The sequence below is a fragment of the Podarcis cretensis genome (genome assembly GCF_951804945.1).
Source record: "Podarcis cretensis genome assembly, chromosome: 11".
In the NCBI taxonomy this organism is placed as follows: Eukaryota; Metazoa; Chordata; class Lepidosauria; order Squamata; family Lacertidae; genus Podarcis; species Podarcis cretensis.
The window spans coordinates 46,499,172-46,643,350 of NC_137180.1; the positions used below are offsets into that span (position 1 = coordinate 46,499,172).

Below are 144,179 nucleotides of genomic sequence, written 5' to 3' on the forward strand. Positions count from 1 at the left end.
AATTGAACAAATTGCAGGGAACCAGCTTAATTGTTGCTAGCCAGAGATTCTAGGGACAAAAAAGCAAAAGAAAAAAGCAAACACATTTGTTATTCTGCTTGTGTTGTGGACATAACTTTATTTTGGCCTTTGTTGTCAGAAACTGTTAGCCAATGACCCTGTAAAATGGCAGGCCAAGTAATTGGGAGTTAAGTCCAGCAGTGGGAAGGCTTCCAGGATGCTGTTTAGAGCACACCATCAAACTGTTGGGATACTGCCAGGGAGATAAAGCCCATCATGGCCCCCACGTCGCCACCGGACGATCCATTGATCTCCCGTAGATACAGTATCAGCAATTAGTGACACGAGCTCCAGAAAATAGCTTGCCACATTCCAGAGCTGATGCACGCTCTATCAGCATAATTCGTACAGAGAAAGATGCACGCAGGAGAACATTATTTAGAAGTTTATTCCGCGTTGGTCAGAACAAAGAAAAAACATGACTGCCTGCTTGCGTGTTCAGGCACAGAGAGAAAACGAAAGCATAGACACAACAGAAACATCCTGTGAACAGGAAATACACAGGCTGTGACACAAACATCCTGTTCCCTTTTAAGGTGCAACGGAAATATCCTAACACAAACTAGTATATCACATATAAAATTAAAGGAACGTTTAACCACCCTCTTCTCGTACAAAAGATCACTGACCATAGGGAGGCTCAGATGACCCTCATAGATGGGGAAGCCTGTGTGATAAGTCTTCTAGATTTAGGGTGGCCAGTTAGACATTGTCCCCAAAGAAACTTTGCATCTCCCCCCGAAATGCGATCCAATTTGTATATGGTGATTTACATGCAGACACAAATCTGTAAATACAGTGGTACCTCGGGTTAAGTACTTAATTCGTTCCGGAGGTCCATTCTTAGCCTGAAACTGTTCTTAACCTGAAGCACCACTTTAGCTAGTGGGGTCTCCTGCTGCTGCCGCGCTGCCGGAGCACAATTTCTGTTCTCATCTGAAGCAAAGTTCTTAACCTGAAGCACTATTTCTGGGTTAGCGGAGTCTGTAACCTGAAGTGTATGTAACCTGAAGCGTATGTAACTTGAGGTACCACTGTAATTTATTTAAATAGAAATTCAACACTTGTGTCTTAGCTCAGTCTGCTAGCCAGGTGCCACTCAGTGCTGATGAGCACCTTAAAGACCCCTCCTGTTCGTTCCTTTTACGGTTCCTTATCTTTAAACCAAGGACCCCTTCACTGACAGCCCTTCAGTATGGAATACTGCTCTCTGTAAAGCAAGGCTGTGTAATACACATTTTTTTCTAGAATCAATGTAGCCTGATTGTCCCCCTGCCCTGTACAGTCCATACACAGTCTAATTCTATTGCATATTTTTGGCTCCTTCTGGAGAAACTGGTTTCATTCCGAAAAACAACAGTTCGTTGCAGATTGATTCTGCATTATGTGCAATGTGTCCATCTGAATACAGATGCAGGCCTGTCCAATGATGTTGTGAGTGGGCATATACTTCCTTCTTCACTCAGCTGGGGCACGCGCAGGAACAGACGTGGTTGATAATCAAGCCAGGGAGTTTCAAATGGTATCAAGTAACCACATCCACTCTTGTGGACGGCAGGATCTAGAACAAATCTAGATCAAAAGCAGTGTGTTGAGGACGAATTATCATGGATTGAGAAAAACTACAGTTGTGTACTACATTAGTCTGAACACAGTCTGAGACCCATGACCACCCTATTCAGATGACAGAAAGCACCCATATGCTTCGGGCAGGCTTCCCTGTTTGCAAACATCACTCCAGCATGTGGGCAGCTGAGGGGCAGAGACACTGCAGATGTGACACGACCCTGCTATATGTCCCCGTCCCCCCTCAATGATTGTTTATCTCCATACGATCATTTATCAGGATGCTTGAAGGAGGGTTCTCTTGACTTTTAGAACAGTAAGAGTCAATGAATACCATGTACAGCAGAAAGGATAGAGCCTACAGCAATGTGTTACCCAGAGGTACCTGAGGGGGGTGGGTTTCAGGCGATCCCTCCCCAGGGGTTGAAATAATACACCAGGAGGGTTGTGAGCCCTGTGCACTGCAGTGGCCGGTCTATGAAGGTTTAAATATATGCCTGTTCCATGCAAGAGGGGGAACTGATTGTGGCAGGATTCCCCCCTCCCCCTTGCATGTAGTAGCTCTATACCCTTATATCAACACCTCTGTCTTCACACACAATGGCCAAATGTATGGATTATGATGGTGGTGGCGCATGGCTGTTGTGCATGTTGGCAGGAGAGGCAGGAAGAGTCTGCAGAGTCCCGTGAACCCCTCATGTGTTTGCTCATTGTGCGCGCTAGCGTGTGTGCTTCACCACTGTGACTCACACATGGACACAAGGGAGATGATGTGCTCCTCAGAGGGTGGCCAGTATAGTACACTGTTGCAGTAAAAATGAAGCTTTGAGAAATGCAAGAACAAAGTGTGCTTTCAGTGTCAACCCTCGTCCTTCTGTGCAACATTAGGAAATGTTGGCATTGCGTAGGCTGTGTCCTCCTGAACTCTACTTTGTTTTTTAAGCAAAATCCTTGTTACTTGTAGACTGTAGGCAAAGGAGCACCCAACACAGTAACAGTGTATTGAAAGCTTCAGCTGCCTTGGGATCGCAGTGGTAAAAGGAAGCTTAACTCTTTCTCTCCCTGCCAGAGTCCCAACGAAAACAAAAATCCTCCCCAAAGCTGCTATTTGCATTTCAAGGGCAGCTGTCATAGGCACCAGTGGAGGCTTCTCATTAAATACAAGTAGCAGTTTAGAAGGGGCAATTTTTCTTGAGATGGTGGCAGAGTAAAATCATTGCTTAGGTTTCCCCAAGACTATTTAAATAAGTTTTAAAAGTGCATACTCATTGTATCAACACAATTGGCTTGCAACTAGTTTGGCCCTGAAATGTCTCCAATGAAGTTTTACTGGCTGAGGCTGCAGTTTAATAATAATAATAATAATTTATTATTTGTACCCCGCCCATCCGGCTGGGTTTCCCCAGCCACTCTGGGCGGCTTCCAACAAAGATGAAAAGTACACTAAAATGTACACTAAAAGTTTCCCCAGGGATGAGAGTGGAGGGCTGGAGTGGGACAGGGTGCATCTCTTCTCCACAACTTTTCAAAGTAGGCGGAAGAGCTTGTGCCGCTTGAATTTTCTCAGATCGTGGCTGTCAGTCATGCCCTCCCTAAGCCCCACTTACATACTTGAGGATTACAGGACAGGAATGACACCTGTGGCATTGTGATGGTCAAAGAATAAAATATTAAATGTGTTTTCACCCTCTGTAAAGTTTGTGCAATAAAATATGCAATGATGTCATAATGGATTGAAGAAAATAAATTTATTGAAATAAGGAACACTGACAGAAGGCAAGTTAAATATAAACAGAAGGACACAAATCTTTATACTGGGGTATAATGGCTTGTGTAACCAGCAGAGTACCAAAATGACATTCTGAGATTGATTGAGGTATTTAACTAGTTTTTGGTGATAGAAACACTCTTGTCAATAAGACTTGCTTGCCCCCAAGAGAGACTCACATAGCTTCAATGGCATTAGGGCCTAGAACTAAAGAAGGCAGCTGTTAGAAAAATTTAACAGCAAATTAGCAGAGTATCTAATAAACATCAGCTTAAAAGTATGAGCCAAATGCAGAATTTCCCAGTTTCAAACATTTGGAAGGCAACACACCCTTGCTCTTATTTGTGGCTTAAAATATTTATATTTGTTAAAATAGCAAGTACATAAAAAACGTTGACTTCTGAAGCAAATTATGATTTGTTTCTGCAGAGCCTCCCCCTCGAATTTGTTTTGCTTCTCAAAGCTTGCTTACATGATCCAAGATGCTTGGATTTTAAAATTCACAACTGTGGTCTATAATAAAACTCAGTTTTTTGTTTTCATTTACACGTGGTTTCAGGCCACGTACTGCAGCTTGCTGTGATCTGCTTTCACAGAGCTCTACTCACGTGAGACAAAGGCTGTTACTGTTGACACGGTCCTTTGGATAATATAATGTATAATCACAGCCTGGAAGGCAACCAGATGATATGAGAAAGGGATACTTCTGGTTTACCCCATCTTCTACCTCCAGCTAATCTCCCCTCCTCTTCCCCATCTCAACTGCTAAAGGAGACTAGTAAGAAAGCTACCAGGGACGTGGGTGGCACTGTGGGTTAAACCACAGAGTCTAGGGCTTGCTGATCAGAAGGTTGGCGGTTCAAATCCACGCGACAGGGTGAGCTCCTGTTGCTCGGTCCCTGCTCCTGCCAACCTAGCAGCTTGAAAGCATGTGAAAGTGCAAGTAGATAAATGGCTACCACTCCGGCGGGAAGGTAAATGGTGTTTTTGTGCGCTGCTCTGGATTGCCAGAAGCAGCTTAGTCATGCTGGCCACATGATCCAGAAGCTGTCTGTGGACAAACGCCAGCTCCCTCGGCCAATAAAGCGAGATGAGCGCCGCAACCCCAGAGTCATCTGCGACTGGACCTAATGGTCAGGGGTCCCTTTACCTTTACCTTTAAGAAAGCTACCAATAACATAAGGTCCAGCAGCATCTCCTCTTTCCTGCTCAGGATGACTTCATGGCTTTCCTTGACAACTTGGGACAGAGCTTTTGATACCCTAAATCATCAATGAGCCACAAGTAACCATGCTGCTGCTGCTTCAGTGTGATCCTAAGCAAGTTTATTCAGAAGCAAGTCCCACAGAGTTCTGTGGGGCCAGTGCTGCAATCTTGAAATACATTTTAACACATCAAACATAATGGGACATGATTCACCAATGAGAGTCCTGCTTATTTCCTCCACTCGGCTGCGCATTAGTGTGGAGATGGCAATGCAACAGCCAGCAACCGTTTTATTGGTTGAATGTGCGACCTGTGATCAAGGAAGAGCAGTAGCAGGCTCTTGAGTTCTGCCTAGTTCACAGCAATGTTTCGGTATGGTACGGATTTGTACCCACAGCTCAGTGGCAGAAGGCTCCAGGTTTGATCTCTCTTATCTCCACTTTTTAAAAGAAACAATTAGGTAGTAGGTTATGCTAAAGTTCTTTGCCTAAACTCCCGGAGAGCTGCTGCTACTCAAGAGTAGGCAATATTGAACTAGATGCATCCAGGATGTGGGCTCAGTTAAGGCAGATGTGTATGATTCCCCTGGCTTGAAGTGGGCCCTGTGTCCTGCGCCCCACAGCTCAGAACACTGGACTCCAGAAATTCTGAGTTGGAGACGCTTTGGGTCCAAAAACAGCTGCGTATAGGGGCAGCATGGAGAAAGTAAGCAGGGGGTGGGGGGCGTGTTTGCAGGGTCTTTGAATTTAGCCCCTGATTATGTAAACAAAATTTGAGATTGAAGTATGTTGAGGCGTACCTTGAGAGAGAAACACAGGTAAATTGTAAATGAGGCGTAAGTGACTTCTTTAAAGCCTCTGAACAACTGACGTGCAGAATATGCCAAACACAAACACACAAACAAACTACACTGTTAACAATACTGTACTGAGTTCTGTAGCTTCATTTGATTTGGAGTCTGAGCTTTACAAACAGCCTGGAGCCCCCTGCTCAGCTTCCACTGAGAATATTAGCGCTGAGAGGTCCTCAACAGTTTTCTGAGGAAAGGACTTCAGGATATATTGTGAAGCATAGTGTTGTCAAGTCACTGGCGCTTATTCGCCAGTGTGTATTTCTAAACGTCCCATAAAAGTGGATAGTGTTCTTGAAAGGCCCTGAAAAATCCAAACCCATTGTAGTTTTTACTGCTATACAAACTGTGTTATGTCTTGTTACAACAACAGACTCTTGTGACAGATCTTTTATGGTTTGTACATGTTCTGATTTGCTACATGTAAAATACAGAAGCATGAATAGCACTTTTAAGAAACGAATAGGCCTCAACAAACTAGTGTAGCAACTAGTTCTCTATAGCTTTTGTGGAGGTATAAAAATTTTCTGTAAAAAATAATATTCTCCTTATATTCTTTTCTTCTTTTAAAGTTGCTACAATGATTGCAGCAGATACATTCCATAGACAGATAATTATAATTAAACTACAGTGTGCAGTGTAAATATAAAATATCCATGTCTGCTTGTCTAAAGTATTAAAATATGTATATTTATATAAATCAAAATAAATGTATTATTTAGCCCAACAATTCCCCCCCTGTCCTTCCCAGTATTTCATTCTTCAATTCCCAGTATCAACATCTCTGCATATGGTAGAATTTTAACATAAACTTGCTCAAACTGCAGAAAACATCTGACATTAGCTTTTCGAATAAAGATGATTTACGTAACATTACACTGCCGTCCAATGCATTAAGAATGACCCCAAATCAACACCTACAAATAACAAAAGACACTCACTGCTACTGAACCAACCCCACCGACGTTTCATAAGACAATATTTACAAGACACGACAGCAATACTGTGATTGATTCAACATCTCAGGTAAACGGAGAAGGGACTGCACTAGCCAACACCCCTCTGAAAATACTGAATGCGTTTGTTTTGGTTGAAGCATACACACTCCCCAAGCCAACTCCCTCCCATTGAAATATATACACTCCCCAATTCAAAGGCTCTAGGTGAGCATGGACGGCCTCCAATGTGAACACGGAGCTCCACACCAAAGTGAGCATTGAAACCTCTGCTCACAGGGAGCTCTGCATGTGTTTCAGAGCCTCACAGAGGCATGGACTGAGGAGTGGGGAAGGGGGGGGATGGTGCCACTTCCTACTCAGTCCAAGGAAAACTAGGGCAGCATTTTGTTTAGTTGGTCTGTGCTCACGTAACCACAGGATGCGATGAATTCCTTGTCTGGCACTGGGAGAGCGGTGGCGTTGAGCACAAGGCCTTGCGGAGATTGCACTACATGGATGGAGGTATAGTCTGCCACGAGCACCTCGGCACTTCCTGGCTCTTCCTGAACTGCTGCCCTCGCAGGATTCACAGCTGTAGGGGTAAGGCTCTCGGCGGTGAAGTAAGCGTTTTCAGGAAAGCTCTGGTCTTGAACTTCTGGCTCGGCCTCTTTGTGAAGCGTGGCGGGGACACATTTTTTCACATCCAGCTCACAGAAATAGGCACTGTCCATGTCGAAGCTGGGTTGGCACTGGGCAACTGGTTCTTTCGGAGTCTCGCTCGGATCTCTCCCCATCTTAACCTTTTGCCCTGGGGAAAGCACAACCCTCCCTCCCGGAGTAATGTCGCTGACCAGCGTGTAAAAGTCAATGTTGGCCATTGAATTCTGGTTGCTCAGCTGGGTCTTGACAGGCGGGCTGGTCGTCTCGATAGTGTCAGCGACAGAGACATGGGCTTTGGGCTGCTCGTCTTCTCCTGGGCGATCAGGCACCCCCTCAAGACCTGACGCTGGCTTCTCGTTGTCTTTCTGGTCAAGGCCCAAGAGATCCTCCTCTTTGTGGTTTGCCTTCTTGGAGTGGTCGATGTCTGAGGTTCCGTCGCAGGTGTCGCTAGCGCTGAAGTCGGTCTCTGGGATATCCGGCTCACAGCAGCTGGCTCTCCCAGAATCGTCATCCCTTACGCCAAGGCAGCCTTGAGACTTCAAGCTGTCATCGCTGAGGAGCCTGTCAGTATCCAATCCTTCGTTCCTCTCTTCTGCCTCGTCTATATCCAGCTCAATGAATTCCACCCAAGAGTCGTCTCCGTACAGTGGTGGCATGCAGCTCCCATGACTGGCTAAGATGGAGTTGACTTCGTCAAGTTTTCCTTTCTATAGTGCCAATTAAAAAAAATAAAAAATGACAAATTGCAAGAGAGGAGCAACAGTTATCTGAATGATTAAATATGCCAGTATTATATGTGTTCAATAGAAAGGCCAGCTGAAGTCCCAAACTCATAGCTGTCAACTTTTCCCTTTTCTTGCGAGGAATCGTATTCGGAATAAGGGAATTTCTCTTTAAAAAAGGGAAACATTGACAGCTATGTCCGAACTGTGTGTTAGAGCACACTAGATGGCTGGGAGAGAACTGCTAGTGTGCTGTGAAAAAGAGATCAGGTTCATAATTGAAGGCTCCTGAGTGCCATTGCCCTAGACAAGGGATAGCCAAACTTGGCCATCCAGCTGCTTTGGGACTACAACTCCCATCATCCCTAGCTAACAGGACCAGTGGTCAGGGATGATGGGAATTGTAGTCTCAAAACAGCTGGAGGGCCAAGTTTGGCCATCACTGCCCTAGACAACTGATTCCCAAACTCTTCCTCACATCAAATTGCTTAGGGTCTTGGTGGACCATTGTTCTGCCTGTTGTAGCAATTGTAATGTGCTGTGCCATATGCTGTATGATTTGTAATTGTGACTTCATTGCTTCTTTTATTTCATATATGCTAAATTTTATTGTATTGCTATTTGATTTCCATAGTATTTATAGTATTCTCCCCACAGCACTGGTGCTTGTGCCAAGAGTGGAAGACATGATCTCACAATCCTCAAGAAAGCCGTCACACAGCCAAATTTCTTAGGTAGTACACCATTTTAGACTGTTTAGTGTCACTACAGTCAGTTACTCTGATCATTCTGAACACTCTTCCATAGCTTCCCCACAACAAATTACCTTAAAGAGGTCTGGATCGATTCCTTTAATTTTGGGAACTGGAACAGGAGGAAGAATCAGTATCTTTAACCTTGAAAAGAAATAGCAACTTTTAACAGAAAGAAACCTTTTGTGGCTACAGAAGAAACACAGAAACGTATATCATGAATAATAAAAACAAAAATGTGTGTTTTGGTAACATGTTGTTGAATACTTGGGTAGCATTTGCACAAACCAGACAATATTCCAAACTGGGGTTTGAAGGACATTTTTACTTCTTTTGTAGGAGCTTTTCTGCAAGTTATATAGAATTCTGAAGTTGCAGAATTCTGGACTGCGCCACTTCGGTCTGTCGATAGGGGGCTATATTTTTGGCCTTTCCCTTGGGTAAAAAGATCCCTGCATTTGGTGGGAGTGTCTAATAGGGAAGAATTTTGGAATATGGTTGCTGATTACTGCCAGGAATTTTTCCACATTAGACCAGAATTAAGTCTCCAGAACCATGCTTCTTTATTTTATTTCTTACATTTATATTCCACTTTTCCTCTGCCTTGAGAAAAAACAAAACCAACAACCAAGGAGTGTATACATTTTACTAAATAAGCAAGCAAACAAAATGGTACTATGGTTTCCTGTGTGGAAGCCCCTTAAATTTCTGATCAAATTCCAATCAAGTACAGATGTGTGCGCACATCTGTCTGTGTATCTAGTGAGCAAGTTGTCCCATAAGCATGGTATGCTAAGAATTGTAATCAATTCATTTATTTATTCCTTTAGTGATCTTGTTGCATTTTTGTATGTGTGTGCATGCACATGTTTTGTGGTTTGCATTCTAAACTGTATTTCAAAATAAAGCACCCTTCATGTGTAAAACTAAAATAGCAAAGAGAAAGGCTCAGTGTAGTCCTCTCAGTGATATACTGTTTACTAAAGGCAAGGAGCCTTAAGTGGGAAAGCATTCACAATTATTATGGAACCCCCACACTCCCAGTTTGAAATGATACAGCCCTTTCATTTTGCATAACTTGAGAATGAATGGCTGCAAGATTCTTATCTTGAAACTGGGAGACTGAAATAATAAATGTCATAACTAGCAACGTTTTAGGAAAACAATGTGCATTTGGGTATGTGGCCAGGATGGGATTACTCAATATTGTGCAGAGTGCCTTTCTTACAAAAGTCGAAAGACATGTTGGAGAGAAATGGAAGGGAGGTCATCCAGTTCTATAAATAAAGGGTTGGTTGCTGTTGAGGATATAATTCTTCTCACTAGTGACATTGGCCTTCAGTGAAAGCCAGCAAAAAAATGGCATGCACAAATCATTGGGAATTAAGTCAGCATGAATTCTGGTCTTTAGCAAAGGGTGATTTGCAGCATATGAGAATTTCAAAAGCCATCTTTAGTACTTTCTGAATCAAGTAACTGATGTCAAAGGATAGGTAAATTTCCTTCTCTTGTTTTTGTTCTGTTTTGAACACCTGTCTACTATATATAACCAATGGGGATAAAATCCTCACTGGGAGGTTAAATATGGAGGCCCTTGGAAGTTCCTGTTATTTCTATGATTCATCCATTCAATCACCTGGCAACATGTATGGGTAACACAGCTATCACAGATGTAACACCACAGACAGATTTATTGCCCGATAACCCTCAGATATAAATACTCTGTCATCAAGTAACAGTTCCTTTGTACAGATGAGAAACTGAGGATGAGTTGCCAGGGTGACACACTAAGTTCATGGCTAAGCAGGGATTTAAAGTCTGGTCAATGTCGTCCCTTCCAGATGTTGTTGGATCCCAATTCCCATAGATCCTAGCTGGCATGGCCAATGATCAGGGATTATGGGAGTTGTAGTTCAGCAAGATCTGGAGGGCGCCATGTTGGTTGCCTCTGCTCTAGGGCAAGAACCATGCCAACCCTGCAATAAACTTGACTAAAGACCAATTCACACCATCAACTACGCACAGTTAAGTAAGCAGGTTGGATGGAGAATGTGGGTTGCATTAAGCATAGGCAGAAACTACAAGGCAATTGCCTCTACACACTACTAGCCCTGAGTGCAATCCACCTTACAAATACTTCTGGTCCTTCTGCTTTTGGCAGCTTTCCAGTAGCATGGGCAATGTGTGTTGAGTTACAAACTGTAGGGTGAAGTAATTGCACGTCATCTTTGCCACTCAACCCATGAGCTGTTCAATTTCCTCCCCCAGAATTAGCTCTGTGTGCTAGCAGATCCTGCAAACAGCTTCATATCCTGCTGTTTAGGAAGGCTGTATTAACAGTGCAGACAGAACACTGCAAGCATTGATCAATTAGATGAGTGGACCAAAGCTTTAACTGATAATTCTTTCCCAACACTTTTAAGGGATGGGATCAAATCTAAATTTGGACAGCTCATGGGCTGAGTGGTGAAGGTGATCAGTGAGGTGGTAGGATTGTCAAAGGCTCACATTTATAATTTAAGGCTGTTTTGGTACTGGTGTGTTATTGTAATAAGGAATAAGAAAGAAAGAAATCATCAGAGGGATGGCCTTCTTTCTGACACCTCAGTGGTATCTTTTGATCATGGACAAGTGTGAAAGAGGTTATCTTCCTTCAGTATTTCACAGAGGTACTGATATTTAGATATGGATGCATGCAAATGGATATGAATGCAAAGCAATAAAATAATTGGAGGAAAGACATTTAATTATTAAATTACAATTCCAAAATCAGTTGATTGGCCTTGTAAAAAAAGGAGACCTGTGCAATGGGCATATTCACTTCTTCATATAATGCCTGTGCAGTGAAAACCCAAAGCACATGTCAATGTTAAATGCATTTAGCATGCAGTTTTTAGAAATTGCAAATACCATCTAGAGTGTTTGTGTGTGTGTGTGTGTGTGTGTGTATGATAATCATGCAGATCAGAGCTTAATGTACCATGCTGTGTCTTATGATTTTGGTTTTCCCCACTCAATCTCAACTGGTTATTAACTGAAATAAATAAATGGGGGAGGAGGAAGGAAGAAGGAGGAATTTAACTCTTTCTCCCCTGCAGTGATCCTGGGGAAAATCCCTCCATGGAAGTTAATATCTGCATTGGAAGGGTATCTCCTCATAGTGCCATACCACGCTTCCATGCCTGCTGCAATCCGAATAACTATCAGCCTCCCAGCTGATGATATATGCAGTTTAAAAGCCCCACCCCCTACATATGAAATTCAAAGATGCCTTTAACATCATGTGTAGTTTGGGCTATGCTCTGTACTGGGATCGCTGCATCCAGAGAATTAGACTGCAAGCCTTTTTATCCCCACTAATGCTGATTTCATTGCTGAGGTCGCTTTGGAGTAAAGCCAAATCTGGAAGCAACTGCTCCCTTTTTTTAAAAAAAACCATACTAACATGAAAAGGTTCTCTCCTTCAGTATGGCTTGAGCCATGCTTCCTCTTGCTTTTTCTGGAACCACTGCTTTTTAAACTGTTGCCTTGAGGAGTTTTGTGTACCCGTGTCACGGAACGTTATAGAAACTGGGAATGGATTTTCTCACTGGTCTGTCTGTATTAACAGTTTAATACAACAGTGAGCCATTGGCCAAAGCTGATGTGAGCAGGCAGTTTGCGTGACATCAGTCATGAATTCACATGAGATGCACGAGCTATGACTGACATGAGGTTGTGGCTCCAACGTTATAGGATGTAACATGAACAGAATGTTCACATGAGCTTTCTGTCAGTGCAAAACAGACAACTAGCAGTCGAATCCAGCGGCAGGGATCCTTAGCCCTGAGGGGCTGAATGTGGTCCAGAGTAGGCTCACTGGAATGAATGGACCTATGTTACTCATGTCCATTCATTTTAGTGGGTCTACTACGTTGAAGAGGACCAACATTGGATCCATTTTTACTGAAGTATGGGAGAAGGTTTAGGACAACTGGTTGTTCAAAGCGTGACACATTGTCACGTGCAATCTAGCAAATAACTTACTTCTTCTGCTTAGAAAAGACCACCATAGTTAACATCACCATTACGCCAAGCGTACCAAAGGCAAACACCATAGGCCAAGGAAATGAGAATTCTGAAACAAGAAAGAAGCAAGAACTGTGAGTTGTTTCAGTTATTTGGGTACTCTTTAGTATTCTTTGATGATCTCATGCTGATACACACACACACACACACACACACACAGAGAGAGAGAGAGAGAGAGAGAGAGAAAGAGAAAGAGAAAGAGAAGGAGAGCGAGAAACCCACATATACTGTATTTTCCATGTATAAGACGCCCCCTATTTTTGGGGACTCAAATTTAAGAAAATGGGGGGGGGGCGGCGGCACAGAGTTGTTGAGCTTTTTTCCCTAAAGAGGGATTGCCAAAAATCAGTCACCCGCATGCGTCACTAAATGTGCCTCTGTTCTCTCTCCGGCAGAAGCTGCCAATCGCCCACCCAATTGCCGCAGTGTCAGCCAATCAACACCAGCCACTGACGCAGCAACCAATAACACGCCCAATAGCTGCTGACAGCAGTGGCAGCAACCAATCATATGTCCACCCTATGCACTATCCATGTATAACACGACCCCCACTTTTTTTAAAGAATAATTTTTATTAACCGACCAATCACATCAAATCAAACCAAATTACATAAATTCCAAATTACACAGCCGAATTTTAAATTTTTGTTGGGGGTGCCCATATTTCAAGTTCCGAAGGGATCCAATCAACTTCTTACTTCTTACTGCTGTTTTAATGTCCACAAATCTAACCTTATGATGTTCACAGTACTATCCAGTCCTTTCTTATTATTTTTCCACATCTCTTGTTGTTATTTTTATCCAGTAACCATATCCAGACGTTTTCCATATAACATCACTTCCATACATCAAAACAGTCTTAGCGTCATTAATCTTCACCAATCTGCCTCCTTTCTCAAAACCTCTGAGGAGATTCACTAGGAATGCAGTCTGAAAACAAATCCTTTCTTCTTCCCGGCTATAAATCCTTTGGCAAGATGGCGACTCTGAATTAATTCCCAAAAGCTCTTATTGCTTCTCGGTCTCTATAAAGCATACTTTTGGTTAAAGTTTATCTCCACACAGACCTTAATCATCCTGCTTGGGTCAGTTCAACCGATGGTTCTAATGAGGAGGGGTTCTTGTAAATCACATAGAAGGAAAGTAAAAAAGGTCCCGTCCCCCCATTCAGCCCCGTTGTCAACATACCCCGCCTTTGGTGTATCTTCATCGTAAAATATTCCTGTTTCTCCAGCCCGTCGTCTTCTTTCACAGAGGTCACTTAAATTAGCAGACTTCACTCCCCTTCTTCACTTGAAATATGTGCATTTGCTTCTTTTGTAATTAATTATTCCAAATTGCTGCAACTAGTGCACGATCAGAGACAGCGTCCAGGAGAGCCGATGTCCACATGGGGGCATTCTGCCTAGGGCCCTCACCCCCTTCTTTTGAATTAGGGGGTGATTTATGGGCACAGCAGGCAAGGGCAGTGTTCCCCATTTCCTTGGGGCAACAAGGGAGGCTGCCTACTCCCATAACAGCCTCTTAATTACCCCGTGTGGGTCGGAGAGATGGTATTGTCGGCCATCTTCCAATGTGCCCCCTAGTGGCCCCCCACGACCCCCACATTTTAGCGTAATTTTTAAAGAAAAAACCCCAGTCTTATACACAGAAAAGTACGGTATTTGTTCTGGGGTGTGTGGCAGACTTTGGAGCCTGAGGGGTGCTGCAGAAGCCCACCCTGGCGCGCATATCATGTCTGCAGTGAGGCCAGGAGATAGAAGTCGGGCATGAAGTGGAGATATTCCAAATAAGATCTCTTTTCCACCCCACTTACCTTCGTCATCGCATAGCACCTGGCCTGCGGAGTCAAAAGATATGTAGAGGGTGTCACTGAAGTCCCCATACAATTCAGAAACCCCTTGTGCCCGGACTCGTATCTCGTAATCGCGGCACGTTTTCAAAGAATATACAGGAAACATCGTGGCGGCCTTTGGCTCCAGCTGGAAAAATAAACGGAGTGGTTTTCTGAGCAGTCTTACGAGAAAGGCTGCTCTTTGCTCATAAGCAAAACACTTATGGGGGGAGGGGGGTCTTAGAATTACAGATTCACAGAACTGTAGAGGTGGAAGGGACCCCTAGGGTCATCTAGTTCAACCCCCTGCAATGCAGGAATCTCAGGTAAAGCATCCATGAAAAGATGGCCATCCAACCTCTGCTTGAAGCAGAGTCCACAACCTCCTGAGGGAGTTTGGCAGTCAGGTGTAAGCAGCCCTAAACTGAGGGGAGCTCATTCCAGTAATGGCTATTATTATTATTATTATTATTATTATTATTATTATTATTATGGACTGGGTTTGAAAAGGCATTGAATGGTACACAACTTGAATCTGATTTAAAGAATTAATAAGGGCCATAATATTCAGTTAATATGCTGCAATTAAAAAAGGAGACAATGGACTGAAATAAATTTACATCTCAAAACAAATCGTTAATAATTTTAAAGTCAAATGTTTTCTTGAATAATGCATTAGAAACGCATTAAAGCCCAACTGAGATTGAAGCGGCTGCAATTAAAACCACCCACGACGGTTTAAAATAAGAGGCAACGCAGGGAGTAGATGAGCAATTATTGCAACACAAAGGAGAAAATATTAACAACAACACGGAGAATCAATAATATAGGAAAGCTGTTGGGACAAAACAATTAAGGGAAACTTACCTATTTCACTGAAAGTTCAATGTAGATAAGACGTGCCAACATTTGCAGCGCAATCTTAATCACATCTACTCAGAAGTAAGCCCTACTGAACTCAACGAGGCTTATTCCAAGGTGTGTTAGGCCTGGATTGCAGCCTTAGGGTTTAAATGAGCTTTCCTTAACAAGTGTTGGGTTTATTTATTCTTTATGTGTGTGCCTTTCATTCTGCTCTGACAGGCAGCACCATTGTCTGCGTCCTTTGCCATAACCAAGTAAATGAACGACGTCAAATCTGCAGAAACTAGACGCTGTTGAAAACTCCAGTTAGTGCTGTGCTGTCCTTGGATCAAGGGGTGACACTGATCCACAGCTGGCTACGGTGGTTAACCTTTTTCGGTCCAGGGGCCACACTGCAATCCAAGGGCCGGCGTTTGTCCGCAGACAGCTTCTGGGTCATGTGGCCAGCACAACTAAGCTGCTTCTGGTAAACCAGAGCAGCGCACAGAAATGCTGTTTACCTTCCTGCCAGAGTGGTACCTATTTATCTACTTGCACTTTGACGTGCTTTCAAACTGCTAGGTTGGCAGGAGCTGGGACCGAGAAACGGGAGCTCACCCCGTCGCGGGCATTCGAACCACCGACCTTCTGATTGGCAAGTCCTAGGCTCTGTGGTTTAACCCACAGCGCCACCCGCGTCCCTTGGATCAGGGGTTAGCCAACCCCAAAACTTGACATTCTCTGGGGCTTGCTCCTAGTACACATACCTTCTTCCACTCTGTCTCATTGACTTCTTTGTACTGCAGCTGGTAGTGGAGGGTGATCCATCCATTCTGAACGTCTGCGGAAGGTGGAGGCTTCCAGGTGACCTGGATATCGGTATAGATGCCTATTGGGCTGGTGTTCAGAACAGTCCAGTTGAGTTCGATGGGAGGGTCTGGTATGACTGTGAATTAAAACACATTTTTACCCCAATGAGCAAATATCACTTTTTGAAATTTCCCAATATCCAATGACAGAAAGGAGTGCTTTTTTAAAAAAACAACAACAAAGCATTCCCAGTAGGTCCACAGAATGCATGTATTAGTGAGTAGGACCATTCCTGTGACTGCTAGCCCAATGCTGATGTGGCTGCTGGCCCTTTCCCCCCAATGGACACTTGTTCAGTGTTAGAAACTTAAGATATTTAAACTAGGAACCAAATGGCTCCTTAAACCAATGTTGCAGTCGCCAAAACAGGATGTCTAGTTGCCATTTGGGGGAAAGATGGTGCTGAAGTTTTATTTTTCAGATGATGGACTGACAGCGATTGATTCTCATGTTAAAAATCTGGCTAGTTCAGATGACAACCTAAGTTAAGAAATTTGAGAACCTAAAGAAGAAAAGCCACTTTATACAGGGACAGTCCACATATATATTGGCCTATTCCTACCTCTGTTTCTTAATGGTGACACGGACCATTCAATAATGTAGGAATATTTTTCACAACTGCGAGAGGGGCAGTGGGGTGGGGCAAGTGAAGCCAAGCTATAACAATTAACTATAACGTCGTTCACTGCTTCTGCACAAAAGAAGCACTTTCTTTCCAGTTGTGCAGATAACTGATAGAATTCTACAGGAAGTGGTACCAGGGTGTGAAAACAGTCAAGATCCAATGATCCCCAGGCATGCACCTCCTGGTACCCAGGCATCTTCACTTGGTCACAAGTGGTCAATATCCAGGTGCGTAATGCACCTGGGATCTGGCTAATTTCAAACACTGGACCCTATGTAAGTACAGATGCCTGTACACAGGATCTCCTTCTTGCAAGTGGGATCTTAAAAAGAGACTGCCTACGCAGGTACATATTTATGGATGTGGCCAATGGACTAAACCATGGGTAGGCAAACTAAGGCCCGGGGGCCGGATGCGAGCTAATCGATTTCTAAATCAGGCCAATGGACAGTCCAGGAATCAGCATGTTTTTACATGAATAGAATGTGCCCTTTTGATTAAAATGCATCTCTGGGTTATTTGTGGGGCCTGCCTGGTGTTTTTACATGAGTAGGATGTGTGCTTTTATATAAAATGCATCTCTGGGTTATTTGTGGGGCATAGGAATTCGTTCATTCCCCCCCAATATAATCCGCCTCCCACAAGGTCTGAGGGACAGTGGACCGGTCCCCTGCTGAAAAAGTTTGCTGACCCCTGGACTAAACCCTAACCCCTGTTTCCAGGTGTTCAATGAATGTGCAAAGGGATCATTTGAACTTCCTGGACAAGCCCAAGGAGCTCCTGGTCAGTAGAAAGACGTATCTGGGAACAAGAGTACAACTAGTCTTGAACCGGACTGTACAACCCCGAAAGACTCAGGTTTAGGGTTTGAGAGAAGGCCTGGATCTGGATTCCCAGGTGTACTTTTGCTTAACTAAGGCCACCGTAGCAAACCGTGCTGGATCTGGCCATGGTGACGTATGCTGCAATTGTATCTCATCTGGAGTACTGTGACAAACTGGTGCCCTCTAGATGTTTTGGAGTATGACTCCCATCCCCAGATCCCAGAGTTCCAATAAATAAAATAACAAGAAATTCAATAAAACAGCTCCCCTTATGCGATGCTCAAAATCAGCTTCCTGAGGCAACATGCCTACTTCTGCCTAATTGTAGGGCCAGGAGCTGCTTCAAACTAATATGCAAATTAACCTTTGGTTACAAGGCTGCAATGTAAGCACGTAGCGGAAACATACCTAGGTCCTCCACACGGAAACATAATTCGTCATACATCTTGCTTCCATTAACCAGCCTGACACAATAAGGAACCCAAATGGAGGTGTAGGTTTTGTTGAAATAACAGCTGTTTTCACCGGCGGTTACATAATCGGGACATTCTTTCCATTCGCCCAGCCTAGAAGGATAGGAAGAAAGAACTGTGAAAAAATAAGGATATTATGAGCATCCTCTCCTCCCACCCCTTTTAGGGAAAAGAGTGGCTACGTAGGGTTTGGAGCAGAATGATTGATTGATAAAAGGTTATAAAGCAGAAGACCACCTGTATGTGACTTTGCAAAAATAGCAACCACAAAAAACCAGCAACAACACCAAGCCCTTGAAACCTTATTAACACATGTAGTGGATGTATTGATAATTCCGTGTTTTCACATTACAGCTATAGGTATTAATTTGCTTACTGATGACAGGGTCCCTGTTATCAATGTGCCTGTTTTTTGTGAATGGTCATTGTTAATACTGTAATTATTGTCGTCTGTACTTTTCAATACTGACCTCATGAGATTCAGGGTCTTGGAGATCTATGAATGGCATAGGTTATGGTGTGAGGAACTCTCCCGCCCCCACCCAACAGTTTCATAACCTTCATCCAGATACTCATTTCTGGTGCTATAACACAGAACACACATTTTAGACAGCAATTCCTCCGTACTTTTCTAGGTTCCTTTTTGCATACACCAATTTCACGGCTCCAGCAGCTGTTAAATGGGAAAAGTTGCCATTCTTCCAGTAACATGAAAAGGTTTCCAGTTCAGGTGACCGGCACTTAATGAAGTGTGGTTTTCCTGACGAAGCTGTATGTAAAAAGTGGAGAGGGAGAAAGAAAAGGAAAGAGTGAGCATGTTTTCAAAGAGATCAAATACAGCAATTGAGGGATTAAAATAGCAACGCAAACTAAAATTTATGTCCCAGTGCCATGTCATTCCCCTCACATATTGGCACCACAAACAGGCATAGCCACAAATATACCTGCTTTGCAGCATATTGACTGTGACATTTGCAGATGCTCAAAACCAGAGTTTGGCAACCTAAGGCCCATGAGCTGGTTCCGGCCCATGAGCTTCTTGGAACCAGCCCATGGCCTTTCCGTGGATCAGTGTGGGGGTTCTGTGCTTTTTTTTCACGGCGTCACGGTCTTATTCAACATCTTTATCAACGACTGGATGATGGACTCAAGGGCATCCTGATCAAATTTGCAGATGACACCAAACTGGGAGGGGTGGCTAACACCCCAGAGGACAGGATCACACTTCAAAACGACCTTGACAGATTAGAGAACTGGGCCAAAACAAACAAGATGAATTTTAACAGGGAGAAATGTAAAGTATTGCACTTGGGCAAAAAAAATGAGAGGCACAAATACAAGATGGGTAACACCTGGCTTGAGAGTAGTACATGTGAAAAGGATCTAGGAGTCTTGGTTGACCACAAACTTGACATGAGCCAACAGTGTGACGCGGCAGCTAAAAAAGCCAATGCAATTCTGGGCTGCATCAATAGGAGTATTGCATCTAGATCAAGGGAAGTAATAGTGCCACTGTATTCTGCTCTGGTCAGACCTCACCTGGAGTACTGTGTCCAGTTCTGGGCACCACAGTTCAAGAAGGACACTGACAAACTGGAACGTGTCCAGAGGAGGGCAACCAAAATGGTCAAAAGCCTGGAAACGATGCCTTATGAAGAACGGCTAAGGGAGCTGGGCATGTTTAGCCTGGAGAAGAGGAGGTTAAGGGGTGATATGATAGCCATGTTCAAATATATAAAAGGATGTCACATAGAGGAGGGAGAAAGGTTGTTTTCTGCTGCTCCAGAGAAGCGGACACGGAGCAATGGTTCCAAACTACAAGAAAAAAGATTCCACCTAAACATTAGGAAGAACTTCCTGACAGTAAGAGCTGTTCGACAGTGGAATTTGCTGCCAAGGAGTGTGGTGGAGTCTCCTTCTTTGGAGGTCTTTAAGCAGAGGTTTGACAACCATATGTCAGGAGTACTCTGATGGTGTTTCCTGCTTGGCAGGGGGTTGGACTCGATGGCCCTTGTGGTCTCTTCCAACTCTATGATTCTATGATTCTATGATTCATTTTTATTCTTGCTGCGGGGACTGACTTCCAGGTCAGAAGAGCGCTGGAAATAGCATGTGCGCATGCACACGGGCGCTCCTCACCCTATTTCCGGCACACTTCCGGGATGGAGGAGCGCCTGTGCGCATACGCTATTTCCGGTGCTCTTCCAACCCAGAAGAGTGCTAGAAATAGCTTGAGTGCACACACGGGTGCGCATGCTCCGGCCCACCAAGAGGTCTGCCGGGTAGTGGACCGGCTGGGCCTCAAAAAACGTTGCCCACCCTTGCTCAAAACATTCCACCTCTCATACCAGCTGCCCCCACGAGGTTTCCTCCATATGCTTTGACTCTAGTTCTCATCATGCCTGACCGTTAGCCATATTGGCTGAGGCTGTCGAGAGATGCAGTCCAACAATATCTGGAGGCAACCAGGTTGTGGGATGATGTTCTATACAATGCCACCCCTGAGTTTAAATATTTCTAGGCTGGCTTTCAGGACAAAGCCCTCACCAGACAGCTCACATGGGAAGAACTATAACATACAATGCTATATTTAAATAAACCAGCACCCTAAAAAAATTCACAGCCTAGTATTTGCAGTGAAGAGTTTCTCAACCTTTTATTGCCTTTCCCCATTCAGGGCTTTCTTGTCAGACCCACCCTCCAGACTTATTTTTTATTTTAGGTTTATTGTGTACTTAACACAACAATAGTACATTAGTGGTAGATTTATTCTGCGAAGCTTTTACAAATGCCACCACCTTATTACTGTCTGAAGGGGCTACAGCGCAACAAAAGTGGGGCAACCTCCCACCCCCAAACATTTGTGGCATGAAAAGTTACAGGATATCAGCAGAAAGTTACAGGACATGCAACAACACGTCCCCCTGGAAGCTTTTGCAGGCACAAAACGGTATTGAAAGTGGGATCATGTATGCCTACTCCAGAAGCAGCATGAGCACAAATCATCACAAATGGCCAAGGAAAGGACATCTGGGGGGGTCCTGGGTGGTGACATGAGACAGGGCATTCTCACTGGTGTCACCTCAGCTATGAAGCTCCCTCTCAAGTAATATTCAATCAGCCTCTACTGTAGAGGAAGTTTAGGACTCCTGCTGTCAACTTCTGTACTGTAGAGTTGCGTTTGGCTTCCCAAGTTTCATGCTGTGCTGGCCTGGTTTCACAGAGCTGCAGTGTCACGGTTTTATAGTGTTATATTAGGGTTGGCTGTGCCATAATTGCCAAGGAGTGGAAAAGAACACAGCGATGATCCCAAGATAACCTTCAGAGAGAAGGTGACACACTTGCTTTCTGAATTATGTTGGCTAAATGCACAATTATTCGGTGCTACTGAACTGGCACCAGCTGCTTTGCAGCTTGTCCAGAGTGCAGGCCGCAGCTAAAACCCATGGCCATAATAAAACAAGAACAACAACAAAGAAACAGGCTCTGATGGTTTTTGCCGGGATTCTGTCCTTGGGATCACAATGGCTACATAAGCCGCTAATCCCCCGGGGACATTCTAAGCAGCCTTAATTTGCAAGTGGCAGCACACCAGAGAGGTCCTGGAAAAAGCTGTCCTTTTGCTTTGCTTTTCCCAGACTATTTTTATTTATTCATTAACATCTTTTTAACCCTTCCCAACTGGAATGCTGTTGCATTCTGTATTTCCTATGAAATGGTGGTGCCATTAGATGGCACTTGGTAAATACAGTGGTACCCCTGGATATGAACACTTCTTTCTGGTTACGCACGCTTCGGGTTACGAGCTCCACTAACCCGGAAGTAGCTGCTTCTGGTTGTGAACTTTGCCCCGGGATGCGAGCGGAAATCGTGTGCCGGAGGCGCACGCACAGCAGGAAGCCCCATTAGCGAAAGCACGCTTCAGGCTAAGAACAGTTTCAGTTTAAGAATGGACCTCCGGAACAAATTAAGTTCGTAACCAGAGGTACCACTGTAAAGCCTTATTTCACTTTTGATTCCCACACCCCAATGCAGGTTGCCTCTTAAGTCTTCACATAGTGCAGTCGACCAATTAACCCTCCTGTTACCTCTAGAGCAGGTATCGTCAACCTTCTCAGACCCAAACATGCATTTGGTGACGTATTTCTTAACTCTTTACTGTACATTTGCCTCATGGAAGTGCTCCTGTTGCAACCTTCCTTGGTTCAGGGGGATCCACCAGTTGAAGACCAGTAGTCCAGGCCATTGGCAGTTAATCTGCAGACGGCCAGAATATTTGCTGGAACACAACTTCTGCCATCCCTGACCATTGCTCTTGTTGGTTGCAGGGAGCTGTAAACCAATCACATCTGGAGGGCCTATGGTCCTCCACCATTTTGTGATACAAACAAGAGAAATGGCAAGAAAATGGTAAAAAGAAAAGAATATGGATAGAAAAACACAGCTGTTTCCTGTAGCCCTGTTTTCCAAAGCCTTTCTTTCTGCATCAGTTATTCAACTGCGAATCATGGACCTCAGTTTTAAAAAAACAGATGTAGTTGCTAATTATGTATTAATAGTATTGTGAATAGTATTAATAGTGTAGTTTGACCCAAAGAGGGGTAGAGAATTGGTCTGCATACTACCCTGGTCAACTCTTAATACAAGCGTTCAGCCTCCTGCTCACGAGGAGACCCTCTGGAGCCAAAAGAGGATGTCCTCTTTGGGCTCTGGGGAAGGCCCCACAAGCTGGAGGTGCAGAGGGACTCTCCCCATTTAAGCACATTTCACTTGTGTACGCAGGGCTCCACACAACCCCTGCGTAAATGAGGAGTCTCCTTTTTGATATCCTATTGTTATTCTGCTGGAGTTTAGCATGCACTTAAGTGCACGTGTGTGAATTTATCAAGGAAATTTTAATTCACCGAGGGTAGTAAAAACACCAACCAAACAACCAACCTTGGAGTGGCAGCAGGCAGGTTTGAAACTAAGAGGCCACTGCTCAGTTGTAGAGTATTTGCAATGCGTGCCAAAAGTCCCAGGTTTAGTCCGTATAGTTAAAGCTATGGTTTTCCCAGTAGTGATGTATGGAAGTGAGAGCTGGACCATAAAGAAGGCTGATCACCGAAGAATTGATGCTTTTGAATTATGGTGCTGGAGGAGACTCTTGAGAGTCCCATGGACTGCAAGAAGATCAAACCTATCCATTCTTAAGGAAATCAGCCCTGAGTGCTCACTGGAAGGACAGATCGTGAAGCTGAGGCTCCAATACTTTGGCCACCTCATGAGAAGAGAAGACTCCCTGGAAAAGACCCTGATGTTGGGAAAGATGGAGGGCACAAGGAGAAGGGGGCGACAGAGGATGAGATGGTTGGATAGTGTTTTTGAAGCTACCAGCATGCGTTTGACCAAACTGCGGGGGGGCAGTGGAAGACAGGAGTGCCTGGTGTGCTCTGGTCCATGGGGTCACGAAGAGTCGGACACAACTAAACGACTAAACAACAACCTGCAGGTAAGGCTGGGAGAGAATTCTGCCTGAAGGAGAGCCACTGCTCTCACAGAGCCACTGTGAACTAGATGGAGAAATGCCCTGATTTTTTGGTATCAGGCAGCTTCTTATGTCCCTATGCATGTTAATCGATGCTACAGTATTATACCCAGCTACACTAGGTGGCAGTAAATATTTGCAGTGGTTGCCATAAAATGGGGCAGGGGACACATATATGCCTTGTGGAGAGGGAGATGACAAGCAGCAGCAGAGGCATGCATCGGGGATTAATAATTGTTTAGCACAGGTATGGTACGTTCACCAAACCAAGTGGCTCTTTCATGATGCAACTGGTTTTCATCACAGTCTTTCTTAACTTCAAACCAGACAACTGAACATTCTAGGCCAGCCAGCCAATCGGTGTCAGTGGCCTTCCTGCCACAAGGGCAGCCTTGTATAGATTAAATCACTTGCTGTGGTATGTTAGCTGGGCCATTCGCCCAAGGGCAGCTAAAATATAATATAATATAATATAATATAATATAATATAATATAATATAATATAATATAATAATAATATATTTTGTCCTCATTTTGTCAAGGTGGATCAGGAAGTCATGGGCCAAACCCCATGGTTTTGAGCTTTGGCAAACATCTGGAATTTTTAACACGAACACCCACACCCACACCCATACCCACTTAGAGACTTGGAAAATGCTTCAATGGTAATATGATGATACCAAATCTGCTTAGAGTTCCTCTCCAGATCTTGGATTGATTGCACAACTTTTTTCAACAAAGCAGTTCCGATTTATTCTGTTTTCTCCAAGCTAAATATTTAGGCTCACTAATTTCCAAGGACATCATCAAAGCAATTTCTGTGCCAAAACTGGGCCTGAACCCCAACTGAAATGGATCTAGAAAATAAGTTTCCTCCCAGAGTGCCTAGATCTGGTTCGTGACTACCCATTCAAGAACCTTGCCCAAGAAGGAGAGATTGGCAACTGGCCGGTAGTTACTTACAGTGGTACCTCAGGTTACATATGCTTCAGGTTACAGACTCTGCTAACCCAGAAATAGTACCTCGGGTTAAGAACTTTGCTTCAGGATGAGAACAGAAATCGTGCAGCAGGAGGCCCCGTTAGCTAAAGTGGTGCTTCAGGTTAAGAACAGTTTCAGGTTAAGAACAGACCTCCGGAACGAATTAAGTACGTAACCAGAGGTACCACTGTAGTTCCAATTTGTTCTATTTTGCCTTGGAAGATTTGAGCGTATCAACAAAACTAGTGCAGCAACCAGCAACAAATCTCCTGCCTCATATTTTGGGGACCCAGATGACAACAAATCTCACAAGTGCACACACGAAAGAGAAACTTTAAGTCACCCTCCCAGCCCCAAAAAGATTTAATCTAAGGTAAATATTTGTTCGCCTGCCAACCTAGCAGTTCGAAAGCACCTCCGGGTGCAAGTAGATAAATAGGAACCGCTTACCAGCGGGAAGGTAAACGGCGTTTCCGTGTGCGGCTCTGGCTCGCCAGAGCAGCGATGTCACGCTGGCCACGTGACCCGGAAGTGTCTCCGGACAGCGCTGGCCCCCGGCCTCTTGAGTGAGATGGGCGCACAACCCCAGAGTCTGTCAAGACTGGCCCGTACGGGCAGGGGTACCTTTACCTTTACCTTTTAAATATTTGTTAATGCAAATGGCTTTCTTACTGTGATTATATAGACGTATCAAATGAAAGCCAAGCAAACAGTTCAAAGTGACATTGTGAATTGGTTTATTTGGTTGTAATAAAATCTCAAAGCGATTTGCAAAAAGATAAAACTTTAAAAGCGCTTTACAAAGAGAAGGGAACCCTGAATTGCAAGCAATCCAAAACAGTGAGCAAAATGAACGTTCAAACTGGTGAGCAAAAAGGCACAAGAAACCCGGCCGTTAAAAATACAAGCAGCTATGGAGGCTACAGAAAACCCTCTGCCTTATTCCCAGTGATGGGTGTGGTTACGGTAAACCAGATCTGATGTAAGTTCAAGAATTCTTGAGCCAGAACCTAGGCAGGATTAAGCTGATAAGCCAGATAAGCAGGTACCACATGATACCAGAGTTGCTGTTGTCAGGATTTCTTAAAAGATATTGACCCTAGACAAGAGACTGAGGCTGTGGATCATTTGTTGAGGTCTGCCAGGGTTTAAATAGCACAAGGCTCAAAGGGTTTGGAAACCCCAACTTTTACATCATGGGGAGATGAAACCTCGGTGCAGAAGACAGCTTGAATCTCCAATTTAAAAAATTGTAGGTAGCTGGATTGGGAAGGACCTTGGAAAGTTGTCAGCAGTCTGAGAAGTTGGTATAGGGATGGATAAATCGATGACCTGACTTCAAATAAGGCAGCTTCCTCTGTTCCGTGCTGTATATGGTGTAACCAGGGTAAGGGGGAAACTGCGGACACAAACCACTTAACTTCAAGATTTCTCTGAACCAAGCCTACTCATGATATTTCCAGTTATTATGAGCACATAGATATATTATTTCTTTGGCATGGATCCCCTTGTTTCTTTGTCCCTGGCACGAACTAGTTATGTGAAAGGGAAGACTGAAAACCGAAGATAAGTTTTATACACAGGAAAAGGCTGGGATTGGAATCTGTTATCACAGTCATTTAAGGGGGGGAAATCCATATACGTAATTAACTGGGTCATGCTGACCTCTTCTAGCATGATTTTGTTTAGAACAATCAGAAGGATGATCAACGTTCTCAGATAATGGGAGCTTTGGACAACAATGTCAGAGGCAAGAGTGGAAGCCAACAGCCAAAGAACAGGCTGCCTAATTCAAACGAGTATACAAAATTCAGGCCAGCCTCACTTCCAGCTGTTTTTCTTGAGCTTTGTTGCTCCCCTTGAGGGTCACAGTATTACAATGACTGCTGAAGCCACACAGCTGGCAGAATTTCCTTGTTTGGTTTCAGACTCAGGGGTTAGCAACCTTTTTGGAGCAGCAAGCACATTTTGAATGGTAAGGAAGTGCTGCAGGCACCAGTCACAAAATGGCTGCCATGGCGGTGTGGCATCATATGACATAACTGCTGGGGGGGGCATGCCATAACCCAGAATTAGAGAGAAAGAGAGAGAGTCATTGCTGCTCTCCCCACCTCTCAACAGACAACCTGATGCTTACAGTGATTATTCAGGACCATGCTGGTCCTGATTATGAAGATCACCCAATATTGATTCCTCTCTGTCTCTGTTTCTCTCTCTCACACACAACAATGCAGTTACTGTCTAGTAGTGACAGGGAGCATTCCCCCACTGGAAAAAAAGGCACAAGGTGGCCACATCATACTTACTGTCCCTTGCACACACAGCACGCTCATGTATGCCCTGCGCATATACGAGACATGCATCTCTCTCTCATACATGCTCATACACTGCACTTACACACAGCCACACATCTGTCCCCTCTCTCTCTGAACATGTGCATTGCTCCCTCTTTCTCACCGTCTACTCGCAGAGACCACCCACCCACAAATATATTTCCTTCTCCTTTATCTTCCTCACATGTATCACTGTCCTTTGCCCAAACGCATCTCCCCCTCTCTCACACAGACCACACATACATCTCTCCCCTTCTTTCTGTCCAAGTGCATCTCTCTCCACCACACACACAGAGCGTACTTGAGCACCCCTCACAACCCCACACCAGGAGCGTATTGACCAAACCAGGAGCTGCTTATGATCCTTTCTTGTCAGTATCAACGCTCTGTTAACTGGTGTACGGTGAAGGCAGATATGCACGATTTGTGACTCCCCAAGCTGAATGCCGTCCACCAGCCATGCATTGTGGCTCACCAAATGATTGCCTCATACAGGGAATAAAATTAGGAAGCTTATTTGTGGCTCAAAATGTCACCTTGCACAGCTGATGGGCTTTGTTTGTCTGGATGTCTCACACAACCTGTGCAGGCCTAGGGCTGCAATTTGAAAAGGTCTGATCTCATTCAACAAATCTCTCCCCACAGCCACCTCCGATTATTTGCACAGCTATCAATCTACCATTGCTAGATGAGATTTTAGTGGCATGGATGGAGCTTCAAAGGGGGAAATTGCTTCTAATTCAATCAGCTTCAATCAATCAATCTCCTTTATTGGCACAGAAAAAGTGCATCATATACATGGGTCAGAACACGACACGGTTAACGAAACATAGTAGGAGATACTTTAGGATAAAACTGTCCAGAAATCGTGAGGTATGAAAATGGCTCTTAGGATCTATGGGGATGTAATTTCATAGCATCGCTCAAAAATCTTGCCACATTTTCCACAATGTCGTTACTACAATTGTTCAGCAGATAAGACACCCTGGAATAGTCAGTGCAATAAATCCCCTCCTTCATTTACATAAAATGGGCAATAAATTAAAATGTGTGTGATGGATTTGACCTGTTTTGTGCCACAAGGGCAGTATCTTTCAGAGTATGGGATTTCCAAGAATCAAAAACTCTTGCAAAACTGCAGACGGTAAGATGTTAAATCTTGCGAGGGAAAGAGCTCTGCGTAGGTGGCGATCATAAAGCTGGTGTAAATATGGAGTGTCCTGGCCAAACAAGGGTGGAATTCCCAATTCCAATGGGGAACAGGTTTTATTGGCTGCACTGCAAAGGGCTTGGAATTCAGTCTCAAGGATTCTGCACTTGATTGTCGGGAATGCTTCCAATTCTGGGAGCATAAGCAGCGACTCGAGTGATAGGCCACAGGTTCTGATTTTGCTCTCAATGCAAGCTAGCCATTTGGAGTGGTGCGATTCTGCCAGCACGTGGAAAGTTAAAGAAGACCTATCGGACATTAAATGTAGGTGGAACCAGAATTTTACAGTGGTGAGCCACGCTTTGGTTTCCAGCAGCCCTTGACCAGTTTCCAGACACATGGCTGCATATGGCACACAATCTGGCAGCCTCAGGATTTTGCACAGAAATTTGGATTGGATGCGTTCTGACGATAGGTGAACTGCACCAATCCATAATGGGGTGTGATACAGGAGTTTTGGGGTTACTTTGGCATTAAAGACCGTTAGCGCAGCTGGGACAAACGGCTTCCCTCTGTTAAAGAAGAAATGGTTGATAGCCAGAGCTAGAGCATCTGCTCCGTTAAATGCGAGCTTACAATGGTATTTTCAAGAAGCGTTATATTGGAAATGGATGCCTAGGTATTTGAAGTTTTTAACCTGTTCCAACGGGTTTCCACTGATCTCCCACCTATGAGGATTCCAAGATCTTGAGAAACTTTAGAGTTTGCGAAGTTCAGTTCCAGTCTGTTGGCTTCCAGTTCTTTATGGATGGCTGTCTGTACCAGGCCTTTGTAGGGATGTGTGTGTGTGCTGTTAGAACGTACTGTCAAAAGGGCAACTTCATGCCCAACAATTCCCAGGAAACAAAAAATGTCCATGGCATAATGAGCTGCATTCACTTTGTTAACCTTCCTTTGGTAAGCACCTTCAAGAGGGTATTTTGTGCTAAGGTTTGGGCTTTTTCAAACAAGGTGCCAGATGCAATCCACTTTGCACCGTTTTGCAGCCAGAAGCAATTTGTGGGAGCAGAAATGAGCTGCAATTGTAGCCTATCCTGTATTGATCTTTCTAACTGCGTTGTTCTCTCCCCTGACACACACTTCCTTGCTTTCTCTTTGCATTTTAGTTTTAAGGACCTTTTCTTGCTGCTTCTCTTGTTGGCTTGGATTCATTCTATCACTTTTTGGCCTTGGAAGACAGCCTTGAGAAGAAAACATATGATAGAGCAGCAAACCTGTTGCTCTGGAGCACAACTCGCTTCAGCCCAAGCTGTAGTCCAAAACACCCAGAGAATGCAAGGCTGGCCAAGGCTGCCCTCCTGTATGGCATCCGCCCGATGTTGCAGGCAGCATCAACAGAGAAGCGATGGTCTTATTAGCACAAAAGACTGCAAAGTTTTCAGATTAAACAGAGCATCACATTAGCCAGTAATTTAATTAACCGGAAGGAACAGCACGTACAATGTGGGATAATGAATGCTGTGAGCTTAAGCCTTCATCCTGGTTTGTAAACCAAGGAGTAAACAAGTGATTTATTGGTGGGAAAGGTCCATATGCAGTTCAGCGGTAGAGATATGGCTTTGCATGTCCCAGGTTAAACCCATGGCACCTCCAGCTAAAGTTGCTAGAGTCCCCTTTTCTGAAACCCTGGAGAACCTCTGCCAGTCAATGTAGACCATACTGAGATAGCTACTGTAGGCCAATGGTCTGAGTCAGGATAAGGCAGCTTCCTATGTTTTTACTGCTGGTTTTGCCTGTCTCCTACGATCTACTCTCAAACTTGAGTCGCCGGCTTTTTTTGGACTACAGTTCCCATCATCCCCAACCACTGGTCCTGCTAGCTAGGGGTGATGGGAGTTGTAGTCCAACAATAGCTGGAGACCCTAGTTTGGGAAACCCTGATCTATACAGTGCTAGGGAAACCCTGGTTTAAGAAATACCAGCCCATCAGTAATACGGGATGGTCTTGTCATATACGACCACCACCAATACTCATTTGCACTTCCACTTACTGCTCCTCTTCAATTAAGAAAGGAAAAGGCACTTGTGGATGTGAGATGCACACATTTCTTCAACATCTGAAGCTCTCACAGGCTTTTTTTATGTTGCAGTGCAGAGTTCACATGTGCAACCTCTGCCCTGCTTTGTCGCAAATCCTGCTGCTGCGCCGCTGCTGCACGATTTCTGTTCTCATCCTGAAGCAAAGTTCTTAACCTGAGGTACTATTTCTGGGCTAGTGGAGTCTGTAACCTGAAGCGTATGTAACCTGAAGCATATGTAACCCGAGGTACCACTGTAATACCATTCAAATGGTAAACAGTTCAAAACTGTTTACTGCCACACATATGATGCTCACCTCAAATACAAGGCGGCACATGTATTCTTCTGCGGCTTGGATTTTAGGAACCTGGGAAGCTGTCATACTGATTCAGACCATTGGGTCCATCTGTCTCAGTATTGTCTACTCTGACAGGAAGCCGCTCTGCAAGATTCCAAGTTTTACCGAGAGATGCCTAGGGTTGAACCTGGAACCTCCAGCATTCAAAGCAGATGTTCTACCACTGAGCTATGGGCCTTCTTCTAATCTCAGCTGGCACACAATTCTGCACTAAACCCCTTCCCTCCTACCCATGAGCCTTCAATCTCCTCCCCTGTCGCTGACAGCGGAAGCCAGATGCTTCTCTTTCGCTTTCCTCAGGGCCTGGCACCTGGCACTTGGCACTTCTATGGCAGTAAGCCAGATGCCAGCATGAGACAGTATCTAAACCCAACTTGAAATTACCACATCTCGCATAGCTCTGAATCAGCTCAGGAACATTAGGCCACAATTCTAAGCAATCTGTCAAAGGAATGAACATTATCAGTGCTTAACAGGGAACAATGGCACTACAAAAATGGCTGAAAATGGTTTAGAAATCATCTAAACAATTTTGCAGCACTTACTGCAATTATGTTTTTTCTGTGAAACTTTACTTCCAGATATTACAAATTGCTTTTGAGTTATTTTAGATTGCAAAGATGTTCAGCATTTATTTTGCTCTGGCATTTATTTCCACACGTTCTGGGATAAAGAAGCCTCCTCCAACTCTATGATTCTATGAATTCTATGAATGTGTGAAGGCTGGCAGGCATGAGTGGAACACACAGGGACAAAGACATAGTGGGCAGAGAGATACGAATCATATAGTATTTTGCAGGAACCGAATTGCAGCGGAAGAGAAACGGCGCTGATTGCGTCAAACACAGGTCGGAATCAAAATTGCTGCTTTCTTACATTCCCTATGTATGGTTCAACATCTTTCTACCTTTATGGTGTAATTGTCACATGTGCTGCAGTCTGCATCTTTCTTTCTCAGAGTTTGAACTATTAAGGCTAGAAAGAGATTTTCCCCAGATGCAAAAAAATAAAATAAAAAAATCACTTCCAAAATTTTTGTCACCATACAGTTTTTATTCCTAGTGTTTATACACAGAGGGGCCGGGGTGTGGAATCACCCTTGTGACATTATTTCTATTATTAAAGGTAAAGGTAAAGGTAAAGGTACCCCTGCCCGTACGGGCCAGTCTTGACAGACTCTGGGGTTGTGCGCCCATCTCACTTAAGAGGCCAGGGGCCAGCGCTGTCCGGAGACACTTCCGGGTCATGTGGCCAGCGTGACATCGCTGCTCTGGCCAGAGCCAGAGCCAGAGCCGCACACGGAAACGCCGTTTACCTTCCCGCTGGTAAGCGGTCCCTATTTATCTACTTGCACCCGGAGGTGCTTTCGAACTGCTAGGTTGGCAGGCGCTGGGACCGAGCAGCGGGAGCGCACCCCGCCGCAGGGATTCGAACCGCCGACCTTTCGATCGGCAAGCCCTAGGCGCTGAGGCTTTAACCCACAGCGCCACCTGCGTCTAATAATTTCTATTATTACAACAGCTTATATAATGATGCTCTAGGTTACTGTAGGTCCTAGGATATTGGCAAGGCCCACACTTTGTTATATGAGCTAGGAAACTGAATCGGGGAGTAAACCTGGATGAAGTCCCAGCAGCACAGGCCGAAGGGCACACGATGTAACATTCTTAGAACAGCAGGGAAATGCTGACAGATTGATCTTCACCTGGCTGCAGAAAGCAGCCACAAGGTGTGCGCCTGCTCCCAGTGCCCCGTCTTCTTTTAGATATTGCTGAGCAAGCAATTTCCAAGCACTGTCCGTCTGCAAAGCATCTCCCTCCCTCCCCGACAAAGCTCAGCAAAACTCTCTAGCACTATGACTGGAATAGAAGAGATGTCAGATGTATCTTCCATGCTGAGGCTGCAGCAAGATGCAAATGGCGCCAGTTCCACCATGTTTAAACACGGAGCTGCCCAAATCATGGACAGCGGGAGAGGAGAATGTCTGCCAACCTAAGGGCCGCATTTCTTTGTGGGGCATTTTCTGGGGGCCACATGCCAATGGCAGGTGTGGCAAGAGGTGAAAAGCAGGTGGAGCAACAGATTTGATCTCCCCAACTTAAATCAGCGATTGGCTTGGGACATATGTCATGGTTTCCCTCAAATAATTTATGGAATTGTGATTTGGTGATGGTGTTGGGAATTCTCTGCCAGAGATACACACACACACACACACACACACACACACAAAGAATGAGAGACAGACAGACAGAGAGAGAGAGAGAGAGAGAGAGAGAGAGAGAGAGAGAGAGATATCAGTGAACTATAGTTCCCAGGGGTTCCTGGTGAGAGCAAATAAAATCTGGAGAGTAAATATGCTCTTAGCCACCATCTGGATACCTATACTTATAGTCCAGGTATGGCAAACAACTCCCATCAGTCCCAGACATTGGGATCAATAATCGGGGGTGATGGGAGCCGTGGTTCAACAACATCTGGAGGGTCACAGGTTGTCCAACCGTGGTCTAGTCACTCGTCCTGTAAACTACCTCCAAAGCACTTGACACTCTCCTTACAATGTGCAAAGGGAACTAGTATAAAAACAAAACAGGGATGATCTTAATGTCAGGAATCTCAGTTATACCATTTTGAAATTTTTTTACAACCACCTCCTTTTGGCCTGTAGCTTGTGGGGATTTTATTATATATACAATTTAAAAAACAAAACAGAATCATAGAATTGTAGTGTTGGAAGGGACCCTGAGGATAAGTTAGTTCAACCCCCTGCAATGCAGGAATCTCAACTAAAACATCCATGGCAGATGGCCATCCAGCTTCTACCTTAAAAACCACCAAGGAAAGAGGAGTTTGTTCACTGTCAAACAGCTCTTACTGTCAGTAAGTTCTTCCTGATGTTTAGTCAGAATCTCCTTTCTTGGGTTGCTTCAGGTCCTGCCCTCCAGAGCAGGGGAGGAAAAAAAGCTTGCTGCATCTTCCATGTGACAGCCCTATAGATATTTGACAGCCCTATAGATATTTGAAGATGGATATGCTGAACTGGACGTTCTATTTTTAGTTCTAATTCTAATTCTTTCTTTTTTTAAAATGAGTTTATAGAAAACACCAGTTACCATGCAAAGGATTTTAAGCTGATTCTCAGGCTGTTTTCACAAGACTGCCTCCAAACAGTACTGCTTAGTCACACAACGTAAAGGCACCAGAATCCTGTGTTATGCTTATACTTCATAAATAACGAGATATGCATGTTGGAAGCGAAACTGTGAGGATTTATGAAAGAAATTCTCTCCAGCTGGCCTGTTTCCTCTTCTTTTCCCTTGCCAGTTTCCAAGCATCTAGCTTTCAGCTCATAAAACCGTAATTGGCAAAACCCCACTTGAGGGAAGGAAGGGAACAAACAGCGCCTCACATTCGCTTTCTGCGAGGTCCGTCTCTGAGTGAGGTTGTTAGGATGCCGCAGAAGTTGATTCCCCAAACCTGGTAAATGCGTTTACTTATTAACATTTCCCTGCACCTTATAAATTAAGCTCAGAGAGGCCAGAAGTAGTTAACAGCCCCTTCATAACACAGCGCCCCTGTAAAATGGAAACACGGCCAAAGTATTACCAGTCTGTTTCCTCAGTCATAGGAACACAGGAAGTTGCCGTCTAGCAAGTCAGCTCAGTGCTGTCTACACGGACTGGCAGCAGCTCTCCAGGGTTTCAGACTATGCACATGGCTAGCCCTTAGGATGGAGATGACAAGGCTTGAACCCGGAACCTTCTGCATACAAAGCAGATGCTCTGTTGCTCAGTTTTTCTCACTGAAAGCTCGCTTAAAGGAAAAGAAGTCTTACGTGACTTCTGGAAAAAGCCATCCTAAACATGAGGAAGGCTTTCTGCCAAGTCTACGTGAATGCAGTCCAAGGGAATACAGCCAGAAAGTATTTTGAACAGCCTTCACAACACACTGAAGCTTATACTTTTGCCTCATTGAAAAAGAAGTCAGAAAAAGAAGTGAAGTTGTCAGGGTTATTTGTCTACCCCCCCTTTTTTTGCATATACCACACTCAAAGTGATTTGCAGCCGGTGGCAAATATGGTAGTGACGACATCACTACTATCAACATTCAATCAAGTCAATTGCAACATACTAATAACTCAGGCTGGGCGATATATCAATATACATTGGTACCTCGGATTACATACGCTTCAGGTTACATACGCTTCAGGTAACAGACTCCGCTAACCCAGAAATAGTACCTCAGGTTAAGAACTTTGCTTCAGGATGAGAACAGAAATTGCGCTCCGGCGGTGCGGCAGCAGCAGGAGGCCCCATTAGCTAAAGTGGTGCTTCATGTTAAGAACAGTTTCAGGTTAAGAACGGACTTCCGGAACGAATTAAGTACTTAACCCGAGGTACCACTGTATTGTCCAAAACTGGGTTGAAGTCCATCTCGTGATATTGGTTTCATAATTTTTGACCTGGAAATATATTGTGAATCATGATGTGTGTGTGTGTGTGTGCGCGCGCTAAGCAAGAATAACCATGTGGGGAAAACCGTGAAACCAGCCAATGCTTCTCTTGGTTCCTGCAGCCCCTGTTAACTCTGCCTGCACAGCTTTCTCACAGGGGGGCAGTGAATCACAAGAGCAGAGACCGGCAGAAATCACGATGCAGGGAAAATTATGAAGCCAATGTGTCAACATAGCTCCATCCTTATTTCAGACACTGTGATATATCAATTTATTGTGATATTTAGCTGGTGATATATTGCGATGTTGAAAACCAGACACTGGCCAGCCCTACTAATAACTAATCAAAGGTAGCAAAAAACCACAAACTAGCCAATTTCAGTAATAATAATAAAAAAGGTAATAGCCAGTTTCTACCTATGCACTTTACTGGAACAGGCAACAATATTGATAACAATATCATTAAATGACAAATCAACAGTCATTTATCCAAGCTATCAAAAAGAAGATGATGCAGTGACAGAAAACATCCCTAGAGATCCATTTTAAGAATTATATTTTGCAAGCTGTTCATGATAACAGCGGCTAAATGCATTGTCTGTTTTTTTAAGGTACAGTGGTACCTCAGGTTAAGTACTTAATTTGTTCTGGAGGTCCGTTCTTAACCTGAAACTGTTCTTAACCTGAAGCACCACTTTAGCTAATGGGGCCTCCCGCTGCTGCTGCATGATTTCTGTTCTCATCCTGAAGCAAAGTTCTTAACCTGAGGTACTATTTCTGGGTTAGCGGAGTCTGTAACCTGAAGCATATGTAACCTGAAGAGTCTGTAACCCGAGGTACCACTGTGTTACTGATGCTTCAGTGGCCAACTTTCAGGTACATTCCTCAGAGTTATCCATGGCATGTTGACTGTTGCAAAAGGGTTCATCAAATTGTGTTTTAGTCTGGAAAACAGCCAGCAAAGTCCCTGGATCCATACTTGGAGGAATAGAATCAACTTTTTGTAGTTTAAACAGCTGGGTGGTCTCAAAACCTTGCAATATAACCTGTGTAAAAAAACATCAGAACAGAAGATGGTTTGGACTGTGAAATGCTATTCTTGAATAGTATGCATTTAAAAAAATAAAAATATTTAACTCTGCCCTTCCACCAATTATTATTCAGGGTAGATTACAAGACTCATAAAAACAGAGTGATAAAACCAACAGCAGAAACTCTGCCAGAAACTTAATCAGGAGATAAAAGCCATTGGAACCACCAATTTTAATTATACAGAGCAGTCAGATAAGAAAAATTATGGCCCAGGTGTACAATAGTCAACCAACAAAACACAACAAGAAGTGAGCATCACTGCTGCTGACCCTTCAAAGCCTGTGAGAAAAACGCAAAAAGAGATGGTGCCTGATGAGCAGACATTCTTAGGGGGAGAGATCCATAATCAGGCCACAACCACAGGAAATTCATAAAGCCCTAAACAACTTGAGCCCTTAAGGATTGCCTGGTTTCTTATGCTCCACCTCAGTCACTGGGATCTTCTGATGGGGCATTTGTGGTGGTTCCTCCTCACGCTCCTGAGGATCGATCAGCCTTTGCTTGGCTCGTACGCTAAGTGTGTTTGAAGCGATGGGGAAGTGGGCAACACCAAATACAAAAGAGCAAAAGAAGTGGCAAACAGTGCTGAAAAATACTGAAGAGCTTTAATGAACTAGTAAATTGCTCAGTGTGTTTTAGTAAAGACCTTTCCTGGGGCACATAGAAACCAAATCGCTGTGCCCCTAAACGAGGTTCCCACCAAAATGGGTTGGGTAATTTACTGTTTCATTAATGATTGCTATTTTCCTCGCCAAGTTGTCTCTTTTGCTCCAGTGTAGAAGTGAAATAGTGGCTGCAGCCAGTTTTGCTGGACTTTCTGTCCTTGCTCAATGCAACATATGGTCCCAGTTCAAAACTCTTTGGAAAGCCAGGCAAGTCTTACATTATGGTTATTGGAAGTATGAGCCCAACAGCACCTTTTTAGACCAGCTCTTTCCTGTTCCCAATACAGTGGTATCTTGGTACTTAATCCATTCCAGGAGTCTGTTTGACTCCCAGAACCATTTGAAAACCAAGGGTGCAGCATCCAGTCGACTGTAGGAGCTTCCTGCACTCAATTGGAAGCCGTGGAAGCCCCTGTTGGACATTTGGCTTCCGAAAAACATTCGCAAACCGGAACGCTTGCTTCCGGATTTGCGGCGTTCGGGAGCTGATTTGTTTGGGAGCCAAGCCATTCAAAAACCAAGGTATCACTGTACTGTATAAGCTTTCATAGATCACAACAGAACCTGTTTCTTCAGCAGAAGAACAGCCAGGCAGGTGCTACAGTGGTAAAAGGTAAAGGTAAAGGTACCCCTGCCCATACGGGCCAGTCTTGACAGACTCTGGGGTTGTGCGCCCATCTCACTTAAGAGGCCAGGGGCCAGCGCTGTCCGGGTCATGTGGCCAGCGTGACATCGCTGCTCTGGCGAGCCAGAGCCGCACACGGAAACGCCGTTTACCTTCCCGCTGGTAAGCGGTCCCTATTTATCTACTTGCACCCGGAGGTGCTTTCGAACTGCTAGGTTGGCAGGCGCTGGGACCGAGCAGCGGGAGCGCACCCCGCCGCAGGGATTCGAACCGCCGACCTTTCGATCGGCAAGTCCTAGGCGCTGAGGCTTTAACCCACAGCGCCACCTGCGTCCCATGCTACAGTGGTACCTCGGGTTAAGTACTTAATTCGTTCTGGAGGTCTGTTCTTAACCTGAAGCACCACTTTAGCTAATGGGGCCTCCTGCTGCTGCTGCGCAGCCAGAGCATGATTTCTGTTCTCATCCTGAAGCAAAGTTCTTAACCTGAGGTACTATTTCTGGTTTAGCGGAGTCTGTAACCTGAAGCGTATGTAACCTGAGGTTCCACTGTACTTGAGGCATGCTTTAAGAAAGTGTTCAAAATTAGAGCCTGATTGCTTCACAGCAAGCTTTAAGTTGTCCCGGGGAAGCAAAGCCTTTAAAAGAAACGTGGCTGCTTTTGAACATTTCCATTTCATAATTTCTCCAGGGAGCTCAGGACAGCTAACAAGGTTCATCCTTCCTCTTATTCTCACAACAACCCTGTGAGGTGAGCTAGGCTGAGTCGTGATGACTGTTCCAAAGTGACAAGTGTGAGTAGGGAGTTGGGTTCAGGTCTCCCCAGTCCTGCTCCAACACCCTAATCAAGATACTGTCCTGCAGAAACTACTGGACTACAACTCCCATCAGCTATAACCCTGCACAGCTAATGGTCAGAGCTTTTGGGAGTTTGATGGAACAGAATTTTTCAAACAATCTTCAAAGGAAGTCCCATGTAGAATATGCTGCAGTAGTCCCGACTGGAAGTTGCTAAGATATGTATAATGATAGTTGTGATACATAGCTCACTAAGTGATAGCTAGGTTGGGCCCAAAATAAAGTCATCATACAGGGGTCAATTAGCACAGGGGGTGTTTTTTTTTTGGGTTGAACAGCAGTTTATAGAGGACAAAACATTGGCTACTCCAGTCCTAACATAACATGGCATTGTGTTTGTATAAAATTATGCTGAATGAGAAAATGTGAATAGCCCAGATGCACAGGAGTGATGAAGAACAAAGTTGTATCTCCCTGGAAAACAGCCCTCTTGCAACAGCCCTAAATGACACCTTAAGGACCACTGATATGTGTGTGTTAGCATCCAACTGATACACAGGGATACATGCTAGTTTTTAATGCTGCAACAACAATACTGCTTATATACTGCTGCTTAAATATCACCGAATAAATGTACCACACTGCTCCAAGGCTACAGAATCCTCAGAAGCAAGGATTTCATCTTTGCTTTAAACAACTTGTAGAATGCAGCCTTTGCAAGGCAAAAAAGTTCTTTAAGGCCATTTGTTATGTAGATCACACACATTCGGTGCTACTAGAAGACTTTTCCTTTGATGAGGCAGCTGGCGAAACATACTGCACAGTCCAATTCAGTTGCTCAACACAAAGCCTTTCATACAAACACTGGAGAATATAGTCAGAATCTGATTTCCTTTCCATCCTGTAGAGACAATTTAAATGGTTAACTTAAGCTCCCAAGCGATTTTATCCCTAGCAAAATGCAAGATTTTCATCAGGCAGAAAAGAAGAATGGATCTGTGCTCAAACCAGTATTCACTAAAGTTGATTGCAAAAGGAAGTGGATAACTTTAGTGGTTAACTGCATGTGAGGGTTCAAGATGGAAATTATGCAGTACAAAAACCAAGCACACAGAAAAAACCCATCACGTCAAGGAGAAACAGAGTTCTGACATCTAGTTTCCTATAAACAGGCTATGTTTTTTTCACGGAGGAACTTTCAGTTCTGCAAGTTTCTACCTGCAATCTAATATAGTACAGCCTAGAAAGAGGCTTATCACCTCCTCTAATTACAATGGTACCTTGGATCCCAAAGACCTTGCGAGTTGAACGTTTTGGCTTCCGAACGCCACAAACCTGAAAGTGATTCCGGTCTGTGATCTTTCTTTGGAACCCGAACATCCGATGTGGCTTCCGCGACTTCCGAACATTTTGGAAGTCAAACGAACCTCTGGAACGGATTCTGTTCAACTTCCGAGGTACGACTGTACTGTGTGTCTTGTTGTGATTATTCTAACAGCCAATCAAGATGGGATTTAAAACAAGGACTCTTCAGATGACCTGACAATACAGGAGGATGGGAACTCATGATAAAATGGGCTGCTTCAAAGTTTAAAGGTTGAACCCAAACAACAATTTTAATCGTGTCTTAAGTAACTGGGAACATAAGAGCAGATCTGCTGGATCAGGCGAAAACATATCGCCCAACCATCCCATTTTGACCAGAACATCCCAGAATTACAGAAGCTATCCTGGCTTCTGATTGTATTCTGGAATGTCCCATTTTTTTGGTCCTGTGCTCTTGCGAGAGTCAGCCGACTCCCACAAGAGGGTGGGACCAAAAGACACACCTCCGTATTTTCAAATTGGAGAGGTGGCATAGCTGTCAACTTACAGATTTGAAAATAAGGGACCAGCAGCCTCAAAAATAAGGGATCAGCAGCCAAAATAAGGGATTTTCCGAAGACAGGTATGTTCAACTTCTGAGCCCCTCCGAGCCAAAGGCAGAAGACCCAGCCAGCAGCCAAACGAAGCCTCAAGCGGTGGTTCCCACAGCGCAGCAACCCGGCAAAGGGGATGCAGCAAGGAAAACCACATCACCTCTCCGCTGGGAAGCGCTGAGCAAAGGCGAGTCCCCAGGCAACGTGACTGATTTGATCGACGCAAGGCATGCAAGCTCCACTCCCCCAGTCGTTCTTAGACTCCTTATTGGGTGAACAATGCAGCCAAGCAACACAGTTGGAGCCTCCCTCCTCCTTGGCCGGCAGGGAGGGAGGGAGAGGAGCTGCTTCCTTTGAAACCTGGGAAATTTAAGGGACATCATCAATAAGGTACAGCAGCGGGACACGGCGCTGGGATAAGGGACTTTCCCACCAAATAAGGGACAATTGATAGCTATGAGAGGCGGATGCAGAGCAAAGCGGTGGGAAAGTGCCTCCTTCACTCTTGCTGGCACCACCACCATGCTTCTTCCTGTTTGCAGGAGGGGCCGCATCAGGTCTGATGCAGGGAATGTTTTTTGTTTCAGTTCAACCATTTGTTTACACTGGTCAGCGCATGGTTATGTAGTTTAATATGCTATTGATATCCAGTGACTGAAATCGGTTCAGATAAGAGTTACATGCCACCTGGGGCCATTTTGCAAAGAAGCAATTTGTCATCAGGAGAGAAATTCCTCAACGCTAGCATTATTTCATTCCACTTTTTAAATGAACATCTTCCTTAAGACTGGGGCAGCGGGAACACTCTATCAATATACAAAATTGATTATTTTTCAGGCTCGGAAAATCTTTGTCATTTATCCCCTTTATAAACATCTCTGTAACAGCACCTGAATAACTGACCACATGTTCCACTCTTCAGGATCTATACAAAACAGGCAACTGAACAGCTTGTAATTAAACTAAACATAAATGAAGCAGGTGGGCAAGGTCCATGAAAAACCATGGATTATTATGTGGTTTCCAGAGCAACGAGTTTCTTTCCCGCTCAAGAGTACGCTATTTATGAATGAACTTGAAATCCTGGCTGTGAAGACACTATGAGGACGCTACCTGAATATAACTATGAAGCGCTGAGGAATAGCATTTTGAAGGAGAGATAACTGGATATTCTGACAGGGGCTGATGGGACTTGTAGTCCAAAACATCTGGAGAGCACCAGGTTGGGGAAGGCTATTTTAGGGCATTGCTCTTCAGCTGGTGGCTTGACATTTGATTAGAGAAGGGCTGTAGCTCAGAGGCAGAGAACATGCTTTGGATGCAAAAGGTAACATGTCTGCCTCAGGTTTAGGCTGTTTGCTATGCACATCTCAGTTAAAGGACTGTGGTATCACCACTTCTTCCTTTTGTTATTTAGGGCTGTTTCTAATAAAGGAAAAAGAAGAAGAGGGAGAAAGATACCTGCAACCCCCTGTGGCGATCACACAGGGTCCCTGGATGCTTGACGGTCTATTGATCCCTGTGCCACCACTGTGATCGCTTCCCTGCTGCCACCGACCCGTTTCTCTCGGGTACACACAGAGTCCAGACAGTTGTTAAAATTAAATCAAATAAACAAGTTTATTTTATAAGCATTAACAAGTTGATGGTTTCAGATAATTTTTCTTGTCAGTTTCTTATCCTTAGTTTCTTTACCGGCCTATACCTTCTAACTGATTATCCCAACTGTTTAACTGACTCCTCTTAACAGATTCTCTCACTCTCTCACATCAAACTAGCCCAACCCACAGACTTATCCTCCCTCTCCCTTCTCTAACTCCAGACTGACTTTTTAACCACTCTAACTCTAGCTCCTCCCCTTGGGTTCCTATTGGTTAATCATTTTACACTTAGTTAACCCTTTCCTTATGACCCAATATGATGTCACACACCTAGGGGGCAAACGCCACACACCCGTTTTAGGGGCAACCAATATGTGCGCAATTGCACACCTGCGCATAACGCTGGACCCAGAAGTGATCTGGAAGCGTCATAAAAGACGTCACTCAAACAGTGGAACAGGGGTGGGCAGGGCAGGGAGGTTTCGATTCCATGCAATTTCGCGCAAGAGCTCAACCCCAGTGCAAATAAGGGGTTGTCTGTATGCAGAGATGGAAAAGAAAAAAAAGAGAAGTTGTTTAAAAAGAAACAAACAAACAAAAAAGTTGCAGGTTGTGCCTAGATTCTGAATTCTGGGTCTAAAAAAACAAAAGTATTGAAGATCTCTCTAGTACAGTTGATACTAATTCCCCACTTGCAAATAACGTATGCTGAATGTTCAGATGTTTTGGACTACAATTCCCATCAGCCCCAGCTTGGAACAGCTGTGCTGGCTGAGGCTGCTGGGAACTGCAGTCCAAAAAATATAGAGCGGCTCATATTGGGGAATATTGAATGGTCCCTCGCCTCTGTGGAGGCGGTGGAGAAGAAGTAAAAACCAGTTTGGAGAGCCCCATGGTTTAAAAGCAAACACCGTGAAGCGAAAACCAGCAGAGTCATTCCTTCACATGGAAAAGTCTGGTCTGTAGGGCTACTTAACCACTCCTCTTTAAAATGTCTCCTCTTCGCTCTCTCCCCCCTGCCTGCCTGGCATCATGTGCTCCCCCTCCAGTCTGGCACGGATCTTTCTGGTATGTTCTCTTAAATGCTTTGACACATCCTGCGGCATGTAGAGGGCATCATGTTACCAATTAATGGGAGCTACTGTCTCTTGCTTTTTCCAAATTCTGGGCTTCAGCTAATAAAACTGAAGGGGCATTTGAAGTCCTTCCTTCCTTTCTTTTATGTGTTCATGAACAAGAGGCAAGCAGATGGGAAGCATGTAATTTCTGGCCAGGAAACCAGCACACATCTGTGCAACTCGTCCATTTCTCTTGCCAGAGGAAGAAAGGCACATTCAGTCAGTGTTCTTGGAGCTGAGGCTTAGCCAAGAAAAGGCCCTTTTGTTTATTTTGGTTTGATTTGTGCACCTGTCCAGCTTTTAATTATTATTATTATTAATAATAATAATTATTATTTATACCCCACCCATCTGGCTGGGTTTCCCCAGCCACTCTGGGCGGCTTCCAACAAAGTATTAAAATACAGTGGTCTGTTAAACATTAAAAGCTTCCCTAAACAGGGCTGCCTTCAGATGTCTTCTAAAAGTCTGGTAGTTGTTCTTCTCTTTGACATCTGGTGGGAGGGCGTTCCACAGGGCGGGTGCCACTACCGAGAAGGCCCTCTGCCTGGTTCCCTGTAACTGGGCTTCTCGCAGTGAGAGAACCGCCAGAAGGCCCTCAGCGCTGGACCTCAATGTCCAGACAGAACGATGGGGGTGAAGATGCTCCTTTAGGTATACTGGACCAAGGCAGGTCTTTTTTTCTATCTGCAGCATTTATTGATCTGTCAAATCTTTTTTATCTGCTGCTGCACCACCAAAAGATGAAGCATAGGAGTGTGCACACCACTTAGTTTATGACGCTACGATTTATGCTCAAGGTCTCTTGGTGAAACTGACCTTTGTGCTTAGACAAATAAATTGAACTAAATTAAAACGCATAAATAAAAAAATCGCTCTCAAGTAAAGAGTAGGTGTTATCCTGAAAAGAAACACCAGCAAAAGAAAACAGAGAAGCAAACAAAAGACCACATGACATCGAGCTTAAAAGAAAAGAGTAGCCACACATTTCAAAATATTTGTTCAGCCATCAGAAATATTTATGGGGGGAGGGGAGGGAGGGAAATGAATGTTCATAAGGAGTAGGGCTTGGTTAAGTGCCAGAAAATAAACATCCTTCATTTAGGATAGTGCTCAGTTGAATTCCCCCCCCAGCCCACCCACAATTTTGTCACCATGTTTGCAAGTGGTAAAGTTGGTAGGCCTTTTGAGAATGGAGAATGAATGGAGAATGAACAGGGCTGAAGTGTGGTCTAAACTTCCTGGCAATGGACACCCACACTCCTAGGGACCCTTGCTTCTTCATGATGGCACCATGCGATGACATGGTGTCATCGTAAAGCCAAGCAAGACTGAATGCTGGGTTCTAGTCCAATGACTGATCCAATCAAGAAAGTGCCAAGGCCACTGGACCACAGCCAATTCTGAATGAGCACCTTGCTCCAACAAAGGTTGGGGACAGATTGAAGCCTCCATCTTAAGAACTACCGGTACATACCTCCTCCAGACTCCACCTCTCTGTAGAGAACTGCAGAGCCTTCAAGGACCAACCCTCTGAGCACTCCTCCTGCATCTCATAGCTTCCATTCTGGTGTGCTCCCTGTGCCACCAGACTGGTGCTGTGTGGTGGGAGACATCTGGTTCTTCAGAGCCAGGGCAAATGGAAGGTCCAGACCCTGGTGGTCTGGGAGTTTCCTTTGGGAGCTCCTGTCCAACAGCCTCAGGCACAATGGTCTCTCTATGTCCAGCAGTCAGCTCTGACCACTGAACCAGACTTGGCTCCCCACTGGGTGCCTCTGCAGCCTCCAGCTCCATGTCCAGATCGATGCAAGAGATGGGAGTCATGACATGGAGGACAAAATGGTACTCATAGCAGTCCCAGGAGTGCAATTATTTATACTGCTGCCACAATAATAAAAGAGGTAGTAATGGCGATGAAATACCAATGAAAGAACAATGGCAAGGGAAACCTATGGAATGTGCAGAACTGACAAAACTAACAGAAAAGGACGACAAAGGCTTTAAAAGAGAATGGGAACCATTTACAACATATATGAAGAGGCAACATAAAGAAATGGACTCACTGGCAGGGTTTGAGTAAACAATCACAACTGTATACAACAAAAAAATAAGACTATATGTATTGAGGAAATTTTGGGGAAACGATACGCCGAGTGAACAATATGGAAATAAAACAAAACGGGAGTATGGGGGAAATCCAGGGGAGGAGGGTCGAAATATGAAAAATTGTTAAAGATATATTGTTATAAGAAGTATACATGGAAAAAATCAATAAAAAGTAATTTGTTTTAAAAAAGAGGTAGTAATGGTGGCAAGCAAAAATAAAACGCCGAAAGTCTTTGTGAAATTTCCCAAGTCCTCTTCTATCCTGATAAAGTTGGACACAGTGAGGCAAAGCAACAAGGCTCTGGGAGGGTTTGTGAAATTATCATCCTGTATCCCACCCTTTGCTTATGCAACACTGCATACAACTAACTCAAATTCTTCTTCTTCTTCTTCATCGTCATCATCGAGGAAAACAAGCACTTTGAAAGGAGGACTGTAACAACCACTTCAAATCATTCAAGTGGAATGAACGTGGCTTCAGAGCGAGGGCAGAACTTAATATTTTTGCAGCCACTGCATAAGGCACAGCATAATATCCTTTAACTACTATGGAACTGGTCCTGAACAGTTTCCTCAGCCTGTCATCCTAATGTGTTGACATGATTGCAGAGCCTTTTAAAATTAATCTCTTTCTTTTCTGAAGCGGCTGCCACACATCTTCTGCACATGTTTGTTGACAATTTGATAAGTGCTTTTTTTTTTTTTTTTTTGTATGGGGGCAAGTTATAATCTTTGTCTATGTTGGGCATCAAGAGACCATTTCTTCAGTTAGGCCCCTGGCTTTGCTTTCTCTGGCAAAAGGCAGATTTTTGAAAGAACATAGGTGTCAGAGCTGCCCCTAGGTCCCAGCTCACAGAGGACCAACGCGAGTCTGTCGTTATGTACAAAAGTCTTTATTGAGGTCCAGTTTCCATTTCCAAGCCGCAGCGCGCAGCTCTACGTCTTAAACCCTAGACCGGCGAAGTCCCGTCTGAATCTCCTCCCCTCTGACACCAGTTTAAGATCCTAGCCCTGCTCCACCTTTTCCGCTGCTTTCTCCTCCTCTGGGTCCTCCTGCCCGCTGGGGCATCCCCCTTTCTGGACTCTTCTGACGCTGAGTCGCTTAACTCCTCCCCCTGCCTCCGGCGGGCTTTAGGACCCGGTTCCCAATCCTCATTCTCTGCTGTCCCGCGCTCCTGTACATTTGAACTTGCCTCTCGCGCCAACCCAGTGACCTTCCTCCTGACCGTTACACTACTTCTGTCACTGCTTCCCTCTTCCGGGATACTGGCCGGATCTGACCTCCCCTCCGTTGTCTGACTCTCCGATGGAGGTGTGGTCAGCCCTGCCTTATCTTCTCTCCCTGGTGGGGAATGCACTGGCCCCGATCCTTGGGACTCTTCCCCCCCACTCTGCTCTGGTGGGGAAGCTGGTCCTGATTTCCAACTACTGCTCTGGGAGTCCCTGCTGCCCCCTTGCTCCTGGGGCGTTCCCCTTGGGAACCCCCTACCCCTGGCCACTGGCGCCCCCTTCTGTGAATCTTCCGATTCGCTGGAGAGGCTCATGGAATCCCTCGGTCCACTGTCCTCTTCTCCTACGCTCCCCTCGGATTCTTCCCCTTCGCTCTCCATCTCCTCTCTTCCCTGTGCCTCTGCTCCTGAACCCCTGACAATAGGTGTACAACTTTTTCTGCCAGGAATATGTTTGGGCAGCTTAGTAAAGGGGCCAATGTTTCCCTCCTTTGGTTAAAGGATCTCTGTAATGGCCAGGTGACTGCCAATCCCCTTACTTCCACACTTTATCCAAAATGCCAACCAGCTAACCTCTCTTTCCCAAATAATCTAACCATTAAAACTGCAGCATTAATCCCAAAGCAGCTTCAGGACTGATGAATGATGAATTGATGAGCTCTGTTTGCTTCAGCAGGATTTATGAGTCTTCAAGGAGGATCGCTGCCCACAGAGCATTATTGTGTGGGCAACTGTCTGATGGCCACGTTCTAGGGGCAGGTGGTGCCAGAGGCCCCTAACAGATACAAATAGATTCAAATTACAGATAACTGAGCATTCAATTTTGGGTGCTGCAAGGTTATGGTAAAAGAGCAAAATATAGCCGTACCTTGGATCTCAAACACCTTAGCCCCCGAACAAATTGGCTCCCGAACAATCGAAACCCAGAAGTGAGAGTTCCAGTTTCCAAATGAATTTCAAAAGCCAAATGTCCGGCGCAACTTTTGATTGGCTGCAGGAGCTTCCTGCAGCCAATCAGAAGCCACGCTTTGTTTTCTGAACGTTTTGGAAGTCTAATGGACTTCCAGAATGGATTCCATTCAAGTTCCAAAGTACAACTGTGTGTCATTCTTAGCTTTGGTATGGAAAAAGTAAAGGTAAAGGGACCCCTGACCATTAAGTCCAGTCGTGGCCAACTCTGGGATTGCGGTGCTCATCTCGCTTTATTGGCAGAGGGAGCCGGTGTACAGCTTCCGGGTCATGCGGCCAGCATGTCTAAGCCACTTCTGGCGAACCAGAGCAGCGCATGGAAACGCCGTTTACCTTCCCGCTGGAGCGGTACCTATTTATCTACTTGCACTTTGACGTGCTTTCGAACTGCTGGGTTGGCAGGAGCAGGGACTGAGCAACAGGAGCTCACCCCGTCGCGGGGATTCGAACCGCCGACCTTCTGACCATCAAGTCCTAGGCTCTGTGGTTTAACCCACAGCGCCACCTGCGTCCCTTTTGGTATGGTAGGCTATGCAAAAGTCAAACAGTGGATTATCAAAGTTCAAGAAAACATTCTAGCCTAGCAAAAGCTTGCAAGGAAGGCATGGCGCAAGGCCAGTGAAGGTTCTGGCTCGGAGAGGAGATGTAGCCATTGAGAAACTGCAGTCATTTCAACCTATGCCAGTCTGACTGCTGGGTGGCCACTCACACATAAGTGATTCCCCCCGCAAAAAAGAAGAAGAAATAGATGATCAAAAAAGGGGGACAAGAGAGGACACCAATTTTCATACTATGTGCACACAGTAATTTGTATAGATGCAATTTTAGAAATACAGTAATCATCTGGCCATTGAAAGTTAGCACTGTTGCCAGGTGAATTTCAGAGAGCAGGGATTTATACAGCTTGGGGGCAGGGGCACAGAACAGGGCTGACTCCGTGTCCCCACCGAACAAGATTGTCCCCACTGAAAGAACATTCAAGAGAGCCTCCCCGGACAATCTCAAGCACACATAGCCTCATTTGCAAATGTTTTAATTCATATTCATACAGCAACAGCAGTTGCAAATGTCTCCTCCAACCAGACATCTTAAATAAAGGTTTGAGACTAAGCTAAAAAGTCTCATGGAGAGATTGGAGGAGTGCATTCCAATCCGTCGACCCACCTGAGAAGTCTAATGCCCCCCCCCCAAGAGAGCTCTGTCATTATGATTTTCAAAGGCATCTATTTATCTGGTCTAAGATGAGCACTCTGACCAGACACTGCTTGTGGCACTCTTGAGATCTGGGGTGATACTATTCTGACTTCAAGATAAATGTCACGATGTTCTCCATAGCCATAGCAACGTCACATTGCCTGATGTCTTGTATCAAATTAAAGAGGTTTTCTTGAAGCTTCCAAGCATCAAACAGAGCTAAGATTGTCCACTGTTTTTACAGGCATCCCTTCTAGAACTTTCTTCCCTTACACAGCCTCATACCGCCCCCCTAAACTTAGTGTGTGTGTGTGCGCGTGCGTTTTGTTCAACTCAAACACAAGTTAATAATGAAACATTCATACACAGGAAAGGGCAAATAGTGGTCAAATTTGTACGAAGAGACAAATCTGTCTGGAGGTATGCACCATGCAAGAAATAATGCGGAAACATAGGGTGGACACAAGCACAGTTGTTCCATCTTCAGGATGGAGGCGTGAGGGCTCTGACAGGGTCCTAGAGTCCTCCTTCCGCCTCCCCAAAGCCAGCCAAGTGCTTACCAGGGCTTTGGGAAGGAGGCGTCAAATTTTGGCTTCACACAAGTTGCCACACCACCAAGGTCTGCCCCTGCTTGGGCTGAAAGGTACTGCCAAACTCTAGGCTACTGAATGCTATTCCAGTCCTTCCAGTTAACTGTACAAAAACCTAACTGCATAGGATTTTTCAGTGGATTTGCAGCCCAGGGATTTGCAGAGTTTCTTCACTCCTCAAGCTCCACCACGTTAGCTGTTCTTATGCCCGGGAGTACCTTTAACATCTATAGTATGCCTCCCTCTTGCTCTCTTCCTTTGAAACCATTCTCATAACCCTCCTTTTCCCTGTGAATCTCTTACTATCCACAGCCCATTGTCTACAAGTATCTGAAACAAATACATATACTTTCCTGTCTCCCTTCTCCTTCCTCTGTTGCCCCCCCCCCCCCAGTAGCACACAGTAAGCTCATTGAGGCAGGGAATCAGTCCTCTTTAAGGATGGAAAAATATGTCAACTTCAGTTTCTCATTTTTCCTAAACATTAAGTTTAGTTCTCTCCATTGGTTTGTGATTTATTCAGGAAGTTCTCATGAAAATTCATAAGCATATCTGCGCAAATTTCTCCCACGATACACATCTCTGCAAGGCAATTTCCCCAGTTTAATGCATTTTTACTATTAATTTACATGCACATTACCAATCTATCTATCTAAACACACACACACACATTACATGGCTAGACAACTGCATTGAAAAATTCACCGGAGTGAGAATTTGCAAAGATAGCCGTGTTTCGGTTTGCATATTGTTTGGGAAACTGCAAATTATGTAAGCTCACCTTTGAATGTGAGCCAAATCAAATATCTCCTGGAGCCACCCCATGTCCTCTTGTAAAACACAAAACACCACGTACAAAGAGCTTCCTATGTAAATACTTCATTTTGTATCCAGATCCCAAATTACCACTGATGCAAAGTGATATTGGTAAAATCCCCACCAGTAGCCTCAGCTGCCACTGCCAACAAATCTGGTAGCATTGGGCTTCACCAGCTCCTGGTAGCAGAAAGGCTTCACATTTTCTCTCTCCATCCCTAACAACTAATTGGGAAGCTTTTTCCTTGAAACAACAAACCTCTTCCTAATGACTAAGTGCTACGCATCTCTCTAGCAAGTTGTTTCATTCTGCATTCTGACCATATATTCTATGTGCTCAAACACTGCCATTATTTGCGCACTAGCTACAAAGGAATAATACTAACATGCATACTGACTGGACCAATTTGAAACCACCCATTATATTTCAAAAACAAATTAGAATGTCTAGACATGTTTCTTTTTGCCTGGCAGTTTTATTTTTCTGCATTAGACAAAAATAGTAATATTAAGGATGTACATGTACAGCAGGGGAGGTGAATCAAAAGCCCTTGCCTCATGTTTAATTATGGATGCAAGGCATCTGAGCCAGTGAATGAATTAATACAGGCAGCATGTTGAGGAACAAATTAGCCTCCTTATATTCAGTGTAAGTGAAAATTCAGCAAGGGGGATTGCTGTCTTAGCTTGTCTTTGGTAAATAAAGTAAATGAACTTTAGAGCCACCAACATGTGTTTCTTAAAAATGTATGCGTAAAACACCTTCTATGCACAACATAAAAAGATTGGTTCAAAATATTCAACTGTCTACCCCTGTAAGCCACTAAGCGGAAAATCCAGGAGGTCATCATAGCAGCCTTTTGCCAAGTGATTTTGCACGCTCAAAGTTAGATGATGGAAGAGGTAGGATTCAAGGGGATTTCCTGATTCATTGCTCAGCCTCTTTCTATCATGGGATTTTGAAACAATGTCAAAAACACAAGCAACAAAATAAAGAAGAGCAAAAGACTTTTTAATTTAAGCGAGTGAGAGGTAACAGAATTTTATAAAATCATTTATGGCATGGAAAAAGTGGACATAGTACTAGAATTTGTGGACCTTCGTTGAAACTGAATGTTGGAGGATACTCCCATACATTCTTATATAAACCTATATAGTGTTACTATCCTAATAATCCTAATGTCAATTGCCTACTACATTCTGTATAAACTCACTCCAAATGCTATCGCATTTATTCAGACAAAGTCTGTGCATAAGCAGTCCATTCATAAGTTGCAAGTGATGTCATATTGTCAATCCGCTGATTATAGGGTATCATATCTCTGTTCTTCCAGTTCATCAATATCAATCTCTTGGCCACCATTAGGGCGCATAGAAAAAACTGTAGCTAGCCTTAATTATGTTTCAGGTAGACAAGCCAACTTCAAACTTTGATGATGACTCTGCCTTGTTTGTCTATTGACATAGGTAAGACTAGCCACAGTTTGGTATTTGAAAGTAACAATAAACCATGGTTAACACTGACTGGAAATTGACAGGCAAGACCTCCATGAATTTGTCTCAATACCTTTTAAAGCAGGCATAGGCAAACTTGGCCCTCCAGATGTTTTGGAGCTACAACTCCCATCATCCCTGACCACTGGTCCTGTTAGCTAGGAATGATGGGAGTTGTAGTCACAAAACATCTGGAGGGCTGAGTTTGCCTATGCCTGTTCTAAAGCCATCTTAACCAGTGGTCATGCCATGGTAGCAAAATTCCAAACAATATTTTCTCCAACTATTATTGTTTTCTTTAAGAATGAAAATGAACAACAAATAAAGGCTTTTTAAAAAGATTTCATGTTACTTTAAATCGTGATAGCTAACTTGACCTTTAAAAACACACACAAGAAACCCCCACTATAAAATATTATAGAAATCACTGTTGCAATGTTTGTTCCAGCATTTTGTTTGTGAAGCTCAATAAATAATACCCAGCTTCTGCCACAGAGTTTCACAATGTGCTGCATGGCTTTCACTGTGTTGCACAAGTCCTACCTACTCCCACTAAAAGCGGAGCACCACCAGGAGGCAACGTGAATAAAACAAAGGCCTGGTTAAACATAAAAGCCATGGCCTGGCAATTAAAAACTAAAAGGTTATGCCACGCACATCTCTCTGGGAAAAGCATCGTATACTCAACATGTAACTGTTGGGAGGCGGCCAGAGTGGCTGGAGAAACCCAGCAGATGGGCGGGGTATAAATACATTACTACTACTACTACTACTACTACTACTATTACTGTTTACCTTAGCTTGTGACACCTGTATACACACACAGACACACATATAGGACCCACCCTACTATTCTGATTGCAAATTGTTTTAACAGATTTTAATGTTGCATTTTTAAAATATTGTTGTAACTTGCCCTGGACTCTATGGTGATTAATGGGTAAGTAATCTAATACATCATGATGATGATCATTATCAAACATTCATCCATTCATTCATCCCCCACTTTTACCCTAATGGAACTCAAGGCAGTTTACAGTTAAAAATGAGTGCCGCAAAAAAAGAACAGAAAAAACCCCAATAATTAAAAACAATTAAAGATTGCTTGAAGTAAAACCATACACCTATATAAATCTATTAAAACAATATGGTTAGAGCATGGTCTGATAATGCCAAGGTTGCAGATTCAATCTCCATATGGGGAAGCTGCATATTTGTGCATTGCTGGGGATTGGACTTAGACCATCCTCAGGGTCCCTTACAACTCTACAATTCTATGAATTACAATAAAAACGGCACAGCACCAGCCCTCTCATTAAAAGCAGTTGGTTCCTAAAAAGCCTGTTGCAACAAAAAAGTCTTCACCTGCCAGTGGAAGGACAGCAAGGAGGGAGCCAGTCTAAATTCTCTATGGAGGGAGTTTCAAAGTCTGGGAGAAGCCACCGAGAGGCCTTCTCCTGTATCCCCGCCAAGAGTTCCTTTGAGGGCTGTGGGACTGAGAGAAGGGCGTCCCCAAAGATATCAAAACCCAGGCAGGATTGTATGAGGAAATACGGCCTTTCAGATAGCTTGGACGTAAGCCGTTATGTCTACATAAGGTCAAGCCGCAGGCTCAGTCAGCTCACAAGCATTTCAAAACACAGCTATTGCAAAGTCTGCTAGGACTGAGACCTAGGAACGAGCCCTGGCAACAGCCCATCTCCCTATCAGAGAGTTGTATAATAATTTATGTGCCACAAAATATTCTGCATGGGGAGTAAAGTCAAACGTCATTGGTTGCCATGGGTGGTACAGCAGTTGGCTCCGAGCAAGCATAACCTTGTAAATAGCAGGAGTGCTGGCCGCAGTGGGAGCACATTTACAGGGTATATTTGCATATAATGGATCCATCTCTGCAGAAGAGATTAGATGCTTTCAAAAATGCTCTTCAGCTGCCTTTTTTACTTCATCACCACAGCCATATGTATTAAATGCCTGGCAATTGCTAGTGAATTTTGCTAAAAAAAAGAAGAGAGAAACATAAAAATCTGATTGCTATTTAAAATATGACTTTGGGGGAAATGGCCATGGCGTAGTTAGTTGGAAAGCTGACCTCTATGAAGACTTGTCACACCACAAGAGCCCAAGGCTAACCTGAGTGGAGGAAGTTTGTTGGTCAAGTCTGACAGACTTCAGGTCTTGAGTAATATTCTGTGGAGCGGTTGGCAGCGTCAGTGACAATTACCGTATTTTTTGCTCCATAACACTCACTTTTTTCCTCCTAGAAAGTAAGGGGAAATGTCTGTGTGTGTTATGGAGCGAATGCCTACAGATGGTGGGGGGATCTGCTGCAGTCGTGAGCAGAGGATCCATGGTTCCCCTTCCTTCCCTCCTCGGTGGCTTGCTTTGAAACAGCAAAGTGGGAGAAGAGCCACTGAGTGGGGAGGAGAGAGGGACAGAGAGCCGGCTTGCTTTAAAGGAGCAAGGCAGGAGAGGAGAGGAGCCGCTTACACTAATGTAAGCGGCTCCTGTCTGGTTGGCTCCTTTAAAGCAACAGTGCTCTCTGTCCCTCTCTCCTCCCCACTCAGCTCGCTAAATAGCAGCAAAGTTTTTCAGCTCGCTAAGCCGGGGAGGTGGGAGAGAAGGAGCAAAGCGGGAGAGGAGAGGAGCCTTCTCCCCTTATACCACTCTTCTGCATTATTAGCAGCAACCTTCTCCACACTCCCCATGTGTGCTCCTTGTCCCTTCAGTGTTTTTCCTTCCCTCCCCACTTAAAATCTGGTTAGAAAGCACGGATCCACATGGATCCTCAGGATTTTTGCACTGGGTCATCCCAAATTCACCGTCAGATCACATGTCTGTGGCCACAGCATGAACCACAAAAATCATACATTCACTGTTTCGTTTAGAATTTTTCTTCTTTTCCTCCTCTAAAAACTATGTGCGTGTTATGGTCGGGTGCGTGTTATAGAGCGAAAAATACGGTAACAGTTTAGGGTGCTGACCACAGCAGAAGCAATCGGAAGGTTGCCATAACAGTGGCATCTTTTCCAATGAGTGCATGGTCAGTTCTTTTCTCCAGCTATTGTCTGCGATCAACAAAATCTTGCAGGATTATTATTTTTTAAATACTGGAGGAAAAAACCTGGACAACAAGACTGCTTATCTAATAATTATCCACCTAATAAGTATATACGCCACACTTCAAACGTAAGACTCCAAGGGCACTATGTAATAAACAGTGTATGCACATCACACACAAGAATTTCTTATTGTCTTCAGCCATCTCATCGGGGACTGTGATTTCTCTACCCAGTCTACTGAGGTACTGGGGGTGAGCATTGACTTGGAACCCTTTTCACAAGCTCCCGTTCCTTCCCAGCAGCTCATCCAAGTGTGAACCTTCTCAACTGACCAAGATTTCTACCCTTACTTGTCGAAAGAGCAGTAAGTGGTCGGAAGTGATCAACAAAAGAGGTTTAAAGACTGTCTCAAGGCAAATCTTAAAAATTGTAGTATAAATGCCAACAATTGGGAAACACTCGCCTGTGAGTGCTCCAATTGGAGAACAGCCTTTACCAAAGGTGTCATGGGCTTTGAAGACACTCAAACTCAGGACACAAGGGAGAAATGTGCTAAGAGGAAGGCACGCTTGGCAAATCCACACCGTGATTAACTCCCGCCCAGAAACCAATGTCCCCACTGTGGAAGGATGTGTGGATCCAGAACTGGCCTCCACAGTCACTTATGGGCTCACTGTTGAAACCATGTTTATGGAAGACAATCTTACTTGGCTATGGGTGATCACCAAAGAAGAAGAAGAAGACCTTCTTACCACTGCAGTCCAGACCCCTGCAGCTGAGATCAGGGAACACGCAACAGGTGTGCACTTAGGCGTGGATCAATGGCCCTAGATCGACTCCAATAAGTCTAACTAACGCCTCACTTCCAAGCCCTAGCAGCCCACTACTGTATGTTAGCAATCTTAGTTTCCCAACTGCAGAATAGGAGTCACAGATCGAAAGCTATTCCATGCTTATTGAAAAGACACCTGCAGTAAGAATCTGAAAGGCCTTAACTTTGCTAAAGTCTGCTAAAATGAATCAGCAATAGGGGTTTAATAATGTTAACCTGCCTTCTGATCTAAGAGGTGCAACAAAATTGACCAAGGTGCAATTAAATCCTTTCTACCTTCATAATGAATGGGGGGCGGGTTATAATGGCTTACAGGAGAACCTCTGAAAATCAAGCACAATCAAATATGAACAGAAAACAAACGCAGAAGAAGCAATGTATCATTGCCATCTAGTTAAAGAGAGAGAGGGAGTTATTCTGTCAACAATAGTGTCAGAAATGGATGGGAAAGTTTGCAGTCTAAAGGATTGTTGTTTTGCAGGGCAACTTTATTTTTACCTTACTCTGAAGAAGTGTTAAAGAGAACATCGTAATATTGTATGAAAGAGACAAACTGCCTCAGTGAGGAGCCCATGTGGAAACCAGTACTCTTCCAACAAACAAGCCAGTGGTTGTTTGCCAAAAGAGCCACTGGGACATTCCCTCAGAGAACTCACAAGAAGTGGTTGCTGATGAGTGTGGGCTATAAGCAGTGGTCTGAGCTGAGCTGGGAATCAGTATGCATTGGATGAATTCAGTAGCCAGGACTGGAAAGCAACCAGGACATAGGACAGAGGAGAAAGCCAGAACTCGGAACAAAAGGGTAAGTTAGGATTGAAGAGCTAACCAGCATGACAAATCAAGGAATAAGTCAAGAACCAGGATCAGAACTGTTACATTTTATTTTCTTATTTCTCTAAATATTTTTTAATCCTAATACATGGTCCAAAACTCCTCCTAGAGAAGCTTATGGATAATTTAAAAGGCTTAAAAAGAAAGAAAGACATGATACGAAAGAAAAATAGATTGGGAGGGAAGAGGAGAAGAAGTCTAAGGGACAAGTTTTTGTTAACAAGCTCTGATGAGAAATTTGGAGTGACCCTCAGAATATCTTCCATCTTGCAGGGGAAGGAACGGCAGCAACCAATTTAGTGGAGGAAAATTATTTCTCTTGCCTTTTTCTTCAGCTGACACCAGTAACGTCTACCCAACATAAATTACAAGAATCCTATCCACCTTCCAATAAGTTCCACATAAAACTTAGAAGATGTCAGCCAATAAGGCTAACAAAACTAAACGGAACAGAAAACAGAAGAGATGCTATCGAATGCCGAACATTCCACTGGCTTCTCTCCCGAAGGAACAAGATAAGATAGATGCTGGTGGATAAGCAATTCTAGGGGATTTGAGCTACAGCAAGGAAGGTCCTAATGTGAGCCCTCAGCAGCCCAGCCTCATGGGTGGAATTCTAAGCAAGTAATCTTGATTAGACCTTGAAGAAACAGTCATAGAGGAGCACTAGGAGGAGAAGAAGCCACTAGAACCTAAGAGCCTGATGGATCAAGACAGTGGCCCCTCTAGGCCAGCATTCTGTGCTCACTGTGCCCAACTAGAAACCTGTGGGAAGTCTGCAAGCAGGACTCGGTCAGAAGAACACTTATCCCCTCCTGTGGTTTCTAACAACTGGTGTTCAGAAACATTACTGCCTCCAATTGTGGAGGCACAGCATGGCTAGTTGTCAAGTCCTGACTTGTCTTCGAACAGCTAGCGCTGAGAAACACAAAAGCAAAGAGAAGCTGTCTTGCACCAAGTCAGAACACTGGCCTACCAAGCTCAGTATTGTTTCCACTGACTAGACAGCAGCTCTCCAGACTTTCAGACAAGGCCTTTTGCCCAGTGCTACCTGGAGACGCCAATGACTGAACTTGGGGAGTCTAGAGCCTGCAAATCACGTGCTCTACCACTGAGCCTTTAAGGCAGCTGCATCATTTCATCACAAATCTAAGAGATAGATTGTTATGGCAGCAAAGGCAGGTATGCAGTAGGAGGGGAGGAAACCTACAGCAGATAATGATTTGTGGAGATGTAGCACACCAAAAGCTTTTTTTTTTTTTTGCAAGGATCATCTTGTCCAAATGCTGCTTTGTTTTCCTTTATCATGTGCTCTTCCCTTTATCATGAGCTCTTGCAAAACATTTCTCCTCCAGAGTGATGAATTATTACTCTCCTAAGGGCAGCACAACAGAGGTTTTAAATGGACCAAAGTTTATTACAGAAGCAAAACAAAAGAGGATGTGTCCAGCTTCTTCCACTGGCAAGAGATCATGTTTCAAAAGGGCCTATCCTTGCTTGCATATAGTTCCATGAGCTGGGACTCATTCCCAAGCTCTTATTTCCCCTGCCTTAAATGCAGGAACGGAAAACCTTATTTTGTCGAGAGCAGGGTTACCGCCTCTCATTTTTCTCTCCATTTTGTCACCCCTTTTTCTTTCAAGCTATCTCTCCGCCTCTGCCCAACTGGTCACCTTGACAGTTCACTCTTGATAGATGTTTGACCTGCTCCCTTATGGAAGCCTACCTCTGACTCTTTCAATTTTGGTCCTCTCCCCCCCTTTCCCTCTGGGATTCCCCCTCTGAAACCTACACGAAATCACTCTGTAGGCTTCTAACCCTCAGCTGATACCATACTGGTTTCTTATACAAACCAGATAAGCTGATTAAGTTCAGGCAAAATCCCTTTTCAGATGTTCCGAGTCTTATCATCATGTGAAGGAAGAAATCAGGGCTCATGAGATTTCAGCAAGATCTTGCCAGAAGTCGCCACCACACAATGTAGGTACATGATGCTTTAGCAGGGAGAGGGGTGAGGTGGTGGCATGCTGGCACATCCCATTTCACCTCAAGCAACAAAATGGGAAGATGCTGGGGAATGAACTTGAGACCTCCGGCATGCAAAGTGGCCCCTCTACCTCTGTACTATGGGCTTTCCCATAGACCTTGAGGGTCATCTGATCCAACTGTCCTGTAATGCAGGAATCTCAGCTAAAGCACCCATGACAGATGGCCATCCAATTTCTGCTTAAAAACCGCCCATGAAGGAGAGCACAACCTCCCAAGGGAGTCTGTTCCACTGTCGATCAGCTCTTATTGTCAGAAAGTTCCTCCTGATCTTTAGTCGGAATCTCCTTTCTTGTAACTTGAAGCCATTGGTTCAAGACCTACCCTCCAAAGCAGAAGAAAACAACCTTATTCCGTCCTCCATGTGACAGCCCTTAAGTTTTGAAGATGGCTATCATATATCTTCTCAAGTCTCCTCTTTTCCAGGCTAAACATAACCCAGCTCCTTCAATTGTTCCTCGTAGGGCTTAGTTTCCAGACCCTTGATCATCTTGGTTGCCGTCCTTTGCCCTCAAGCTTGTCAATATCCTTTTTAAATTGTGGCACCCAGAACTGGACACAGTATTCCAGGTTTTGCTTTTGTCTTGGCCACCCATTGCCTGTGCTTCTTGTAGCACTTTGGCTTCAGGCTGGCCTCTTATCTATTGCATAAATGTGACACAGAGTTGAGAATGGTTCAGATAAATATCTTAGTAGAGTTCAGGTTTGTTCCCCACCCCCAACACCCCAAGGTCACAGAATATGGCTCTGAATCTGGAGCAAATGTGTGGCACATTCCAGCACTTTCTTTCCTTGTGAACAACTCGAATTTTACTATTTGTAACAGAAGGAGGGAAACGAAAAGGTGCAATGCCTATTTCTTTTTAGTGCCCATTAAAAACCGCAGCTATGCTAACAACAGTAGTAAAAGATTCCCTACAGCTCCTTGGCTTGGGCAAATTCCTGTGAAGGTTGATAAAAGGGGTCGTTCCCCCCCCCCAGCCTTTTTAGCCCCCAAGGAACATTAAGCGATCTGAAGAGTACTGTTCATCCATTCTTAAAACACATGTGAACACTGTTAAGAATAGCTTTAAAAATGTCCCATGTAAGACAGGCCAGAAAATATCTTCCTTTCAGTGCAGCATACTGGAACAAATAGACTGCGCTCCTTTGCTTGGTTCCACATCTAAGAGGCCTCTCCACAGTTTTGGCAGTCGAGAGGCATTCCAGCTGCCTGGCAAACACAGCCCCCACGTTAAAAAACAAAAATTAGCATGCAGCTTTATAAATCAGACAAGACACAAGTACTCTTTCGGGCAACTCGATATGCGGAAACCCATTATAGTTAAAGGTAAAGGTACCCCTGCCCGTACGGGCCAGTCTTGACAGACTCTGGGGTTGTGCGCCCATCTCACTTAAGAGGCCAGGGGCCAGCGCTGTCCGGAGACACTTCCGGGTCACGTGGCCAGCGTGACATCGCTGCTCTGGCGAGCCAGAGCCGCACACGGAAACGCCGTTTACCTTCCCGCTGGTAAGCGGTCCCTATTTATCTACTTGCACCCGGAGGTGCTTTCGAACTGCTAGGTTGGCAGGCGCTGGGACCGAGCAGCGGGAGCGCACCCCGCCGCAGGGATTCGAACCGCCGACCTTTCGATCGGCAAGTCCTAGGCGCTGAGGCTTTAGCCCACAGCGCCACCTGCGTCCCCATTATAGTTAGTTGTACACAAATAACTCCACCTAATACTCCCCTCTCCAGACCTCTCAGCATCGAGTGCTTTCAGGATTGTACCTCCCTTGGAGAAAAATTATTTATCTGTTTTTCCTAATCCCCCAAACCTCTTAGGCTCTCGAGGATCTTGAATGGACTGCGCGTGCCCTCGGCCTCTCCACAGCTGGGGAGGGGCAGGGCCCATCTTGTCACACACACCACCACCCCAGAGTGGCACCCAGGGAGAGCCACCCCCTCTGCCCCCCACTTTGTTCGCCCCTACCACTCCCAATGAATTTCTGGGCGCTACAGTTTGTTAAGGGTGCTGGGAATTGTAGCTCTAGAACGGGTAAAATACGTTTCCCAGGATTATTTGGGAGGGGCAACGTGCTTTACGAAAGAAGCACTAAGAGTAGAAGTCTTGATCAAAAGTATGTCCCACTCACTCTCAGGTAATCCTCAACATGTTTACTCAAAAGTAAGTTCCGCTCGAAACAGTGGAACTTACTTATGATAGCACTACAATATGGCTACCCCTCTGGAAATAGTCCCCATGAGATCATTGCCCCAATTTTGCCCCAAAACCCTGAATCTAGGAACTGTAAGGAAGAAAGTTACCTATTCCACAAATATATTCCATGTTAGTCAACCAAAGTCCCAACTAAATGTCACACACAGATACATGTATTTAACGCATCTCCACAGCTACTGTTTGTAAAACGTATACTCAAATTGTACCACTCTGTGGAGGGTAGCAATGGAGTCTGCAGGGAAGCACTTTTCACAATGTTATCACTTATTACATCGCCATGACTTGAATTTTTGAACTGCCCATTTCCCTCCTATAACTCCCCCTTTTGCAGTCTGGCTACCCATTAAAAGAAGAAAGAATTCCTGTGCTGAAAAGAAGCTTTTGGTTAGGGAAACGTCTGAGAGGATTAGAGGATAAGGCAGGCTCCTCACAATATATCAGAACTTAATACAGTATATACAGGCAACAATGCTATCATTACCAGAAACATCACCTTAGCTCTCAAAATGAAAAGCACAAAAATGAAAACAAAACAACTAGTAGGTCTTAATACCACCAGGCTTTACCGATAAGTGAGCTTTACAATATCACTTAAAAGACGGGCAGGGAAGTACACAATCTTTAAGGTCAGTCCGTAACCCTGGAGTCACAACTGAAAAGGCCTAATCCTCAGTTCAGATGGTTTCCAATTCCTGTCCTCTAGGACACTGGCCGTGTCCCTTGATGATGACCTCAACCAATAAGTTCAGGTTCATATGAGGAGAAGTGCTCTCTGAAGTACGGTTCAGTGTTAAATCATTGAACCAACCAAGGTAAAAACAGTAGCCCTAGCATGAAAACTATGGTGAGCAAGTATCTAGTGTCAAGTACATCACACAGAGCTCAGCAACAGTGCATCAAAAGCTTTTCTTCACCAACACTCACCCTTGTCCGTGGAGGAGGAATCGCTCGCAGACACCAGTGCCAGAATAAAAAGCAAGAGACGAAGATCCATGCCTCTGGATTCTACAACTGTGAAAAGAGACAATAATGTCAAGCTCATTACATTAACCACTTGTAAGATGTAAAATTCTGTTTCACCCGTCTCCTAGTTTATTGGGTGGCTGGATGGAGTTGAGGAGGAGATTATAATAAACGTTATTGCCTTGTAAAATATTACTGCCTATTATACACTGTACAAGACCGTAAATCCCACTCTTGGAGGGAGGCTACTGGGCCAGGAATTACTGCAGGCAATGAACAATTTCCATGAGCTATATCGGTTTAATAATGGTATAACCATCAACAAAGAAGTCCAGGGATTGTAGCTGGGTGAAGATGGACCCAATTCCATTAGTGATCCATCTGACCTACCCATATAACTATTGTTTCCTGGCAAGGGGTGGGAGGGGAGTATTAAACCAGTACAGATATGTGGCGTCAGTCTAGACAATTTCAGAGAATAAGAATAGAGTGGACATGATCCAGCAAAAATTAAACACTTTTATGTCCTGCTGGTTTCAGAGAGAACACCCAGCATTTCCTGGTGAAATCAATGGACTTTAGCAATGTTTTAATTCATCTTACAATTTATTTATGTATAAGCATTTATATACCACGTAATACTTTATTTTTAAAAAATCACTTAGTGTACAACATAGTAATAATAAACAACAACATTAAAACGGAATATAATGCCCGTGAAAAAAGGTCAGCAAAGAACCATATAAAAACAAGGTGAATGCAACCGTTACAGTCCCTTTGCAGAGCTTTCCACAGATGGGGTGACACTGCAGAGAAGGCTCTGTCCCTCCTTGCCATTTAAGAAACTCCTCATGGCAATGAGACTTGGAGGAAAAACCTTCCCTGAAGCTCTTAAGACACAGGCAGATTAGGATAGGGAGAGGCAGTCCTTCAGGTATTTTGGTCCCAACCCATTTAAGTTCCACCACCTTGAATTGGGCTTGGGAGCTGAACGGGCAGTCAAGCTAGATCTTTCAGAATCAGTATTATGTGATCCTATCTGGCTTTACTGTTTTGGCAGCTATGGTCTGCATTAGCTGAAGCTTCCAAATTGCCTTCAAGGGCAGTCACACGGAGAATGCACGGCAACCGTCGATCCAGAAAGTTTCCAGAGTGTACAGTGAAACTGACGAATGAGCATAAAGTCATAAGCTATTCCAAATAAAGTCATGAATAATGTTTGTGGGTATCCATTATTATATAGTGTAAAAGAAGAGCTAAGAACTTATATCATTTTGCACTTTTTTCCCTAGAGAAAAGACGTTTGTGCTGTCCTTTGCAAATATATTTATGCATTCTCCCCAAACAACTCATGGCAAGACTTGCAACAGCAAAAAAGAAAATAGAAGAAAGCGCGTCTCAGTTCTTGCCCTTGAAAAATGAAATGCACACAGATTTCCACATAATGGGACCGATTTTGAAGGCTTTCCCTTGCCCAATGGAAACGAGACAGAACTCTTTGCCAGCTGGAAGGAATTAAATCCCTCCACAAACTTCCACAGTTGCAAAAGCCCTCAGGCCTCACAGCTATTCCTCTCCCACAGCTGACAGCAGAGGCCAATGGTAAGTGGCTAAATGCCAGCAATGTCAGAATTCTCCTCATTAGATCAAGCTCCGCTATGCTTAAAACAGATGGACAAAACTTTTTTCCTGTTCTTTTTTTGCATTCAAAATCAAATTGCTCTGGACCTCGCTGCATATACTGAATTCCTGGCTAGCTTTTAGACAGCGATTATGGTCACATAATGGATAACTTCTAAAACGAGGAGTACATACTGACCCAATTTAGCCTTCCCTACCCTGGTGGCTTCCAGATGTGGCTGAACTACAAGTCCCATCATCCCTTGAGCGCTGACTATGCTGGCTGCAGCTGATGGGAAGTTGTAGTCCATAATATCTGGAGGGCACCAGGTTAGGAAAAGCTGGTCCATTTCAACAGCATAGCCAAAGCATGGCTTGGCCATTAGGAATGTGCTGCAAGTCATCTCCCTTTCCTCCTCAAACATACAAAGATTCCTTTTTTAAAAGCAAATGCAGTTTGTCAAGAATCTCATCATAGGGACACATTTCTGCATAGCCTTTATACATGCATATGTTTTGAGAGCAAAGCAAGGATGAGACAAAGGAACATGAAGGGAGGTTTATAGTTACCGATGGACTAAGGAACCTGCTTCATGGTGCATTAAAACAGAGCAAATGGATGATAAATGGACCCCTCCAAACAGTGGCAGTGGGGGTTTGTGGTATGTTCTGCAAGATGTCTTTAACACAGTAATAGTGGATTGATACCAGACCATCCATACATCATCCGCACATCTATGAGTTGTTCTGCAATGCTTTCCCCAACTTTAAGCATAATAGCCATCTGAAGCGGTGTTCTTGCTTTATAGTGCAACTAACACAGGACCAAAAACCCACACCCTCAAATATTTGTGATATGCAAAATTCCAGGATTAGCAACAAAGCAACATGCCTGCCCCCAAACTTTTGCAGGCACAAGCAGTATTGAAAGTGGGCACAATATAAACGGTGCCCTGAGGAGCCTCAGTGCTGAGCTGGAGTCTCATGTGCACATTTAGAGACACACAAGTCTTCAATAAGAAAGGGTGTTGGCAGTAGAAAACAGAGCAATGCAAGTAAGAAGGGGCAGGATGAATGCAGATGGCGATCGGATCGGGCCCGTTGTAGCTACACAGTGCTGTGGAAATGCTACTTACTCATCAGATTCAAGGCATGCAAAATAATAATAATAATGAAATAACTGGAATAACTATTTTAATGAACTTTTTTTATAGGAAAGACAGAAGATCATGTGATGAAACAGGACATTTCCGGGTGGAAATTTCTGTGCCCCTCCACCTCTTTTGTCCTATGCCTTTGTAGGGTGGTATACTTGCCACATAAGCTACACCTGCTGAAATTACCTATTCTGAACAACTATCCAAGGTGCAGTTTCCTCCAGTGGCACAAAGGGTCAGCGCATCTGGCTGTTAACCAGAGGGTTGGTGGTTTGAGCCCATCCAGGGATGGCTGTGGGGAGGTTCCTAATTGCGGGGGGGGGGGGGGTTGGACTAGATGCCGCTCAGGATCCCTTCTAACTCTGCAATTCTATGTTTTTATTAAGGTGCCCAGTCCTATTTTGCCCTCGCCACCCCTGTTGCAGCATGAGGACAAACGGTTAAATAAAACCTCCCCCCCCCCCAATTCTGATCCAGGCTCTCCCTAGGTTGATCATGTGAAAAAGAGGTCAAGGCTCATGCATCTTTAAAAGCTATGTAAAAAAAGGCAATTTTAACAGGTATAGTTTGCAGTGCTGGAACACTGGATTTCAAGGGTGCTTCCAGATCATCAGTATTTAGTGGGAAAGATTCAAGCACATGCCAGGAAAGTTAAGTTTGCACAGATGAAGCAGATTAAAGGGCTCTGTTGCCCTAATGCAACAAATCCACTTGAAAAGAAAAGAAATCGACTTTTTCCAGTTAAGAGAGCGATGGGGAAATGCACTGAAAGTGTGGGGTGAGCCGATGAACATTCCACAAGCAAATCAGGAGGAATGCCTATTGCGGTATGACCTCCCCGCAAACAAATTGGAACAAATAATCAGCGAAGACCAACTATAATCCAACCTCCACATAAGTTCTGTGCAAGCAGAGGAATGCGCAATAAGCAGGTTGTTTGGAGGAGATGCGAGTCTTAATGCAATGGGTGACTTTTATGGTGTTCCCTACAAACTATCCATAATAGCTTCTGAATTATCAAATGGGTTCTGCTGAACATAACTTTAGGAAAAATAAAAATAAATTAAGGCTGCAGTTCTATTGGGAGCAATCCCAACAGAACTCAGTAGAACTTACTTCTGAGTCAGTCCACACGCTCAGGAATGTAGTGCAAGATATCTCCTGAGTTTCAGCGGCTGCAATTGCAGCCAAAGTGCTCTTTTTATTCAGTGAGGCAGAAAGGGGGCAAATTTGAGATTACTCGAGTGGCAAAGATCAGTACATTAGCAAGCCAATCACACGGTTATTTTTAGAGAATCTATGGGATGCCTCTCATGATACCGTTTCAAAGAACAGTGGCACCAACCTCGCTGCATTATAAATAGGATGACCCCTTTTTTGAGCAGACTGAAAGACGGCCAGATGCTTAGGTCACCTAACATCATGACCCCCCCCCCAATCTGCAGAAAGCTCACAGCACAGCACTACCAAGCTGGACTCTAATTCCAGAGGTAAGCCTGGCCAGGACGATGAACAGCCTTTGGAGGAATTTTTAGAATCAGCAGGCGTTAAGCACTCATTCCTTCCTGCTCACGAACTTTCTTCTACAATGGCCCCCTACCGACAGCCACACATTCGTGATCTCAGCAGACCTGGGTCTGCCAAGACAACATGAAGTTCCATTCTAGGGTGCTTCTAGACCGTTGCCATTTTTGGACGGGACTCAATCGCCTACAAGCAAATTCGGGTGGTGCAATTACAGCTGATTTAGTGTTCTTGTGCAACAAACCCACTCTCTCTCCTCACCCTCACCCCCAAAATTGGATTTTCTGCACTAAGAAAAGTGAGGAAGAAATGCACTGGAAAGTGTTGATTAACATTTGCTTGGTACAACACTGTCAAACCACAGTAACTTGGAGCTGGGCTTTTAAAGTGTGGCTTTCCCTGTACTGTGGAACAACATTCCTGTCGAAATACGACAGGCTCTCAAACAAACAATTGAGGACATTTTTTTTTTTGACCCGACTTCCCAGCTGGACGCAGGGGTCTCTGCCAGGGGTGTCTACTTTGTACAGATTTAAAATGTATCTGTTGCTATTTTCCGTGCTGTTTTTATTGCATTACGTACATCGTCTTGAGACATGTGTGTCTCAAGGCATGTGATTAATTGATCGACCTCTCTGCAAACAAATCAGGATAAATGCTCAATAAACAGGTTGTCTGGAAGCAACTTGAGGCACTGTGCTACACTTCTTGAAAGCTTAACAGTTCCTTGTACCTCACTAGGGAATTGGTAGAATCCTTGGAATAAGCCACGCAAGTCATTGTTTTGATTTTAAAACAACACCCCATCTTCTTTTCTTTGCCTGACCCATCTGGTACTTTTTCTGGTTTGCAATTCTGTTTAAAGGTGTAGGAACCCTGGTCCTCTTTTGTATTTGGCCAGCGCACTGTATTTTATGCTACCTCCGTTTTAGGAAAGGCTCATTTTTAAAGGGGAAAATTGGCCTGCGTGTTAAAAGGATCTACATAATAAAACAAGGAATGGGCTCCAGAATATTATTATTTTTCTCCGGGAGAGGCTGCAGAGATCCTTGGGCCTGTCAGGGAAAGGGTTTATTTACACCCTAGGCGTGTCTGAGTACTGGCTGGGCCAAAGCAGCTCAGCTGTGCCTGGGACTGGCGCCGTGCCTGGGCTGGACTCCAGCCAGGGGCACAGCTAAAGCCCGAAGAAGCAAAGCTTGAAGTCTCACTTAAGACGCACAATCTCGGTGCAGGGCTGCCAACCCCCGAAATAAAGAAATGAAAATGCCAGTGCCCAGGCAAAAGCTGGAGTGGAGCCTACTGGAAATGATTTGTCCATATGAGGCAAGGATGAGGATCATCATCATCACCATCATCCCAGAGAGCCACCTTCCTTTATGGAGAAGGCTTCCAGGTGCCATTTGTGGTGGGCAGGACCAGAGACAATAGTGGGTGGAGCAATGGATGAGACTTGTATCTTCAAGGACACATTCCAGCCAGGCAAAAGCCCCCCACGAGGGTACAGAGCATAGTTGTCAACTTTTCCCTTTTCTTGCGAGGAATCCTATTCAGAATAAGGGAATTTCCCTTTTAAAAAAGGGAAATGTTGACAGCTATGGTACAGAGTTAGTGCCGCAGCTGACCAAAGCCAGCTAATAGGTTTGGCTCCAGGTTCCTCTTTGCTGCAGACCCTCTTTTCCTTCTCACTCAAAACAGCGCTAGGACCATCTTGGGAGAGAGAGCTGCCCACCCAAGAATGATCCTGCCAGGCTCCTCCTAGTTGCTGCCATTGCTTGCCAATCAACCAGCCAGTACTCCCCCCCCCCTTTCTGGCAGGGTCCTGTTTGGCCTTGAGCAAAGGCTGAAGGCTCAACAACCTTGGTTTTGCACACTGACTCACTCCTGCACTAGTTAAAGCCCAGGGTTAGCTCTCTTCAAGACCTTTCCTCCCGCAATATGAACCATAACTAGAGGTCCACCAGAAATTCTTCCTTGCCTGTCTTTTGGTTGTCTCTGGGCTCTCACACAGGAGGAGCAGCAGAGCTGCAGGAGGAGGGGATAATGTTCTCTGGCAGGGAACATCAATGGCTGTTCCTACTGGGGCATTTCTAAAGAACCTCTTTGCCTCTTGTGGGAGCGCATGGGTCCTTCACATCAGATGCTATGGTGACCAATTGCCCATCCCTAGTGAAGACTGATGAGTGAGTAGTTCTGTCTTCAGGCAGAGATAAGGATGAGGCACGCCTTTGGTCCCTTACTATTAAATAACTCTACATCATCATAAACTTTTACTGCAGTAGCCTAAAACATCTAATACATTCAACAGTCACTAAATATACTGTAAAACCACATCCAGATCTACTAATATTCTTCGTTGCATAGAATAAAGGGCAGATCTCATATAAAATGTACAAATTAAATCCACAAATCCCCTTTGCAATTTACTGCCAGTTATTTTGCCCTAATTTCCTAGCTGCCAAGGCATGGAGAGCTATTTTCTAAGTTACAAAGTCATCGGCATCACTCAGCAGCCATTTCAACCTCTCCCAGCTTTGGTTAAATTGATTTCCTTCATGAACAGAGGTTTTATAAATTGATTTCTTCCTTCTGTATGTAGTGGACATTGCATGTGTCTTTTACATAGGGTTGCTCATACCTCATAGGGTATTTTAAACGCTAAAACAGCAAACTCCATTGGTTAGTGCTGACAGGACTGTAAACAAAACAGGATACAAAAAGGGGGCATCATCAGGCTTGAGGTTTGCCCAAACACCAGTTCAGGTGGGAACAGGGTCTTCTCATGCCCAGTGACACTTCTATTCCACAAGGCAGAACTGCTCCTACTAGTAAGTGGTTCACATTGATTTCCCCCTCCTGACAAAGCATTCAGTCGTTCACACAATGCAATTTCAAATGAAAGACTGGGCATGGAGAAAGAGAAGACTTTCATTAGTTCTGGATGAGAGCTAAGTGTTCTGTTGCTTTTTCCTTCTATTTATAGATTCTATTCATAGATTTTGGGAGCTGGCCAAACCCCATACGCCTAGTGTTGATACTGAGATATATGACAACTCTGCCCCCATCTATATCACTCTTAATCACTGGATTACTTACTAATTACCCTTGATAGTCAACTGCAGTCCTCTTTCTTTCTTTCTTTCTTTCTTTCTTTTTTTACATGAGTGATCTTGTGCACTACAGCTGATGACCAAGCAAGTCAGGTGGTGTTTAACCAATCCAGAAGCATTTGCCCACATTGGGCAGACAATTCCTGCATTGCAGGGGGTTGAACTAGATGACCCTCGGGATCCCTTCCAACTCTATGAAACTTCTGTGTCTTATTTCTGCACACAAGTATCTTAAGGAATCCCCAAAGAGCTTTTTAAAGCCCTTTGATGGGTTGTTGGAATAGCTCAGTCAGTAGAGCACGAGACTCTTAATCTCAGGGCTGTGGGTTTGAGCCCCATTTCAGAAGCGGCACTAAACAACCCTACAGGGTCCCTTCTAATTCTACAATTCTATGGTTCTATTCTATGATGATCAGGGACACGGGTGGCGCTGTGGGTTAAACCACAGAGCCTAGGACTTGCTGATCAGAAGGTTGGCGGTTCGAATCCCCGTGACGGGGTGAGCTCCCGTTGCTCGGTCCCTGCTCCTGCCAACCTAGCAGTTCGAAAGCACGTAGCAAGTTTACCTTCCCTCCGGTGGGAAGGTAAACGGCGTTTCCGTGTGCTGCTCTGGTTCGCCAGAAGCGGCTTAGTCATGCTGGCCCCATGACCAGGAAGCTGTACGCCGGCTCCCTTGGCCAATAAAGCGAGATGAGCGGCACAACCCCAGAGTCGGTCACAACTGGACCTAATGGTCAGGGGTCCCTTTACCCTTTACCTATTCTATGATGGCTTTAAAAAAAGGATTCAACGAATTCAAAGGGGGAATAGATCTCTTAGAGGCTATTTGGTATGATAGATAAATGAACCTCCATAGTCAGAAGCAGTTTACCTCTTGAGTACTAGATACTGGAGACAAACACCAGGCAGCTCTCACCTTAATGTCCAGCTTGCATATGTGCCCAGAAGCATCAGCTTGGCTGCTTCAAAAAACCAAAACAAAACCCAAGCCTAGAATTCTGGATGTGACGGAACTTTGCTCCAAGCCAGCAAGGGAATTCTTGTTTTCTTTTGCACTCTCTGTTGTTCTCCAGCGAGTCTCAAGCGGGACGGGAAGCCGCCTCCAATACAAATAAGGACCATAAGGAATCCTTGCCACCTACGGGAGGGCCACTGAAATGGGCGCACGCAACAGCAACAGTTTCTGTGAAGCAAGAAATTCTCACCCTGCCACTTCAATGACCTTTCAAGTACGTAGTTTATTGAACACAGCCTGCAATCAGAGCCTCGCTTTCCAGGAAGAACCAGGCACTGCAGATGTCAGCTTCAATAACAGCCCCAGCTGAACCTCACATGATCTGATAACATTCTGTCACTACCAGAAGCTGCTGCGATGGAGCTAGGTAGCTTTTGTGAAACCCGATAAGGAAACACACCATGGAGGAGCTATCAAATACTTCTTCGGAGGATGAGATGATACGGGCAACAAGGAGACCTTTTCTCCTTTCAGCTGAGCCACACACACAAAGGCCTCAAGTGAAAAGCCATATTTCTTCGTGTACAGGTTGCCTTTTCTATATCTGTTCCGTCCCCCCAATTATATACTATTAAACTCCTCAGTGGCCTCTTCCTCAGACTCACAGGGACCTCCTGCTTTACATATTGTGTGTTGTCAGCAACCACTCTAGGGAATCACAATTTGAGTGGGTGAAGAAGAGGTGCAGAGCATGATCTGAAGTAGCTGAAAGTGTTAAAGGCGCCCAGACCAGTTTAGCTGGAATGCCTTACAAGCCGTCGAAGAGCCAAGCCAGGCTTGCATGCACTGAACAATTAAAGGTGTACAGTAGACCCACCACTTTGGCGAGGGTTTGGTTCTGGGGGTCCACGCACAAAGGTGAAAATTGTGCAAAGTCAGGAGCCCCCTGAATTGCCATCCTGCGAGGCGGAGGGCTTGCTTACCGGGGTCTGGGAAAACTACAGTGGTGCCTCAGGTTAAGTACTTAATTCATTCCAGAGGTCCGTTCTTAACCTGAAACTGTTCTTAACCTAAAGCACCACTTTAGCTAATGGGGCCTCCTGCTGCCGCCAGAGCCCAATTTCTGTTCTTATCCTGAAGCAAAGTTCTTAACCTGAAGCACTATTTCTGGGTTAGTGGAGTCTGTAACCTGAAGCGTATTTAAACTGAAGCGTATGTAACCTGAGGTACCACTCTACGAAGATGGCATAGAAATACGGTTAGTAAACAAATGAAAACTCTGCCAAAAAACGGAGCAGCTTTTTCAGCATAATTGCCGACACTAGATTTATAACAATCCCGTTTTAAGAGCTTCCCAGTGCCTGTGTTTTGCTTTACTAATAAATACACATTGCTGTAGAAAAGAGCAGCGAAAATGATCAACAGTAAGGAGCGACTCCCCTTTGAGGAAAGCTTGCACTACTTGGGACTTTTTAGTTTAGAGAAAAGGAAAGTACCATGCATGGGATGAAGAAAATGGACAGGGAAAACTTCTTCTCCCTCACTTATAATGCTAGAATTTGTGTACTGTACATCCAATGAAATCTGAATGTTGGAAGATTCGGGATGAATAAAAAAAGTACCCAGCACATAATTAAGCTATGGAACTCCCCGCCACAGTAGATGGGCCGCTGGCCTGATCCAGCAGGCTCTTCTTATACTCTTACATTTCTTATTTTGTTTTAAAGAATGGTCTTTGACTATTTCATAACCCCCAAATTAATGCTTCCTTTCGATTTCCATGTAAACAGAAAGAGCTACTATGTTCTGTGTAGAACAGGATGCATCTTTGCTGGGCAATTAAGTGCAGCTTAATGAATGCACTGATTAACAGGCCCCTGGATGTCTGCAAACCAGCGAGCCAGCAGAGTCTGGTGAATAGATTGCCTTGAACAAATCCTGGCTCGGCTGCAGACAGAGGCCGTAAGAGCATGAGAACTACCGCGCTGGATCAGATCGCGGAGTAAGGATTTCTGACTCATTTTGCCACCACCAGTTTTGCACACTGTGGAACCTGCGTGCCACTTGCAGTCATAAAAAACGTAAGCAGAGCCTGCCGGACCAGCACCTTGTTCTCACAGTGACCACCCAGATGGGAAACACTGAAGCAGAATACCTCTTGTGCTTCTGAGCAACTGGTATTCAGAAGCATTTACTGCCTCCAATCATGAAGACAGAGCATAACAATCACGGCTAGTGCCCATTGGTAGCTTTATCCTCCATGAATTTGTCCAATCCTATTTTAAGGCCATTCAAGTTGATGGCCCCATCACTGCGTCCTGCAGGAGGGAGTTCCATAGTTTAACTATGAGCTGTGTGAAGAAGTACTTTATTTTAATCTGTCCAGAATCTTCAAACATTCAGCAACAGTCAAAAGGCAGAGCAAAAGGCAGGGCGGGGGAAACTCTGCCAAAATAGTGGGCCAGCAACTCAGTTTGGTAGAGCATGAGATGCTAAATCTCAGGGTCGTGGGTTTGAGCCTCAAGCTGGGCAAAAAGATTCCTGTATTGCAGGGGTTGGACTAGATCAGGGGTCAGGAAACTTTTTCAGTAGGGGGCCGGTCCATTGACCCTCAGACCTTGTGGGGGGCCGGACTATACTTTTTTTTTTTGGGGGGGGGGAAAGATGAACGAATTCCTATGCCCCACAAATAACCCAGAGATGCATTTTAAATAAAAGCACACATTCTACTCATGTAAAAACACCAGGCAGGCCCCACAAATAACCCAGAGATGCATTTTAAATACAGTGGTACCTCGAGTTAAGTACTTAATTCGTTCTGGAGGTCCATTCCTAACCTGAAACTGTTCTTAACCTGAAGCACCACTTTAGCTAATGGGGCCTCCCACTGCTGTTGCATGATTTCTGTTCTCATCCTGAAGCAAAATTCTTAACCCGAGGTACTATTTCTGGGTTAGTGGAGTCTGTAACCTGAAGAGTATATAACCCGAGGTACCACTGTATAATGGCACATTCTATACATGTAAAAACACACAGATTCCCGGACCGTCCGTGGGCCAGATTTAGAAGGCGATTGGGCCGGATCCAGCCCCCAGGCCTTAGTTTGCCTACCCATGGACTAGATGGTGCTTGTGGTCCCTTCCAACTCTACAATTCTGTGATTCTGTAACATACAACCAGCCATGTGCATCTTAAGCTAGAAGGCAGACTAATGATCTGGCATGACCGGTTACTGCCAGAATCTGATTAAGAGTCACAGCTCAGTGCTTGGTGTCTTCTGCCCTCATCTAAAGTGTGCAGCAGTAAAGCCTGAAGCTGGGTAGACAACTTGGTCCTCTCTCTAGCTGCTGCCAGCATTCCTGACCATCTGCCACACTGTCAGGGACAATGTAAGTCAAACAACATGTAGAGAGTAACCCCCCTTAAGGCTGCTCCTGGGCTGAATAATGGGAAGTGGCAGTTACAAACTTGGCAGATGTGCAGATCGATTTTTGAGGAATATGCTTTGCATTCAAAAGGTCCATGTTCCATCTCCTGTGTCTCCAGATAGACTATTAGAAACAGTTGTCTGAAAGCACAGACTGCCAATGCCCATCACTGTTGGCAATACAGAGTGAGATGGACCAATGTGCTAAATCACTCAGTATAAGACAGCTCCTTATGTTCCTTTTGGTTGTGGGGGGGGGGTGAGTTGAGTCCCCATGAACTCAAGGGATCTTACCTTGGAGTAAATGTAATTAAGATACACTAAGTCAAATAAAGGAAAGGCTGCAGGTGACATAATAAAACTACTTTGCATCTTATACTTTAAAAAAAAACAAGAACAAAAAGAGTTCGTTTCATTCTACAGTGGTCAATTGATTTTTTATGTTTCACAGCCAGGAAACTTGCAGGCGTGTGATGATCTCATTTATTGCCCGAGGAGTTAATTTCTGCAACCGTAAACCGATTAGGGATGGTGAGGTGTCTTGGCACAATTGATTTTCTTAATACCGTATTTTTTGCTCTATAAGACTCTATAAGTAAGGGGAAATGTGTGTGCGTCTTATGGAGCGAATGCAGGCTGCGCAGCTATCCCAGAAGCCAGAACAGCAAGAGGGATTGCTGCTTTCACTGCGCAGCCTGCTGTTGTTGGCTCTTGCTGTTCTGGCTTCTGAGATTCAGAATATTTTTTTCTTGTTTTCCTCCTCCAAAAACTAGGTGCGTCTTGTGGTCTGGTGCGTCTTATAGAGTGAAAAATACGGTAAATTCAACAGCAGCATGCACCTTGGAGAGCCAACCTTGGAACCAACCAGTAAAATACAAACATATCTCCCTCTCTTTCTCTTAAAACCCTGTTACTTTGGTTTAATGACGGGATGGTAAGCTTAAATGCTGACAGGCAAACTTTTATTCAGCATTTATTCTGATTTGTTTGCACAAAGCTCATTTAGAGGTTAGATTATGTATGGTCTTTACTGAGCATTCTCCTGATTTGCTTAGAGGAAGGTTCGCTCACAACAACCATCCATCCAGAATTGTTTACAGGTCTTCCCTCTAATCATTTGCTCATCTCACAGTTTTCGGTGCGTTTCCCCATCATTGCAAAAGTCTGGGTTTTCGTTGTGCTGGAGCAAGGCAAGAGCTTTAATTCACTTGAAATGCACAAACTTAAAAATCTGGTATGAGCTTCAATCCCTGCAGCAAAATGCTGATCATCTGGAGACACCCTTAAGAAGGGGCTTCAAGAGATTTATTCACAAATTCTATTTTAGATCCCACTCTGCTTTTAACAAGCACTGGGCAGGGACCTCTGCTCCTTGAAAAACTCAAGTCTTGCATTGGCTCAAGCCCATGTCAGGTTCTGAGGGATCAAGTAATATCCAAAGCAACACGTTGACCAAGTACAACAATGCAATGTCAATATAAACTCTTTATATGATCTATACAGAACATTGAACAGTATGAAATATATTATATGCACTCTCTGCAAAACCAAATCAACAGAAATCTTATAAATCTCTGAAAGTCACAAAATATGCACTCTTGATGGATTCTCTTGAAAACATAGAACCAAATGAAAGTCTTATAAGTCTCTGAAAGTCTTTGTAGACTATGCAAGAAGCATAGGGTCAGATTCCTATCTGGTGAAAACAAGCCGTAAAGCTTTGTTTTATGACGTCCAACGCTGCCGAAGTAGTCCGCAAACAGACGTAGTGAACAGTGATTCCGGATATACCCACTGTTTCTTGGAATTCTTCTTCAGCACAGCAGAAGGATACAGGAATGCTTCATAAACCCATCTATATGGTGAATGGAATTGTATAACAACAATTGCTATGGAGTAGTGGTCATAAAGTTATCTGAAGCATGTCAGGTGGACAGTCAGTGGACAGACAGAGAGCCAGTGTGGTGTAGTGGTTAAGAGCGGTAGACTCGTAATCTGGGGAACCGGGTTTGCGTCTCCGCTCCTCCACATGCAGCTGCTGGGTGACCTTGGGCTAGTCACACTTCTTTGAAGTCTCTCAGCCCCACTCACCTCACAGAGTGTTTGTTGGGAGTAAGGGAAAGGAGATTGTTAGCCGCTTTGAGACTCCTTCGGGTAGTGATAAAGCGGGATATCAAATCTAAACTCCTCAAGTGGTCTGCCGCCCTGCTGCACTGGCGAAAGGAAAGGACATACTTCCTTGAGTTCGCACATCGGCCCATCTAGACTTGTCTTCACAATCTGGTGCCCTCCAGAGGTTTTGGACTACAATTCCCATCAGCCTCAACCTGCTGCCTTATTCTCCTTTGGCTCATCTAGCTCAGTACTAACCCCATTGATTATCAATGGTTCTCAAAGGGATCATTCTTGGTCCAGCTTGAAGACGCCTGGAATAGTCTACTACTGGGCTCTTTCTCTAACATATGAATTGTTCCAAAACAGGTCTATTTGGGTTTTCAAAATGGAGATGTTAAGGCCTGGGGGGGGGGAATCTGTTTGCCCCCCCAGTTTTTGGTTCCCTCCTACAGAAAAAAGCCTTCACATCTCTAGAAGAATATCCATATTTGCTGGGTTTCATTTATTGGAGAGAAAGGAATGTCTGGTAAAACAAAACAAAACCAAAAACCAAAACCACCAGTCTAGGAACTCCTGCTTGGGGCCAATGGCACATCAAAGAAACCAGAGTCCATCACTGTGCTTCTCAAATTACCCTTTCAGGAAAAGGAAATGCAGTTGATTCCTTGCCAATCAGGCAAATCTGCTTTGTGCCTGCAGGGTTATGGTTTCATGCTGTCCCATGAAAATCTTATTTATAGAAAGAAGGCTTTGAATGGTCACAGATGGTTTACACTCACTGAGCTTAAGGTTCATTTGTACTACAGAAAAAGACAGTCGTGCTTGGCAGAGGCTATCGTCACTGATTGGGTTGATAGGGCAAATATTCAATTTGCTTCCCGCCGCAGAAACTTTATTAAATTGGCTCTGCTTTTTCTCCCCACTCCCTGCTGCATGAAATACACACAGATGATTATATAATCACTTTGGTATGCTTAATGCCGGGCAATGCTCAAGACAGTTGCAATGTCTAATATCGCTTCATACTAGGACAACCCATGGCTTTGAGTAAGGCATTTGGATTGATCTTTTGTGTATCAGGGGCCTCTCTAGACCAGCATTTATTGTGGGTGCATTCTGTAAGATGTTCTTGACTCGACAATAGAGGCAGTGTGATGTAATGATTAAGAGCGGTAGACTCGTAATCTGGGGAACCAGGTTCGCGTCTCCGCTCCTCCACATGCAGCTGCTGGGTGACTTTGGGCCAGTTACACTTCTCTGAAGTCTCTCAGCCTCACGCACCTCACAGAGTGTTTGTTGTGGGGGAGGAAGGGAAAGGAGAATGTTAGCCGCTTTGAGACTCCTTCGGGTAGTGATAAAATGGGATATCAAATCCAAACTCTTCTTCTTCGGTGGACCTCACACAGAGGAGGCACATGAAGAAGAGCCTCAGAAGATGATCCCAGGGTCCGAGTAGGTTCATATGGGGAAAGGTGGTTCTTGAGGTATTGTGGTCCTGAGCTGCTTAAGGCTTTAGAGGTCAAAACCAGCACTTTGAATTGGGCCTGGAAACTAATTGGCAGCCAATGCAGCCAGCCTAGGATCGGTATAATATGCTCAAGCCATCATGCCCCAGTGTACTAGCTGAGGTTTCCAATCCATCTTCAGAGGCAGCTCTACGTGTTGCAGTTATCTAACCTAGAGGTTACCAGAGCACAGACAACAGTAGTTAGGCTGTCTCTGTCCAAGTAAGGGTGCAGCTGGGGCACCAGCCGAAGCTGATGGAAGACACTCAATCTGTGCCACCGAGGCCACCTGAGTTGTCTCATTAACCTCAGAGAGCGGTTTGAGGATGAAGCGCTAAGCATTTTTTTCTGAATAATTCTTCCAGAGCCTGCTTCAGTCTCCATAAACATCACCATCTGTTTCAGGGCAACGTGGTTGGGCCACGGAAAATGCAGCTTTTCATTACGCTGGCATGCAAGACAGTCAGTGCTTTTGAGCGAGTCTCCCCCTGCTTCTCTCCCTCCTAGAGCCGACTTTAAATACTGGGTCTCAGTATTTCTTAAGCATACACTTTTTCTGTATCTCACAAGGTAAACACAGAAGAAGCATTAATTTAAAGGCTGAGCGATGCTCATCTACAGCCTATTAGATCTCTGCCAATGTAGACTTATTTGCTCTCCTCATCTGTTTAAATTATGAAATTAAAGTAACAGCATTCTAAATGAACTCAAGAAAGCACCTTTCCTCAGGCAGGGTGAGTTAATCTGCTATATCTTTTTTACAACCAGATTTTGAATGTTTAAAGAACATTATACATACACACTTCATTCCTTTTTTTCATTTTTATAGTAATAACAGTTTTACAGTGCTGCAGATAATTTATAGTGGTATGCAAAATGTTCAGTAAGTAATACCAAAGAGATTTAACACTTAAAGTAGCCTCGTTTATGCAAAAGTTTGGACGCTAAGCCAAGTAAATGATAATGCTCAGTATCCTTGCATTTAGGCCAGAGGACCAGAGGTTTTGAATTATTTTCCCTAGATTGTTATAAATTCTTTATTTGGTTGCAAACTAGTAGCAACCGGTATGCTTTTTCAAGATATCCATGGATTTCAAAATAGAAAGCTGTAATTAAATCAATCTAAAATTTGGTGTATATAAAAAAACTCAGAACAAAATGCTCAGCTTGAATTTTGACGTTGCAAACAAGCAAAATATTATCAAGTTTAGTGTATGTGTGTTTCAGCAGGGGGGTTATTGACAAATCAAGCAACAGTTACGGGGGGAAAAACCCAACAACAACAACAACAACAACAACCCCTTTACATAGACCATTTAGCATTTAACAATTCCAAGATCTGCCATCACAGCCATTACACAATATGTCAAATAAGATAATTGCTAACAATTTTCTTTTCTAAAAATAATGTTTTGTTTATGACTTCAAATTCTCCTTGTTATTCAAGCACAAACATCAAAATATACACAAGACAAAGTGGGAATTTATAACAAGCACCAAAAACGAAAATCTGTACTGTTAGCTAACACATGTGCAGCCATTACAGCTGCAATCCTATGCACATTTGCCTGGGTGTAAGTCACACTGACTTCAGCCAGGATTACTTCTGAGCAGACAAGCATTGGACTGCATTGTTAATCAGCAGCAAAGTTTCAGCAGACAACACAGTAGAGGGCAGGGCTTCTTCACCATTGATAGCGCAGAGGAGAGAATTCCTGCAGGTATAAGATTGCATGGCAATAGCTTGTGTAATAGGTAACCATGCAGAAAAGGGTTTTACAAGACCATGCATAAATAATACCTAGCATTTATGTTTGCATTTTAGAGGAAGGGCCATAGCTTTGCGTGCAGAAGGTCGCAGGTTCCATTTTCAGCTTCTCCAAGGAGGCTTGGGAGAAAACCCAACAAAACAACACTACAAACTGGCTTATAAGTATACAACCAAATTTACTAGAATAGAGATAGACTTGTAACCATTCAAGCAACAAACATACTAAGGTGCCATGTGCAAAACAAAGCCTGGAGATACTGCAAACATGGAGTGAAAACAAAGCCTGGAGATACTGCAAACATGGAGTGGATAAATGTACAACTGTATCTTAACAATTACACGTGCAATAAATGTTATACAGACTGGATAAATGAACCGTTCAACAAGTAGCGCAAGTCCAATCACAGAACGGCAACCCCGTGCCGCCACAATGGCCATGTCACTTGTTAAGATACAGTTGTACATTTATCCACTCCATGTTTACAGTATCTCTAGGCTTTGTTTTGCACATGGCACGTTAGTATGTTTGTTGCTAGAATGGTTACAAGTCTATCTCTATTCTAGTAAATTTGGTTTTATATTTATAAGCCAGTTTGTGGTGTTGTTGTTTTGTTGCATTATTATTACTGTCACCACATTTGATACTTTGTGTATATACTTGGGAGAAAACCCAGCCTGAAAACCCAGAGAGCTACTGGCAGCCAGTGTAGACCAGTGTTAGGAACTCAGACATATAAGCCAGTCAGGGCCCCTTAAACCTAGGTTACGGTTGCCACAACAGAATGTCTAGCTGCCATTTCCCCCCAATGAAATTTGTAGTAGTACAGTGGTACCTCGGTTTACGAACTTAATCCGTTCTGGAAATCCGTTCTTAAACCAAACCGTTCTTAAACAGAGGTGCACTTTCCCTAATAAGGCCTCCTGCTGCCTGTGCCCTTCCACCGTTCGACTTCCGCTCTTAGTCTGAGGTAAAGTTCGCAAACTGGGACACTACTTCCGGTTTTGTGGAGTTCGAAAACCGAATCGTTCATAAACAGGGCTGTTCTTAAACCGAGGTACCACTGTAGTAGCAGTTGTCGTTATTCATTTTGTTTCTATAACGTTACATATTTTAAAGGGGGGGGAGAATCTTAGCGGTTTACAACACATGAAAACATCAAATACAACAATCCAGAATAAAAGAAATTCAAGCTTCAAGGAAAACAGTTGAGATCCTCCTCTAAGTGACATTTTGCTTTCCCCATATTTATCTACCTACTTAATTTATAGAGCTGCCCCATAGCAGAAGTACTCTGTGAGGCCAGTGTGGTCAAGAGTGTCAGCCAGGGAACAATTGCAAAATTGATGAATGTTAAGATGTCAGGGGGTAAGAGGTAAAGAAATTGCAGCAGTAATAAAAAAAAAACTAAAGGAACTTTTATGAAAGGGAATTAAGATAATGGACCTAAGGGTTGCTAAAGAACCATTAAACAAGGATGCAGGGATGGGGAGGTATGGGGAAGTCAAAAGAAAGAAGGGTATGAAACGATGAGTTGGAAACTGTGTTGTTTTGTGTTGCTTTTGTTATCTGTTTGAAAAACGAATAAAAATTATTATAAAAAAAAAAAAGAGTGTCAGCCAGGACCTGGGCGATCAGGGTTTAAATCCCCACTCAGTCAGTCAGTGTTTCCCAACCTTGGGCCTCCAGCTGTTTTCGGACTACAATTCCCATCATCCCTGACCACTGGTCTTACTAGCTAAGGTTGATGGGAGTTGTAGTCCAAAAATAGCTGGAGGCCCAAGGTTGGGAAACACTGAAAGCTCACTGGGTGACCTTGGGCCAGTCACAGCCTCTTAACCCACCTCACAGGGTCGTTGTCAGGATTAACTGAGGAGGAGAGTGAACCATGTATTCCTTGCAGGAAAAGGGTAGGACAGAAATGCAATAAATAAGCTCTTCTGCTGACCTGCTTAAGAAAGCTGAAGGGGCCAGCCAGATGGAGATGTCTGTCACCAACCTAGCATCCAGAGATCTCCACGTGGTCGCAATTGGACCCTTACCATTTGCAAAATGCGCCTGGCAAATTTCTAACACTGCTGTAGACCATACTGAGCTAGATGGACAATTGGTCTGACTTGGTAAAAGACAGTTTCTTCTTATGTTTCTATATATAGTGCTTTCGAGTGCTGCAGCAACTTCTTATCAGTAATTCTTACAATAGCCCTATAAGGTGAATATCATAACTTAAACACACACACACACACACACACACAGAGAGAGAGAGAGAGAGAGAGGGGGGGGGTCTTCTTTCTCAGTAAGCGTGAACAGGGCTGTATTGCAAATGTTCAAAACACAGAACTGGTTGAAGGTACACAGCCAAGACAACAACAAACGAAAAACGGTGCAGTGAGATGAGCTGGCCTCCTATGGAGAGAGTTAAAAGCTGACCTTTAAAAGCTCCATCATAAATGACCGAAAGTCATGTGTGTTTTTTTCCCCCTTGTAGAAAATAAGCTGCAGCAACATCTCATTTCTTTCCCTACTATATTGCTGACAAATCCAATTAACTCCCACAGGCAATAGCTTGAAACACATTATAAAGCTGTTAGATGGAGCAAAAACATCATTGATTCAAGAGAAAGTGTAGGAGTCAATGGAAAGCGTCATTAAGAATCCCAATCACCGTCTTCAAGATCAAACAACTAAAGTGCATCTTTAAGGAGGAAGATGTGCAAGCCGAGTATGTATTGTTCTGACTGGTGAATGAGCCTAGAGATTGGCGTCTTCTGATTGGCACCATAGTATGAGAAAGGCAGCTTGAGCGTCTACCCACACAAGATTTATTCATTTTGATTTTTTGCACTTAAAGGGCTTTTGTAGCAAAGCCAGGGACTTATTGAAGAAATTTATCCCCTCCCCTACAAGTGCTTTAACACTACTCAGAGTAGGCTACCACAATTAAAAGACAGCATTCCCACAAGAAAGCAACAATACAAAAGAAGCCAATATTTTAAAAAATCAACTGGACACCACTGATAAAAGCCCCCGGCCAAAGGATTTGCAATATATAACTTCATATCCGCAGGAACAGCAGAAAGCAGCGTGGGGGGCTGTGCTGTGCTGTGGAAAACTTTCCAAGATGATTTCTCCAGTGCTTTAAACTTTTCCAATGCTTTTGTTTTCTGTCTATTTCATAAATGCACTGTTGACAATGAAAAGATACCAATTGCAGATACAATATTAGGCAGGCCTGGCAGTTTCGAAGTTCTGAGCTTTGTTTACCAAAGGTCACCTCCAGACTCTCTGCATTTTGCAGAAGGGATGAATGTCCGTACTGGGATATTTAGGTTTGCACAATTAAAGTGGGTTAAAGCACACCATCAAACCCACTTTAAAGAAAGAAATGGACTTTTTTCAGTTAGGAAAGTGATGGGGAAACACATCGAGAAGTGTGAGGTGAACCAATTACTAACAGAAAGACGTGCAAACTACCCACAAGCGAATCTGGATGAATGTTCGTTGTTACATAACCTTCCCACAAACAAATCAGAATGAATGCTCAATAAGGACTTGATAAAATCTAGCCTTTGGATAAGCTTTGTGCAAGCAAATCTATCTCAATAAGCAAATCATCTGGAACCTCCCAAAATTCAACTAAAATATGCATGCTAAATTTGATAATTCTCTAGGGCAACAGTTTTCCAGTGCAAAGTGTCGATTTCCCAAGGCTAGTTTGTATAGTGTAATTTGCATAGGAAAATGGAATTTCCAATTCACCACTTTCTGGAAAACCCACCTCTTGGGTGGGAGGAGGACAGGGAAGCTTTGCACATTAGGATTAGGAAATCTACTAACAATAACATAACAACAAACACACATGCAATGAACGCATCGGTGGAACTTATTTTAACACACCTAGAAATTGTTCCATAGGGCTGGAAGTTTCATTTCTTACATAAATATCTGCAGGAGCACCACTGGTTCTTCCCTGGCCTCGCGTGGCTCACCTGACAACATGACAAAACTGAGCCTTAGTGTCACTGGCCCCCTATTGTGGAATACTCTGCCAACGGAGATTCAGCAGGCACCTTTTGTTTTAGCTTCTAAATGCCTTTTGGAAACTATTCTATTCTGCCTGGCCTATGCAGGCAATTAATTGTTAAGTGGCGCTGTGGGTTAAGCCACAGAGCCTAGGACTTGCCGATCAGAAGGTCGGTGGTTCGAATCCCCGCAACGGGGTGAGCTCCCGTTGCTTGGTCCCTGCTCCTGCTAACCTAGCAGTTCGAAAGCATGTCAAAGTGCAAGTAGATAAATAGGTACCACTCCGGCGGGAAGGTAAACGGCGTTTCTGTGTGCTGCTCTGGTTCGCCAGAAGCGGCTTAGTCATGCTGGCCACATGACCCGGAAGCTGTACACTGGCTCCCTCAGCCAATAAAGCGAGATGAGCACCGCAACCCCAGAGTCGGCCACGACTGGACCTAATGGTCTTGGGTCCCTTTACCTTTACCTTTAATGTATGATTTTAGTTTTTAAAATGGCTTTTACTGCACGGTTTTATGTGTTATTGTAAGACACACAGATATTTTTCTATGAAACAGCAGTACATCAAAAAATTTAAAATAAAATAAACAGAGATAATTGAAAATCCAAGTTGGGGAGCAAATGCCCCCCTGATTTCAAACAACTGGAGACTAAGATCTGCTCTCTGGACCACAACAATCTGGAAAATGGATGGGGCAGGAGTCATATTGCACTCCATCAGTGGCAAAGCACAGGTGCTACCCAATAGATATCTGTAACACTGAAGCAACTGGATTCTAGATAGCACTCCAGATTCCAATGGCCCTGCTACTTGGCCTATTACCTCCATTTGCCCAATGAACAATATAGGGCATTGAACCGGGGGGAAATCTGAAATCCCCCATAAGGAAACCTTTCCTTGAATGCTTCCGGCATAACCCCCGAGCACCAATGTTGCATCTGTTGTGATGTAAGAAGGCTGACTGGAAGGACCTTGAGCCTTGTGAACCATCCCAAGCCTTTAGGGATACAGCTGGTTTGAATGCTTCAAGTGAGTAAACACATAATCGGATTGCCACTGGTAGAGAGTGTAGCACAGTGACTGATTCATCTCGCGTAAGATGACACGGTTTCCTCAACAGCTACTGGATCACACCTCCTGTATGTCTGTGGAACTGTGGTACTATTTGCGCACAGACGCAACTTCACCTGACCAGTTGCAGAGGCTGGGAGCCCCCTCTTTAGATGGCAATGTGTGCAAAATGGAATAAGCCAGTACTGCTGCATTCTGCTTATTCCGTCGATCGTACCACAGGCCCGGATCCAGCATTCTCTGACCGCCAGTGCACAGGCTATTGCACCAGTGTACGGGCTAACATAATCGTCGCGCAATATGAAACCCAACACTGCCAGTTGTGTAACAGGAAGTATCAGAGCTACAGCAATCTGATGCGCAACCAGCCATGGGAGCCATGCTGCTTTCCTGCGCTTCCTCTTGCACAAACAACTAGTACACTACTAAGTGTACTGTATCTGGCTACAGATAGAGGCTCTCCCTGGAGACTTTGGCCTTCATTGTCCACCCTGGTTCCTTAATAGCCCAGGGACTGACATCAAATTCAGTCCCTCTTTCAACAGATCCCAGGATTATAGGAAGTTGAGGTGTTTCACTGATTATAGCCCAGGAAGGTGCTTAATCTGATCCTGGAAACTGGGCAGGAAGAGGCTTGCCTACAAAAAAACACAACAATAATGCCTGGTCATTAATAGGCTCTGTGGCTGTTTAAGCCCCTCTTCCAACAGAAGTCTCATTACTGCAATTTTGTGCTGCAATTTGTCACGTAATGGGTAGTGTAAGCCAGTACTGTACTTGTCCTCCCAAGATCAATTAAGCCAACTGGTCACTTGAAAACACAAAAGATATCTCTTCTTGAAATATACTCAGAGTCGAGCGTGGATTTCATGCTCTTTATTCAGCTCATAGTGGTGAGGAGGAATGGAAGTTCCCCCAGAATGTCTGCTTTATATGCATTATTTACACAATGGGCCCCACGTGAATGGCTAATTCCAGGATTCTCCTGTAGGCCAATCAGGTTGTGGAATCACTTCCACCTGGAGCTGGATTGGGTGGCTCCTGTGGACCAATCAGACTGCTGCATTCTGGATCCTATTGTTCTAGGACCAATCAAACTGCTGCATTTTGGATCCTATTCAACTCAGTACATAACACTTCTCCTTGCCTCCATCCCGCTTCCTCTCTCTTAGCATCAACTGAGCTTGGTGCTCTGACTGTATCTTTCTCAAAAGCGTTTCCAGCTCAACAATAAACCAGAACTGTGCACAGTACCCAAAGTGCAGTAGAACCATGCATTCGTAAAAGGGCATTAGGATACTGGCAGTTTCATTTTCAATCCCTCACCTCATGATCTCTATGATAGAATTAACCCGCTACAATGCCAAGGTCTCATTCCTGGTCAATACTGCCAGTTCAGGTCCTATGATCATATATGTAAAAATAAGGGGTGAGGGTGTTTGGAACACTTTACATGTGCTTACATGTATGGTGCATACACCATACATTTAAAGCATATTCCCTCCTCCCCAAAGAATCATGGGAACTGAAGTTTAAGGGTGTTGGGAATTGCAGCTCTGGGAGGTATAAAGTACAGTTCCTTTTTATTTTTTGAGGGGTGGAATGTGCATGATATATCTGCACCCTAACTTAATTTGCCATTTTACTGCCCATTCCCTTAGTTTGCAAAGATCCTTTCCAAGATCCTCAGAATCCCCCTTTTTTGCTTTAATCACCTTGAAAATTTGGGTACCATTTGATAATTCATAAATGCAGCAGAGGTGTTGCATGCTGGTAGAAATAAACTCCACTCCATTAATGAGCTGTTGCATTCTGTAACAGTGGCAGCTTTTGGACCAGCTATAAGGGCAGGCCCCACATAAAGTGCACTGCAGTAATCCAATACGCAACACTGGATTGTGCAATAACCTTCCCCTGGAACACCATCAAGGTCATAGGCCTGGCTCACCCAGGCAGGAAAATGAGGTGACAAGAGCGGCTTGTGCTATTTGAGAATGCCAATGAGGGGGGCAGATTTAGAGCCATTTTTGAATGGGCCTCAACGTACCCACGGAGTACCTGCTTTTGCTATATGCCCAGAAGAATAACGTCAACAGTGCAAAATCTACTTCCAAGGCTAAGCAGGTCTGTCCCTGAGAGTTACCTCAATGAGATACTGCCTGTGAACTATATGTTAAACTGCTGTGAAGTCTTTGGAGAAAGAGTAGGAGGATAAGCGTGGTAAATTCGGATAAATAATAGGGGCTGAGAGCTGCCAGCCTTTCAGCCTGCCCCTGTGACTACATATCTAACAGCAGCATGGTACACCATATTAGCAGGCAATAATGCTGTGAAAAGCATACCCTGCTAATCTGTGCCAGTCATGTCCCAGGGCATGGTGCAAAGATACAGGAGATCACCACCTTGTTGGAGCTAAGCAAGCCTTGCAGACCCTCCCACTGTCCCTATTTTCCAGAGACAGTCTCAGATTTACGGAAGCCGTCCAAGTTTCTGATTTGATCCTACAAAGTCCCACTTTTCCTTAGGACGTCCCTATTTTCATCGGAGAAATGTTGGACGGTTTGGCCTGGATGTCTGGTCAGTGCCAAGCTGAGTGAACACCTATGGGTTCCATGATGGAAGAAAGATAGGTGTAAGGGGGGAAAGATATAAGATGTTGTTTTTAAAGGCATAACAGCTGGTCAGCCCAGTCTTTGTCAACTGGCAACCAAAGCACAAGGGAAGCTTTTGAATTGCAGGGCAATTCGGCTCTGAACATTTCTTGCAGAGAAGTTCAAACAGAACATAAAAACTCCTTTCCTCATTTCCCCACCTCCCAACATACACCCCTATCTACGAATGACTGCCTTTTACTGAGATAATCTTCTTACTAAGTGGCTCACACCGCTGTGCCTTTAGCAAGCGACTTCCCTAGCTGGGCAACAGCTGCAGCACAGCGCATGATAATCAGACTGTTTGAGGAATAATTAACACATGCTTCAAGGCTATTTCTACAACCAAAATGCCAAAGAGTGAGAGAAGGAACTGACAGAGGAGAGCAGAAGGTACAGAGAAACACCACGGGTGGCAAGCGAGGGAAGGGAAGGAAGATTATAAATAAGGAGTAAATAAAGATTGCAAAGAGAGAGACGAAAATCAGGTTGGGAGGCAAAAGGTGAAGGCACTTTCTGTTCCAAATACAGAGAAGAAACCACTGGCATGGTTAGATGTGAGGTTTATTCTATGGGCTGTTTGCATTTGGTGTTTTAAGAAGTGTTCTAGCTACAATGGCTTTGCTCTATCTCCAGAAGAACAGCTGCTTGGAATCACGAGTGAGGAAAGGGCTGTTGCATCCAGGTTATGCCAGCGCTCGAAACTCTAGGCACATTTTGCAACAAGGAAATTCATTAGTGAAAGCAGTTTCTGAGCTCTGAGCGCAGTACTGCACCTAAGATTTCAGATTAAAACTGCACAGTGGAAGGAAAGGAGGACCTTTTTCTGCCTCTCGACTTCTAACCACCCTCTGAAGACTGGAGAAGAGACCCCCTTAAGAATATTAGGGGAGGTGGGTAAGTGAAGCGTGGTTTTGTTTTTGTTGTCTTCAGATGAGGACTAGACCATGTGAAAAATGAATGTAAGATTTTAGCTGCAGTTCACTCATTTTCAACTTTGTATTCTTGTTATAAAAAAGTGTGCCTAGACATTCCATTGTTGTGCCCATAATCTAAGTTTAAGGTGCCATTTAGCTCCTAGCATCCATATCTCAGTTTCTAACACTAGGTCCTGCTTGTGGGGTTCCCAGAGGCAAGAGAACAAGATCGGGGTTTCCCAAACTTGGGTCCCGATGTGTTTGTTGGACTACAACTCCCATCATCCCTAACCGCAGGTCTTGCTAGCTAGGGATGATGGGAGTTGTAGTCGTACAACAGCTGAAGACCCAAGTTTGGGAAACATAGCAGGCCTCTTCTTGTGCTCCAATTCCACCCTTTTTTAAAAGCGAATTTGCACGGAGCCATGGTCGGTTTCACACAAATCACTCCCCAAGTCCCAGCTCATTGCAAACGTTATCTATTGCACTTGGCACTTTATGTTACCGAATGTCATCCTCCTTGCATACCGTTTAGTAGTATATTGTGACTAGTTATGGCGACAGCGTGTAACTGGATTCTCTGGTATCCTTGTATTTATAGTGTGGACAGGCCATTACTTGCAGAGCATCAACAACCTTGCTATTTCTGTATGGTATGTTCCCTTCTGCCACACAGACCAACAACCCGCACCCCCCCTCGAATGGGCCCCCACCTCCAGCTCTTAAGAATTCCCTTAAAACGGTGTACGCACAGGAACATGGCGACGTCAAACCACCATACTAACGCAATAACGCCATCCTTCTGGAAAGGACATTGGAGCTGTTCTGCCTGGCAGAAAGCTGATGAGAGCACAATATGAACATTGACACGTTTACTGCCAGGGCCGGCCCCAGACATTTTGACACCTGAGGCAAACACAAAATGGCATGTCCAGTCTCTCCAAGCAGGGGGGGAATAAAGATCTACATTGGGAACAAGGGTGGGAGAAGACAAGTAGCTCCCTCGACTTGCCAAGAGGACATTGTAGAGGCAGCATGTGGGCAGGACGTGGCTGCTGAGGAGGCAGAAGATCCAGCTTCCAAGGACTGCGCCGCAGCTGCAGCTGCCACTGTGTTAGAGGCAGCGGTGGCAGCAGGTGATGCATTCTACCGCCCCTGTGAATCCTGCTTCCTGGGTAGGCTGGATTTGCTTGCTGCTGTGGAAGCAACGTGGCAGGATATTTATGAACGGATGTATCTTAGCGGTGATCCAGACTTTAAGCAAGACACAGGATTCATCAACAGCAAGCACTTTCTTTTTGCACCAACACAATCTGATGCAAACATTTTTTGGGGGGAGGGAAGGTAGAGACAAAAGGTAGGTAAAGGTAAAGGACCCCCGGACGGTTAAGTCCAGTCAAAGGCGACTATGGGGTTGCGGCCCTCATCTTGCTTCCAGGCCGAGGGAGCCGGCGTTTGTCCACAGACAACTTTCGAGGTCATGTGGCCAACAGGACTAAACCGCTTCTGGCACAACGGAACACCGGGACAGAAACCAGAGCGCACAGAAATGCCATTTACCTTCCCACCACAGTGGTACCTATTTATCTACTTGACTGGCAGGCTTTCGAACTGCTAGGTAGGCAGGAGCTGGGACAGAGCAACAGGAGCTCACCTCGTTGTGCAGATTCAAACTGCCGACCTTCTGATCAGAAAGCCCAAGAGGCTCAGTGATTTAGACCACAGCACCACCCGCAACCCTAGACAAAAGGTAGGATCATTCAACTAATGAGTCCCACTAGTGGGAAGTTCTGTGCAAGGACTTCCACTTGCTCAGCAAAGTTGTCAAGAGACCCTTATTTCCGTCACAAAGCTGCAATTCCCCAAAATCTCTGGGAAAAGGGTTTGGCTGTGAAATCACACTGGGAACTATAACTTTGTGAGAGGAGCAGGGGTCTCTTAGCAACTCTCAGAACCCTTAAATACAGTCCCCAATATTCTTTTTTGGGGGGAGAAACATGACTGTTAAAAGTGCCTTTAAACGGATGTGGCCTTAAACCCACAATGACATGAAAAGATGTTTAGATCCACCATGCAGTTTCACTCTGCAGCTCAATCCCCGGAACAAAACAAAAACCACACGGAAGCCAGTCCACCTGCGCCTCCATCGTGGAGATTGACACAAGAGACAGGCATCTAATAACTCCAAAGTGCCATTGACACATATCTCAGAACCCATGAGGTCAAAAAACAACATCTGAAATGTATTTTAGTAGAACACTGTCACACTGATCTGTAGCAGTCTGTTCATTAGTCGAAGCCTGATGCACTCTCTTGTCTCTAACATCAGCTTGTCTAATAGCCTGTCAATCCAGGCACCCGGGACAATTTGGGACACCTATTAGCCACTCAATGTTTCGTAATTGGAAACTGCATCCCGTGTACCAGTGCGATGATCTGACAGGGAACAGGAGAAGATGATGAAAGACTAACAATGCTGTCCTTCTCTGCTGCTATCGTTCCCTTTATTTGCGATGCTCAGGCTGCAAGCGCCATTGCTTATTTAGCCTTCATGACACCACTCCCACAAAAAAGTACTGCTTTCTTTCCCATCAACGAACCTCCGAGCTTTCACTAAAGTGTAACAAATCTGGGGCGCAGGAAGCTTAAAATGGCTGGGTGGGTGAGAACCCAAAAATAGCCCAATGGTGACTGAGCATGTTCAGTATCCGTGGAATGCTAACTGCTTGCTGGAAGGCAAGGGGAAGAGGAAAACTGAGAGAAAGGTGGAAGGAATGGAGTAGCCAGGATCCTTACCAGAGAGCACTCCCCACTGCAACACACTTCTAAAGGTCACATCTGCCCCCAACAAATCCTGGGGACTGTAAGGTACAATTCCCAGGACCCTTGAGCTTCAGATTCCGGGATTCTTTAGTGGAAGCCATGTGTGCTAAATGTGTGATGCGGACGTGGGGCTTGCCCAGTTCGGGTTGGGCACTGGGGTGGGCACACTGCGAGTTCAGTCCGCAAGTGACTCGACTTCCCACCGTCACCCTTCTGCATTGTTTCCTGTGGTACCTCCATCTTTTCTCAAAAGCTTCTGTGAAAGCATTACTTTCTCCAGAAGAACGGAAGGGTAGCACAATCTCTACAAGCGTAGGATGTCTTTAGCGTCTTTTAGGAGGGTCGTGAGAAAAAGTTCCATTGCACAAGCCGAAATGCTTGAGCTGAGTTTGTCAAGCACTGCCCAGACTTCTTAGCATGCTGCTCCAACATTGTAGGCTAGTAACTGTTATGGGCTTATTTATGAGGCAGGCTGATTTTATAAGGAGATTAGGAAGAATATATATCCTTGTTCATGTGCAAATCACATCAGCCACCAAAACCATAATAACAGCAGCAATGTGCTTTGGGGTAGCTTTTCCAGCCTGCAAATGCCTTGGAATCCAAAGCATGAGGGGATTCATGTATTGCGCATGGCCCCAAATCCTGTGCTGTTAAGGCAGAGGAGATGCATGGCTATGCTTGAGTTCAACAGGAGGGATTAATTACACGCTCCATTTAAGCATTTCAGAATGGTTTAATACCTACAAGACATCAGCAGAAATGTAATATACTCAAGTTTTTCATTTACTTGTTTATTTTTTTAAATAACCACACACATGCCCACACCTCTGGAAAATGAGAAAAACCATTAACGTGCCAGAATGCCACGGTGTTGTGCTAAAATCTCCCACACATATATGGATCTGATCATTAAAAGTATTATTATTTTTTAAATCCCTTCTGCTGGGAATGATTCTTTCCAGTTACTTTCCAGACTTTGAAAAGGCATGGTCCAAATGGGTTGTAGAGATTTCCTTTCTCAACGGATAGATAAGTATAGATACAGATCTATCCCTCCAGGAGTTGCTAACATGTCTGCCACAGATTAATAAAGGCAGGGCAATTGCTTCCTGCTTCAATGCCCCAGACTTCCTGGTCCTGTAATAGCATGGCCAGGGGCTTGCAAGTGCTGCACCCTCTGAAGGTATGGAAGCAACCGTTCATCAGCGATGCTGCAGCTGCATCCTGCACTGATCAGTTCAAAATTCAGACTTCAGGGGGAGTTGGACTAGACAATTTCTACGGCCTCTTCCCACTCTACGTGTCTATGATTCAGACTTGAAGCACATTCCCAGCTAGAATTCCGCAGCCACCCTTTCTCCAAAATAGAAAAGAAGCCAATTTAAGCACATCACGGACATCATGTGAGTACTTTGCCCTGCCACAGGTAGCAAACACAGTAGTTGGGAGACTTCACCTTTCATCAGCCCCAGCCAGCAGTGCCAAAGGTCAGAGGTGATGGGAGGTGTTGTCTTACCAACATCTGGCTGGCACAACATTGGTGACCCCTTGTATAACCTACGTTCCTTCCTAATATTTTATTGCCCAGCAATAATTCCCAATGGATTTTGAACATGCAGGGGCTTGGAAGATGCTTCTTCCAAGTGGTTCTTGGTATTGTTTTTTTCCTTTTGCATTTTGGAAACAGAAGAGGATTTCAGCAGAGGCGGACCTATTTGGGCAAATGGGGCATTGCCCCACCAACCTCAGTCTTCAGTCTGCCAGCCTTCTTACTTACAACCAGTCGAGAGGGTGGCACTGCCCATCGAGCTTCTTCCCCCTTAAGCTCAGTATTGCCCTTGCAGAACATAGCAGGGAGGTGAGTGTGAGCTAAGGGAGTAATACAGTGGTACCTCGGGTTAAGAACTTAATTCATTCCAGAGGTCCATTCTTAACCTGAAACTGTTCTTAACCTGAAGCACCACTTTAGCTAATGGGGCCTCCCGCTGCCGCCGCGCCGCTGCTGCACGATTTCTGTTCTCATCCTGAAGCAAAGTTCTTAACCCGAGGTACTATTTCTGGGTTAGTGGAGTCTGTAACCTGAAGCGTATGAAACCGAGGTACCACTGTAATGGGCTCTGCCTGCCGTTGGTTCTGGCTCCATTTATTGTTGGGTTTATTTCAGGAGTAGATCAAGGGTCACATCTCCACTTAGGCAATACAAAACACCTTGGTACTCAAATAACTTGGAACTGCAAACCCGGAAGTAAGTGTTCTGGTTTGCAAACTTTATTCGGAAGCCAAACATGCTCCGTTTTGAGTGTTACGCTTCCGTTTTGAGGGCCACACTTCCGTCTTGAGTGTTACGCTGAGGTCTGTCTGTTTTTGCTATTTATTTTGCGTTTTTGTTTTTGTGGCTCTTTTTGTTTTGTTTTTGTGACTGTGTGTAACCCAGTTCAGCTACTGATTGATTGACTGTGTGACTGCAGTACATTGTTTATTGCTTTCATTTTATGGATCAATGGTCTCATTAGATACTAAAACTGATGTTAAATTGCTGTTTTAGGGGTTGATTTTAAAAGTCTAGAACAGATTAATCCATTTTGCATTACTTTCTATGGGAAAGTGTGCCTCGGTTTTGGAACGCTTTGGTTTTGGAAGGGACTTTCAGAACGGATTAAGTTTGAGAACCAAGGTACCACTGTAAATAAATACATCCATGCTGCTCTGAGGTCCTTGGAGGAAAACTAGGATAGAAAAGTGACGCGTGTCCCTCTCTTTCTGTAATGGATCCAACGTTCTTCTCAACAGCTTTTGCTGCTCCAAGATCACTACAATTAAGAGTCTGAAAAGGGAAAGAACCCAGGGCGAGCAAGGCTCCATCCATCAAGCAAGCTGACAGCAGAATAAATTCACAGAGATGCCAGCTTCCAAAAGTTTATTGACTACAAGAGGGTTGGGAAGAGCATTCACATAGCCCATTCCCAGAACAGAGGAGGTGACTAGGTAAGAATTCACTAGCAACTCATTATTTGATGTTTGCACAAGGCTCTGGAGATATAAAAATGCTTAGCATTGCAATTCTGGTTAGGAAATGCTTTTTCTCCTCAGCAACCATGTATCAATCGTGCCAGAGCCAGGACGCCAGGCTTGAAGAGCAAACCTGATCCTTTAAAGCAGCCTTTGCCAAACAGGTGCCCTCAAGATGTTGTTGGACTACAGCCCCCACCAGCCCCAGCTAGAAGAGTTGTGGGTGGTGATGGAAACTGCTGCCACACAACATCTTGAGGGCATCTGCTTGGCAAAGGCATCCCTCAGGCTTTCTTTGATCTGTAGTGGGCTTAAAAATGGCCACTTCTACTTTGAAGACAAAGCGGCTGTGGGGCCCTGATCCAGAACATGCTGCCAGCTCACATGCTTGATGCCACCACCCTCAGTAGCCCTATCTTGGCTCCAATACTGTCACTGCTCACTACTTGAGTTTGCTATTAGAGGGATATGATTTTGTATACCTTTCATCTTCCAGCCAGATCTGAGTGGCTTTTCATGCAAGTGCATTTCGAGTGGGTGTAGCAGCTGTACGTCTTCAGAACCTTCAACATACCCTCTTGGTGCTTTTGAAACTCGCTCAAGCACTTCTTTGCCTTTCTGTTCTCATCGGTCTTGCTGGTTTTGCTTTCTGACCACTTCGGCCTGATATTTAATTTGGCCATTTGTTTATAGGTTCATAAACAGTCTCTCTCTCTCTCTCTCTCTCTCTCACACACACACACACACACACACACACACACTTCCTGTAAGGTTTGTCTGGTAAAATTCCATTAAGAAATGACCTTTATGTCCGCCACAGGCATTGGATGAGGTGATTGATCATCAAAAACAGAATCCTGCTAAGGGAAGGCAACAACAATGTTTTCTTCTTTTCATCTCTTCCACACTAGGAAATAGCAGCACTCACGAAAATAATCTTCAGACTCTACATGACTGCAAACTGAATACAGCTATTAAAATTTGACAGCAACCTATGATAATGAGTAGGCTGCAGCCTTACACATTCAGAAACCCAGAGATGTCCATTTTGGCCCTTAGTTTCTCCAGGGGCCATGCAACGCTGCCATTCTAGCAGTCAAGGAAATCAAAATGCAACAAAACCCAATGTTAAATGGAATGTTTATTGTTGGGTCTGGCATTCAATATTGTTACATTATGGTCATTGTGATATTATTTTCTTTAGGCTATATTCTGCATACCACTTCGAGCACAAATGTATTGGTGTAAAATGCCACCAGCGTGTAAACAGGTTAACCACAACTCTGATCACAAAGAGTGATATGGGATAGAAATGGCTGCAGTACTGGGGAGTTTTTTTTTTTGGGGGGGGGGGAATTCAGTCACCAACTTTCATTAGTAGCGATAAATGGATGTCAATTGAACATATTAGTTAAGCTTGACAGCTCCAAAGCTTTTGGCTTTGTTTACTAAAAAATAAGTCAAGCAAACATGCTAAATTAGGGCACCAAGACATTTTCAGATACAAACTTGACCTTTCCCTATGCAAATCAAGCCAATCCCAAATTTTCCTGGAAAATCCACATCACTATCTATGACTAGACTTCTGCCCCTGTCTTGTCAACAGAGAAGAACTTTTCTGGCAGCAGTTTCAGCTTCTCCAGCTCTAGCATCTCATAGGAGAAACCTGGGGTTGGAGTCAAATGCTTGAGAACGACCATAGGCCAGTGGTATAGCACATGCCCTGGAAACAGAAGAGCCTTGGTTCAATGCATATCCAGAAAGACCAGATGGAAGGTGATGGGAAATACAGTATCTCTGCCTGAGACTCTGGAAAGCAGCTCTGTCATTCAGGCCACACTGTCAAATTGCTTTGAACAGTCATGGTGTCACTCCCAAAGAATGCTGGGAACTGTAGTTTGTTAAGAGTGCTGAGAGATGTTAGAAGACCCCTATTCCCCTCACAGAGATACAATTCACAGAGTGGGTTAACAATTGTTCCCTTTCCCAGGAAACTCTTGAAAACTGTAGCTTTGTGAGGGGAATAAGGGTCTCCTAACAACTCTCAGTACTCTAAACAAACCAGGATTCTCTGAGGGAAGCCATGATTGTTTGAAGTGATGTGATGCAGCTTTAAATGTATGGTGAATGTGGGGCCTCATAGCAGACAATACTGGCCCATGGTCTAACCTGGCACAATACAGCACAATGTCCAGGCCCGGATCTGGCCACAGCTCCCAACCTGTTCTAGAAACCACTTTTAAAAGTCCTAGGCCACCCATCCTTCCCTATGCCTCCACTGCCTTCCACCCAAAGAGGCTGCTCACCCTTTTGCCCCGTTTAGATTAGAACCGCTTTTCCGGGGGGGGGGGGGAAGCAAGGCAAAACCCAACAACGTTCCTCTGACAGAAAAGAGAACAAATGGCCAATGTGAAGCACAGAGGCAGCTGGGCAGCTCTGCAACATGATTGCACTTAATGAGAACAATGACCCCATGTACCCAAATGTCAATATCCTTTTCCAAGTATTTCAGAAACTGGATTCATTATTGCTCGTATTGGCAGGGTTTGCTAATTTGACAATGTCAGAGACTGGGGAGAGAACGTTTTGCAACAGACCGCAGGGACCATCCCCACAGTTGCCCAATCAGAACTCTGGACCGGATCATATTTATCTTTGCTAAGTCTTATAAACAACAGTTAGGACTGAAGGTGGGGTGCAGTGAACAGCTTAGCCCAGACCTCACAGTTATTACCCTAATCCCCTGGTAAGCACCATGGGGACACTTTACTGACTGAGAGCCAAGCAAAGCCTTAGTTTGCAGTCTTGATGTGAATCAGCAAGACTGATTGCCACAGGCAACTCTGCAGTGCCATTCTAATCTCGCTGCTGGAACCTGCCCAGAATCCTCTGAAATACTGAGTGTTTTGTCACTTGCCTGGAGATAAAAGTCAGATTTCTGTCTCTCTGGCTTTCATGCATTTCCTAAAACATTGCTGCACACGACCCCAATCTCTGAGCGGTGTGAGATTCCAGGGGTTCCAAATGCTTGCCCAGGGTTCATGTTTCCTTTCAGGAATGAGGCACAGCAGTGACTGTGGTGCTTTTATGATATATGGTTTATTTACACATATATACAATCTGAGCCTATGATGTGGGGGGGGGGGGACTCACAGCATCCACATCCCAAGAAAGTCCTGCTTCTCCCATAGCCACAGCCTAGTATTCCAGGAATGGCTCACCCTCTCTTCCAGTCCACCCTTCAGCTTTGGCATCCAGCTTCTAAGCTCAACTCTGGCCTTTTCTTCTACCAAACCCCACCCATTTGCCATCTCACACAGAGCACCTTTCCTTTGTTTCCCTTAATGGCCCATCACCCAGGCGATCATCTCATCAGGAAGCTAGCCTGGCTTATTTTTTTAAGACTTGATGGATCCAGAGTTTAGGAGGGTCTCTGCATACAGCCTACCGTACTTACCCACACCACACACACAAAAACTTTGTAACACTGTGTTTGCTCTGGGATGATTAAAACACACACACATACATGAAAGATCTCTCGAAGGACAGGCACAACTACATTTTGCTATGCTGCAGGTGCACTCTGTCCATGCTGATTACAGTCCCTGCATCGTAGGCTAAAAAGCTGAATGCGGTATTCCTGCATACCAGATATAAACACTGGCTCTGGTTAGCCATTGTGGGCAGTGAGATGCTTCTGTTCTGGCCAAGCAGGCAAAATTCCTCATCCTTAGACCTCCTCTGCTAATTACACACAACTGGGGAAAGAGAGTGCTTTCCCCTCCTTATCTAAACGGTAACTGTCACACCAGGTGGAAGGATAATTCTTACTGAAATCACAGTCAGCAAGACAAAGCTTAAACTTCACTGAGCGCTGCAGTGCAGACGATACCAAGCAACTGGTATTTCATTTTGTTAAAAGAATACGATGTGATTGCTAATCATGCAGCTAGTGCTACCTGCTGTTTCGATTGTGGCGCACTTGCGCAAGTTTTTGCATACAGATTTTACAATCCATGCCAGCCAGAGGCAGGCTCAGGCTTAGGAAGCTATCCTATGCTGAATCAAAGCGTTTGTTTGTTTGTTTTATTAAAGCTGCCTTTTGGGATAACTCCTTACAAACCACTCATTAAAAACCACGACACATCTAGCTCAGTATTAGCTTCTGTCTACAGATTCTATTACTGCCAACTTAGCAGTTCGAAAGCACGTCAAAGTGCAAGTAAATAAATAGATACCGCTCTGGCGGGAAGGTAAACAGTGTTTCTGTGAGCTGCTCTGGTTCGCCAGAAGCGGCTTAGTCATGCTGTACGCCGGCTCCCTCGGCCAATAAAGCAAGATGAGCCCCGCAACCCCAGAGTCGGACAGGGGTCCCTTTACCTTTACTTTACAGATTCTATGCAGACTATCTGGCAGCGGCTCTCCCTGGACATACTAGGGATTGAACCCAGAACCTTCAGATGCTCTACCCCTGGCACCCTAACAAGGTTCCCCTGCCTGGGGGAAGCTTCATATTCTATGCTAAGAAGCTTCTTTCTGATGCTTTCTACGATGAATCCCAAAGTAGTGAGCATCTGCAGCTGACTCTAGTGTCCTGCAGCCCGAAGTAAGCTAACTTAGTTGGGAGTCGGCTGCACTAAAACCTCCTAGAGTTCAGACTCCTGTTGAATACAGCAAAGAAGGTGAGGCTCCCTTCCTTCTCTCTCCACATCCTCCAGATCATCAAACCAATCACATTCCCAGTTCAGCTTTAAATCTTTGCTATTTTATCTTCCATGCAAAGAACGCGAAGCTTATTATTGGGTCAGAGATACATCTACAGTGCACTGTGCAAAGCTTAAGAGGGTGGAAACAGCTGACACTAGGCAGAGGGAGGAAGGAAGGCAGTGGGAACCCTACGTGATGTTTGGTACCAGTAACCTCTTACGGTGCAGCTTTCCAGCTCCTAAGCAGGAGAGCCTGGTAGCCGCATGATGCAATTACTGGGTGGAAGCTAATCTTGCCTGCATACTTTGGACTCTGCTTGATTAGCAGAAAGCTTTTTCCTGACATATTTCAGACTTCTTCTTTTTTTTTTAAAAAAAAGTTTTGTATTGAAAGCTTTTCACGGACAACAAAGATACATGTGGCACCTCTTTTTTCAGTTCACATTGTCTTTTCTACAGGTCAGTTACATTTGGAGTGAGATATTGCTATTGTAGGCATTTCGAGTTGGGGGGAGAGAGGTGGGGGGGTGAGAAGGGGGTAGCGTTCTTTCCTTCTTTTGCAGAGTATATATGTGGAATTCTGTGTCAGCATCATGTGGATAAGTTCTTTAAAGGAAAAAAAAGCTCTGCTGATAAGAGTACTATTGTTTCTTCCACCCTTTTCTTCCTCCTATTCTTTCTTCCACCACAGATGCATTTTTACATATTATGGATTCTATCTTGATAAATACTTCGTATATATAAACGGAGCAGTTCTTTTCTTTTCGTGAATGTGAAACAGTGTTAGAAATTCATATATAAAGCTAATCGACCAGTGGCACCTTAAACCTAGGTTACAGTTGCCACAACAGAATGTCTAGGCACCGTTTTCCAATTTTTTTAAAAAAACTATTATTATTACTATTGTTATTATTTATTACTATTTATTAACTATTTATATTTTAAAGAAAAAATCTCAAAGTAGTTTACAACACATTGAAACATCAACTATACAATCCATAATAAAACCCACATTCAAGCTTCAAGGAAAGTAGTTCGGATCCTTCTTTTATTGACATGTTGTTTTCCCCATATTTATTTACCTACTTAATTAATATAACTGTCCTATAGCATAAGTTCTCCAGGAAGCCGGTGTGGTGTAGCATTGGACTAGGACCTGGGAGATCAGGGTTCAAATCCCCACTCACTAGGTGACCTTGGGCCAGTCACAGCCTCGTACCCTACTTTGCAGGGTTGTTGGAGAGATTAATTGAGGACAGGGGTGAACAATGTACTCCTTGGAGGAAAAAATGGGATATACGTGCAATAAATAAGCTCTTCTGCTCACCTGCTGAAGAAAGCTGAAGGGACCAGCCAGATGGAGATGTCAAGCACCAACCTGACATCCAGAAATCTCCATGTGGTCACAACTGAACATGCCTAGTGCCTTGGGAATTTCAAACACTGATTTGAACTTTTTGTGTGTCCATCATCTGTAGTTTGCTCACAACTTTGTACTTGTCTACCAGCCATGACAAAATTAAATTTAAAGGAGCCCATGGCAGTGACCAAAGAAGGAATGTTGAGTACCAGTAATATTCTGATGCAAGTTTTACAGTACTTAGAAACAAGTCCCACTGTGTTTAATAGGGCTTACTTCCAGTATTGCAACCTGAGTTTCTTCACTATAAATAAACCACCCCCCACAGGTAATTAAATAATCATGGGGGCTGTTTGGTGGGATTGTGCATTGTCACAACAGTTAATTCAGCACCATCACTTAGCTGTGGGCTGGACGAGACTTGCATCCTCTGCAATGCTGAATGTTGCGGTGGGAAGCCTAAGAAGGAATTTAAAATTCTCAATCACCATTATCAAAATAAAGTTAAATTTTGGAATAAACTGCTCACCCATGTATTTATCGCAGCAGGTTTCCTACAAAATAGCAGTGCTAGATTCCACAAAAATCTTTTATTTTGCTGCATTTAAAGCAGTAAACAGGCATAGCCTGCAATTCTAAACACAGTTATTTGCCAGAAAGCATGAGAAAATTGAGGCCTAAACAAGATCATGTTTAAATTACCCCTTTGGGGGCTTGCCATTCAGGCAGGATGATTGTTTATCAAAAGTATCAAAAGTGGCTGCGATGAAGCAATCCAGCCAGCACCCAAACATAAATTACTATTTAAAAACCAACAACAACAGCCATTTATAGTTTTTGTTATTGCAGCCTTCCCTCAAGGCAACTTAAAACAACACAAAATGCATTAACACAGTAAAACAACAAAGCGCCTTAAAATGATCTAAAACAGTGGGGAATAGGGGCTTCCTAACAACTCTCAGCACCCTTAGAAAACTACAGTTCCCAGGATCCTTTGGGGGAAGCCATGGCTGTTTAAAGTGGTATGATACTGTTTTAAATGTATAGGGGTCCTACTGTGTGCCATTTCAGAAGGCATTGTTTTTCATCCAATAAATATTTACTGAAAGAAATGACAGGAGGAGGCAGAAGGCAGGCAGGCACAGGTATGTTTATATTGTATAGTAAACATAAGATATCCTTGTAACATGCCTGAACAGCCTGCCAGTTCTTTGGAGCAGGATTGCAATTATTTTCTGGCACTTCCAGACAGTAGTAAGGTGCAACTAACAGTGCAGCGAGTCATACAAAGAAAACAACACCTGTTGTGTCTTATTATTATTAGCCACTAGTTAGGGGAGGGGTAAAACCTTTGGTGGGGGCATGTCGTGCTCCTTCTGGGGTCGTTTGTCCAACTTTGGTCCACACCCTGCACTCAGCTCTCACCTGTGGCTCCTAGAAGCTGTCAGCAGGCAATAGCAGCCACATTCTGGGTAAAGGTAAAGGTAAAGGGACCCCTGACCATTAGGTCCAGTCACAGACGACTCTGGGGTTGCGGCGCTCATCTCGCTTTATTGGCTGATGGAGCCAGCGTTTGTCCGCAGACAGCTTCCGGGTCATGTAGCCAGCATGACTAAGCCGCTTCTGGCAAACCAGAGCAGCGCACGGAAACGCCGTTTACCTTCCCGCCGGAGCGGTACCTATTTATCTACTTGCACTTTGACGTGCTTTCCAACTGCTAGGTTGGCAGGAGCAGGGACCGAGCAACAGGAGCTCACCCCGTCGCAGGGATTCGAACCGCTGACCTTCCGATCGGCAAGCCCTAGGCTCTGTGGTTTAACCCACAGCGCCACCCGCGTTACTCCACATTCTGGGAATGGCTGGCTAAACCAGGTAAGGGTAGCCGATGGGTCTCAAACCCTCGGTGAGTCAGGGACTTTCCTTGCACATGAAGATAGGCCCCGGCGGATTGAGCTGATGCAACCAGGCCTGGGAAGTGATATATAAAGATTTGAATAGAATATTGAAAATTACTTTTTTTTAAAAAAATAGAAGCTATGGTTTTGAAAGGTACAGGAGTTAATGGATTTACTGTGCAAAGGACTTTGTTCTTGAATCTGAGAGTGGATGCCAGGCCAAGACCAGCCAATCCCCATAGAAGGAAGAAGCCACCGCCAAAGAAGATAAGGAAGATTGGCAAAACAAACTAATGAACTTTGCAGGACATACTGGATAATTTGAAACCCAAGAAAGAAAGTGTTATGTATTGAAGTTCTCACTCAGGCCACCAGGAGTATTGTGTATGTAGTTTTCACTCAGGTCCACGTCAGTTATTTTAGGCGGGAAACCCTGGGTTGTTCTTGCTACAATGTTTGACAGCCAGCTGCCTATAAAAGCAGGCCGGCTGAGCTGTTTGCTGTTCAGTTTCTATTCCAGCTTACAAAATAAAGAGCTGCTTGGAGAAATCGCTGTGTCGTCTGCTATGTCAACCCACAACTTAACACTGGCGACGAGGATGGGATCGATGGACATCAGAGCACAGCCAGACGCGGCCACCCTCTGAGATGAGCTGAATCACGGAGCTGAAACACTGAGCGAAATCACGGAGCAGAACCAATTCAGAGCTGACCGTTCTGGCTAGAGCACAGTGTACCATCCATCGCCTCCACGTCGGCATCGGAACCATGGCTTCACTCGTGCCTCTACCGCCGTTTGACCCAGCCTCTGAATCCTGGGACTCCTACCTCGCTCGGTTTGACTGCTACCTCCAAGCAAATGAGCTGACAAGAGGGTCTGTAGAGCAGAAGCGGGGCCTCTCCTCAGCCTTTGTGGCCCCGAAGTGTTCGCGACGGCCCGAGCATTGGTTGCGCCTCTACCAGTCCAGGCAGCACCTTGAGACACGATTCAAGAGAAGCTCCGCAACCACTACACACCAAAGCCGTCCAAGATTGCTGCCCGCCATGCGTTCTACCACTGGAACCAGGCAGAGGAGGAGTCAATCAACAACTACACCACCACCCTCTGACAGGCTGCAATGCACTGCGAGTTCCGAGACTTAGATGATGCCCTGATGGATCAAATCATCTGTGGGGTCCGGGACATTCGTCTGCAACGGCATCTCCTCGCCATGCCAGACATCACGCTGCAGAAAGCCACTGAGGAGGCCGTGGCCTCAGAAGCTGTTGAACTCTCCGCCCAGGAGATCCGCAAGGCCAGTAGACCGTATTTAAAGGACTATGTTGTTGGACATGTAACACTGTTGGTCTAATGGAAGTAATGTGAAATGTAACCGATATGCTTTGTGCCTAATTGAACCATTACGTGTAGTGCTGTATATAAGGAAACAATTACGATTGTAACTAACGCCTTATCTCGGTGGGGAGGGGTGTTATGTATTGAAGTTCTCACTCAGGCCACCAGGAGTATTGTGTATGTAGTTTTCACTCAGGTCCACGTCAGTTATTTTAGGCGGGAAACCCTGGGTTGTTCTTGCTACAATGTTTGACAGCCAGCTGCCTATAAAAGCAGGCCGGCTGAGCTGTTTGCTGTTCAGTTTCTATTCCAGCTTACAAAATAAAGAGCTGCTTGGAGAAATCGCTGTGTCGTCTGCTATGTCAACCCACAACTTAACACTTGGACTTTCCTTGCACATGAAGATAGGCCCCGGCGGATTGAGCTGATGCAACCAGGCCTGGGAAGTGATATATAAAGATTTGAATAGAATATTGAAAATTACTTTTTTTAAAAAAAATAGAAGCTATTGTTTTGAAAGGTACAGGAGTTAATGGATTTACTGTGCAAAGGACTTTGTTCTTGAATCTGAGAGTGGATGCCAGGCCAAGACCAGCCAATCCCCATAGAAGGAAGAAGCCACCGCCAAAGAAGATAAGGAAGATTGGCAAAACAAACTAATGAACTTTGCAGGACATACTGGATAATTTGAAACCCAAGAAAGAAAGGACATTGATTTTTTTCTCTCTCTCCTTTTTGTTTGTTTTTTCTTTTTAAAAATGTTTAATTCCTCAACCTTGGCCCTCCAGATGTTTTTGGCCTACAACTCCCATGATCCCTAGCTAGCAAGACCAGTGGTCAGGGATGATGGGAATTGTAGTCTCAAAACATCTGGAGGGCCAAGGTGGAGGAAACCTGGTTTAATGCATATCTTGCAAGCTTTGTGTATAGGTTTTACATTATCTGAACTTTAAAGGGCACTTGTAACAACATGAATAAGGTTTTAAAAATGAACTGCTAAGAATATAAGACCTTATGGACACAGTGGCGTAGCGTGGGGGGTGCAGGGGGGCCCGGCCGCACCGGGCGCAACATCTGGGGGTTAGGGTTAGGGGGCGCAAATCCGCGGGTTAGGGGGCGCAAATCCATGGGTTAGGGGGCGCATATTACTTGCCTTGCCCCGGGTGCTGACAACCCACGCTACACCACTGTATGGACATGCATGAATAAGTATAAAATAATGGAACCAGGAGGGGGAGTGGAGGGGAGTCAATTAAGATGTATGAATTAAATTCTTGATTGTGATGGGTTTTTTTTTTTGTTATTATAAAATTAATAAATTGTATCGAAAAAAGAAAGAAAGAGGTGAATGGACCAATAGAGGGCCCAACGGTCAAGAAGGCGGTTTCTGCACATGGGATATAAATGCAGAAAATGAATAAATGAATAGATTTGGTGGAATTTGTTTTTTTTAATAATGAGGTTTCAAGAAACCCCTTTCTCCACATTTCTTTATGACATTGAGCACCAGGTGGTCAGGAGCTCTCTGGCTAGATTGCCGCTCACAACTGTGGGTGTTTCATACTCCCTCCCAGGTTGAAAATGTGCTTTGTGTAGATCTCCTGGAGCAAAACGAAGCTTTGAAAGCCTAGTTGCAGCTACAAGGAATATGTTGTTTTACTCATTTCAGAGAGCCTCACATTTAGAAGAGACAAGGATGCCCGGAGTTGGCACACATCACATTTTCAACACATCTTGGCAGTGGGGCAGCTTTTAAAATTTTAAGTTTCAACAGAAGATGCCTTCTTCTCTCTTCTTTCATGTACTAATTTACCCGAACTCTGTAAACAGAAGATTATGAAACCTGGCGTTCTGAACACGAACTGAGATCTTTGGGGAGCTTGTTACCATAGCTGTCAACGTTTCCCTTTTTTTAAGGGAAATTCCCTTATTCCGAATAGGATTCCTCGCAAGAAAAGGGAAAAGTTGACAGTTATGCTTGTTACATGTGACAGGGAATCTGTGGTCATCTTGATATTGTCGCCTACAATTCCCACCATGCCTTATGTTCCCAATCTATGCCTGTGCTCTGCAGGCGAGGACCTCCTGCTGATACCATCTTATCAGGAGGTTTCTTGTGCATAATGTAGGAATTGCCCCTTTACTATGGTGGCACCTATCCTTGAGATTTCCCTCCCCTTGAATACTAGACGGGCGCCATCTTTTCAGCACCTACTGAAGAAGGCCTTCTGTCAACAAGCCTTTTAACCCAAGATTTTCCCCAGTCATCGCAATTGTTTTATAGAAATTTTTATTGTTTCAGTGCTTGTTTGCCTCCTGTGGGATATAAATTTAGTAAATAAATAAATATTCGCTTTTTAAAAGGAGCATATCAAAGAAACCTCCACTTCACCACTTATTAAAAGCCAGCCTGTTTCAGCGGGCCTTTGGCCAAAGGCTGTGCCCACGCCATAATTTTAAAGTGCATTCAAAGCACATTACTTCCCTCAAAGAATTCTGAGCAGTGCATTTTAACCCTCACGGAGTCAGAATTCCCAGCAACCTTTAGTAAACTACAGTGCCCAGAATTCTTTGAGAGGGAAATGTGTTTCAAATGTGCTTAAAAGGCACAGTGTCTACACAGCCACACAGGGTGCTGTTCTGTTACCCCTGATGTGCAGTTAATTTTTTCTTGCTCTGCTTTTGTTTTCCTGCTTGGTCATTTACTTTTTATACCACAGTGTACATCTTTCCTCCTTGGTTGATTAATGAATAGGTAACATTTACCGTATTTTTCGCTCTATAAGATGCACCAGACCATAAGAAGCACCTAGTTTTTAGAGGAGGAAAACAAGAAAAAAATATTCTGAATCCCAGAAGCCAGAACAGAAAGAGGGATCACTACACAGCGATCCCTCTCGCTGTTCTGGCTTCTGGGATAGCCGTGCGAAGCCTCTTCAGGGCAGGGGGAGCCTTCATCCCGCTGCCCTGAAGAGGCTTCGCACGGCTATCCCAGAAGCTAGAACAGCAATAGGGAGTGCTGCGCAGTGATCCCTCTCACTGTTCTGGCTTCTGAGATAGCTGTGCAGCCTGCATTCGCTCCATAAGATGCACACACATTTCCCCTTACTTTTCAGGAGGGAAGAAGTGCATCTTATAGAGCGAAAAATACGGTAACTGCTTGTATACATATATTTTTCTACTTCTGGATTTTTTTATATTCTACGGTACATTTGTAACATGCAAGTCCTTTCTGGTGGGAGGGAAGCCGTCTAGAAATATATGTATAATTCTAAACAAAGCAGGGCATTTGGTAGATTAATATAGGTGCTTCTCCAATGCGCTATCCTATGTGCAGTGCAGCAGGTATCTCAAATGTATACACTTCCGCTGACATTTTCAAATCAGATAGAAGCTGGTTTGCAGGAAAACTCATCGAACAGCAGTATTTCTCAAGGAACAACAGGATACATATGGATTGGCATTCCATTTTAGGGGGTGAAAGTTACCGTAATGTTTGCAAAATTCTTCAGTGAGGGGGTCTTAAAAATATGTTTTTGGGTGTGAGGAATTCAAATCTGCTTCTATTTTTGTGACTGGACAACGTTTAGCTTGCTAAGTCTACACCTGATGAAGAAGCAGGGAAGATGCTTTCGGAAAAACCAACACATTTTAATTTTACCGTCTGAAAATGTCATAATGCTAAATACTATAATGCTAAATAGTAAGCAGATAAATAAATAATATAGATACAGAACTGCAAGTACTTCAACAATCATTTTTAATGATTTCTATGAAATCGTACACAGGTTTTACCTACCAAGTAAAACTAAATTATTTTTTAATTTCACCAAAACATCTTTTGAATTCCCAACTAATGTCACAACTTTTGAGCCCACCCACCCCTTCATTTTGGGAGGCTGAGAGCTGGAAAATTCAACACGCCCTAATCTAACATGTGCTCTTCTTTGAACACCAGCAGTGGGAGTGCACTGGAGCCAGAGTAAACAGGAATGTGTGTACACAGATCAAAATATTGGTGCACTCACAGAAAATCTTTTCGAATCCAGGTTCAGAAATCTGTGTAACTTAACCTTCCATTCCTTATCTCACCATCACTCTGTGCGAAGGTTCCCTTTGTGATTATTCACTACACAATTACACACTGCACAAGGGGGAAAGCCTGTTGCCCCCCATCCCCCATCCTGAAACCCCTTTTGTTATTCACACAGCCCCCTGTGCAGGGGACGGAATGTCTGCAGAGGGCAGGAGCGGGGGGGGGGGGGGGGGCTGAAAAGGCTGACTTAAGAGGCTTGATCTTCCATTTTATATAAACCATCTCGAGTAGAGGGGGGAAATCCACCTTCTCAGTGGTCTAAAAAGACTTCATGGGCACGATTCTACCAAAGGTAGGCACTTCAAAAACCCCACTGTTGCTGATGGACCACAAACCTATGGGTATTTGTGTGGACCACAAAGCGTTGTGTATTTGTGTGGAAGTAGTTACCACCGCATTCAGTCGAACTGCGTTCAATGTGCATAATTGTGTTCTTAATCATATGCTTAGTTCGCTCCATCCCATTGAAATCTACTAGACAACAGCACAATCGCATTTGCATTTCTTCAGAAACAAATCCCACTTGTGCTCAATGGCATTAACTCCTAGGTAAGTGTGCACAGGCTTGCAGGCTCAGCGGTGCTGAACTTTAGCCGGATTGTGACCTCCCGGCTTTATTTGTGCGAAAGCAGACAAGAGTAATTATTGTAATTGTGGGTAAAGTGCAACTGCATATCAATTACCTATCAATGCAATCTGTAAGCCCGTCAATGAAACTTAATTTGAGTTTACCTGGGGAATCTTTAATAGCGCTGAGTAAATGAATACCCTTAACGGCACAATGCCTGGATAGAAAGACTGTAATTAAGCAGGCAGCTATACCATTCTAGCTAACATCAGTATTCAACATTTTATTGGTGCCGACAGGGGACATTAAAGCTGTGATTCTATGCACTTTTACTTAGCCTCACTGAACACAGTGGAGCAGATAGCTCAGCCTCTTACAGCATGAGACTCTTCATCTCAACGTCGTGGATTTGAGTCCCATGCTGTGCAAGAGAGTCATGCATTGCAGGAGCTTAGACTAGATGGCCTTCTGTGTTCCTCCCAACTCTATTATATCCAAGAAAACATGGATTGGGTTGAGCTGCAAGGATATTTGCTCCTTGGGTGCTATTCTGCAACGGTGCTGTTCTGCTAGGCTGGGCATTCTGTGTTCTTATGGAGAGCTGGGACAAGACAAGAGTGTGTTGAATTTGGGGGAGATGAGAGTGGACAAGAATTCATATAAAGTTGGCGGAGGGACGCCAGTTTCATATCAGGTGCAATAAATGCCGCCTCATCCAGAACAACAGGTGAAGTGAGCTAGTTTGTCAAAAACTGGTCTAAAAGTGAAAAAGCCCTCGTTAGCCATGCAACTAAGCATCCCCATCGAAATCTACCTTTGTTGCAATAGCTCTTCTGGCTTACAACAGCAAGCAACACCCCGAACCCTAAACAAGCAAGCAAACAAACAAAAGTAGAACTCAGGAGAAAAACCAAACATCCACCACGAAGAGACTTGTGGCACTTTAAGGACTACTACCGCATTTATGACGGTATAAACTTCCGTGGACTATCAAAGAGTCCTGAGACAAGCTGTAGTCCACAAAGGATTCCGCCGTCAGAAATGTGTTATGTCTTAAGAGGTGCCACGAGACCTTTGTTGTTCCTGTTGCAACAGACGTGACACGGCTTTCGGGGGGGGGGGGTGTTCCACCAGAAAGAAACCTCTATTTCCACCTAACAAGCGGCATCGATCTCGCTTCAAGCTGTCAAAGTTGGGAGGAAAAGGACGCCTCTTTCTTTCAGAAGGAGGGGGCGCTTGCTAGAATTCTCAACTACTGAGAACAACCGCCCCCTCAAAAAACAACAACCCGTGCCTCTCCCTATAGTAGCTGGCCTTGCACACACACACACACACACACACTCCCAACTTCCCATTGCCCGAGGAAGCGAATCCTGCCCACCAGTTCCTTCGCTCTCCCCAACTTCCTCGAAGTTTGCAATCAACAGGCGTTCGTTTGCACGTTCACCTGGGACAAGGCGAAGTCGCTGCGCACTCAAGAAACTTTGCCTTCCAGCGAGCGAGCGCGATTGGAAACGCAGGGATCGTCGGAGGCGGAGAGCGCAGAGGAAAAGAGTCTCTCCAACCTCCAAGCCTCCACGACGGAGATCAGATTACCACTTGCCTCCCGTGGGGGCGGAGGGAGGACGGGGAAAGTCGACCCCCTACAGGGGGAGACGCGAAGGAAACCCCAGAATAAGAATGCGCCCCTCGTGCGCCCTCCTTTACCTGCCTTGCCAACGAGGCGCAGAAGTCCAGCGCGCTCCCTTGTCTCCGTGGACGCTGCGCTCTCGCCAGGGCAGACAAACAGCTACGCCCCTGGCTGCGCGTACCCCGACCCAGGCTGCCGAGATCTCACTTGTCGCCCCCAAGGCACCCTCCTCTTTTTCCGCCGCCGCTGCCTCTCCTTCTTCCCATGGCCGTAGCCGCCGCTGCTGTTGGAGAGTTGGAAAGCGTCGGAGAGAGTTGCGCCTGGAGGGAGAGGCGGGCTTTATGTCCGCCGAGGGGAGCGGCTTCTTTTAAGAAGGGATCTGCTCGGCACTTTCTGCTCCGGGCGGAGGGGCGAAGCGGAGGGGGGGGGGCTGCGAGGCAGGGAGGAGGCAAGCGCTGCGTTCTGGCAAGCTCGGGTTGCTGCCCAGCCCGGGAGGAGGTGCGCCTTAGCGCGCGTCTCTTTTTTGCCTGGATCCCCGCCCCCCCCGGTCCAAAATAATTTCTCCCCCCTTTCTTTTTTCGGGGCTCCACCTAGAGAGAGAACTTCGCGACTGCAGGGCCTGTATTTTCCCATTCCGAACCGAGGAAGGGTCTCCATGGTGGACATTCAAGTTTGTTTTACAGTTGTTGGTTTTTTTTAAGAGGGGTAAGAAAGGGGGGGGGGGTGATAATTCTACGATGCCGTAGAATTGCAGAGTTGGAAGGGATGCCGAGAGTCAACTAGTCCAACCCCTGCAAGGCAGGAATCTTTGGTCCCATGTGGGGCAGAATGAAAGCAGCACCTGCCCACCTCCGTTTCTTTACATTTCATTTGGGCCACCGATATAGCACTATTTATTTATTGCATTGTATCCCGCAAGGAGCTCGAGGTGGTATACATAGTTTTCCCCCTCCGCATTGAATCCCCACAGCAACCCTGTGAGGTAGGCACATACATACGAAGCTGCCTCATACAGAGTCAGGCTGCTGGCCCATCTAGCGCAGACTTGTCCACACTGTCTGGCAGCGGCTGCCCAGGATTTCAGGCAGGGACTCTCCCAGCCCTACCCGAGGGTTCCCGGCATCAAACCTGGTGCCTTCTGCATGCACAGAAAATACTCTGCCACTGAGCTATGTCCCTTTCCGTAGGTTTCTCCCCACTTATGAACCAGTGACCTTTGCATGTGAAGCAAGCATGAGAAACCACTGCGATGCAGAAACTGTGCAGGTTAGGCTAAGAGGTAGCAACCAGCCCAGTCACCCAGAGTCACCGAGTGAGCTTCATGGCCAAGTGAGGATTTGAACCCGGGTCCCCCAGGAACTAAGGGACGCGGGTGGCGCTGTGGGTAAAACCTCAGCGCCTAGGACTTGCCAATCGTATGGTCGGCGGTTCGAATCCCCGCGACGGGGTGCGCTCCCGTTGCTCGGTCGCAGCACCTGCCAACCTAGCAGTTCAAAAGCACCCCCGGGTGCAAGTAGATAAATAGGGACCGCTTACTAGCGGGAAGGTAAACGGCGTTTCCGTGTGCTGCGCTGGCTCGCCAGATGCAGCTTGTCACACTGGCCACGTGACCCAGAAGTGTCTTCGGACAGCGCTGGCCCCTGGCCTCTTAAGTGAGATGGGCGCACAACTCCAGAGTCGGACACGACTGGCCCGTATGGGCAGGGGTATCTTTACCTTTACCTTTACCTTACCCCCAGGTCCTGGGATGCGGATGACACTGTGGGTTAAACCATGGAGCCTAGGAATTGCCGATCAGAAGGTCAGAGGTTCGAATCCCCGCGACGGGGTAAGCTCCCGTTGTTTGGTCCCTGCTCCTGCCAACCTAGCAGTTCAAAAGCACGTCAAAGTGCAAGTAGATAAATAGGTACCGCTCCGGCAGGAAGGTAAACGGCGTTTCCATGCGCTGCTCTGGTTCGCCAGAAGCGGCTTAGTCATGCTGGCCACATGACCCGGAAGCTGTACGCCCTCAGCCAATAAAGCGAGATGAGCTCCACAACCCCAGAGTCAGCCTAATGGTCAGGGGTCCCTTTACCTTTACCTTTACCCCCAGGTCCTGCACCATAACCATTACACCATTGCTCTGATTGCTAGGTATAAAGATCAGGGAGGGGAAAACTCCAGGACATTTCTGTACTCATGCCATTCTTGGCTTTTGTTAATTTTGGAAAACACAGGTGTCTAGTCTGATTTCAATATTGCAGGAACCAGTTATTCCTCAGAAGCACCTTTACCTGTGGCCAGCTTCACTGGTACCACATCGTCAGTGCCAAGAGTTGTAAGAAATGCAGTCCTTTCATTGTATTCATTTTGCACCAACAGCTTTACAAAAGAGGAGAGATCTCTGCACTATTTATTGAGTGGCTTGCAATCTAGACCAAGGCATGGGGGAAATAACAGGGGGAGGAGAGGCAGGAATAAACAGAGAAGCAGTGTGGGGTTAGCTGGCGCAGTCTGTCATTAGCTCTGGCTCCACCTACTGTTGGCCTCCCTGCCTTCCAGCCCAAAGAACACCAGGCACCACCACAAGTAGCCGTAAACTAGGTTATTAAATTATACAAATGGACATAGGGCTATGTACCAGGGAGAGTGTTCTTGCACTCAGATTCTGCTTTGGGACTAAGTAAAGATAGCAAGGGACGTGGGTGGTGCTGTGGGTTAAACCACAGAGCCTAGGACTTGCCGATCAGAAGGTCGGTGGTTCAAATCCCCGCGACGGAGTGAGCTCCCGTTGCTTGGTCCCTACTCATGCCAACCTAGCAGTTCGAAAGCATGTCAAAGTGCAAGTAGATAAATAGGTACCGCTCCGGCAGGAAGGTAAACGGCGTTTCCATGCGCTGCTCTGGTTCGCCAGAAGCGGCTTAGTCATGCTGGCCACATGACCCGGAAGCTGTACGCCCTCAGCCAATAAAGCGAGATGAGCTCCACAACCCCAGAGTCAGCCTAATGGTCAGGGGTCCCTTTACCTTTACCTTTACCCCCAGGTCCTGCACCATAACCATTACACCATTGCTCTGATTGCTAGGTATAAAGATCAGGGAGGGGAAAACTCCAGGACATTTCTGTACTCATGCCATTCTTGGCTTTTGTTAATTTTGGAAAACACAGGTGTCTAGTCTGATTTCAATATTGCAGGAACCAGTTATTCCTCAGAAGCACCTTTACCTGTGGCCAGCTTCACTGGTACCACATCGTCAGTGCCAAGAGTTGTAAGAAATGCAGTCCTTTCATTGTATTCATTTTGCACCAACAGCTTTACAAAAGAGGAGAGATCTCTGCACTATTTATTGAGTGGCTTGCAATCTAGACCAAGGCATGGGGGAAATAACAGGGGGAGGAGAGGCAGGAATAAACAGAGAAGCAGTGTGGGGTTAGCTGGCGCAGTCTGTCATTAGCTCTGGCTCCACCTACTGTTGGCCTCCCTGCCTTCCAGCCCAAAGAACACCAGGCACCACCACAAGTAGCCGTAAACTAGGTTATTAAATTATACAAATGGACATAGGGCTATGTACCAGGGAGAGTGTTCTTGCACTCAGATTCTGCTTTGGGACTAAGTAAAGATAGCAAGGGACGTGGGTGGTGCTGTGGGTTAAACCACAGAGCCTAGGACTTGCCGATCAGAAGGTCGGTGGTTCAAATCCCCGCGACGGAGTGAGCTCCCGTTGCTTGGTCCCTACTCATGCCAACCTAGCAGTTCGAAAGCATGTCAAAGTGCAAGTAGATAAATAGGTACCGCTCTGGCAGGAAGGTAAACGGCGTTTCCGTGCGCTTCTCTGGTTCGCCAGAAGCGGCTTAGTCATGCTGGCCACATGACCCGGAAGCTGTACGCCGGCTCCCTTGGCCAATAAAGCGAGATGAGCGCCACAACCCCAGAGTCGGCCACAACTGCACCTTATGGTCAGGGGTCCCTTTACCTTTACCTTTAAAGATAGCAAACTGACTCTCTGAAAGCAGGTCCTTATGCAGCCATCCAGGCACAACAGCTGGCTTGGGGAAACCCAGATGTTTGCTCTTCCACTCCTCTCACAATGCATTTAATAATGCAGCTAAATAAAATACAGTATGTTGCATCCCAGAGCAAGCAACCTGTGGCCTGTAAAAGTTGTTGGGACTCTTAGCAGCTTCAGTCAGCATAGTCAATGGTTAGGGATAATGGAAACTGTAGTCCAACAACATCTGCCGGGCCACAGATTCTCCATCCCTTGTGTAACTGTACTGCAGATGAGCAACCCTTTTAAAAACAGTGTTAGAAAAAAAAGTAATCTGCTGTGAGGTTTCCAAAGGGTTAATTGACCCAATAAAGCTTTGCAGTAAAATTCTCTTATCCATTGCAAGGTGAAGATAGAAAAACAGAAACATTCCTTCGTCTCAGTTCTGCCGCACATTGATTAGGGACCGAAATGCCCTTGGAATTATCTTGCTTTGGCACTCTCTAGATTCACGTATAAGATGCACATCCTGACCACATTTTGACTAGTAGTACGTGCTGGAGGATGTACATTACGCATGTAAAACGGTGCTTTGTTTTTAAAGGAAGGAAGAAAAACATGATTATTGTGGGAATGTATAGAAACTGTTAAGAGGTATGAGGTATCTGAAAAAAGTGTCCTTCAAAACTGGAACACTGTAGATTAAAAAGAAAGAAAGAAAAAGACACAGACAAAGCAAGTACTTTAAAAAAGCGTATTCCTGAGAGCCACCACGTTATTTTGCAATGGTCAGGGACAGAGAAGCGAAAACAATGCTTACAAGGACATAATTTTCTTTCAGTGTCATTAATACAGAAGGAATACCAGCCCCAGCTTTGCTTGTTGCAATCCTGCATGGATTAAAATAATCACTTCGAGGGGCATGCTTTAGAATATTCTCTCCCTCTCTTTAATATATAGTTTTATTGATTTTCCTTCACAAAAGAGAGAAAAGGATACAAAACTGAAATCCCAATTCGCCCCCCCCCCCACTTTCCACTCCAGGACAGATCAATCTAGTTAAGTTTGCTAAAGTCTAGTTTGTGATTTCAGTAGTTGCCATTCTTCAGGATTATCAGTAAACTATTTTATAAAAAGATGCCAAATTTCAACAAAATCGTCTACATCATTTCTTTTATTCAATGCATGTAATCTTTCTGTTAATTTTTCTGATACAGGAATAGGCCATACATTCTGTGTCCAATGAGAGATACACCAATGTACAGTGGTACCTCGGGTTCCATACGCTTCAGGTTACATACGCTTCAGATTACAGACTCCGCTAACCCAGAAATAGTACCTCGGGTTAAGAACTTGGCTTCAGGATGAGAACAGAAATCGTGCAGCAGCAGCAGGAGGCCCCATTAGCTAAAGTGGTGCTTCAGGTTAAGAACCGTTTCAGGTTAAGAATGGACCTCCGGAACGAATTAGGTATTTAACCCGAGGTACCACTGTATTTCCTTTTCCTTTTTTAAAACTTTTATATTTTAGTAATTGCTTTCCTTTTAGCATTAGCGCTACTACTAGAGGCACAGGATTGGAAAGGATTGGAACATCCATGCTTTAGATTATTGATCACTAAGGGTAGGGGAAGAGATCCAATTCAGTTTGCATTTGAAACTGAATCTGTCAAACTTGCACTTTCTGAAACAATATGAGAACCAAACCAAACCCTTCCTTCAAAATTCACACTTGCAGTGTCGTTCTCCAACCAACAATGTTTATAAAAATGCATATACGGTATTCTAGAAAATGTGCCTAAAATGAATGTAGGATACTAAAATGAGTTATCATAAGAAAAATTGGTTACAAAAATGTGTACATTATGTTGTGTATTGAGTCAAAGGATTTTTTATCTGTATTATTATTGTCTGTATTTGCATTAGGGTAAAGTAACTGCCTTTTGGTTCCAGAGGGTACAGCTACTATTGGTTCATTTAAGCTGCTGTATTTGGATCCTCTGTCTTATTGGTTGCCTCCAAAAGGCAGGACTGTGATTGTCTGATATTGTTCCCTCCAAAATGTATCCTTTCTAGCTTGTTCCCTGTCCCTATAAATGTAGCTCTCCCCTCCTCAAGTTTCAGTCTTGTTGCGTTAATAAAGAAGTGTTACTAGAGAACTGTCTCCAGCATATTATGTCAAGAGAGCTGAAATCACAAACCCCACGTCACAACACATTAATCGAAAGTGCATCTAAAAATGTGTTTATCCACACTAAAATGCTGAAGAATATTGATGAGGATTTTTTTTATGCAAATGGCTGCAGAAATCTGGAGAGCTGAATCTAACACTGGAAGAATGAGAAGTATTGGGAAATTTAAAATGTTTGACGTTTTATTATGCTTTTATATGTGCTGGAAGCCACCAAGAGTGGCTGGGGGAAACCCAGCCAGATGGGCAGGGTATGAATAATACATTTTAAAAATCATTACTATGAAACAGAGAGAAAATAAATTGACTAGCCACCCAATCCTTCATTGGTTAACTCAGCAGCAAGTCCCACTAAAACTCTCTTCCAGCATTCAAAATATTGCATGAGGGCTGAATATACGGAGGGGATGCAGTGTGACATTCTCACCCCCTACCCCTGATAGTCTCTATGGGTGCTGCCCTGTGGCATTTATTCAGACATCTCCAGGGAGATTCTAAGCATGCTGCCCCTTCAGTCAGTAAACCTTAGTGCTCTGGGTTCCAAATTCTAACATTGCTCAACTGAAATCCCCTTCAGTGCACTGCCCAGTGTGCAAAGGTCAGGAAAGTAGCCAGAGCGCACAGGGGCAATGGGATGAGCTTCACTTTAAGCCTTTTCTTCTGAACACACAAAGAGGGCTTCAGTTTAGTGAGATTCACTTCTAAATAACTTTGCATAGGATAGCAGCCATAGTTCTGTGTCTGCGAAGTTCAAATTTATCCCAGTGGCTATTGCTCTGGGAAACTTATAGAAACTTTGGCCTAGGTGGGCTTAGGACCAGTTGTTCCCCCCAGAAGAGAGTCCATCTGTGGCCATTCCACCTACTCATTTATCTATGTTGTGTAAAGCCTCTGTCGCTGATTGGCTGAGTTGTTGTGACATCATGGAATATATGAGTAACCTGAGCGCTCAGACAACAAATTCATGAGAATATTTGTATTCCAACTTCTTTGAGGGAAGAGGAGTGGTCAGTATATCTTGGATTAAAGTCAATTAATCTGTTTAAAACACTTTTATTCAATGAAGAATGTGCACCTGATTGATTAAAGGAGCAACTGACTGTTTCCTGCCATCTAGGTAAAATGGATCCAACAATACATAGTGTATGCATCATCTTTTAAAAGATAGCATTGTTCTTCTAATACAAGAACCTCAGCAGATGTAGTTTTTCCCCATTATCACACTTCCATGTTAGCAAAAGCATATTTTGTGGGAGGGAGGCACTGCCCATAAAGGGAATCAGTTGTATGTTTTTATTACACATGAGTGATCTACATGCAGTTCTTAAAAATATTGCTCAGAACTGGGTTCCTCCTCTGTAAATCTTGAAAGAGCCCTATGATGGTTTTGTAAATGAAGGAAGAAGTTTCTGCTTCTCCAGCTGAGTGTTTATTAAGTTTCTCATCTTGCTGTTTCTAACAACTTATACTTTAGTTTCTGGAGAAGCAATTTACGACTTCGTACTATGTCTGAGGTTCTAAAGCAGGTGTGGGATGTAATCCGCTGGAAGCAGTCAAGTACAACATTCCTTGTTTTGCTAGAGTGGACATGCAAGGGAATGTTTGGTCCAGGCAGTCGAAACTTCCTGTTCCTCCTGGCCTGGAGCATCCTTCCTTGCATGGGACTAGCAGGTGGGTGTGACCTTTCCAGACCTGGTAAAAGGCCAAGTCACGCTGCTACCTTCCTCTTTTCGACCTTCCTGTTCGCCCTGTCTGCTTCCTGCATCACCTGGACTGGACTGCTGGCTGCCACAAGCAGTTCCCCAGGTAATCTCCCATATGGGGTAAACCTGTTTGTACATGTTTGTAACTTTAAGCCTAAAGCCTGCCTTGAGGGATTGATCACACTGTGCTCTGCCTGATCGCGAGTAAAACTACTATTTGTTACTTGTGAATAAGACTATGGTGTCTATTCTTTTAGGAGGGGTTCCAAAGGGGTCTTACCAGGAATATTAGAACATACCTCAATCTGGACAAGCCAGATTGAATTGCTTATTGTCTTAAGAAGCTCACACGAGTTTGCAACCAGCTTTCTGCAGCGTAAGAAGGGGAATGCACTCTGCTAAGTGAAGAAACTTGCTAGTGCAAGTTAGGAAGGATATTAATAAACAATATATCCTCTCCTGCCACCCTCAACATTCCCATAGCAGGCCCAATGGAATATTGTCTTTCTTGCAATTTGGGAATCGAGCAATACTACCGAGAATATGTAAAGCCAGCTAGCTAGCTGGCAGGACGTTTAATCTAATAATGTATTGTTGCATGTCAGTGCCAATTTAATTATATTATAAAGGTTCTGAAGTGGCTTACAGCAGAGATGGGGAACCCATTCTATTCCCATCTGGGAAACATTTGGGGGACCAATGCCAGTGATGGTTGAGGCCAGAGACAAAAGTGGGCCTATCAACAAATGTAAATATTGTCTTTGTAATATTAAAAGGATCGCCAAAGAATTGATGCTTTTGAATTATGGTGCTGGAGGAGACTCTTGAGAGTCCCATGGACTGCAAGAAGAACAAACCTATCCATTCTGAAGGAAATCAGCCCTGAGTGCTCACTGGAAGGACAGATCGTGAAGCTGAGACTCCAATACTTTGGCCACCTCATGGGAAGAGAAGACTCCCTGGAAAAGACCCTGATGTTGGGAAAGATTGAGGGCACAAGAAGAAGGGGACGACAGAGGAGGAGATGGCTGGACAGTGTTCTCGAAGCTACCAGAATGAGTTTGACCAAACTGCGGGGGGCAGTGGAAGACAGGAGTGCCTGGCGTGCTCTGGTCCATGGGGTCACAAAGAGTCGGACACGACTAAACGACTAAACAACAACAACAAAATATTAAGAGAGTTCAGGGACACATTCTACCCAGGCAACAGCACTCGGGGAATGCTGGTGTGGGATGTGCCCTCGGAGCGTGGTTAATGAGGGTTGTGGCCCGAGGAGAGTGTATCTGAGCATATGCAGTGTGGCCTTTCCATTTTGAATGCTGACTGTGAAAGCAAGTGACGGTCGGACCGAAATGAATATAGAAGGTCTTCTCACATGATCACTGAGGACGTGGCAGCTGTAGCAAGAGCGCTCAAAAAGTCTGCATGAGTTGGCTCCCAGCCTGCGACTAGTTTGATTATGTGCAGGATGCGTGTGTCGGAGGGGGTGCGGGGTGGGCAAAGGGACATTTGCAGCAGAATGTCAACAATTCACTGCACATCCTGCTCTCAGCGCTCCTTCTGCAAATGCCAGCCTCCCAGGCGGCATAGCAGTACCTGAAAAACATAAGCGGAGGCAGGTGAAATCACAAGCAAATTGGGTGGTTGTGGAGGGAACACCATGAAAACATCCAAGTAGGAAGCTGTTATCTGAGTGAAAAGAATCGCTCTTTGTTACACAGGCTTCACCAATCTCCTCTCCTGTGTGCTGTGGCTCTCTCAGTCAATAAAGGTGGCTTTCTTCCTGCTGGGCAAGTCTTATCTTTCTAATGTATTACCGGAAGGCCCTATTTAATACCCTAGCAACAGTCAATGGCTGCTAGGAGTCTCCCCCCCCCCTTGTCAGGGACCCAGCAGGAGACACCCAAGGCAAGATATTTCCCTCCCTCCCAAATAAAATTTTATTGTCATTTTAACAATTGCAATAAAAAAGCATCGGTAGCAAAAAATATGTCCAGTAGGATAATCTCGTAAAGCATTCATTTTTTTAAAAAAAAAATAATATTTATTAAAGATTTTCAAATATAACAGAAAAAGAAAAACATCCAAATTTAAAACCTAATTTTCATTGGCATCCTTCCAGGACTTCCCCTCCCCTCCCCCTCTTGTATTCCAATTCTTTCAAATAGATTCAACAAATTCTTACCCCAAATTTTAAAATTATTTATCATTGACCCAATTTAAAAAATATTTTCCCATCCCCTAAAATCGACCTGTTCCCTTCCACGAGTTCCCCTCTTTAATATGCAATACAGATTAAAATAAACAGAAAAATAGAAAAAAGAATAAAATGTAATTTAACACCCTTTGGATTCCAAATTTCCCTCCCCCCTTTCCCGGTTGCGTTCCCAATGTCCGTCAATATCTACTGTCATCCTGGAGCTCCCACATCTAAACCACAGTCCTTCACCAGTCCGCTTTGCCGTCTTTTTATTAGTCTTTGCCGTCTTTTGGTCATCTTTGATTTCACATGTCCAATCTTGGAAGGAGTCTATCTTCCAACTTTGTCCAGTTCTTGTTATTCTTGTTGTTCTTGTTGTTCTCTCTCCTCCTCTTTTTTTTTTTCCTGCTCTCCTGCACAAATGTTCTAATTCCAAAAAGCTTCTAATTCCTCTGCAGAGGCTTTGTTATTCAGGAACAAAACATTACGTCAAGTCCCTTCCATTCTTCAATAGATAAATCTATTGTCTCCTTTAGTGTGTAGACCTCTGTAGACAAAATAGTGTTCCATTTCTGCAGTTTCCCAGGAGATAAAAAGTCCTATTCAAATTCGATGCCAACAATACTTGTAGTGTCCCACAGCTCCTCTAGAGGGATTATAGTAGCTCAGTTTCCTTCCCGATCACACCCAACAGTCAAAGTAACTTATTATTCCTTGTTTTAAACAATTTATATCCAATTTGTAACAAATGTGACCAGCAAAGTCCTCGTAACAAAGTTCTCTTTTTGTTCTTCCGCTTTGACAGCTCCTTTGACAGCTGTCAAAACCTCTATTTTTCCTCTCCCGGCGCTCTTACGGATCGCTCCCGGGGTTTCCGGGGGGGTTGCCTTTTAATTCACATTCCACTTTTCTCCTCCAGCCCAGTCTTATAATTTTCCATCGCGAAGTTAATAATTTTATCAAAAAAAGGTTGCACTCGATCTTAGTTGTCAAATCCTTTGCTTTAGCTCCTCTACAACAGGGGGGAGGCTGACTTCCTTTTTGCACCTCCCCCGCTCGCTCCGAATTTAAAAAGAATTTTTCCCCTTTTTTAATCCAAGTTCCAATTACTCACGGGTTATTCTTTTAAAGTCCAAATTTTCAATGGAAGAAGTCAGCGCTCTCCGTCGAATGGCATGCGGCTTCGCTCGGCAGGGGAAGCGGAGGACTCACAGCACCACCACCCCCGTCACCCGCTCCGCAGCCTTTAAAAAGGCTCCTTCGTGGGTCGGGGGGGGACGCAAACGGTGCCCGCCGAGTCACCATGCCCATGGGTTTCAGCGCCCATGGTTTTTGAGGGTCCCCGCGTCGCCGTCGCGGTAGAACCCAGCCCCTGCCGAGCAGGCTCCCTCCGAAGCTCGGAGGGAGTCCGCCATTCGGCGATGGCGCCAACCCGGAAGAGCTAATCTCGTAAAGCATTCAGACAGCACTTATCTGATAATATACTCCATTGTAAAGTATTATATCTTCTGCATAAACCTTCCTGTGTGGAGGGTGGACGAAGGGTATTTTCCTTTTCATTTATCAAAGAGAAAGAAAGGGAATCCATTTCACCAAAATTATCCTTCTCTGAGGTACCTTTGGTTACCTTCTTATGGCAGGTGAGGTGTTCTGAAAGCGCAATGTCCCTCATATATTGTTTATCGAGATTTCAACTGGGACTACAGTAGTATTTCCCCATTGCTGGGCAATTGCTGAGCAAGCCGCCATTAGCAGAAAACATCAGAAATGTCTATACAACATGATGACCATGTACATACTCAATAACCAATCTCAACTAAAGATTTCATTTTGTACTTGTTATGGTTTGAAGGAATTCTATAAAGATTGTTTATTGCGTATGTGCATGGTCATCGTGTTGCCTAGACATTGCTGACATTCTCTTTGCAACACAGGGGTTTGTTTTGTTACTTTTAGCAGAAAACAAACTAGGTTCTTAGATTTAAGATTAACATTTATCTAGTGATAACAGTGCCAGGGCTCAATTGGGCATAATATTCCATAATATTGATGATTGGATGGAAGATCTTATCCCAGACTGAATAGACTATCTTACAGCCCTACCAAGCTTGAAAAAAGGAGTCCATCCCTCTACAGCCTTTCCAACATGCCGGGGAAATAGATATGTTTATTTTTGCAAAGTGGTTTATAAATTCTTAAGCAAATAAATCCATGGTTCCCAACGTTGGGCACAGGTTACGAAGGGACCTCCAGAATGGATTCCGTTCATAACCAGAGGTACTACTGTAATAAGAATTATATGTCACAAGGGGGTGGGACATCAGGATTTTAGAGATGCTTAGGTGGGGCATGGCCAAAAAAAGGTTGGGATCCACTGAAATAAATAAATTGTCATTGCAAATTTTGAATGGCATTTTTAAAAGATCTGGATTAGTAGCTGCTGTGTTGTACTCCATCTTTATTGATAGTTGATAATGTCTTTGTATTGAGGAGCAGGGCACAAAATGAGCATAAAAACAAACAAGGATTCTTTAGCTAAAACAGAGTAAGTATGAGGACAATACTGTACTACTTTCAGAGCCTCAGTTAGGGGAATCAAAATGATACCCTAATGTGGTATCAGTAGGTGAGGTTGCCTGTGACTAGACTCTACCACTTAAGACTGTAGAGCATGGATGGGCAAACTAAGGCCCGGGGGCCGGATCCGGCCCAATTGCCTTCTAAATCCAGCCCGTGTACGGTCCGGGAATCAGCATGTTTTTACTTGAGTAGAAAGTGTCCTTTTATTTAAAATGCATCTCTGGGTTATTTGTGGGGCATAGGAATTTGTTCATTCCCCCCCCAAAAAAAAATATAGTCCGGCCCTCCACAAGGTCTGAGGGACAGTGGACCAGCCTGAAAAAGTTTGCTGACGCCTGCTATGGAGGGTTTGATGCTGCTCCTTACCCAAAAATGCTACACAGATACATTCCTAAGAGAATAGAGAACCTGTCAAAGAGAGGACTGGGCTAAAACTCTTCTCCCGGACATGAGAAGGTGACATTGTAATCAGTGTTGTGTAACCCACCCACACTGCTGCCTGCTTCTTTTCATATCGTTGCTGCTTGAAGCCCGACTTTCAGAGACAAAATTGCTAATCCATTTCAAGGTCACATGCAACTGGTAGCTCTTCTAGTTATTCTTTAGAAGTTAAAGAACGCAAGTAAATATTGAAAAAGGACTTTTGGATCAAAATCGTGCCACCCTGCCACACTTGCCTTTGTGTGGAATAAGCAGCCGTAAATGGAGAGGTTGCCTCGGAGCAGAATGACCTGATTGCAAAACCAATTTTAAAGTCTGGCAGAAGTTTGCAAAGTCAACAAATAGATATCAAACAAACTGCTGCTATTTTGCAGGTGGGAAATTTGTGCTATTTTGCAGATGCGGCAAATTTGGGGTGTGCAATTAAAGTAGATTTGTTGCTCCTGCACATCAAGCACACTTTTTAAAAACCCTGTGCTTTTTGCAGCAAGGAAAGTGTTGGGGAAATGAACAGGAAAAGGATAACAGTTGCTGGATGTGATGTCATATAGCCGCCCAGCAAACCCCAGAATGAATGGTGAATAAGCAGTGGCAAAGCCATAACTCCCCCTGCCCAACTTGCAAATATGTGCAAACATATCAGGATGAATCTGGAGGGGACGGTAATTGGGTTTCAGACACAGGCAACAAATATTCAGAGAAAGTTTGGTGAATATTCTCCCACCCAGACACAACAGCAAGAGAGATCTTAGGAAACATTTTAGGAGCAAATGTTTCAGCCATAATTTGGGCTTCTATAAAATCCTGAATTAGCCTGTGTGGAATTTGTTCGACGTTTTCCACTTTTGTTTTAAAATCAATTTGCCCCATGTTGTGGGAAGCCGCTGTTTCATAAAAGTAGACCCTTAAGATTCATGGAATTAGTTTCCTGTTTCTTTGGATCCTGGCCCATGAACTACAAAAACTGCAAGCAATTACTGAGTAGCATCTGTTGTCATGGTGGCTGCATACCGTGGCTGGCAAAAAAGGGCTTTGATTCATCAGTGAGAGCTTTAGCTGAGTTTTCTATCTGACAGGTTTTCAGTGCTCTAGGAAAACATGTATAAGTGTTTAGGCTAGAAGCCTCTGAGCCAAGATGAGTGAGCTAGAGTGCTTGGTTATAGAAGACAGCATAGCTAAATGCTGCATTCATACAGCGGTTTATTCTGTTTCCCTAACTGTTAATTTCTGTATTATATCGGAGTTTTCACATAAGGTGAAAGCCAGTCATGGAAACATAGCAGAATCTAGTGGGCATCTAGCACTCATTTCCATGAAATTGTTTCCAGGAATAATCCATTTGCAACCCCATTAATCCAGAAAATTGCAGGAATAAAGTGACAAAATTTGGTGTGTGTCAAGGGCATGTTGAGTTTTTCAACTTTCAAATTCCCAAAGTGAGGGGTGCTCCAAAGTTGTAACATGACTTGGGAATTCAAAAGATGTTTTTGTTAAATTAATTTGATAAGTAAAATGTGTGTAAAATTGAATAGAAATCGTTAAAAATTATTGCCAAGTACTTGTGCTTTTTATTATTATTATTAAGCATTGCCTGACATTTTCAGAGGGTAAAATTAAAATTCTTTCATTTACTGAAAGCAGTTTATGTGCTTCTTTATCAACCATAAACTTCCAAGCTAAATGTTGTACAACCACAAAAATAATAACAGATTTGAATTCCTCACACCCAAAAACATATTTTTAAGACCCCTCACTGAAGAAATTTGCAAAAATTAAGTTTCACCCATTTAAAATGACAGCATACCATTTTTTGGGCAGCATACCATTTTTTCCTGTTGTTTTCATGGATGAATCAGGGGGGAACAGAAACATGTATGCATGTAAACAGTGGGAGGTAATGATGTGTCCAATGATGTTCATTGTGTCACACTAGTGTGAATGAAATTAAGCATGACCTGCTGGTAAATTGGTCATAAAGCTACAGTTTCATGGTGCAACAGATACTGTAGTGTGAAATAAATGTTCAAAAATGGGCAAAAGTAATAGCATCAAAAACAGGAAAATCAATGCTTAAGACGGTAGATAGATGCTGGGGAAGTGTCTGATTTTCTTGTTGTTACTCAGGGAGCTATTTCTAATCTATAAGGTAAAGGTAAAGGTACCCCTGCCCGTACGGGCCAGTCTTGACAGACTCTGGGGTTGTGCGCCCATCTCACTTAAGAGGCCAGGGGCCAGCGCTGTCCGGAGACACTTCCGGGTCACGTGGCCAGCGTGACATCGCTGCTCTGGCCGTTTACCTTCCCGCTGGTAAGCGGTCCCTATTTATCTACTTGCACCCGGAGGTGCTTTCGAACTGCTAGGTTGGCAGGCGCTGGGACCGAGCAGCGGGAGCGCACCCCGCCGCAGGGATTCGAACCGCCGACCTTTCGATCGGCAAGCCCTAGGCGCTGAGGCTTTAACCCACAGCGCCACCTGCGTCCCTATTTCTAATCTATACGTTGCAGCTATCCTGGAGTCAATGAAGTTCAGGTCTCTGTTTGCTGTAAGTCTCCCCATAGGAAGGTTTCTGGAAATGATTTTTATATGTTTATTTTATTTCCCCGCCCCCTGCCTCCAAGCTAAAGTATTGATTGTATTCTCGGACCACATATACTGCCAGGATGACATTATACGGCTGTTCTCTTGGAACAGCAGAGCCTAGAGGCCATTTTATGACGGATGAGGAAAAGCATTAAAAATGGATGGTGCAAATGCAAGGCAACACAAAACTGAATGAGACTGCAAGCGCTTTAGGGGAGAAGATTTTAATTCCAAATCTAGGTACACCCCATAAAGTCAAAACCTCCTCCTACATTTCTATTAGTATTTTTTCTGTTAGAGACCAAGGGAAAAAAATATAAAGAAGGACCAAATGTGACAATCTAACAGGAAGAATAACTATCTTAGGCTGAGCCAGCACCTACTGCTTTTCCATACGTATGTTTCAAATGCAGAAGACAGAAGTTAGTGCACTTTGTTCTGACCCAAGAGCTATCCCAGATTGACATTCCGCTTCTGATTATTCTGCACTTGAAACAGCTAATTAAAGAAGAAATCCTCATACTGTTTCGTCTTCTGTCCAAATCCATAACAGGTGTTTCATCAAGAGGAGGAGCCTGTAGTTTTGCTCCAAAGTTTGTACTGGGGAAAATTCAGTAGCAACTCTAAAAGGTATCAGCAACTTTCATATTTTGCAAATATGGCAGCTCAAGTCCGGAAGGTGACCAATATGAGACCAGGAAGCTGCACTAGATGGGCCTTTGGCTCTTCTGATTTTATGAAGTTCTTAATAAGAGAATAGCTGAATGACATAGTAGTCTGGTAGCAACTTACTGTGTCCTCGTGCTTTCACGGTAAATGCCTGATTAGGGGTACAATGTTCCTAACAATCCGGAACGCTGCCCAGAACAAACAGAGAGAAATGCACCATGCTAAGGACTTGCACATAGTGGCAGATGGCCTAAGGGACTTGAGCTACCTGGTGGAAAATCAAGTGACCCCCATGCCCACCCCCAGCCTACAATATGGCCTTCTCTAGTAAAAATGTAATCTAAGATTTCTACTGTGAGCCCAATTCGTTCTTGGCTTTGAACTGAATTCTAATCAGGAGTCACCCTGAGCATGGTCTCCTTGACCATTCTCTACTATTTACCATCCATAGTTGTGCCAAGTGACCATGAGGGTGAATTATTATCTTGGAGATACCATAGAAAACCAGTTGTTTCAACGACAAATGAAAGCGCTAACTCAACAAAAGCATTCGGCAAGGGTTTAAGTTCTTCTAGGGCAAAACCCGAGATTAGAAGTCATCACCCCACCCCGGTGCTGGCCAATGAATTACTTCCAAAGTTTGGGCTTTAGCAACCAGCAAACGTTTACTGCAGTCTTTGAGATCAGTTCAGAGGGTGCTCTTGAATATATCTTTCCTATCTCACCCGCTTTTTACCCATAGTCCTCATACGAATATGGGTGCCATCTTAGATTTCAGTATTCAGTGGAGATGGAAGAGGGAAGTCTATGTATTTGGCAGTGTAACAAGGTAGATTTCAGGAGTTACTTATTGGATAATCAAGGCTACATCTAAAGCAATGACAGTTGTTAGGAGGGTCCTGTTCCTTTCACAGAGCTACAGTATCTTATGAAGAGAGCCTCCTAACAACTTTCAGCAAGCTGCAGTTCCCAGAATTCTTTTGGAAAAGCCATGGCTGTTTAAAGTGGCATCACAGTGGTTTAAAGGTATGGTTTTAATGCGGCCTTAATCAAAACACCAACCTTACCTCCTCATTTACGGGCTGTGAAGCCACCTCACTTCTCAACACAGGGGTGGGGCTTCAAATTTCACCCACTGCACCAGGGAAAGAAGTGAAGTCACAACACATGATACATTTAAAGCACTGTGATGCCACTTTAACAGTCATGGAGAACCCAGGGAACTGTAGTTTGTTAAGGGCAATGGCCCCATAGAGCTGCGACTACCAGCGCCCTTAGAAAACTGCAGTTCCTGGATTCTCCATGACTAGCAAAGTGGTATAATAGTGCTTTTAATGTATGGTGTGGATGAGATTGGTTCAGGGCTGGCTGAAGACATTTTGATACCTGAAGGGAAAGAACAAGATGGTTAGGCTGAAAGATGGAGACCTGCCCAAGCTCTCCAGTGAGCTGAGTGGGGATTTGAATTGATGCTCTCCCTGGTTCAGCACTCTAACCAATATACCAAATAACTGGGCTGTTAGCTTTATGGCCATAATCACATTCAGCACAACATTTGTAGCATTGGTTTTCTATACAACAGGGTGGGGGAATCTTTCACCTTCCAGCTGTTCTTGGATTTCAGTTGTCATCAGGCCAAGCCAGTTAAGTCAGTCCTTGCAACTGCCTCATTGGAGCAAGACCTGTGGGAAGAGTTCCTGAGATCACTGGGCCTCCACTGTTTTGGTTTCTTCTAATAAAGAGCAAACTTCACGGTCACTGTGGTTTTTTTATTGCCGACCTACGTCTGGCTCCAGCTCCTGACAGTATGCTGCAATGCCCATCATCCCAGATGATTAGCTGTGGCTGATGGAAGTTGGAGTCCAACAACATCTGGAGGGTCATCCTTGTTGAAGGGCTCTTGGTCGACCACTGTGGGAAGCAGGATGCTAGACTCAATGGTTACCTTTACAGCACATTTGAGGCAAATTTCCCCCTCAAAGAATTCTGAGCACTGTAGTATTTTTAGGAATACTGGTTACCCTCACACTATATATATATATTTAAAAGGGATGCGGGTGGCGCTGTGGGTTAAACCACAGAGCCTAGGACTTGCCGATCAGAAGGTCAGCGGTTTGAATCCCCGCAACAGGGTGAGCTCTCTCTGCTCAGTCCCTGCTCCTGCCCACCTAGCAGTTTGAAAGCGCATCAAAGTGCAAGTAGATAAATAGGTACCACTCTGGCGGGAAGGTAAACGGCGTTTCCGTGTACTGCGCTGGTTCGCCAGAAGTGGCTTAGTCATGCTGGCCACATGACCCGAAAGCTGTATGCTGGCTCCCTCGGCCAATAAAGCGAGATGAGCGCCGCAACCCCAGAGTCGGCCATGACTGGACCTAATGGTCAGGGGTCCCTTTACCTTTACCTTCATATATATATATATATATATATATATGGGTCTGGTGACTTCTGTTTCAGTGTATCTGAAGAAGTGTGCATGCACACGAAAGCTCATACCAATAACAAACTGAGTTGGTCTCTAAGGTGCTACTGGAAGGAATTTTTTTGTTTAGGAATGCTGGTAATTGTAACTCTGTGAGGGGTAAACTCCAGTGCCCAGAATTCTTTGAGGGAAGGAATGTGCTTTAAATGTGTTCTAAAGTTATAGTGTGTACACAGCCCTTTGATCTAGCATATCTCTTTTATGTTATTCTGTTACTTGTGCAGCCTCCCCCAACCTGGTTCATTCCTGAAATTTTGGACTACCACTCCCATCAGCCCCACACAACATGGCCAATGGTATATTGAGGGTTGAAGTCCAAAACATATGGAGGGCACCAGGTTGAGGAAGACAGAAGAGATCTGTTTTTCTGTCACTGCAATCCTTATGGATATACCATCTTTTAGAGTTCCTTAGTGATCATGTAGCTAAAGATCCAAATGCCAATATATTTGTATTTTTCAATGGAACGCCCAGCATTTTCCTCCCAGCTCTGAAAATATTTTTCCTCTGCAGCATTGCACTTCGCAGTTAGGAGCTGAATAGTCCTCATACTAACATAGATGCAGAAAGCTCACAACTACACCAGTGTCTAATGGGCAGAAATTACTGCCTGCTAGATCTCGCTGTTTCAAAGCATCCTAGTTTTCCTGCAAATTAATAAATGGCTCCCATGCTTTTTGAGAAACTAAAAGAATCACACAGCTAGTGTTGCATGAACTCAGATATATGTTTGAGCAGTGGAAGAAAAGCCTGCTGCTGAAATAAAACTAAGTAGGAGGACAATATTTGTTTTATGATAAAGGGTAAGGTTTATGCTTTATTGAGTGCCAGGTTCTCACAGCACCTGCAAACAAAGTATGTACACCAAAATCCCCACTATATATTAGAAAATCTTCAGCGGAGGAGTTGCTCTTCTGATTTTCAGTTCCCCAGCAAAAAAATAAATAAATGACCATGTCCTGGACAAAAAGAAAAGTAACATAGGGATAGCCTCGCAGACAGCCATCTTTGAGATCAAGTGAATTCACACTCTTGGTTATATTGTTCTGACATCATCTGCTTGCGTGGCGAGGCCCTGTGACCACCCTGTTCCCCAAGGTGCAAATAACTAGACAACACACAGCATATTGGCTTGGGATCAAATAAGGACACAACTTTATGGGTTACAGATGTGGAGGTTTGGCCATAGGCAATGAGGTAAGCAACTGTGTATGTCACTCCTCTGTCTGTCCGCTGGGAGTGTTTCTAAGGGTGAAGCCAGCTTGGGGGGGGGGGCACACTGTCTATGACCTACGTCAAATCAGGGCATCTCCTAAGTGGTCCCTGTTGGAGGAGTGGTATGGCTCTAGTCCCCATCTGGGCATTGGACAGGAGCCACTCTTCCCAGATCCTTTTAACAGGATACCCTAACCCGTAGAGGGGCAGGCAGAGGCTACAACCTTCCCCCCAACCAAAACAAGGCTTACCCAATGCCTATACTCTTTACAAAGTTGTGACAATTGCTATGAGGTAGGCGAAAACCCACATGGCAGAGCCAGTTTGCCAGATGGGGGGGGGGGAATTCCTGCCCGACCCCTAAATCTGGCTTCCATCCACAAAAACCCTAATCTGAGGGTGGGCAGGTGGGAGAACCAGCATGGTGAGAGGCCAAAAGGCCCTGCAGGCTGGGCATTTATTCTTGCTATGGGCGCAGTGCCAAGCACTGCTACTGGTCAGTTGGCACCGCACCCAGGAGAACGCCCCCTAAATTCCTGCCGTCATTGGCCAATTCAGTGGCAGGAGGACAATCCAGCCTGCAATAGGCCAGTTCACAAGGGTCTCCTGCAAACTGACATCTCACTTTAACTGTCATGGTGTAATGAACTGGTGAGGAAACTCTGGCCAGCAGGCCTTTTTTAGCCCTGCAGTGCTTCTGATTTTTCGTAAACCATGCCTAATTGCCCTACACCTTGTGACACCAGCTGTGAAGACACAGCAGTGAAGGAACAAACAGGATCGTAATACCTGTTCCTCGACAAGTGTGGTACACTGATAGCATTCTATTCCACATTATATTTTAGCTTTTCCATGTCATAAAAGCCACTTCTGGGAAACTAATGGCATATAGTCCGTATTTAGCGCTTGCTTTTGTATTATTTGATTCCAGAAAATTTCCATTTGCAGCCCCCAGGAACTCAGAAAAAGACAAAATTTGGGGCAGTATACCAGCATACAGTCCTTTCCTGCTGTTGTCCTGGATGATTCATGGAGGAAGAGAACCATGCATGTGCAGGAAGAAGAAGAAGAAGAAGAAGAAGAAGAAGAAGAAGAAGAAGAAGAAGAAGAAGAAGAAGAAGAAGAAGAAATTTTTATTTATACCCCGCCCTCCCCAGCCAAGACCGGGCTCAGGGCGGCGGATGGGACTTGTCCGATGATGTTCCTTGTGTCATGCAACACTCACTGGAGTGAATGAAATTTAGTGTGACATGCTGGTATATCAGTTAGAAAGCCCCAGTTCTATAACACAGCAGGTGTGAAAGGAACATTGGAAAACAGAAGCACTAGCATTATAGTCCAGAAAACTGATGCAATGTTCCCCACGTCTAAATGTACCACTCGTCTCCCAGTAAACAAATCAGAAGGCATGCTCAGGAAAGAGCCAATGTGTTCTAACATCCCTACGCATGTCATACATACAAATCAAAGGTAAGGTAAAAAAGGGTCCTTTACCTTTTACATACAAATCAGGACACATGCATACAAATTAGGCTATATGGAAGCAACCTAACACTTTGGTCTTCTGCCAGTACACAACTTGGTTACCCCAAAGGCATCCGTCCCCAACAGCTACAATCCTCAAGCTGAAATGGTGGGTCCCTAGTACAGTGGTACCTACCTCTGGTTGCGAATGGGATCTCTTCCGGAGGCCCATTTGCAACATGAAAAGAGTGCAACCTGAAGTGCCATATCTGCGCAGGTGCACGGTGCGATTTGGCACTTGTGCGCATGCACAGAGCGCAATTTAGCGCTTCTGCGCATGTGCGAGCGGCGAAACCTGGAAGTAACCCTTTCCAGTACTTCTGGGTTGCCGTGGGACGTAACCTGAAAGAATGTAACATGAAGCAAACGTAACATGAGGTATGACTGTAGATGAATTTTCCATCACCAAACGCTCTTCTGAATTCTTCAGTTAAAGTCTAGCTAGGTTGTGTGTGTTTTTAAAAAAGCCTTTTCAATTACCGTATCTGAGAGTATTTGCTAGGCAGAAGCAAATGCTCGATTGAACGACAACACGGAACATCAGCCCCCTTTCTCTCCCTTTTGGCTCCCCAGAATGACAGGAGTTGCTAGGATGCACTAATACCACCAGGCCAATTATATTAGCAGCACTTATGCCAGCTTCCCACCACCACCGCCCTTCATTCCTATCTCCCATTTTGTTTCAAATTACAGCAATTACTCCACAAAAGGTTTAATGCTAGCTAGCACTCATTATTCCAGTTGTTCTCAGTATCTTGGTCCCAGAGAGAACCAATCAATGGGGGCTATTTCATCTCTGTTCTGTGCAATCTTTGTGTGCAAATCCCCCCCCCAGCCCCCGTTCAGCCCAAGCTGCTGAAGGACTGCATTCACTTCCAGGAGCGAAAAAAGCAATAATTTCGCGTTCCCAGGGCCAAGTATAAAAATGACATAGTAACAAAAGAATGGCCTTGTTGAATCAGACCAAGGCCTATCAAATCACGGGATTTTGTACCCAGCAGCAGGCAAGTGGATGTTTGCTGTCTGAAACAAAAGATAACTCTGGCAGTGGTACCATTGGGGAAGGAAGATGCCCAGAGTCTCATTCGGAGGAATACAGTGGTACCTCGAGTTACATACACTTCAGGTTACATATGCTTCAGGTTACAGACTCCGCTAACCCAGAAATAGTACCTCGGGTTAAGAACTTTGCTTCAGGATGAGAACAGAAATCGGGCTCCGGCGGCGCGGCGGCAGCAGGAGGTTCCATTAGCTAAAGTGGTGCTTCAGGTTAAGAACAGTTTCAGGTTAAGAACGGACCTCCGGAACGAATTAAGTACTTAACCCACTGTGAGGGGGAGCAAATACAGCCAGGGTTGGTTACCACATTTTGAAATATGTGAATTAATACACATTCCTATCTGAAAAACCCACCCCATACCCCGTAAAACTGTTAACTCCAAAGTCCGAACAGGTCTCTGGAACATCAGAAGCAGGGACACGCTAAAGATGTCCATTCCGTCTTTTCCCCCCACAGACTCATCCAGAAGATCACGTGTTTATTGGCTGCATCTTCCAGTCTCCTTGCCTGGCCTTGGTCCTTTATCGAGCAGAATACAGAACCACAGGAGCAATCCTTTATCTTACCAAATGTTTTGTTTTGTCCCGATGTGTAATGCGTATTTTGGAATAACTTTGCGTAGCCACAACATAGCAATTTATCTCTTGCAAAAAAAAAAAGCCTAACCCCTTATTTGGAGCTTTATTTTTTTTAAAATAAATAAATTAAGGATTAGGCACATCCATGGAGGGCACTTCCGTCAATAGCTATTAGCCACGACAAGAGAGACTTGCAAAAAATATTGCAGCATGGAATGTTCCAGTTCAGGGCTCCAGCCAGGCAGCAATCCCTCCTTTCAAGAGGCTTCCATATCATCACTTGTTTATGGTCTGTAGGCCAAATATACTGGAAGTGAACCGAGCATTCCATTCCACTTTCTGCTTTGAACTTGAAACATAGGACAGTGTCTGGAACAACTTTGAGTCCAGTATTCACAGAGACTCCATAGATACTTCAGTACTAGAGTATATTTGATCACCGTTGCACACCACCCCAATTTCAAAGCTGTACGAGATTCCAGGGGTTCCAGGCACTCGCCCAGGGTCCGTGTTTCCTTTTAGAAATGAGCCACAGCAGAGACTGTGGTGTCTTTGGTCCTGTATACCTGAAGGAGCGTCTCCACCGCCATCATTCAGCCCAGAAACTGAGATCCAGCGCCGTGGGCCTTCTGCCGGTTCCCTCATTGCGAGACGTAAGGTTACAGGGAACCAGGCAGAGGGCCTTCTCGGTAGTGGCGCCTGCCCTGTGGAACGCCCTCCCAGCAGATGTCAAGGCAATAAACAACTATTTTACTTTTAAAAGACAACTGAAGGCAGCCCTCTTTAGGGAAGTTTTTAATGTCTAATGCTGTATTGTTTTTAATATTCAGTTGGAAGCCGCCCAGAGTGGCTGGGGAAACCCAGCCAGATGGGTGGGGTATAAATAATAAATTATTATTATTATTATTATTATTATTATTATTATTACTATTATTATTATATACAACCTGAGTCTTCGGTGGAGGGGTTTTGTTTCTCCCACAGCTGCAGCCTTAGATCCCACAAGAAATCAACCACCATGTCCTGACCTTCTTTCCAGCTTGCCATCTTTACCAGCCTGCAACCTTATCCAGCTTGCCATCTTTACCAGCCTGCAACCTTATCCTTCTAGGTCCCATCCCAGCCAACTCTCAGACTACTTCACACTCTGCCTTTTTCTTCTAATGAACTCTGAGTTTGCCATCTGGCACACAGCCCCCTCTCGTTGGCCTTCCTAATAGCTCATCGCCTTAATTATGTTCTCCTAATGGCCCATCACCCCAGGCGATTTCCTGAACACAGGAATTAGGAGTTTGGCATCCAGTTTAACTCTCAAAGACTTGGTTAAATGCACACAAACTACTGGACCCAGGAATTTAGGGGAGTCTGACACCTACAAATTTAGAAGAATACACTTAGCTATGATGCAGTGCTACAGACTAGCTATTCTTTCTCCTCATCTTATATTTGCAGTCTTCAACGTCTCAGGAAAACAGTTAAAAAAGTATTCCAATTCTGTGTACAAGATATGGGGTAAGGAATTGTCCCCTAGGGACTTTGTGATGTAGAGTTCAAGACTCACATGCTGCTTTTATGACATGATATTAATAGCTGGCCTGTGTTGCTTCTCTCTGTGAACGAGTGTGACAATGGCTGATACAAGCGCTTTTTCCCATCAGTAGAGGGGATGCCTGCACCATTTCACAAAATCCTGTATCCTTTTTTTTTTTTTGCTCTTTTATATATGGCCGCCATTTTGTGTTATGCCACATACCTGTGGCAGCCATTTTTTGACTAGTGCCCACAGAACTTTTTCGAAATTCCAAATGTGCCATTGCCCCCAAAAGGTTTTGATTGCCGTGGGTTACATTAATTGATTTAAAGCCTCGTTTAAGTCAAGCCAGAAGTGAATGCAGTACAGAACTGGGAGCCATCTGCCAGTTGCCCTGAGACTGCAAAGCAGAAGGGGGGGGGGGACACTCCGGCCCCATCCATCGGTCAGATGGCCGAAAGGTCCCTGGGAGTCTGCCTTCCTTGCTTCTCAAGAACATTGTAATAGCAAGGGGAATACTCTGTTCATCAGCCATTTAGAAGGAACAGCTATAGGGTGCTTTTTCCCCAGCTCATCTTGCCAGAAAGGACACTTGACTCCAATTGCCAGTAGCCCTAGGGTTATAGAATCAAAGGGAAACATATACTAGCCTTTGCCATCAGCTGGAGGACCTGCCGAGTTGTGTGTGGATTTAATGCATTGGAAGCTGATCTTTTAGTGCAGGAGAAACTACGCATTGAAACTGTCTACTAACATTTGGAAGGGACCTTCACTATGCTATAATGTTCTACCTGCCTGCTAAAAACTATTTTATTTCAGCAGTTCTGTCCAGACACATAATTTAGTTATTTACGAGCCGAGATAACATATTTTTAAAATTTGCTGGTTTTATCTGTGTATTATTGATAGGGATGGGAGATACGTTTTATTCGGTTTGCACTGAAAAGCAAACAGACCTAATTTCCACTTTCTGAAACAATATATGAACTGAAGTACAGCCATCCTTCAAAACTGGAACTTCTTCAGTTTTTGCAAATGCAGTTCTCCAGCCAAGTAATTTATATAAATATGTATTTACTCTGCTGAAGTGGGCATAAAAATGCAAATAGCAGTGAAATAAAATAGAAAAATGCATTCTGCTAGGGAAAGTAAATATCAGGGGAAATGTGCTTTGTCAAAATGTGCTCTGAGGTAAAATTGCATAGCAGGAGAAATTTGCACAGAGGTGCTGGTGAATTTTCATGAGGACTTAAAAAATATCCACAAACTGATTTGCGAAATGTCAAGTACTGAATACTGGAATGAAAGAGTAGCTGAAATTGACAGATTCACCCTTCCACACATTGTTAGTTGTTTTATATATGCCACTTAGAGGGTTTAAACATGCACACCCTGAGTGACAATTTATTTAGGAAGTTGTATTAAACAATTGCAACCTGTGCAAGCCATCTTAAGAATCATATCACTGAAAGGTTTCGAACTAAAGAAGCCTTCTAAATGGACCTTTGGCTGTAGATTGGGGTGAGTGGTGTTCTACTTTTAATATTAAATGGGGGGGAGAAGGAAGGGAAAGTCTCTCTCTCTCTCTCTCTCTCTCTCTCTCTCTCACACACACACACACACACACCCTTACCAAGACTGTGAGCAACTTCACTATTCAGCTACCTTTTCCTATGTAAACTGCTTTGAGAACTTCTTGTTACAGGAAATATAAAAAATATTCTAATTAAATAAATCTCTGGAAAAAAAGCAATAGCAGTCCCCACTTCACCAAGAGAGAGAGAGAGAGAGGAAATGTATCAACAAAATGGGGGACAAGGGTAAATATTTGTATAAAATTTTCATGTGCTGATTTATATGTATAAATTTAGATTTAGAAACAACTGCTGCTAGTAAAATAGAAATAAAGTACAACTCACCTTCTTGGGGAAGGCAGCAACCTGCTTGCCAGCTGCTGTAGATGGGCAGTTCATGACCCCTCTTGTTTTGCTTTTCTGTGGCTCTTTAGTTTTGAACCTGACTCGGGCCCCTTCTGTACCTTACATTTGAAACAGTATCATAGGACTTGAAACAGCCGTGCCTTCCTTCAAAGAATTCAGGAAAGCATAGTTTGTTCAGGGTGGTGAGAGGTCTTACAATTCCTTCCTCGCAGCGTTACAATTCCCTGAGTTCCCTGAGGCAACCAATCCCTCGCCCCAGGGAACTCTGGGAATCGTAACTCGGTGAGGGGAATGAACAAATGAGTGAATTTTTATTTGCGTCAGCCATCGGCCATACCAATAAAACAGCAATATGATATACAAAGAATAGAAATAAAAAGTCAATTATATAAAAAGTATTTTAGGGTTTTGAATCAATAGTCCAATAGTGGATCTTATTCTGATTGCCCCAGCTAAAAAGCTTGCAACCTTTGCTGTCACCTGCTCATCTTGATCTGCCAAGAGAAAGGACACTGTGGCAGTGGTTGGGTGACCCGGAATGGACAATAAAAGAGGGGTGATAATCTCATTCCTCAAGTCTTTATAAAGCCAGAAGGGCATGTGCCACTGATTCAGTACTGCCATCTCCACAGGGACATAAGCGTTTTTCGTGTGGAATCTGTTGGAATCGTCCCTCAGGTACAGCCGAGGGCAATACATTCATCTTGCAAGAGTAAAAGCGCCCCTATATTTTGGAATTGCTAGGTTATGCAGATAGGGTGCCAGAGAGTCGAAATGGGAAGGTGAAAAAATAGTCATACCATGGGGGGAATGAATGGGGTCTCCTAAGAACTCTGAACACCACAGCTCCCAGGATTTTTATGGGGGAGCCTTAACTGTTCAAAGTGGTGTCATTGTGCTTTAAATGTATGGTGTAGCCCAGGACTGACTGAGTTAACCTCAGATGTTGCAGCTGGCTGACCCTGCGAGCGGATTCAGGAAAAGTCAGCCAGCCAGCCAGCTTGGAAAGGAAGTGTTTATCCAAACAACAGAGTTTGTGCACTTAGCTGGCTTGGATCCAGACCCCCTTCCCCACCATAGCTGCAGCAATGAAAACACATTTCCCCTTGCAGGCATGCAAACCTCCTAAAATTATACATTCAAAAATGTATTTTAAAAGTTAAGGTGTTGATTGTGGAGCTTCCATGGGCGGGGCGGGGGGGGGGTAGTCTCCTTGCTGGTTGTATGGCACCGAGCAGACACCTAAATGTTGCTGACTTTTGGTCCCAAAAGGACTGGGAGTTGTTTTTATATGCAAACGCTCTTCCTGATTTGTTGAGCCTGTGTCTGAGTTGCTTTGAGCCACTGCTGTGTAGAGGCAGCCTTTGCAGTGCCGCTGTTCTCCTCTGCTTGTGGAGGACTGCATAGAATGGTCTGCTAGAGAGTCCCTCTACTGCATGGGTGGGCAAACTAAGGCCTGGAGGCCGGATCCAGCCCAATCGCCTTCTCAATCTGACCCACAGACGGTCCAGGAATCAGCGTGTTTTTACATGAGTGGAATGTGTCCTTTTATTTAAAATGCATCTCGGGATTATTTGTGGGGCCTGCCTGGTGTTTTTACATGAGTAGAATGTGTGCTTTTATTTAAAATGCATCTCTGGGTTATTTGTGGGACATAGGAGTTTGTTCATCCCCCCCCCCAAAAAAAAAATATAGTTTGGCCACCCACAAGGTCTGAGGGACAGTGGACCAGCCCCCTGCTGAACAAGTTTGCTGACTCCTGCTCTACTGGGTCATAAGGCCTTTCAAGCCTTTACAGATTTAGGAGGCAGACTTGAAAACAACAATCCAGATCTTCTAGTGTTTTGCCAACCTCATAACCCTGAATTCTCCTTTGTGCATTTGAAATGAACACATGGGGAATATATTGGACAGAAGATCTCATTTTGCACTCTGGCTAGGAATTGAGTTGAATATTAACAGTTTGGGGAAGACCCACCACCTGCTGCTGCTGCTGCTACACACTCACAGTCCTTTCTATGGCCCAGAGGGCCAAACTAGGCTTTATTTCACTCCAAAGGCCCAGTTTGTCAGGGCAGCAAACTGCACCCTCTCCACCCCTTCCCAAGGCAAGATGTAGCATACCCAAGGCCAGCAAAGTTATTTTTTTGCACACGAGACTGAAAACTCCACACCTCTCCTCTGGCATTAAAAAATTCAACTATAATAAGTGAAATAATGGACAATGTGCTGCAGAATATTTTTCAGCAGGATACAATGGGCATGCACCAACAGGGTACGAAGAGGGATGTCTACCCAAAAACCTTTGAAAGTGGACTCCTGCATAGCTGCATAGCTGCCCCAGTGCCAGCATGAGCACAAATCATCATGCATGGAGGGGCTCAGAGTAGTATTACCAGCTTCCTGCATTTATATGACCTATCTTGAGACATTCCTATTAACTGTTCAATAAAGAAATATGAAAGCGTTAAGATGAGTATGCAAGCTGTTCCCTGTTGACTTTTTTGGGATGCTTTAGTTGAGTTTTCTGCATTGCAGGGGGTTGGGCTAGATGTCCCACGGGTCTCTTACAGCTCTACTACGATTCTATGATTCTGCAACTTTCCTGTTGCCCTCCATTGAGCAACTGTGAAGTGGCGAGTCTCCTATAGTTACAGAGGTTCCCCACACAGTTTAGAAGGCTGGAGAATCCGAGCTTCCTCTCTGTCCAAATTGTTCACACTTTGCAGTTTTATAAACTGGTACAAAGACCCTCCAGTTCTCTCTCTCTCTCTCTCCACTGCATGTTATGAATACCAGCAGTGCATCTTCTTTCAAAAATTGTCAGCGGTTCAGAATTTCCGTAGAGGCTGAGAATGAAGTCATGCTGATAATGTAAGACTGATGTGCAATTATGGAACAGCATCAGATCACAGAGAAAAACACTTCCCATGCTGTTGTGCTTATACACATTCTGGAAGAGCAACACAGACACAGCTAGGCCAAATCACCGCTGTTGGGAAACTGAATATTAAGCCTTGTCCCTTTGGCTTTCTCAGCCTGCCTTGCTTTCTTGAGAGTTTCTTTTCCTGCCATTCCAACCCAACCCCCCAACCCCCCGCCGACACACAAAGAGCTTCCAAGAGCGACTTTGGATTTTATTTTCCAGCTTCCATTATCTAACTATTTTTTTAAAAGGAAATAACCTCTGCGCTCCCCAGCTTGTGCTTTGCCTACAGCATTGTATTAATAATGGAATTTCCTAATGTAAGAAAAAAAATCAAAGCAAAAGCAGGACTGCTCAACATTGCTCTGCAGCAGCTTCCCCCAACTTGGTGCCCCCCTAGATGTTGGGACTACAACTCCCATCATCCCTGGCCAATAGCCAAGCTGTCTGGGGCTTTTGGTGTGGAGTCCGACAACATCTGGCAGACACCATGTTTGCAGAGATGTGGCGTGTAACAACAACAAGACAAGAGGCTTGTGACCAGCAGTTTTATTACGGCATACATGCTATTGTAACCTAGATTCCACTTCATTAGATTTGCCTGGTGTTCTTTTCAGTTGGCTGGCTTGTTTGTTGGCTTGTTAAATAAAGTTCTCTTCTCCTTTCCTCCATTGTAGAACTCAAATGGGGTTCCTAAGTGCCCCCGACCCCATCCAGGCACAGGCCAAATTCTTCCCTGCTTCACTTGCCCTCGGGCATGGATGTAGAGGGGGAAATGCAAACTGTGAGATTGATATAGCCATGATATGCAAAAAATATAGTCTCTGAGAATTTTATGTAAAGCTCAAGATAAGCAATGTGTCCATTTACAACAGTGATAGCTGATGAGGCTGAGCATGTCCTTGATGTGCCATCAGGCTTTTGTGAATTAAGACACACATGGCTAAGGCTCAGGGATAAGGAACCTGGCTGCAGAGCTGCTATTCTCGGGAGAGATTCCCAGCCGTGATTCCTACACTGCAAGGCGGTTGGGCTAGATAACCGTCGGGTCCCTTCCAACTCCACAGTTCTATGATTCTGTGAATAAATTGTGGGAAAGCTTGAAGGTTCGTGTTTTGTGTTCACGAAAGCATTTAAAGCTTGAGTGGAAATGGAAGAAACAAAACTCTTACAAGAAGCAATCTTCAGTGGGCATAAGAAGGAACTTGATGGACTCAAGTATTATTATTTTCTCTGAGAACTTGCAATGCAAGGGCAAGGACAGTAATTGCTGGCGCACAATTCCGCACAGAGAAAACATGCTTATAAATCGGAAAAGGAAAAACCAACTGCTTCTAGTAGCACCTAACAAAGAGGCTGTAGAAACTAGCCCATGTGGATGATCCTGTCATGTTGTTCTGAGTGGTAGAGTTGAGCATCTGTAGTACACAGACCTGTCCTGTGTTTACTGTGTAAGATTTGTTAAGTTAATCTGGTGGTCTAACTTGAGTTCAAATTCAGCAGTCCCGTGGATCAAAGTGTAAGGAAGCCTTCCCCAAGCTGGTGGCCTCCAGATGTTCAGCTTCTCATTGGCACATCTGGAGGGCAGCTGGTTGACAAAGGCTGAAGAGAAGCATAACTGGTGGGAAAGACCACATACTCAGGAGTGCTTTGTTTACTGATACACAATGCTTCTTGAGTCTGCAATCTTTAGTACTTGTTATCCTTTTCTCGTTCTTGGGAGAAAAGCAATGAAAAACGTAGACAGCATCTTAAAAAGCAGAGACATCACCTTGCCAACAAAGGCCCATATAGTCAAAGCTATGGTTTTCCCAGTAGTGATGTATGGAAGTGAGAGCTGGACCATAAAGAAGGCTGATCGCTGAAGAATTGATGCCTTTGAATTATGGTGCTGGAGGAGACTCTTGAGAGTCCCATGGACTGCAAGAAGATCAAACCTATCCATTCTTAAGGAAATCAACCCTGAGTACTCACTGGAAGGACAGATCGTGAAGCTGAGGCTCCAGTACTTTGGCCACCTCATGAGAAGAGAAGACTCCCTGGAAAAGACCCTGATGTTGGGAAAGATGGAGGGCACAAGGAGAAGGGGACGACAGAGGAGGAGATGGTTGAACAGTGTTCTCGAAGCTACCAGCATGAGTTTGACCAAACTGCGGGAGGCAGTGGAAGACAGGAGTGCCTGGCGTGCTCTGGTCCATGGGGTCACGAAGAGTCGGACACGACTAAACGACTCAACAACAACATGCTTTTCTCCCTTGACTTACTGCATCACTAAAGTGCAGATTCAAATGCAGTTTAGATCACCAAACTAAAACACCATCTTATGATTAATGGTGTGTAACACACAAAATACATTTTCTTACATTCTCACAGTTTTGGAGTTATATGTTTCATTGAAAGTACATAACTTAAGATCAGAGGCACTTACTCCCAACTAAATGTGCATAGAATTGCAGGCTAAATTGATCCCACTGAAATCAGTGGGGCATTAAAGCAGTAATCCTGTGCCCTATTACTTGGAGGTAAGTCCCATTTAATTCAGAGAGACATCTAAGCAAACATGCATAGGATCAGGTTGCAAAGTGCTGATTTTATATTAACAGCACACCATGTTTACTCAGTTATAAGTCCTGAAGTGTTCAATGGGGCTTACTCCCAGGTTAGCAGGGTGAGGTTTGGCTTGTCCCCCTTTATTTCTCTGCTTTCGTTTCTCAATTGGATTCAGTTTGGCTAGTGAGCTGAATGTATTATTCATTGCCTAGTAAGCTGAGGTGTTGCAATTGCTGGGTTACATTTTTTCACATTCAAAATAATAATAAAAATAATGTTTGGATATTGCTCCAGGCTGTTGCGCAACAAATATATTCCCCTTTTATTCATATTTGGAGCACAGCAAGGAATCACATGGATGCAATGTTTCTGTTTTCTTGCATGAATCTGTAGTTGGTTGATCAAATAACCTCTTTCAAGAAATATAAGATGAGCTGATAAAGAGATGCTTGGGAATGAGGTAATTTTTAAAGAGTCCTATTGAACTTTTACTCCATTGCACTGCAAGCTTAGACAAGGGTAGGGAACCTGCAGGCTGAAGCTGAAATTTGTCATGTGAGTTTGAAAATTCACAAGCATTTTAGTGTCCATTTCTCCTAATAGACATATGCTTGCTTGCAGTTTTGCCCAAGCTGTATGTATGTATGTATGTATGTATGTATGTATGTATGTATTTCACAAAATTTATATACCACTTGGTTGTAAAAATACCCCCCCAAAAAACAAACCCTGAGTGGTTTACAAAAAAGATAAGATTATAAGAATATCACTGTGAAAAATTACCAACTACAATTTAAATCTTTCGAAAAATTAAACTAATGAGAAACTAAAAACAGATGAAGAGAATATGCTATTTTCACCAATGGGTGCATTTTTGTGCTCACTTTTCCTTAAAATATACACATTTCTGGTACACATTTTCTCATTAGAGAACTGCATCGCAAAATTCAGAGAAAATTCCATGCAGTTCTGTGTTCTGGCATGCACACTGTTTCTGGAAGCATGCATTAGGGGGAAAGCGTGCAATATGCAATGTATGCATAGCATATACAGTGGTACCTTGGGTTACATACGCTTCAGGTTACAGACTCCACTAACCCAGAAATAGTGCTTCAGGTTAAGAACTTTGCTTCAGGATGAGAACAGAAATCGTGCTCTGGCGGCGGGGCAACAGCAGGAGGCGCCATTAGCTAAAGTGGTGTTTCAGGTTAAGAACAGTTTCAGGTTAAGTACGGACTAAGTACGAACGAATTAAGTACTTAACCCGAGGTACCACTGTACAGTGTTCAAAGTGTGCTGCAAAAGGAAGCATCACACCACACATACTATGTCAGCATATGTTGGTTGCTCAGACACTGTGCATCAAGAAACCCCTCTCTTGACCTTTATTTTTGGCTTTCCATGCTCTCATCTTGGCGATCAGCCCAAAGGATAAAATTCTGGCCCGTAAAAATCTGGCTGGTCGGCAACTCTGCAAGGAGATCACATAGCAGGGCCATCTGCCCTCTTCGTTTCTTTCCTGTAAGGGCAACAGCTGTGTGCGCACACTCTTGCTTTGATGTTAAAATAGGGCAGCAATGGAAGATAAATAATATGCCCATACCTGGTGGGGAAAAGGCACAGAAGCAAACAAGGGCTTACCTCAGGGGGTGATGAATGAGGGTCCCCACACGACTGAGGAGGCCTAAAACAAATATTGAGGGGGCCAAAGGGCCTTCACTTCCCTAGAGTTGGCATGCCTGTCAGTAAACAAGCCTTATGTCTGAATTCAGATATAGTGAAATAACTGGTGTCCCTCCTGGTTGTGTTGCTGGCTCTGGAACATGCTCCCATTTGAGGCCTAATTAGCACTGACCCTGCAATGCTTTCAGTAGCAGGTTAAAGCTTTTCTGTTGCCGGAGTCTTTTAAGCTGTTCAGTTTGCCCTGTTGTCTTTTTATTCTGCCTTTCAGTCCTACTTTATGATTGCATTTTAATGTTTTAAGGTGGTATGACTGCTTTTGGTTATAATTCTCATTTGTCACCTTGATAGTTTTGACGAAAGGCAGCTTACAGGCATCTTAATATACTGGTATTTAAGAATACCAGTAGTTTGCTACAGAAAACAAAAACACGCATTTTGCAGTGCAATTAGATGAGTCAACAGACGTCTCAAAGTGTGCCGTTCTTCTTGAATATGTGAAGTACCGTATTTTCCCCTCTATAACACGCAGATTTTTTTCTCCTAAAAAGTAAGGGGAAATGTCTGTGCATGTTATTGAGCGAATGTGTGGTCCCTGGAGCCGACTGTCCCGAGTGCAGAGGCAAAAATCAGGCAAAAATCATATCGCGCCGTCACGGGAGGAGGGAAACCTGAAAAGAGGAAGCTGCTGCTTTCCTGCATTCTGCCTCAGGGTCTTACTGCCCACCCTGTTCTGTTTCGGTTGCTGTTTGCTCAAACGGAGAAAGAGCAGGGAAATCCCCTCCCCTCCCCTCCTGGCAAGCAGAGGGTAAAGGAAAGGATTGGGTCCTTCCTTCTAATTCCTCCCCGTGCTCTGGTGCTGCTGCTGCTGCGTCCAGGGAAGCATTCCAGGCAGCCGGAAAACATGCAGATTGGGGGGGGGGAGAGAGAGAGAGAGAGAGAGAAGAGAGAGAGGGCTGGCTTGGGTGGGTGGGTGGGCCTTTTGCCTTCCTTTCCTCCCTCCCGTTAAACCCCTCTCCTGCATTCTTAGCCAGCTGCTTCTCCGCACACCTCTCTCATGCTCCTTGTCCCTTCTATATTTTTCCTTCCCTCCCCACTTAAAATGTGGTTACAAAGCATGGATCCTCAGGATCTTTGCATTGGGTCACCCCAAATTCACCATCAGATCACATAGCAATGATCTGATGCAAAAACAGGGCTGCAATGGTGCGAAAACATGGTTTCAAAGCACGGATCCACATGGATCCTCAGGATCTTTGCATTGGGTCACCCCAAATTCACCATCAGATCACATAGCATGTCCATGGCTACAGCCTGCACCAAAAAAATCATGCACCCACTGTTGCCTGGGGCTGCAATGGTGCAAAAACGTGGTTACAAAGCATGGATCCACAGGATCCTCAGGATTTTTGCATTGGGCTACCCCAAACTCACCGTCAAATCACATGTCTGTGGCCACAGCATGAAGCACAAAAATGATACATCCACTGCTTCATTCAGAATTTTTTTTTCTTGTTTTCCTCCTCTAAAAACTATGTGTATGTTATGATCAGGTGCGTGTTATCGAGCGAAAAATACGGTATGTATGTGGGAAGAAGAGATCGAGGAAGAAATGCTGTTCAGTTAAGAGCTGTCAGCAGTTATTGTGACAAACAATATTTTAAAAAGCTTTGGACAGCTTTGTTTTCAGGTTGTGTTTTCTTTTTTTGTTCAGACTTTTGTCATTGTTTAATGAATCATATTTTCCATTGGGCTGATTTTATGTAAACTGGCTTGGAGATTTCTATAAATGCAGATGAAGCACAATGTGGGCAGCAAAGGATCGTGGCCAGATCTCTCTCTTTCTCTCTCTCTCTCTCTCTCTCTCTCTCTCTCTCTCTCTCTCTCTTTTAGTTTTTTATTTATACTTTTCAAATTTATACATTTCATTAATTTTACAATCCATTTAACATTTCAAAATTTGACTTCCATCCTCCTCTTTCCTTAAATTTA

General features: G+C 44.4%; 1 protein-coding gene and 1 long non-coding RNA gene across 5 annotated transcripts; one reads left to right on the forward strand and one right to left on the reverse strand.

The window, feature by feature from the left end:
- Positions 1-3,355: 3,355 nt before the first annotated feature.
- GHR (growth hormone receptor) lies at positions 3,356-108,761 on the reverse strand. 4 transcript variants are annotated; one of them, XR_013843352.1, is made up of 10 exons: positions 108,451-108,761; positions 61,067-61,153; positions 18,687-18,828; positions 17,995-18,152; positions 16,035-16,213; positions 14,407-14,572; positions 12,549-12,639; positions 8,597-8,666; positions 4,545-7,755; positions 3,356-4,169 (listed from the first exon to the last, which is right to left on the reverse strand). XR_013843352.1 is itself a non-coding variant. In XM_079994885.1 (9 exons), exons 2-9 carry the CDS (start codon positions 61,134-61,136, stop codon positions 6,781-6,783), a joined length of 1,851 nt encoding a protein of 616 aa, XP_079851011.1. In that variant the 5' UTR covers positions 61,137-61,153; positions 108,455-108,761; the 3' UTR covers positions 3,356-6,780. The 4 variants fall into 4 exon arrangements, 3 of the variants coding, with proteins under 3 accessions (XP_079851011.1, XP_079851009.1, XP_079851010.1); XM_079994885.1 differs by having other exon boundaries at positions 3,356-7,755; positions 108,455-108,761; XM_079994883.1 differs by having other exon boundaries at positions 3,356-7,755.
- LOC307226452 lies at positions 43,962-50,168 on the forward strand. The gene is made up of 3 exons (XR_013843436.1): positions 43,962-44,655; positions 45,054-45,683; positions 46,515-50,168. It is a non-coding gene; the product is annotated as an uncharacterized lncRNA (long non-coding RNA).
- Positions 108,762-144,179: the final 35,418 nt, after the last annotated feature.

Excerpts from the sequence above, each read along its gene's own strand:
- GHR (XM_079994885.1), bottom strand. The coding sequence starts at position 61,136 with ATGGATCTTCGTCTCTTGCTTTTTATTCTGGCACTGGTGTCTGCGAGC. Across the intron at positions 16,214-17,994 it reads TTTCCGTGTGGAGGACCTAG|TCATACCAGACCCTCCCATC; the intron begins GTATGTTTCCGC and ends TTTAATTCACAG. Across the intron at positions 7,756-8,596 it reads TCGATCCAGACCTCTTTAAG|AAAGGAAAACTTGACGAAGT; the intron begins GTAATTTGTTGT and ends TTGGCACTATAG.